This window comes from Lampetra planeri, chromosome 48 (assembly GCF_965212315.1).
Source record: "Lampetra planeri chromosome 48, kcLamPlan1.2.h2, whole genome shotgun sequence".
NCBI classification, from domain to species: Eukaryota; Metazoa; Chordata; class Hyperoartia; order Petromyzontiformes; family Petromyzontidae; genus Lampetra; species Lampetra planeri.
In genome coordinates, this window is record NC_136154.1 from 1859682 (window position 1) to 2003860 (window position 144179).

Genomic DNA, 144179 nt, shown 5'->3' on the forward strand with positions numbered 1-144179 from the left:
GGGTGCGTCGGGTTGTTTTCTCTTCTTGCTGTTGCGTTCTTGTTGTGTTGTTCTTGTTATTGTTGAAAAATAGTGAGGCGCACGCGCGGTCAGGGGGTAAATGCGCTTTTATTGTCGTTTTTTTTTGTATGTTGGCAGCCGGGACGGCTGCAAGCTATGCGGGGGGGGGGGGGGGGTGATGTAGGGGTGTTAGAGAGAGAGCCGTTATGCATGGCAGCTTATGGGAAACAAACACAGTGGGCGGGGCTACGTGAGTGCACGGGGGGGGGTGCTCTCAACGACGTCCGCACCAGGCAGCCCGGGGCCCCACCCCTCAGCGGGGGTTGAGTATCAAGGGGGATGTGTCAGAGGGCTCGGGGCAGAATGTTTAAGCTAAACCAGTGAAGACCGAAGATCGTCTAGCTAGAGCCCTGGACTCCCCTGGGACGCCGCCCTTGTCAGGGCCGCGCAGGACCGAGCCAGCGGCGTGGTCCCGAGAACCAGAGCTAGTGCTCTGGGACTCCGGGTACCGTAGCCCGACTTACCAGTGTCGGGCCAGACAGCCTCCCCTAGCCCGTTAGTGGAGGACTAGGAGGTAGGTCAGAGATAGCTAGCAGTGTATTCCCAGCTAGCCGGGTGAGGGGGCCGATACCCCCTCCAGTATTGTATGTCCGCGGTTGTGACAACTGTTGCGGAATAAATACGTGTGCCTCAACCCCGGGTGTCCAAGAGTCCTCAACGGTATTACAGCACGAAGAACAACCGAGAGGCCAGGCCTACTGATGGTATCATAGGCCTTGACCAGGTCAATAAAGCACACACATGGACTAAGACGCACACAAGGACCAACAGACACGCAAAGAAATAGACTTACACTAACATGGAGCCACGCACACACAGCGACTAACACACATGCACATGGACTGACACACACATACACTTGACGACTTGAGATATACACACACATGGTGTCAGACACACATATCGATGTACACACATACAACAACTCTCTCACACACACATAGACTCACACACACATACATAGACTGACACACATTGGCGTACACACACATACACATATGGACTCTCATACAAAGACACATACTTTAGATAAAGACGCATAGAGTAACACACCCATATCAAGGCACACACATGCATTGACTTACACACAAACATCGAATGACACGCACACATGTATGGACTTATACACACATGTAGACTAACACACACACATATGGACTGAAACACACACATCGACTCACACACACATCGACGTGCACAGCAATCCCCGATGATGGCACAGCTATCAGCATCGCAGTACTACGTATCAGTAAATTGCAGGACGTGAGCAATCGAAACAATAGAAATGCATAGTAGAAATAATCTGAAATAAGTGTATATTAAATAGCAGCAGTACGCACAGGTACGTTGAGAAGCAGGCTATAGTATAGATTATAGACTGGCAGTACGCCGACTCAATGACATATGCATTGCTACAGTGGCGATAAAAAGCTAACAATACAGGCAGCAGCTGAAAAAGTAGGATACAGTCGACATGAAACGCTGGCAGTACACTTAGTGAGGTAAAGAAGCAGGCAACAGATTATAGACTGGCATTCACTCATAATGGGTAAAAGCTAAATTAACAGTGTAGATAATAGAGTGGCAGTGCACTGACGTTAAAGAATCAGCAGTCGTCAGCACAGAATGGCAGTACACCGTCGCAGCGTCGTAAAAAGGCACACAAAAAGGGAAATATTTAGCAACCTAAGAATGAAGATGTAGTTTTCTGCACACAAACATTATGATTGTAATATTAGGTAACGTATTAGTTTGATTATAGTAAACAATGAAGCAGAGTTGTTCTCTGCACACAAATATAATGTTTGTAATATTTGTAAACGTATTTATTTAATAATACTAAACAATAAACCTGAGTTATTAGCGAAATATTCAATAAAATTGTACTTTATATTGGCGTGGTGACGCCTCGTCCCGTGCAGAGCCCGCGTCTTTGCCTAGATTGGCAAGCCGGAGGAGGTGAGACATTGCCAGGCTGCGGGCTGGGCCGCTACCCCACGCCCCACCATCCCCCTGCCCGAGCCATAATAATACTATGTAAGCGCTTTAATAATATTAATATCTAAGGACTTAATAGCAGTAACTGCACGCATCGTGTTGGGGGGGGGGGGGGGCGAAGAGGACATGAGACTGTGAAGAAAAATCCGCAGCGTGATGTGTATATTTATTTCATGTTAAACGCGTAAAATAAAATGTCTCCCGTGAGCTCGACCGAACGCGCATCACTTGGCAGGGTCTGCCCCCCCAGGCAATTGTCGTGATTTGGTACGGTCGATGTTGCACAATAAGTAAATAATTAAAATAAGATTGGCACAAAATCGTTAATTAAACGACTTTAAAGTTTACGGACGTGAAAACGGAATAGCCTATTCCCACCGCGGGGCTTAGGGCGTGCCGGCTGGCTAATTTTTTTGGATTTAAAAACCCACCGTCTGAGAGCCAAATCCCCCGCAAGCGCACGTGTGCGGAGACTTTTATATATAAGATTTTGATGATTTTGAAAAGTTTTGGTTTAGCCATGTTTGTTTTTGTAGTACAGAGTTAGCCTGATAACTTTAATCTACATTGTCTTATGGTTGTTATTGTTTGACTTGCATCCCACTGGGATTTTTGCACACAGCGTTGAAATATGGTGTTTTTTCTGAAAGACTTTGCTGTTTTTTCATGGATTTTTCTGTTGCATGTAGTCACTTTAAGATGTTTCTTGTTCATGTTTTTGTTTTGTTGCGGTTGCACCCGAGTCAAGAGCCGCATGGCTCACAGGGTTATACCAAATAAATGAAACTGAAACGGAAACTATTAGAGGCGATGGCGTGTGCACCCGACACCAACTGCAATGGGGATGCATGATGTGGCTGTGTCGGCGGAGTGTGTGATGTATCGCGACCTGCCTTTCGACCCAGAGGAGCGGAGGCCGGCAGGGCGGAAGACGGCGAAGCCGGGAAAAACTGCCCCAAATCAGCACGGCAGCCCCTGGAGATGTGGCCCGGTAGGCCACACCTAAAGCAGGTAATGGGGCCCCGCCATGGCGGAGGCAAGGTCCCCCCCCCCCGCTCGTCCCGTCATCGTCCTGCTCCGACACTCCCCCACTGGATATAACCACCCGATGCACAGAGCCAAGGAGACTCTTGATGCTCCTGGTTGCCCTCTTCTCCGGGAAATCCAGCCCCGACCGCCACCCCGGCACGTTGCCGCAGGTTACAGTGGGCCTGGATGCATCGGGCTACCTGAATTGAGGACAGGCCGTCTTCCTCTGTGGCCGGCAAAAAAACGTTCATTTCCTGAGCCAGCACCAACAGATTCTCTAGCACCAGATAATCCAGTCCTGCACGCTCCATCCTTGGGTACGCATCCTGGGCCAGCGACAGTAGTGTGCTGCGGAAGGCGAGGGGTATTTCTGTCTCCCCCCAACTCCGCATCACGAATTTCCTCCGCGCGTTGGATGGCAGGTTAAAAATTGCCACCAACTCGGCGTATGCTTGACGCAGTATCGTTCTGTTCACCTTGGGAATGGAAAAAAAATTCCGCCAAGGCTGCGTTGTCCAGCGCGGTGGGAAGAATACGTAGCGCCTCCACATCGGACCACCCCGCGAGCTTGCAAGTGGCGGCGAATCGCCACTGTGCGAGGGAAGGCGCCCCTGGACGAGCCGTCAGCGGCAGGTTAATTTTGGTGGGACTCGATACCCGCCCTTGGTTGGCAGTGATGGCGGAGTCGCCCGTTCGCTTCCCCCGATTGGCAGCCCCCTCCACCGGCTCTTCCTGGTAGAATAGGCTGCTACCCCTAATTTAATTGTCTACCAATCTCCCGGCACACGCTACAGTGACTCATTCAATGTCACTACACATGTGTAATAAAGATCGTGGAAGCGACTTCTGGAATCAGGGTCTTTATTTGTCTTCAGTTCACAACTCTCTTCATATAAATTCCACTCCTGTCTTACTCCTTCACGCTGTTAGAGAGAGAGAGACTCTTGCTGCCACGTGGCAGACCTGGACCCCCGCTCCTGCCTGGCCTCACCCTTCGTTCGTTCCAGATCTGACCACGTGTTGCCCGTCTCCACCCCTTTTAATACCCTGGTCACGTGGTACCTTTCCACCAGTCCTAGTTAACCTCGATGGAATCTTCCAGATTCCATCGTACGATCCCAGGACCACGCCCCTGACTCGTCCCCCCATTGGCTGTGACTAAAGCCAGCAGATCCAATCATCTCCTCCCAGATGTCACCTTCCCATTACGTCAGGGCCACGCCCCTAGACCTCTCCCCATTGGCTATGGGCCAGGACCGGTAAAGCCAATCATCGTAACGAGGTGTGATCAATCAACCACTCGGATATACCCTCACATTACACATGCATGGATTATTCGTTGGACGTGCTGTCGGGTGCTAGTTTTTTTTAACGTTAGTCTTGCTGTCGGGATTTTGGAAATGACCCTTGGATGAGTGGTCTAAACCAAAAACTGAATTTCTTACGCCTCGCGGACTGTATCAGTTCAATTGTCTCCCGATGGGGTTACATTCGGTGCCTGCCACGTTACAGAGGCTCATGGAGTTGGTTCTAGCAGGATTGCAATGGGACTCGTGCCTCATTTATTTGGATGATGGTATCGTGTTCGGTCGTACGTTCGAGGAGCATTTGCAACGGTTGCGTACGGTGTCATCCAGGGTACGTTGTGGTAATTTGAAATTGAAACCCGCTAAATGTAATCTATTGAAAACCTCAGTACGGTACTTGGGGCACATTGTGAGCGGTTCCGTAACAGCTATGGACCCTGACAAAATGGTGTGTGTGCGGGATTGGCCAACCCCAAAGTCTGTGGGTGAAGAACACAGTTTTGTCTGGTTCGCGTCCTATTACTGACGGTTCATTCCACGTTTTGCGACCATTGCAAAGCCCTTGCATGTGTAATAAAGCTCGTTGAGGCGACTTCTGGAATTCGTCTTTTATTCCACTTATCTTACAGTTACTCCACGCTACTGATAGGCAGCGTGAAGGGACAGATATAGAGAGAGAGACGCACTGCCACGTGGCAACTCGGAGCCCCGCTCCCGCGTGGCCTCCGCCCTCTGTTCGTTCCCGTTCTGACCACGTGTCGTTCGTCTCCACCCCTATTTAATACCCGGGTCACGTGGTACGTTTCCGCCAATCCTCGTTAGCCTGCATGGAATCTTCCAGGCTCCCTCGTCATCTCCCGGGACCACGCCCCTGACTCATCTCCCCATTGGCTGTGGCCAAAGCCAGCAGAACCAATCCTTATAGCTGTCACCATTCCATCACGTCAGGGCCATGCTCCCAGGCTTCCCCCCATTGGCTGTAAACCAGGCCCGGCAGAGCCAATCACCATGACGAGTTGTGATACGTCAGTGAGCCGGATATATCCTCATATTACATCACCCCCCCCCCCCCCCCCCCCCCCCGGTGTAAAAAGTCAGCCGTCTCGGCTGAGAAAAGGGTGACAAGCCAAATCCAATTTGGATAAATATTAGGGCGTCTGAGACGCATTAACAAGGTAAGGGGAGAGAGCAGGCGTCTACGCGCCGAGGAATTAAAAACATTAACAACAGACATACATTAGGGCGCCCCTGTAGCGCAGTAACAACAGGGTAACAGACCGCAAGGCAACCATTACTAACGAAATGGAAGAGATTTCGACCGCGTACGCGACGCAGGACCCTCTTTGCTTTTCGCGCATGATGGCCTCGCCGCCCGATCTGCAGGAGGTGGTTGCCGTGGAGAAGAAGAAGAAAAATGTTCGGTTCCGGTCGTATCTGGGGTAGGTCCCGTTGGAGGAGGGACGTCCGGGGTCTCGTTGTTCCTCAAAACCTGTTCATCTGCGGGGGGTACAACACAGCCCCGCTGAGGATCAACAGGTGAGGCAAGTGGCACATTCGGCACGCCAGACCCCGGCAGGTCAACAAGTGGAGATGAGGGGCCAGCACGCGGGTCAACGTAGGGTTTGAGTCGCGACGAATGGACATACCAACGACGTTGGCCGTACTGGATGCGAACACTCTGGGGGTTCCGAATGTCCACCAGCCTCACAGGCTCCCGCCAAGGCCTGTGCAGTTTAGGGGACGTTCCCACTGGCACCTGAGGGCAATGGAGCCATGCCAGATCGCTAACCGACCAAGGCATTTCAGTTCGCGATCGACGCGCATACCTCTCGTTCCTTGCCTGCGTACGGGCCGTCGCACATCTGGCGGCCTTTCGCGCCTCTGTAACCCATTTAAGCGAGTCCCGTACGTGATCAGGCAAGGAAGGGGATGGTTGTTTACCCGCCGTACCCAGTTGCACATCAATAGGCGGTACATTCTCACGGCCATACATCAGGAAAAATGGGGAATATCCTGTGGACGCGTGCGGAACCATGCGGTATGCCGCCAGGACGCCCGGTATGTGCAAGTCCCAATCGGTTTGTTTTTCACTTACCGTGTGACAAAGCATGGCCGAAAGGGTGCGGTTAAACCGTTCCACCATGCTATCTGTTTGCGGATGGTAAGGGGAAGTGCGGATTTTCTTTGTGCCCAGCGCAGTGCTTACATCCTTGAGCAATTTGGAGGAGAAGTTACGTTCCTGATCCGTGAGCAGCCCTTCGGGTGCTCCTTTATCCATGACGTAACCATTTAAGAAAGCCTCGGATGATGGACGCGGCAGTTTGGTCAGGCAGAGGCCAGGCCATAGGCCATCGAGAAAAATATTCAACCCCGACCAAAAGGTATTTGTTTCCCCTAGCCGATGGAGTGAACGGGTCCCGGATGTCCAGAGCAACCAGTTCATTGATACGAGATACCTCAATCGAACGTAGTGGCGGAACATAATGTTGCCGAGGCGGTTTCCTCTTCGCACAATCATGGCATGACCGGACAAAGTCAGTGACATCTGACGTCATGCCGGGCCAAAAGAAATCCTGCTGCATTGCGGCCAATGTTTTCTGCACACCGAGGTGCATCAATTTGTCAGCATGCAGAGTGTGGAGCAGGTCGTGGTGAAGGGATGTCGGCACGACCAGGCTTGAACGGTCAGACAATCCATCAGTACACATCAATAGTCCCGCCTGGCCCCGGAACATCTGCCATTTCCATCCCGCCAAATGAGCTCTCGGTTTCCCGATCAGTTCCGCAGCGGAGCCAGAGAGGCATCGGCCTCCTGCTCGTGTAGCCACACCGAGTGCGGCAAACGCAGTGTATCGTCGGCGCCAACGGGTACCTCCTGGCGTTCATCGTTCGACATTGCCCCCATAACTGGACAGGGCGAGGTAGGCAGCGCTGCACAGCGGAGCGTACCCATCAGACAGGCGCAGGGAGGAGTGGGTGGCAACCTGGAGAGAGCGTCCGCGTTGGCATGGCGAGTACCCTTGCGGTACGTGATATCGAAGGAAAATTCCTGTAACGATTCCAACCACCGAGCCAATTGGCCCGATGGTTGGTCCAATTTCAACGAATATTGCAAGGCTACGTGGTCAGTGTGCACGAGGGATTTCCTTCCATACAGGTACGGCCGGTACTGGCGAACAAAATGTACGATCGCTAACAGTTCCCGTCGCGTCACGCAATATCGCGTTTCGGCAGGGGACAGAACCCTGCTGCCGTATGCCACCACTCGCTCGACTCCGTCTTTCCGTTGCGACAAAACGGCTCCTATGCCGATATCACTAGCATCCGTGTCAAGGATGAACGGCTGGGAAAAGTCTGGGTAGTCGAGCATAGGCGCCGTGGCGAGGTGATCCCGAAGAGATTGAAAAAAGCGTTCTTCTTCCGGGCCACATTTAAATCTTTGATTTTTCACCGTCAGAACATGCAGTGGCTTAGCCAGTGTCGCGAAGTTCTTAACAAAACGGCGATAATAGGATGCAAACCCAATAAATCGCCGTACGTCGCCCACTGAAGTGGGTATGGGCCACTCTCGGACACACTCTGTTTTCTGAGGGTCCGTGGACACGCCGTCCGAACTGACGATGTGACCCAAGTATCGGACGGACTGTTGCAAAAGGTGGCATTTCTTTGGTTAAAATTTTAGGTCAGCCGAGCGCATCCGCTGAAAGACAGTCTCTAGGCGTTGGAGGTGTTCCTCGAACGTGCGGCTGAATACGATGATATTGTCGAAATATATGAGGCATGTTTCTCACTGCAGCCCCGCCAGCACCAGTTCCATCAGGCGTTGGAACGTCGCCGGTGCCGCATTCAAGCCCATAGGTAAACGGTTAAACTCAAAGAGGCCTTGTGGCGTGCGGAACGCCGTTTTTGGTTTTGACGCGTCATCGAGGGGAAGCTGCCAAAACCCAGACGACAGGTCGAGGGTGGAGAAAAAATTAGTCCCTGACAAAGCATCCAATGAGTCGTCCATCCGTGGCAAGGGGTATGCGTCTGCCACGGATATCTTATTCAATCGGCGGAAATCCACACAAAACCTCGTCCCACCATCTTTTTCTTAACGAGCACCACCGACGCGCCCCAAGGACTGTTGGACGGCGAAATAATATCATCCGCCAACATATCGTCTACCGCGCCGCGCACGTGTTCCCTTTCAGCAGGGCTCATGCGATGCGGGTGCATACATATCGGTCCCTCCGCACCGGTGTCAATATGGTGCGACAAGAGCGAGGTATGGCCGAGATCCAAATCATTTTTACCGAAAACGTCAGCGTATTCTAACAACAATGAATGCAAAGCGCTCCTTTGCGTGGTCGACAAAGACGTATTTTCCCCGCACAAATCCGCGATCCATTGATCCTGTGAACGATCGCATCGAAGTTTCTCAGTGGTTATTTTTGTGGGTAGTTTACCCTCAAAGCTGGTGAAATCGGTAGTGGCGTGAGCCAATACCGATCCAGCCGGAACAACGACCCGGTCCGGGCCCCCATTCAACACTTGTGTAATAACAGCCATAGAGGGTTCACGTGGGGATTGGCTTGCCGGCCCTGCTTGTAGCCAATAAGGGTTGAGATAGGGACCATGGCCCAGGCGTGATCACGGCATGTCATCAGGAGTGATTGGCCTAGCCATTCGGGGCCCCAGCTAATGGGGAGCCGGATGAGGGGCGTGGTCCCGGGATTGACAGGAAACCATCGAGAATGGTCGAAGCTGTCCATGAACTATTGGCTGGGGGGACCACGTGACGAAGGGATTAAGAGAGAGTGAGAGAGAACGATCGAGAGCAGACTGGAAACTGACAAGAGCAGGGTCATGCGCGGACGGGGGCTCTGGGTGCCACGTGCGTGGTGGGGACTTAGTGCGAAGTCTGTCCTCTCTCCGTTGTCTGCCAGCAACGGAGAGTGAGTGAGTAAAGTGTATTGTGGAGTGGAAATAAAGAGGACTGATTCCGAAGCCGTCTCAAGAAGGATTATTACACTGGTGTCAGAAGTAATTCTGCGACTGTTTGGACGATCGTCAAGATGTCTAAGCACCCCAGAAAAAAGAACCTGCCCGTGCCTCTATCGGAGGAAGAGGTCGAGACGGATGAAGATGAGCTGTTGGGAGCTACAGCCCTTGTGCCGCCTGCTGATGACACTCGCCTCGACGCCTCTCAGCGTCGACCGGGGGAGGATGCGACCACCGCAGGACCAAGAGACGAATGGCGGCTGATGGCGGAGCAGATTGAGTCGTTGCACGCCATTCTGCTAAGCCTGGTGACCGCGGTGGCGTCCTCACCAGCCGTGGGTCGCCAGATCGCTGATCAGCTGGACGCCGCGGGAAGGGGTCCTGCTATGGAATCGGGACCCGCCATTGCTCCTGCCACGCGGGAGGACGCCGTCGTCTTGGGTGGGGCGGCTGCGCCGGAGTCGTCGGCCGCCATTTTGGGCGCGCCTACCACCATGCGGCCGCCGGACGCCATTTTGCCTGCACCGAGTGGAGAGCGGGAACGGCAGTCGGAGACGCCCGCGGCACGCGTCTGCCACCGCGGACATCGCCTTCCACAAATAAAAAAAATTATCGTCGGGGGCGATTGGAGTGCTTTTACGTGGCGCTTCGAGTCAGCTTTTAGATCTGTGAACTGGACGGAGGAAGAAGCGCTGGGAGCGCTACCTACGCTGCTCGATGATGTGTCTCTGGGAGTCTTCCGCTCCATCCTGGCATCCAAGAAGAAGACACTGCGGGATGCGTTCACAGAGATGGCGGAATTTTATGACCCGCCGACATCGGCCACCAGAAAATTTATGTCGCGTCGCCGAGCACCGGAGGAATCGCCGTTGGCCTATCGGGGGGCGTTGATGGCGATGGCCATGGCCGCCTACCCCAACGCAACGGCCGAGCATTTGGATCCGCTCATCCTTTCCCGCATGCTGGAGTTGTCTCAGGAGCTCAACATCTCTCTACCAGTGTGCGGCCATGAACCGCTTTCATCGCGGTGGGTGGCGCGTTGCCTGGACGCTAAGTTTAATATCAAGCGTTGGGACCAGATGGCGACGTGGACGGGGAAACCCGAGATCGACGGGCCACCTCTGGGGTGGTCTCCGCGACTGGTTGTCTACTGCTCCGACGACTCGGACGACGACGACATGCTGGCTGCTGCTGTCCCGCATAGGATTCCGGGACGGCGGCTGCGCGACCAGCAGGGCGACTACACGGGCCGGCCGCATGCGAGGGCCGGGTCGTCCGACCACCGGCCGACGTCGGCCGCGTGTTTCAAGTGCGGCAGACGGGGCCACTTCGTCCGTGACTGCCGCTGCCGACCTCTGCTGTCGCCTCTTCCGCCAAGGGGACCTCCATCTCCTCTACCTGCTGCGGAGCTGCAACAACCTCGGGCGAGTCGGCACAAATCGGACACCCGGCAGGTCGTGTCACATCACTCATCCACTCGCACTCATTCTTACACTCCTAAGGATAATTTTACTTCTCCTGCTCCATTGACACGCTCTGCTACACAGTGGAAGAAATTGGCTCGCAGGATTGTGGCTGAGGCGTCAGGCTCGTCGACGGTACGAGGTACCATCGACGGCGTTGACGTCCATATCTTGGTGGACACTGACGCATCGGCTACCATCATTTCTGATGTTATTTTTCATTTGTTGTCCATTCCTGCGTCGCGGATACGCAAGGTTAATGATGCGTGTGTTGCCGCCAATGGGGGGAGCATGGGTATCTGCGGACAGGTGGATGTGAGCATCGCTATCGGAAATATTATCGCCGCAGGACCTGTGTTAATTTCTCGCTCGCTAGCTGTTCCATGCTTGTTGGGTACGGATTTCCTGCGCCGGATGCCGCTGAGAATACGGGTCGACCAGGACTGTTTGGAAATGCCGGGGGGTCGTAGGATGGCGTTCCTGCCTTCCCTGCTGGCCAATGCGCCTACAGGTAACGCAGTTACTGCTGTCGTTGCGGCTACGGTGGAGGTTCCATCGGGAGCGCAAATGCTTATCCCGCTGCGTTACCAAAAACCACTTCAAATGGGAAGGGATGCGAAGGGCGTGCTATTATCCCCATCGAATTCGGTATCGAAATCTTTTTCTTTGGCGGCGGCACAAACGATCGTGCGCCCAGGTCAGGCACCTTTCATACAGGTCTTGAATGGGGGACCTGACCGCATTGTTGTTCCGGAGGGATCAGTGCTGGCTCACGCCACTACCGATTTCGCCTCTTGTGACAAACCGCCGCGCGCTCGGATGCCCGCGGATGGGCCTCCGCATGATCGTTCACAAGAACGCTGGATCGCAGATTTATGCGGAGAGAATTCTTCCTTGTCAAATGAACATAGGAACGCCTTGCGTTCGCTATTGCTGCGGTACGCTGATGTTTTCAGCAGAAATGATTTGGACCTCGGCCGCACGTCGCTTTTGTCGCACCATATTGAAACCGGTGCGGCGCCTCCCGTCTGTATGCACCCTCACTGCATGAGCCCGGCGGAAAGGGAACACGTGCGTGGGGCAGTAGATGAATTGCTGGCGGCGGATATTATTTCGCCATCCAACAGCCCTTGGGGCGCGCCCGTCGTTCTGGTTAAGAAGAAAGATGGTGGTACGAGGTTTTGCGTTGATTTCCGCCGGTTGAACAAAATTTCGGTAGCGGACGCGTACCCCTTACCGAGGATGGATGACTCATTGGATGCTTTATCGGGTGCTAAATTCTTTTCCACCCTTGACCTGTCCTCGGGCTTCTGGCAGCTTTCCCTCGATGACGAGTCAAAAGCCAAAACGGCATTCCGCACGCCGCAAGGTCTCTTTGAATTTAATCGGTTGCCGATGGGCCTGAACGCGGCTCCGGCCACGTTTCAGCGGCTCATGGAATTGGTGTTGGCGGGACTGCAGTGGGAAACGTGCCTCATATATCTGGACGATATAATTGTCTTTAGCCGCACGTTCGAGGAACATCTCCAACGCCTTGAGACAGTTTTTCAAAGAATGCGTGCGGCTGACCTTAAGTTTAAACCGAGGAAATGCCACCTTCTGCAACACTCCGTCCGTTACCTGGGTCATATTGTCAGTTCGGACGGTGTATCCACTGACCCTCTGAAAACGAAGTGTGTACGTGAGTGGCCCACACCAACCTCGGTGGGTGATGTTCGGCGGTATATTGGATTCGCTTCCTATTATCGCCGCTTCGTTAAGAACTTTGCGACGTTGGCAAAACCATTACACGTTCTAACTGGCAAAAATCAAAGGTTTAAATGGGGTGCGGAAGAAGAAAGTTCCTATATGGCACTTCGGGACCACCTCGCCACGGCGCCTACGTTAGATTACCCAGATTTTTCGCAGCCGTTCATCCTTGATACGGATGCTAGTGATATCGGCATTGGGGCCGTTTTGTCGCAACGCAAGGACGGGGTTGAGAGGGTGGTGGCGTACGGCAGCAGGGTTCTATCCCCTGCGGAAACGCGATATTGCGTGACAAGGCGGGAACTTTTGGCAATTGTCCATTTTGTTCGATTGTACCGGCCGTACCTGTATGGACGGAAATTCCTGGTCCGCACTGATCATGCGGCTTTGCAATATACCCTCAAATTGGATCAGCTGTCAGGCCAATTGGCCCGGTGGTTGGAATCGTTACAGGAATTTTCCTTCGATATAACATACCGAAAGGGGGCCCGTCACGCGAACGCTGATGCGCTCTCAAGGCTGCCGCCCGTTCCTCCGTGCACTTGCCTGATGGGCACGCACCGCTGCGCGGCACCGCCCACGTCGCCCTGCCCGGTTATGGGGGCGATAGCGAATGAAGACGACGCAGGGGCGAAAGCGAAGGAGGAGGAGCAGCAGGTGTCGGTGGACACCGATGATACCTTACGGCTGCCGCACGCGGTCTGGTTGCGCGAGCAGGAGGCCGATGCCTCGCTGTCTCCGCTACGTAAATTGGTTGGGAAACAGAAATCGCAATTGGCGGGCTGGAAGTGGCAGATGTTCCGGGGTAAGTCGGGATTGTTAATGTGTACCGACGGGTTGTCTGACCGACCACGCTTGGTAGTGCCTACTTCGCTTCGCTACGACCTGCTCCGTGCTCTGCACGCTGATAAGTTGATGCACCTCGGCGTCCAAAAGACTGTGGCCGCGATGCAAAAGGATTTTTTCTGGGCCGGTATGATGGCAGACATCAATGATTTTGTCCGCTCGTGCCATGATTGTGCGAAGAGGAAGCCGCCTCGGAACCACTATGTACCACCGTTGCGTTCCATTGAAGTGTCCCGTATCAACGAATTAGTGGCTCTCGACATTCTGGGGCCGTTTCCCCCGTCGGCTAGGGGCAATAAATACCTTCTGGTCGGGGTGGAATATTTTTCTCGATGGCCGATGGCCTGGCCTCTGCCCGACCAAACGGCAGCGTCCATCACCGACGCTTTCTTGAACGGGTATGTCATGGACAAGGGGGCACCTGAGAGGCTGCTCACAGATCAAGGGCGGAATTTCTCCTCTAAATTGCTTAGGGAAGTTTGTGACGCGCTAGGTACAAAGAAAATTCGCACCTCCCCATACCATCCACAAGCAGATGGTATGGTGGAACGATTCAACCGTACCCTTTCGGCTATGCTTTGTCACACGGTCAGTGACAAGCAAACCGATTGGGACCTGCACATACCAGGCGTCTTAGCGGCATACCACATGGTTCCGCACATGTCCACGGGCTACTCACCATTTTTTTTTTATGTATGGCCGTGAAAATGTTCCACCCATCGATGTGCAACTGGGGACGCCGAGTAAACAACCGTCCCGCTCCCTGCCTGACCACGTGCGTGACTCGCTTGAACGAGTAACGGAGGCGCGAGAGGCTGCCCGGTGTGCGACGGCCCGTGCTCAGGCAAGGAACGAACGGTATGCGTGTCAATCGCATACTCGCATGCCTTGGTCAGTGGGAGACCTGGCGTGGCTCCACTGCCCCCAGGTACCGGCGGGCACATCCCCTAAACTGCACAGGCCGTGGCGGGGGCCTGTGACGCTAGTAGATGTTCGGAACTCGCAAAGTATCCGCGTCCAATATGGAAAACGTCGGTGGTATGTTCATTCCTCGCGATTTAAACCCTATGTTGACGCGCGTGTCGGTCCTTCATCCCCACTAGCTGACCTGCCGGGTTCTGCCGGGCCGACTACGCCGCTTGACACGCCCGTTGATCCCAGGGGGGACTGTGTTGTGCCTCCTGCAGATGAACAGGTTTTGAGGGCTGAGGAAGCCCCCGCTGCCCCCCCTCCAACGGGGCCCGCCCTGGACGTGACCAAGCACCAACAACCTACTTCTTCTTCGAGCCTGCCACCTCCTGTCCATCCGGAAGCAAAGCGACCTTGCGCTGGGAGCGGAGAGGGTCCCGCGTTGCGTACGCGGTCGAAATCTCTTCCGTTTCGTTAACGTTTGATCGTTTCGCTGATTTCCCTGTCGTTACTGCGCTGCAGGGGCGCCCTAATGTATGTCGTGATTTTTTTAATTATGGGTGACTGTTTTAAATGTTGTTAGGCGCGGGAACGCCGGTTCACCCTCGAATTGTTAAACGCACCTTGGTGCCCTAATAAGATGTTGCGGAATTGGTTCTTCACCCTTTTCCCAGCCGAGACGGCTAAATTTTTTCACCGGGGGGGGGGGGGGGGGGGGTGATGTAATAACAGCCATAGAGGGTTCACGTGGGGATTGGCTTGCCGGCCCTGCTTGTAGCCAATAAGGGTTGAGATAGGGACCATGGCCCAGGCGTGATCACGGCATGTCATCAGGAGTGATTGGCCTAGCCATTCGGGGCCCCAGCTAATGGGGAGCAGGATGAGAGGCGTGGTCCCGGGATTGACAGGGAACCATCGAGAATGGTCAAAGCTGTCCATGAACGATTGGCTGGGGGGACCACGTGACGAAGGGATTAAGAGAGAGTGAGAGAGAACGATCGAGAGCAGACTGGAAACTGACAAGAGCAGGGTCACGCGTGGACGGGGGCTCTGGGTGCCACGTGCGCGGTGGGGACTTAGTGCGAAGTCTGTCCTCCGTTGTCTGCCAGCAACGGAGAGTGAGTGAGTAAAGTGTATTGTGGAGTGGAAATAAAGAGGACTGATTCCGAAGCCGTCTCAAGAAGGATTATTACACTTGTATGAACGGGGCCTGACTCGGCCGAATGATAGTTTGAGCCACTACCAGGGAAAAATATTTAGCCACCGAATTCGATGGGGATAATAGCACACCCGTCGCACCATCCGCAGCATTCAAAGGCTTTCGGTAACGCAGCGAAATAAGCATTTGCGAGCCCGACGGCACCTCTACCGTGGCTGCAACAATCGCGTTAATTGCATTACCAGTGGGCGGACGGCCCAGCAGGGAAGGCAGGAACGACATCCTACGACCCCCTGGCATTTCTAAGCAACCTTGATCGACAAGTATCTTAATAGGCATGCGGCGCAAGAAATCGGTGCCTAATAGGCATGGGACGGCCAGTGAGTGAGAAATCAACACTGGTCCCTCCGCGGTAATATTCCCGATAGCAATGTGCACATCAACTTGTCCGAAAATACCCATGCTACCCCCATTAGCAGCAACACACGCGCCATTAACCGGTCGGACCCGTGACGTGAGAATAGACAGAAGATGAAAAATGACATCAGAAATGATGGTGGCAGACGTGCCTGTGTCCACCAAAATACGGACATCGATCCCATCGATGGTACCCCGTACCGTCGATGAGCCCGACGCGGCAGCTACCACCCTACGGGCCAATTTTTTCCATTGCGTCGTAGAGTGTGGCATCGACACAGGTGTACAATAATTTCCGTCTGGAGCGCAAAAACGTGTACGAGTAGATGGGTGATGTGACAAGACCTGCCGGGTGTCCGATTTGTGCCGACTCGCCCGAGGGTGTCGTGGATCCGCGTCCGGTGGAGGAGATGGATGCCGACCCAACGGGAGCTGAGAAGGCAGAGGTCGGCAGCGGCAATCCCGGGCGAAATGGCCCCGTCGGCCACACTTGAAGCACGTGGCCGTCATCGCCCGGCGGTCGCTCGTTCCGGGCCCTGCACGTGGTCGACCCGTATCATCACGCTGGTCGCGCCGCCGGCGTCTCGGGACCCAGCGAGGAACAGCAGCCATCACCTCGTCGTCGTCGCCGGAGTCATCGGAGCAGTGGACGACTCGCCGTGGAGACCACCCCAATTGTGGACCGTCTATTTGGGGATTCCCCGTCCACGCCGCCATCTGATCCCATCTCTTCAAATTGAACTTAGCGTCCAAGCAGCGCGCCACCCAACGCGACGTGAGCGGTTCGTGGCCACATACCGGCAATGACATGGGATAGCTCCAGCATTCGGGAAAGGATGAAAGGATCCAGGAGATCAGCCGATGAGTCGGGGTAGGCGGCCATGGCTAAAGCTAACAACGCCCCCCGGTAGGCCAAGGGCGATTCCTCTGGTCCTCGACGACGTGACATACATTTTTTCGTAGACGCCATCGGCGGGTCGTAAAACTCCGCCATTTCTGCGAAAGCATCACGGAGCGTCTTCTTCTTGGTCGCCAGGATGGATCGGAAGACCGCCAGGGAGACGTCATCCAGCAGCGTGGGCAGCGCCTCCAGTGCCTCCGCCTCCGTCCATCGAACGGATCTAAAGGCCGACTCGAAGCGCCACGTGAAGGCACTCCAATCGCCCCCGGCGATAAATTCCATGATTCGAGGAAGGCGATGTCCGCGGTGAATGTCCGACGCCCCGAGCGTCTCCATTCCCGCTTCCCGCGTTCTTCGTGGCTCCATCAAAATGGCGTCCGGTGGCCGCGTGGCGACAGCCCCGCCCAGGATGGCATCCGGTGGCCGCCTTGCAGCAGCCCCTCCCAAGATGGCGTCCGGCGGCTCCATCGCAGCCACCCTGCCCAAGATGGAGGCCTCTCCCCGCACGGCAGGAGCAATGGTGGATGTCGATTCCCGCTAAAATTCCTGGTCATTGGCACTCGGCTGAAACCCACGTGGCCGACCAAGGGCCGCTGAAGATGCGACCACCGTCACCAGATTCAGCAAAATCGCGCGGAGCGACTCGATCTGCTCCACCATTAGCCGCCATCCCTCGTCCGCCGTCGAGGCTGTCGCTTCTCCAGCTCCCAGCAGTTCGTCCTCGTCCGCCTCAACTTCTTCCTCCGACGGAGGGTCCGGTGGGTTCTTCTTCCTGAGGTGCTTGGACATCTTGAAGGATCGTCCAAACGGTCTCAGAAGATACTTCTGACACCAATGTAATAAAGCTCGTTGAGGCGACTTCTGGAATTCGTCTTTTATTCCACTTATCTTACAGTTACTCCACGCTACTGATAGGCAGTGTGAAGGGACAGATATAGAGAGAGAGACGCACTGCCACGTGGCAACTCGGAGCCCCGCTCCCGCGTGGCTCCCCCCTCTGTTTGTTCCCGTTCTGACCACGTGTCGTTCGTCTCCACCCCTTTTTAATACCCGGGTCACGTGGTACGTTTCCGCCAATCCTTGTTAGCCTGCATGGAATCTTCCAGGCTCCCTCGTCATCTCCCGGGACCACGCCCCTGACTCATCTCCCCATTGGCTGTGGCCAAAGCCAGCAGAACCAATCCTTATAGCTGTCACCTTTCCATCACGGCAGGGCCATGCCCCCAGGCTTCCCCCCATTGGCTGTAAACCAGGACCGGCAGAGCCAATCACCATGACGAGTTGTGATACGTAAATGAGCCGGATATATCCTCATATTACACATGGATTGACCGCTAAGAACCAGAAGTTCAAAAGGGGAGAGGAAGAGGAGGTCGCTTTCGTCACAGTAGGTGACCGCCTCTCCAACGTGCCCCCTTTGGCTTATCCTCACTTCTCCCTGCCCTTCATCCCAAACATAGACGCTAGTGACCTGGGTATAGGGGCTGTCCTGTCTCAGGTGAAGAATGGAGTCGAGATGGTCATTGCCTATGCTAGTTGCATCCTGTCGCCGGCTGAGCAGCGGTATTGTGTTACTTGGCAGGAGCTGGTGGCAATGGTCTGCTTTGTGCAGTATTACAGGCCCTACCTTTATGGCAGGGATTTCGTGGTCCGCACTGACCATGCGGCCGCTCAGGGTTTACCGGCTGAGTCAGGGGTGAAGAATGCGGGCACGGAGACAATGGACGGGGCGGGGGGGGTGACGTAATGCCCTAGGTAACGGCCGTGAAACGTTTGAAAATCGAAAGGTAGGCGCCCGATTGGCTGTGCAGGATGATGTTACATAACCCTGAATTTTCGGAATCCCAGGGCAAAAAAGGGGGGAGCGAAAAATTATAAAGGAACTTTCTAGATTTGAAGTTTTCGTGACTGCAAGGATCCATACTCTTGGTTCTTTCGGTAAAGTCATGTAGGTCAATAAAATAATAAATAATAAATGATACATAATATAAAAGATGAATAACATTTTATTCATATGTATCTTTTATTTTATTTATTATTTTATTTACCTACGTGACTATACCGAAGGATAAAGGAACTTCTTCTACAGCCATTCAGCCATCTGGACCGACTCCCAGCTGCTCGCAACATCCGTGAGACGCTAACAAGTGCCGCTACGAGTTGACCCTAATGCAGAGCCCTCTCTGATCGCCGTCTATCCGACTCCTACCGCGTCCGTGCGACACCGTGAGTGCGTCTGTGAGGTGAGTAATGGAGTGGGGGTACACATAAGGGATTGGGTAGTAATAGGTTAGGCACTGCTCGTACAATATTTGCTCCGGGCCATATAGGGTTTTTCTTTAAACGCGCCGTTAATAAACTTTAGAATAGAGTATCGGTGCAGTGTGATTTGTGTGTGTGGGTGGAACCTCAGCGTGGTGTTGGTAATTTGAGTGTGTTTGCGAGGCGCGCGCGCGTATTAAAACATAGATGGCCGCTGACGCGCCCGCGTCCGAGCAGCCGTGCTGCGCGAGTATTAGGGTGGGGGCGGGGTGTGTTAAACTCGCTCGCCAACGCTCGCGCGTTTACGCAGCAGCAATAGCATTAACGGCGAGGCGCGTGCGCAAATTCGCGCAGTCCTTTAGCGCTAGCCTTTGTGTGCAAGCGGTTTAGGGCTTAACCACCCAGAGGTTTGCGCGCATATTCATACCGCCGTTTTCATTAGCGCTAGCCTTTGTGTAAAACGAGGGCCTGTAGCGGCGCGCGTGATTTCGCGCGTGCGTGGGAAATACGTGCCTGCAGAGGCGCGCGCGTGCACGCCACTGCGTTCGCTTTTGTGGTGGTGTACGTGGACGTGTGCGAGATAACCCTGGGTGGTGGTGAGCCAGCCAATAAGCTCTGTCCCTCTGAGAGGGCGTTGGCGCGGGGGGGGGGGCGATCACTCGATTGGCGGGGGCCCGGCGAGAGGCGGCCGACGAGGAGGAATGGGGAGGAGTGGAGGGGGTGGACGTCGCGCCCCGCCCGCTCACAGGGAGCGGGGAGGCGGGCGTCGGCCCCCACATTTTTTTATAATGTGATTTACAGTAAAAGTAATTGTAGCGTGAAAGAATTGACGTCACATCAAAATGCGCAACTTTAAATAAATGTAAACAACACATTCTACTTAATTAAATATACGTTTTAATAAATGTTTTCTCCTACAACATCAGAGTGCAGCGCCACATTAAATACGCACGACAATGACAATAGTTTAAAGCGATTCGAAGCATGTTTTCTTTTTGGGGGTGGGGGGGCACAGCTTTGTAACGTCATATTTGAGGGGGGGGTCTGACTTTTTGTGACGCCGTGTGTCATTTATGGACGGCCCCTTAAGTCTTTTGGATGATATTGCAAATGTCGAACGAAAATCGAGCTTCAAACGTGGAACATCCCAGTTGTAATTGGTGAATGCATCATCCAGTGAACTTATGTATATTGAAGCTCTTTTTCACAGACGTCCAGTCGGATGTTGTGTAACGGGAGGCTGGCACGGTGTAAGTAAACACGGTTTAATGACAAACTCATAAACGCTGACACAAGTTAAAACTAAGGGGCTTGTTGACAAAACGACCTTTGCCACGGGGGATGGGGAAAGAGGAAGGGAGGATCTTTCAAGCACTCCCTATAGGGAACCCACAAAACTGCATTTCCCAAACTCGTGTCCCCTGCAGGATAGCAGCAGCATCAACACCACGGACACTCACGCTCCCCTTGCCAACAACACCGTCTCCATTTCCAACCATCCACGAGATGGCTGCTCTCAACAACACCTCGGTCGTCGTGTACGCGGCCAAAGACCTCCGGCTGGTGAGTAACTGGCCGTAGCGAGGGTTGGTAAGAAACTCGAGCACGGGGAGACTCTCAGATCCCCCGCCGGCTTGCTGAGGCTGCTCGCCCTGCCGGTTTCGCGCCGCCTGCACCGGTAGAGTGAGCCAGGCCGGCCCGGGGAGGGAGGTCCCGGGGGGTTTGAAGTTGATGGGCAGCGGTGGTGTAAGTTTGGTTGATGCTGAACCACGGCTGCGTAGGCTGGGCCGTGCGGGGTGAGTTGTGTTTTTGAGCTCTGTGTATTGCCGCGTTGCACGTTCATGCGATCAGCTGATGTAAACGATGCGTCTGTAGACTGTAAGTACTGTCACTCAGTGCATTCTAATCCCACGAAAGATGCGTGCACAGGGATACCCCAACAGTTTATGTAAATGTCAACTGGACTGATTCTCTTTGTGCGAGTCGCTCCCATTGCTTGTCTGTCTTGGTCACCGTGTGTTTCTCTATCTCTGTACTGTATACTGTATATATATTTTCTGTGTATGTCTCTCTTACTCGTATCTGTCTCCGTGTCTCTCTTCATATAGAGTAATCTCGTTTCTCTCTCCATGTCTCCCGTCTATCTGCGTCTCACTCTCTCTCCCCATATATCCGTCTTGTCTACACGTATCTGTGTTTCACTCGCATCGTCTCAGTGTCTCCCGCTCACAGTCTCTTGTTTCTCCTCGCGTCTTCCGCGACTGTCCCTCGGGACGCCCTACTGAGTATTATGTACTGAGTATGCAGGGCGGCAGTATTTGTTGTCACAGTTTCGGAGCACGGGCCAAAAATGTCAAGCGGCCAGCAACAAACAGCACGAGTAATAATATGCAAGCGTTGACACGTCTCTGTGAGCAAAGCTTGGGAGAAATAAATGATGGGGGGGAATTCCAGAGTGGAGCAGTGTGAGGGAACAAGCAGAGAGAGAGAAACGTGTTTGTGACCTGCAGTGTGATTAGTGGGTGAGTGAGTCGGTGAATGGTTGAGTGGGTGAGTGCATCTTAAAGGGATTTGTATAGCGCTTTAACCAAGGAATTAATAATGGTACATATGAATATAATGGTCGAGATGAGGTGAATGCAAGAAATGCGAGGAAGCAATGGGGGTAAATCTGTGATGCGTGAATTCGGTAAAAGTTAAATTGATGGCAGTAAATGATGATGAATGATTCTTTGGTTCTTTCGATAAAGTCACGTATAAAGATAAAATAATAAATTAAATTAAATACTAGCATACGACGTTTCGATTGCAACACAAGCAATCATCATCAGGTATAAATTAAATAGGAACACAAATCTAGTATACTTAGAAATGTAATGTAATACAACAGAGAGTCGGATAACATAACAGTCAACATCCTATCTGGTTGATTACGTTCTTCCTGAGAATGCTAAATTTGAGAGAGAGATTAAACACAGAACCAGAAACATAGACAGACATATCTCTGTGATATCTGTCTGCTTATATGTCTGTCTATGTTTCTGGTTCTGTCTTTAATCTCTCTCTCAAATTTAGCATTCTCAGGAAGAACGTAATCTGTTATGTTATCCGACTCTCTGTTGTATTACATTGCATTTCTAAGTATACTAGATTTGTGTTCCTATTTAATTTATACCTGATGATGATTGCTTGTGTTGCAATCGAAACGTCGTATGCTAGTATTTAATTTAATTTATTATTTTATCTTTATACGTGACTTTACCGAAAGAACCAAATAATAATTCCTGCAGTCACGAAAGCTCCAAATTAAGTTTGATGATGAATGAATTGAATGAATGGGGAATGAGTAAAAGCCATATGAGAATATGAAGAGGAAAAATAATGAATGATGGGTCTGGTGGTTGAACATGGCATGGATAAGTCCAATCAGTCTAAACTAAACTTTATTTGTTACCAGGTAAGGCCAAAGTGATAGCTCAACGAAGATGGCTTATCACGTGTAAATTTCGAGCAGCCGAATACTCCAAACGCGTGATGTTGATTCTAAATGTGGATGGAAAAACCAGAGGACCCGGATAAATATCCACGTAACCATGGGGAGAGAGACACGCAAACTCCAAATATACAGCAGGCGTTCGGGTCGGGGTTGAACTCCATGACCTGTGTCAGCCACTGTGTCAGCACGGTGTAGACTGTGTCCTCAACATGCGGGGTGGAGGAATCAAGGAGTGACTTTCATGAGAAACCGTAACAATGATAGAAGAGGAAGAAGAGTGTTAAGGAGGTGAATGACCACTGGTGAATGAGTATGCACATTCAAGTACACATAACACTGTGTAACACAAAAAAAATGTTAGTGGTAGTGTTATTTCCAAAAGCAAAGTGTGTGGGGAATAATAGCCACTTTCTATACTTTTTAGGCATAAGCAATAAATAAAAATAACACTTAGTACCCAGGAACAAAAAATGGTGTTACATAGTGATATAATACTCATCATTGCTCAACAAAGTACTCAATAGACAGAACCGGGGTGAATGTAGCCGAGTTTGAGTTGGCACAGACCAGGAGTAGTCATACTGGTAGAATCCCCCACAGGGGATTATTGTGTCCGTCCGTCGTGCAGGGAGGGGGTGGGAGGGGCTGGGTGGGGAGGGTGGGGCTGGGTGGGGAGGGGAGGGTGGGGAGGGGCTGGGTGGAGAGGGTAGGGAGGGGCTTGAGGGCTGGGTGAGGAGGGTGGGGCTGGGTGGGGGGGTGGGAGGGTGGGGCTGGGTGGGGAGGGGCTGGTCACCCCGTGGTGCCCTTATAAAACTCAACTTTTAACCTACTCACGCCAGCTTGTGCCTGCCCTCACAGTCGGGCATATTTGCGGAATACACCACGCCGCCGTTAACCCTGGCCATTGACCGAGCAACCCAACGTTCCTACCAGCTCCCTCAGCAGGAATGTGTTTATGTTTGCGTTGATGGATTGTTCCAGTCAACCGAGTGGGCTAGATTAATGACTTATTACAACCATTTAAGCTTTACACAGCACCCAGTATTTTATGCGTGGTGCAAACATCATTAACAGTTACTGAATAACAGAATTGTGGCCCTCTTGTCTTAGATCACCATGAATTCAATTCGAGAAAATGTGACCCAACTAATAGGTAAGCATTGAGACAGAGACAACTGTCGACTGGTTTCATCCTTAACAGGACTAATCAGTGCAAGAGTCGGCATGCATGATTTAAAACGTTTTTTTTCCTCCCTGCACTGTTGTTTTCTATTTATGATGGGGTTTTCTCATCGGGTACAGAATTGAATAGTGGTTAGAGCATAGCCACAGGCGTGTGAGCATTTTACAATCTGGCTGCGTTCATCACCGCTGCAGTTACACTCTCCCTTCCTTGACTCTGCGTACGCAGGTGAACCGGGAAATGCCTGTGCCGGGCCCCAACGGTAAGAGCCGAACCGCAACCATGAAACCACCCATTCGTCCAGCAGTGGAAAAAGTAGAGAGGTATCTAGGGAATGATCCTTTCCCCGCCATCTCGGTGATTCCTTGATATGTCAAAGGCATACATCTGAATGGTAGCGCCATCTTGTGTTGCCTCCGAAACGTGATTTTTATTTAATTAAAATTTTACTTTTATTAATTTTTTATTTTAATTTTTTACCTACGTGATTTTACCGAAAAAACCTAAGAATATGAATCCTTGTAGTCACGAAAGCTTCAAATCTAGAATTACAGGGGGATCTTTGTCTTTGTGGTGTTGGTGATAGTAAAGGTGAAGGTGTGGGTGTGTCTGCACCTTTGTGCCATGTGACCCCCCAACAGAGGTGTTGCTCAAGATGCACTCGGTGGGCATCTGCGGCTCGGACGTGCACTACTGGCAGCACGGCCGCATTGGAGACTTTGTGCTTCGAGAGCCAATGGTGCTGGGCCACGAGGCGGCTGGCACCGTGTGCGCCGTGGGGGCCAGCGTCACCCATCTCGTTCCTGGTCTGCGGCACGGACGCGCCCACACCGCGCACAGCGCACTATCAGCACGATCGTGACGCGCGCGAGACTCCTTGTGATAGAACGTTCGCGGAGCGTGTTATGTGAACGCGACACATGATGGGAACATTTGCCTGGCCCACGCAACTTGCGCGAGATGCAAAAGTATAGCGGCAAATGTGTGACGACGTGACAAGCACGAGATTCGCGGCACACCTTGAGGAAAACACGCGATGCGCGCCCAACATATGGATACGCTTACGTTATGCTTATATTATTCCTGCAGCGGCTTTTGGCTAACCATTGAACGAAGACGGTCACTGCATCGCACGTTTTCATATCCGATTCTGCGGCCATCTTGAACGCTTCCGATATTAGGAAGCCACTGGAGCTATGACCTTTTAAATCTTTGAACTACTTTTTGTGCATTAGTTGTTGTCCTTCCCATGCACCTTGCATAAGCATGGTTGGCCACATACAGTACAAAAGAAGTTCAACATGCATTCGTCATGTTTACAATATACATAACATGCAGGAGTCATACAGAGAGTAAATGAAATGCTCAAGACATGCTCAAGATGCCCACAAGACTCGCGGTGTGGGTGAAAAAAACGGGCGACGCACTCGCCGCACACAACGTGCTCACAGCTCGTGACATTTATGGAGCTCGAATGCACAACACGCAAAAATACACGCAAAACACGCACAAAACACGCCAACGGTTCAGAGACATTCTTACAAAATGCTCACAATGGGCCCAGCGCACGTGACACAAGATGCATTCGTAACAAGGTTGCCACAATTGTAATGAATCATTGTCGGGAATCATAGTTAGGCTAGGAGTTGCTGTGTGACTTGACCCTGCATCATCCATCGCCTGCTCTGAACGTCATTTGTCCACGTGTCCATCCGTGTGCGCATGTCTATGTGCACGTGTGCGTGTGTCCATGGAGAGCAGGATTGCGGTCGTTAGCGTACGGCGCTACAAACCTGGCCACCTGAGTTTGATTACCGCTTATGGCCAACATCAGTGTTGAATATCTGCACTAGTCTTGAGCTTCCCCGAAGTCAACGGAGCTTTAAATGGGTGCCTGGTGTGGTATGTAAACATCAACACTCGGGAGGCAAAAACGGCTGTGCGTGGTACTGGCCACCCCTTCATGGGAGCGGTAGTGTAGTTGTTAGCATGTTACGAACCCGGCAACCCGAGTTCGATTCTCCTTCATGGCAAACATCAGTGAGGATTATTTGAACTGGTCCTGGGCCTCCCCTAAGTTGACTCGGCTTCAATTGAGTACCTGGTGCGATGTGTAAACATCGTCACTCGGGAGACAAAGGCGGACGGGCGTGGTGCTGGCCACCCACCCCCTCGAGTGCCGTGCTGGCCTTCATAGGTGCTCGCTCATAGCACTTGCCCCAAAAAGTCTGTTAAGGCTATACAGGGGATTGTTGCCTTTGTCACGCTTGTGCCCAGGGGACCGGGTGGCCATTGAGCCTGGCGTGCCGCGCGAGAACGATGAATTCTGCAAGAACGGCCGCTACAACCTCTCCCCGAGCATCTTCTTCTGCGCGACGCCTCCCGACCACGGCAGCCTGTGTCGCTACTACACGCACAGTGCCAGCTTCTGCTACAAGTGAGCGCCCCCAGTGTTCAGCAGAGTCGGAGTCGTTCACCCCCACGCCCCCCCCCCCGCCTTCCCAGTGGCTCCAATGATTGTTATAATTTGGGCCAGTGGTTGGATCTGAGATGTACAGCCTTTTTTTCTGCTGTCCTTTTGACCGTCTCGTTTGTACTGATTTTGTTCAATGCGTTGGGACTACATTCTACATCGGTTCATAATATCAATGATTAATTTGAATGAACCTTGAATGATTCAATGCAGCCTGCACAATTTGCTTTGCAGTGGCGAGGGTTAATATATATTGTAATCAATATATGGATCCATATGTGCCTATCGTTCATCTTACCATGTGCGATGCCAACTTCTCTTCCACTTAGGTCACCTCAAACCTTTTGTGCTGGAGTCATGTGGAATATCCACCACTGGCTCAACTGGAAAAGCAGAGCATTTCCCCATGCTGCTTACAACAAGGGAACACTTTGAATTGTCTTGTGCTGGGTGGGACTGTTATGTGTCACTGTTTCTTTGAGCTTATATCACAGCACATTGCGACACTGCAGAGCGTCTAATTGTGACATTGCATGAGGAGGCTTGAGAATGAATGCACCTCGTAGAGAGACGGAGACAGAAGGAGAGAGAAGTCCTGTGCCTGGACTAGATTACGGAGGAGGGTGGTTGGCGGAGGGGTGTCGGGGCGTTCACCAGTAACCATGGCGACGGCGGTGCTGGTCCGGTGCAGGCTTCCTGACAACGTGAGCTATGAGGAGGGGGCCCTCATTGAGCCGCTCTCCGTGGGCATCCACGCGTGCCGCCGCGCCGGCGTCTCACTGGGCAGCTACGTCTTCATCTGTGGGGCAGGTGGGCTACCCCTTACCACCTGACCGCACTTCACCTGGTATCACCTCACCTGCTTACTACTCACCTGGTGACTGGTTGCTCATCTGACCCTGCCTCATCTGGACAATAACTTCCCCTGGTCTCATCTGGTTACTACTCACCTGGTTTCTCACCTTACCTGACCACACCTCATCTGGTTACTGACCTAACCTTATCACACCTCACCTGACCTTGCACGAACTCACCTCACGCAGTCTGAATGAGGGTACTGTGGAATCAGTATTATTTATTCGAAACATTGTGGAGACGTGGGGAGTGATGTCACCTCTTTGATCCACATTCTTCAGGTCCCATCGGGCTCGTGTGCCTCCTCGTGGCCAAAGCGATGGGGGCGGCAAAGGTGGTCATCACAGGTACATGGCTTCATCATCATAATCGTAATAGCCACCATCATCACTTTAACCATCATCATACTTTCCACTGTCATAATTGTCATCTTCATCACTATCATTGTCATCACTTCTTACCATCATAGCAATCACCATCATTGAGTCATCAATTATCACTACGACTACCGTCGTCACCACCACAGGTATTATGTAACGACCCACACGGCAGCCCGTGGCCTCCCCTAAAGGGCTTTACCGCAGTTTGCGATCCGCTGCGTTGAGAGGTTCGTGCGTACGTATGTTGAAATTCTTCGGCACGTATGTGGGTAACCGCACTTCGTTTTTGCAGACCTGTCGAGCGAGCGTCTGGCGAAGGCGCGGGAGCTGGGAGCCGACTTCGTCCTCCATTCGGGGGCGGGCAGCGAGGCCTGCTTGGGCGGCCCGCAGGACATGGCGCGTCGCGTCGCCGAGTGCCTAGGCGGTGCGCCACCTGAGATCTCCATCGAGTGCACGGGCGCTGAGGCGTGCGTGCAGGCCAGCATCTACGTGAGTTCGCCCGCACGTCCGCTGTGATCAACCGGGAGGTAACCTGTACGAGCCTATTAACACTGCAGGGAATTTAATATATAATTTTTATTTAACTACGAGTTATATTCAGAATATTTTTGATTGCTCACATGGTAGTATTGTTGTTTTTTTCTTCCGATTTATATTTTGTTGCTGTAATTTAATGATTTGGTTAAACAACACAAACTTAAACTTGTAACTGCATCTAACAATGATGTGCAACCCGCGAACATGGAGGTGCATATATATTAACCCTTTCCTATTCTGATGACGAATGTATGTGTATATCATCAATTTTTCTTCCAATTTCCGTTCCGGTTACGTACGTTTACGTCATCGGAACGGAATGGATTCGAAACGGAATGGATTCGGAACAGAATAGGAAGTAAAAGGCCATGCGTGAGGGCGTGTGACACAGTTTGGCGCCGTTGTTGTCTCTGCAGTTGTCTGCATTGAATAGAGTACAATGCATTTAAAAAGAGCGGCACTACGCCTCTCTAAGTAAAATTAATGCTAACCGCTTGCGTGTTCCGAGATGCAGTGGTAAGCGGGATACCCACCCTGCAACTTTCAGATGTCTCGGAACGGGAAAGGACTAAGATGTTTTCAGCCACTTCAATTAAAAAGCCTGGTCTATGGTCACCATCAAAAGCAAAGAGTGAATGTGACCGACTGATAGGCACAACCGAATTCACAACTTCCCTGTCTTACTCGTGTCTGGACGTCTCTTCTCGGCACTTGGCTGACAACCACGTAGCCCCGTAGCCGCCTACATAACATCCCGGTTTGCATGGTGGTCGCCCATCCAAACTATCTAGGCTCAACCCTGCTTAGCTCCCAAGATCTGATAAGATTGTGTGCATTCTGGGAGATTTGGTCTTAGTCTTGCCATTATTATAGTAGACAATTATAATACCGATTTCTTTCCATTGACAGAATGATTTTACATATATGGTTGACCAATTGACGTGAAATCTACAAAGCATATATGATCTAATTATATTGTATACTGTACATACATGAACAAAAGCTTTGATGCAAAACTTTTTTGCCAATTCTTTTAAAAAGTGCTTCATGAATACGGTAGTTGAATGCATCAACTATTAGATGTTTGATTGGTATCTAATTTAATGAGTAATGAAACGGTGGAGTAAAATGTGGTCATAACAATATATTAACCGGAATTTCTGGGAAAGTCACTCCATAACCCATGATCCAGCGTCCTCTCCCCTCCGGCATGCTGACACGTGAACATACAACCCAGCGGCATCCTTCCCCATTCTCAACAGATTTGTTTCAAAGAATGCTTTTCCAATACATGTGTATGTGTGTACCTAGCATGGCACAAGTCCCGTGGTGATATCACCACCACTTAGTGGTTAACGACAGTTATTGTACTTTGTGTGCATGTATGCAAGTGTGGGGAGCAGTAATGCAGTGCTTGGCATGCTGTGTTACAAACCTATTGACATGAGTTCGATTCCTGCTCATGCCCAAGAAGTGATGATTATCTGAGCCGTTTCTGAGCCTCCCCTAGGCCGACTCAGGCTCAAATGAGTACCTGGTGCAGTGTGTAAACATCGCAACTGGGGAGACAAAGGCGGCCGGGCATGGTGCTGGCCACCCATCTCCTTGTGTACCATGCCAGCCTTCATAGGTGCTCCCTAACAGTACTTGTTAAGGCTGTTGAGGTATCTTTGTTTTGTGTGTGCATGTACGCGTATGTGTGTGTGCATGTATGCGTATGTATGTGTGTGCGCGTGCCACGCCAGGCAACGCGCTCCGGGGGAGTCCTGGTGCTGGTGGGTATGGGCCCCACGTCCATCACCCTGCCCATCCTCAACGCCGCCGTGCGGGAGGTCGACATCCGTGGCGTCTTCCGCTACTGCAACACGTGAGCCCGCAGCGGTGGCGGAGACGGCGGTGCCGGTGTGTCGCTGCTCACCAGAGCCCTGAACCCTGATTCGTTCTCGTTGGCAGCGTCATTCCTCTGCTGACTCGTCCGCTAGTTAACAAGTGGGAGCAACACCAACAGTGTCAAATGATAGAATTTCGTTCCAGGGGGTGGCAGTAAAATGATGATAATTTAGTGGAGTTTGGGGAAGTCATCCCAGCGCAGGTGTGAGAACGATAGCCATAGAACAGCTGCAATTCTGATAGCTACATGTATGATTGCAAGAACTACAGAACAGGTGTGAGACCTATAACCACAGCACATGTGTGCTGTGATCATAGGGTGTTTAGAGTATTTAAAGTATTTGGCTGCAATAAATATCCACATGATTAGCCACTTCGTTGAGCTATCATTTGTGATAGCCAGGTCGCTTATGAAAAATAGCTTTATAGCTCAATGGGCCTTACCTGGTAAAATAAAAATAAAAATTGGTGTGAGACTTATAACCACAGCACAGGTTAGACCAGTAAACACAACACGGGTGCGAACCCAGTAAACGCAGCCCGGGTGAAAATCGAGCAAGATGGGCACAGGTGAGACCCCTGAAACGACTTCGTCTCTGGTGCGGCGTTGCAGGTGGCCGACGGCGATCGCCATGTTGGCGTCGCGGCACGTGGATGTGCAGCCGCTCGTCACGCACCGCTTCCCGCTCTCCTCGGCGCTCGAGGCGTTCGAGGTAACACGGCGAGGGGAGGGCATCAAAGTCATGATCAAGTGCGACCCCGACGACGAGCAGCCCTAATCGCAGGTCTCCCCATGCACCTCATCGTCACTCATGCCACCCCATTGTCAAGCCACATCGTCACATTACCTTTCATATCCCCTCATTGTCATATCACCTCCTGTTGTTGTATGTGCTTGTCTTCTAAATGTGGCATGAATGTTGTGGATTGTCAAAAAAACACAAACTCATTGTTCAGAAAGTGTACTTTTGTCCAGAGGCAGATTAAATGGACGATGGAGTGAGTTAGCACAATTAACGTGTGGCCATCTGTGCGAAGATGATAGAACAAATAATTATCAAAGTTGGACTGTAAAGTGTTCTGATGAAACTCGCAAGTCATCGCTTATTGCGTGTTCACACTAATGCATTAGAAGAGCACGGTTCTACCATTGAGGAACAGTTTTTGCACAATGTGGAAGTGAGCCCATTCTGACAGGGAATGCGTGCCGTTATAACGAAATTTCTGATTGGTCAACAACAAGCTTCTCTCTTGATCTGTGCAGCTGAGCGGTGTGATACAGTAATGCTGCCATGCACCCTTCGTTATTTGTCCCGCCATCTCACTGTGTGCATACATCGTATCTCGCCACAATGTATCATGACATTATGTATGGGGAACTTGTTTTCACTTAAGGCGTTTTTGTTGAATACGGAACTTCAAGGGGAACGCATCTACCGCATTAAACAAGGACTTACTGCATGTGGGTTATCGAGTGTTTTCGAGACAACCCTCAAATTGGAATGCTCACAGAACACTGCTGTAACATCACCCCACTTTGAAGAACAATATCTGAAAGATGATACCCGCAGAGCTACTTCTGAGGTCGCTTCAGTTGTCTTTTACCCATGATATGTGGTGCATTTTCTCACACGCCCTACGAATTTTTAGCTGTGGGAGGAAACCAGAGAAACTGGGAAAACCCCATGCAGAACAGGAGGGAGAGAATGCAAACGCCACAAAAGGAAAGGCACCTGACTTGGGAATGGAACGCAGGCACCTCTGGCTGCGTGGCACTAGTGTTACCACTGCACTGCCAGAAGTAACACGGGCATCACTACCAAATGTGTATCACAAAGGAGAAGTTGTTTTGTCAGGAGAGCATCGGTGCTAATCAGAATCAGAAGATATTTTTTTTTATACTCGAGCAATCTGATGAGCTATAAAGCTCTTTTCCACAGATGTCCAGTGGGGGCAGGTCAGAATGTTACAACAACATAATACAAAAACATGATAGTAGTGCAAATTATAGGCAAAGTAAACAAATAACTTAAAAATATATACAAAAAAACTAAACTTATTTTAATCTCACGGAGCCATTAGCTTATTTTTCAGAAGCGACCTGGCCACAATTTATAGCTCAAAGAAGTGGCTTATCACGTGGAAGTTCACAGCAGCAAATAATTGAAACGTGTGCTTCTAAATGTGGAGGGAAAAATCGACGCGATTGAGGTAACAGCATTGGCTGAGTGCCTCTGCTGCTGCTGCTCGAGCCTCTACACATGGCGGGATCCTCCTCCGTGTTGGCATTCCTGTTCCTTCTCATTGGTTCAACAGAACGTCAAAATTCCCCGTCTCCTCAAGAGTGGACCCGCAGATGTTATAGGAAGACACAAGCCACAACATTCAAAAGCTCCTCTTGCACAGATACATACACCAGGGCTTGTATGTCATAGATTCTGTTTGACACAAGTTTTAAAATTAGTAAGGCATGCCGTCATAGTGCGTGTTATGCTCGTGATATCACAGTGCCATTAAGTTTCAAAGTCGTGTCTCAAAGCCAAGGATGTGCAGCCTATTGCCCAATAGCCGCTCGTTTTATTTAAGTTGTGTCCATAACAGACCAAAGCGTTGGAGTTGCTGTGATTGACAGATGAGTGTAATTAACCTCCGTATTAATGCAACTTAAAGCAAAGTGCACAGACTAATTCAACTGAGGTAATTAACACAGGAAATGTAATTATTACTCTAAAATACCAAACTGGCTATCGCGTTTGTGAAAATGTCTAATTGTGAAGAAAAAAGTCCTCATTTATTTTATATCCTTAAATACAGTTGTATGTACAGTATCCTGAAGTTCGATTACAAAATCATGTCAAGCGTCAAATGTAAAAAAAAATATTCGTGACATTTCTATTTAATAAAAAGCAATCGCAAAGCATTGCATTATAAAATTGTATTTTCCAAATGAGCCACACACAACAACCCAAAACAAATATGTGCCATGATTATTTTCATATCGATCAAATAACATTGTAATAGACTGCCAAATAATCTGTTCATCTGTTCCATTTTACAAACCAAAAATTCAGTCACAGCAGAGCATTAGTGATCAAGTGATGATGTTTAAAAAAAACAGCCATTATTGTAGATACCTGTGCATGGCACTCAAACAAACCATACGATTGCGAGAAAAATCATGCGATAATAAATACAATGTTTAACTTGGCACATGTGGCCTCCATCTTGCCGTGAAATATATTCAAGAGGCACCTGAGTTTGAGTCCTAGCCATGGTTAACATCAGTGGTGCGTGAAATCTGAACTGGTTAGGGCCCTCATTCACCCTGAATGACCAGCCTGGTGAAATGAGCAAATGGCCCTCATGACAGACATGGCATGTGGAGGCCTTCGTCCAGCAGTGGGTTTACGAGGGCTATAAATGATAATTACAATGCACGTGAATAGCGCAAAAACACCAGCAATAACGAAAGTTCTGCAAAGGTGTGAAATTCGCCCCCCCTCCCCCGTTACTGATGTGTTGCGACGGGGTATTTCAATCGCGGTGCCGCGTCACTCAGCATTACACTAGCGTCTTGCCAGCATCACAGTTGTCACACCAGCGTCTATACAGCGTCAGACCAGCGTGATACCAGCACCTCACCTGTGTCTCAATGGCATCACTGCATCACACTGACGTCTCACTGGTGTCATACCAACGCCACATAGGCGTCTCATCAGCATCTCGCCAGCATCACACCAGTGGCTCCAGCTGTCTGTAACGCCGGCCCATCTCCTGCCACAGCAAAGATCCCGCCTGTGCCGGGAGACACGAGCCGTGTCAACGCCCATCACGTGTCCAACAAGAAGATGACGCGTGCGCTCACAATACAGGACCAGAATTATGCATTTAAGAATCGATTATTTACAATGTATGAAAAACGACATGCTCATGTGCAAATGTTACATTCAAGATAAGATTGGAAAACCTACAGCCGTTGGGCAGAATGCGGCCCATAACTTGATTTCCTATGGCCTGCAGCCATACAAGGCCGACCGGCTTAAAACAGCCCGCAAATGATACTTATCCGTCTCTTGCGAGCATCTTCGCCGCACTAATCGGGCACTGGAGGGGAATATTTTGACCTGCCATTGCTGCATTTCTCACGTTTTTGCGTCGATTCGGCATTGAGAAGTGGAGGGTGGGGGGGTGGGGGGCCGGAGGCAGGGGTGGGGGAGGGAGCGCACTCACGACGGGAAAGCCATGCAGGATGTCGGTGGACGTCCTCGTGAAGCCGTGTGAGCGTTCTGTCAAACGCATCACATTGTCCTGCCGCTCACGCCCCCGCTTCTTGACTTTCACCTTTAGCTACACGTGCCGCGTGGGAGGACACAACCAGGGCGGTGCGGTCCAGGTGAAGGTGCCGCATAGGAGAGGCACAGCCTCGACAACGCAGGTTGCAGACTCACGCGACACTAGCGTTTGAAAGTTCTCCCCCTGTTCTGCATGGGTTTCCATCGGGTTCTCAAGATTTTTTGCCCATAGCAAATAAAGACCCAAAAACCCACACAATGTACACTGGTATTTTCCAAGCATCCCAATATTGAAAAACCACCTAAACATTACTCAATTGGAATTTACGCCCCCTACTGCAACAACGTAGGACCCTCCTGAAAAAGTCTTGATACGCGTATTTATACTAATAATAAACACTCTTTCCAGAGGTGCATCGGAGACCTAATTAGGCAGACAATACAGGGTGTTTTAAAAAGATGAACCCAATTTGAAATCGTTATGACTCTGCAACCACGAACCGCCAATAAATGAAACTCTTACCACTTGAAAGGGTGGGGCATAGAGTTTCAAATGATTACCGCTAGATGTCTCTACCAGCGCACAAACAGCCCCTAGCCTCAGTCATTCGCAAGATGGCGACCCCACAACACAAGGCGTTTTGCGTTCTGCAGTTCAGCAAGACTGAATCCATAATTGTGGTGCAGCATGCGTTTCAACGGTGTTTTGGCATTGATCCGCCAATGTCAAAGAGCATTCGTCGTTGGTACCGACAATTTGAGGAAACAGGCTGTTTATGTAAGGGGAAGAGTACAGGGCGACCATGCACCTCAGGAAAACGTGAGCAGAATTCAAGTGAGTTTTCTGCGTAGTTCGCAGAAGTCCACTCGTCGTGCTAGCCGAGAACTTGCGATTCCTCATACGACTGTCTGGCATGTGTTAATGCGACGTTAAATCATGAGGCCATACCGGTTGCAAATGGTACAGGCTCTTCGTGCAGGTGACAAAGGAAAGCATGTAGAATTTTGTTATGCGGTGTTACAGAACATGGAGGGGCGACAGCTTCTTATCGCGTTTGATTTTTAGTGCTGAAGCAACGTTTCATCTAAGCGGTAAAGTTAACCGTCACAATGTGCGCATATGGGGATTAGAGAATCCACACGAAACTGTAGAGCATGAGCGTAATTCCCCGAAAGTGAACGTGTTTTGTGCTGTTTCTCAAAGAAAGGTTTATGGCCCTTTTTTTTCGAGGGAAACACAATTACGGGGCAAGCATATCTCGAAATGCTGTAGAAATGGCTCTTTCCACAACTTGATGAAGATTCCGATGACTTCATTTTTCAGCAAGATGGATCACTGCCACATTGGCACCTGCACGTTTGACGTTTTCTAAATGACACACTGCCTCAACGTTGGATAGGTCGCACTGGACCCCAAGACTTGGCACTACACTCCTGGCCCCCAAGATCCCCAGACATCACACCCTGCGACTTTTTCTTGTGGGGATACGTCAAAGACTGTTTTTGTGCCACCATTAGCGACTAATCTGGATGACCTCAAAAACAGAATCACGGCAGTGGTGACTTCAGTGGAAGAAGACACTGAGAGGCGTTTGGGACGAATTTAACTATCTCGATGTTGTTCGTACAGCAGGTGGAGGGCACAGAGCATTTATAAAATGGTTAGTAAAACTTGATAGCTCATTAAACCGTTTGTAACTTTTTGTGTATTTGTAACATGTTGCCATTGTGAAATATACTGCTTTGAAATTGGGTCCATCTTTTTAAACACCCTGTATATGAGCAGACAACGGTTTATTTAGTTTAACCAGGTGCGAACTCCAGAGACCAGCAAAGTCTCAATTGTAAGTGAGCCGGGGCATCAGTGTGCCTGGAGGGAGCGATGATTGATGCTCTGTATAATCCCACTTTAGAAATTTGCGGTGTCATTTTTGTATTTGGCAATCTTGGACCCCGGACAGTGGCAAATAATGTCCTAACAGGAGGGATCTTTAACGCCCACCGTGAAGCAGACGTAGCGTAATATTGTCATGATTATAAAAATCACAGTAACAATCATGGCTGCCGCTGGGTTCGAACCGTTCAACAAGTGGAGAACACGCAAAGCTGTCACCGCCAGACAGGTTGCAGACAGTTAGTACAGACCAGTTACATACAGGACGTAAGGCATTGGGCAGGACGGAACATTGCAGGCAGGCTGAGACAGATGCAGGCAATAGACATTGGTAGCCGTGATGGCGGGGAGGATGCCGTGATACACTCCCTCATCTTACACTGACTCACTGCCAGACACGTGATACACTCACTCATCTTACACTGACTCACTCACACATCATACACTCACATAACCACTGACCCATTCACTCATCATACACTCACTCACACTACCACTGACTCACTCACACATCATACACTGGGAGTGTCATGCTGCCGGATATGACGGACGGACGGACAGACGGACGAAATAATCTATTGTAGGCTGGTCCACTTCGTTCCTACCAGTATAAATTAAACTTGAGATACTAGGATCTAGAGTAATGATCACTTTGAAAGATTTCATCGGTGCATGGTTGTTCGCTGGAAATGGTGTAGTGTTGGGGAGCCACTGAATTGGAGCATGCGCCAAACTGGTTTTGATGTGCTGAACAAACACAGCGGGGTCGAAGGGCAGGACAGAAGCGAGTGAGGAGGCGGTCGAGGTGGACGGACTTACCTCTTATTCTAGCTGTCGGACGCGACCCTCTGCCCTCTCTACCTTGGCAAGCAGCGACATCTCGGCAACTGAGAATGCGTCCTGAGCACCGGTGGCGGCGGGGCCAGAGGATGGGCACACACGTGCACCGCCGCCGGGTGAATCGGAGGACTCTGTACCTTGGGGGGTTCATCTGCTCAAGACAGTGCCGTCTCCCTTTTCAAACGAGCATGCATTGGTGACTCATTTCCACTGGCAGCCCGTGGTGGAAATTCTAAATTCCTTTGGCAGGCACCAGTCTATCCAAAGGACAGCTCCTGCCGATGTCATGCAAAATGGATGGTGGTTGAGTCAACCTCTGACCTGGAATATGAATGTGCTTTTTTGGGGAAGCGTTCATCGAAAAGTGGATAACACTGCATCGAGTGAACTAACCACCGCTTGACCCATCGGGGAGGGGTGGTGTTGGCAGCCCTGTCTTTGCAACGCACTCCCTGCTCTAAAGAGACCTCCAATCTGTCTCTCAACATACAAAAATGTTTCAGTCCATCAGCCTGTTGGCCTTCCAGACCAATATTATCAAGCAGCATCTGTTTCAGCAACCAAACTTTGGATCTGAGTCTTATCAGCAGTCAGGCTTTTTAAACAAATTCTGCAGGATTTATCAGACACTAAAAAGCACTACGTATACAACAAACACGAGAATCAACACCGTATAGTCTCCTCCAGGCGCTTAGCCCGTGCCGCTCGCTCCTGACACTTGTGCATCGCCGCCTGCTGCTGCTGGTGAACGCGGCGCAGTTGCAGCAGCTCATGCTCTCGCTCGTTCTTCTGCAGTCGCCACGACAACGACCGCACGGCGATCGGAGGTCAGGAAGTCAGAGTTTGCGTTTGAGCAGAGGTGCCGATAATTTTCATTACTGAGGGCCGAATAGCGCTGTCAAATACTGTTTGTGGGCAACCACATTTGAATGCATACTCTCTGGTTCTTTCGGTAAAGTCACGTAGGTATAAAAATAAAATAAATAAAAATAATAAAAAATTACATCACGACGTTTCGGAAGCAACACAAGTGTCCGTCATCAGGTGGGAACAACACAGCAGCAACAAACTTGCTGTAGTGGGCCAAAGAGTTGCTTATGACAAGAGATTCTATAAGATGAGAGGGGGGGAGGAGCCAGGGAGGAGAGATGGAGAGGGTGGGGGGTGTGGGGTGGGAGTAGCGGCATCCCGCAAGAGCAGATTAATGCTGCTAATGCGAACAATGCCGGAGCTAGGGAATGAGCTGAAGAAAACTGGAAATGTGGATATGAAAGCAAATTGTAAAGTAATTAAGATTTTACTTGGTTAATAACATCCTTCCAATGATTACACAATTTAAATCCATCTTATCAGTTGCAGTTATGTCTGTGTTTATATATCTGGATGGCTTCATGGACAAACCTCTGAGAGACACCCGACGGCTTGCAAAGTACCTTGGTCTCGGAAAAGACAATATCATGAGAGCCCACAGCTTTGTAGCAATGATCAGCCACGGCGGAAGAGTTAGTCCTGCCGTGTTTCAGATCTGCCTTGTGTTCGCGAATACGGTCCGATATATGTCGTTTCATTTCTCCAATGTAAGAATCACCACAAAAGCAACTCAGTTTGTAGACTCCAGGGTATTGCATTTCAGAAATAACATCCTTTACGGATGGGATTAGATCACGGATTTTGTGTACTGTACTGAATCGGACCTGGGTCTTGTGTTTGTTTAAGAGTTTGGAAATCTTTTTGATAACGCCTGTTATGTATGGTAACGTGATGGTTTTGATAGGAGTCTCAATGGGTTGTTTCTCCATGGTTGGAGAAACAGCTTTGCGGATAATACAGTCCGGGGAGGGTTTCCACACTTCTGTTAGAGCTTTTAAAAGACAGCGGGATAAGAAGGCGTGTCTCGGCCTCGCTGTGCGCTGCGTTGCACCACTATCCGAGTAGATAACCTCGCATCCAATAAACCTTCAGAGCCAGGGTGAACATCCGACTCCAAACATATTTAATGAATTGAACAGGGTAAAACTGATGGAAAAACAGCACAAATACAGCATCTGTTAATACTTGGAAATATCAATACAATTGTAATAAACGACTTCGCCGACACACTGCTGGGTCTCCGTCTCTCTTTATTCTCGTTGACGCTCGCACTCCGCTGGTCCCGACAGCGGACCGGCTGCTCCTCGTGCACGCCCCGCACGCGCCCTTCCGTCAGTCGCACCGCTCCCCGCTCCCGCACACCGTTGGCCGACGGTGTGCTCGAAGCTTCTCCAGCCACGTGGCTGATGGGCGCGGGTACCCTCCGGCCACCCAACGTGGCCCAGCTTCGTGACTCCACCAACTGACCAGGAGCCCTTCCTGGATCCCCTCCTATATTCCCTTCACCACGTGATCCTGTCTCCTCCCTCTCATCACGCCCTTCACCGAACCTTCCAGATCCCGACCTCCGCATAGCGCCTTGCTGGCTCCGCCCTTAGGTTCCGCCCCTGCTCTCCTCGCATTTGATTGGACCGGAGGTGAGCGGCAGACCTTCACATACGCCCCCATACTGGGCCCTGCCCCCAATACCCTGGGCCGTATGATTGGCCCAGAGCCGAGCAACGAAACCCCGCTTACGCTCGCATTACACAATTAATGAACACTACAGCATAACATTGTCTTAGATGACATGAAACTCAACAATAGATCCTGGATGGATCAGGCACCTACATTAGTACTGAATAGCTATACAAGAGAATAAGCTACTGTGTTAAGTAAGGGCACATCGTGTGCTCACCATGCTGCAGCCTAAATGTACAGCACTACACAATACTGTGGATAAGATATTTCGTCATCCTTGCTCTCAAGATCGCAATAAGGTTACATGGGTACGAGTCTGACTCAACTTATTCAATTACAAGTAACATTCACAATAAGGCAAGTGGCAGGCTTCGTTGTTAACTCGGCCTCATATTTATCATAACAATGTAAAAGCATTATAAAGGCATTTACAGCATTTTAACGGTAATTCTAACATTATAACAGCATTCCCAGTCAGTGGCGGCTCCTGCAAAATCTCTCAGGGGGGGCAAATGTTTGGATGATTGATAAGGATAAGGTCCACCCATGCAATGGATAAATTAACAGCTTAAGCATGTAAAGGCAACTTCACTACTTTAATATTAATGAAAAATAAAGTGACTCTTACAATACATCTCCTTGTTTCTTTCTATACTCACTATTATTACACTACTTACATCACATTACTCGCTTAATACACTGCTTACTTATACTTAAATTTTGCTCTTCTCTCTTTCAAAGTAGCAAAGTGATCAATTACTCTCTCATTGAAAGCAGGCATGTTCCTGACTAGTTCCCTCTCCATGGAAAGCATAGCCATTGCATTCAGACGTTCCTGTCCCATTACATTTCTCAGGAATGTCTTGATTCTCTTTAAGGTTGAGAAACACCTCTCAGCTTCAGCAGTTGTCATGGGAGTGGTTATGAGGATGTTCAACAGAGCAACAGTCTCTGAAAAAGTATCCTGGAGGTTGTACTTCAGCAAAACCTGGTACAGCGCTAGTGCACCACAGCAGCCCTTGAATTCTGGACTCTCATAAATGACAGACAGTTCAGTCTTCAGCTTCGCCTTATTTAACATAGGGTATGCCCTGACAGTGATGTTCAGAGCCTCATATGGCCATGCTGTTGAAACATCTCTCCTTGTAGCAGCGTGGCACTTACAAGGTGGTCGGAAAAGGAGAACCTTTCTTTGGTGTGCAATACAGTATATAATTTAATGTTGGGTTTATCTATGGCAGTATATAGTAGGGTGTAGACTCGTGTGATGTAAGAGAATAAAGTTTAGATGGAAGCATATTATATTTTTTTACGACGTAGAATTGTAATGTATTACTTACTGTTAGTAACTCAGCTTATTGTAGAGTATATTTAGTATACTGATGATACTATGTAGTTTATACTTTAGTTGTTTACGTGGTGGTTTTAGTTACTGCAGCTACATACTATTAACACTCCTTCCCTTCATTGATGCTACCCTTATCCCCTCCCTTTGGTGCTGCTAATCCTGCATAATGCACGGGCATATGCAGTACTAGTCACATACCTGCATTTCCCATAAATATGCTAAATTCCTCTTGATATTTCATATTCGTTTGTTAAGGCTCCCCCTTTCTTCCCCCCTTCCAACCCAGCTTATATACATGCTCCAAGCACGTGTGCTGTTTCATTCAGACGCTGTCGCCTCGACAGACCTGGTTTTCACCTGAGGGCGGCTACTTGCGTTGTGGCCAAAACGTCGTGAGAATTTTTTTATTATGTTTTATTTTTTATTATTTTATTACTTCCCTTCTACGTGACTTTACCGAAAGAACCAAGAAGATGAATTCCTGCAGTCACGAAAGCTTTAAATCGAAATTCCACTAGGTGGCGACAAATAAAATTGTTGACTGAAACGTGCTTACGTATGATGACGTAAGCACGTTAGTGCGAGCCCTCCCGGAAGCCATAGAGAATGCATTGCAGCGCCCGCCTTTCGAAAAAAATCATCTTTGAATGTAAGTCTATGGGACCACTCTGGGCGATTCTCAGCCGGAGTGAAATCGCCCAAAAAGAGGCGGTACTCCACAGAACGTGACATGACGCTGATTGGACTATATCCAGAGGCACAGTAACGGCTAGCATAGCTCTGTGGTTGAATGAGATTGTTAATGTGATTGAAAAAGTCCCTTTCACACATTGGTGGTGCGTCGCCCAATCGCCCTAATGAAGAAACCGCCCCTGTTCCCAGTATTACAAGAACATAAACGAACTTACAGACAATGCTTCTTAAAGTCCCACAATGGACAGATGCACCGGTGGTCACCGAGACGTTATTTGTGCCTCCTTTTTATATTGTGTAATGGCTGACACCTGCGTGGTTGAGAGGGAATCTTAAATTGGAACTTCCTGGTCATGTGACCAAACAGGAAATTCCTGTTTACACACACCCCCACTCCTGTCGTGGAGCAAAACACCTGCCGTGAGGCAGAACAAGGCGCAACTTATTGATCACTAACCTTCCTCAAAAGATGCCACGACAACAAGGTAATACCTATCGCATTTACACCCACTTCTGCTGCTGTCACTTCTCCTAACGCTAAACGGATATTGTTTAAGGCTAGCCTATCTCTGATCTCAGAGAGAATAAGATTGCTCCGATTTGAACTGGATAATTGAGACAAGACTCTCTTGCAATCACACCTAAAATTAACAGAAAAAATGTCCCATTCTGATTGGGGCCGTGTTGATAACATGACAGTCTCCTCTGCAAATGCAATGTCAACCAAATGTAAAGCTAACTTGATCGCTAAATTCAGCCTCCTGTCAAAAATGAAGCCAGATCCACACATTTAGATGTTACCAAGATTGTCATTAATCAGAGTACCATCCCAATTTCTGACAGCCTAAAATCGGTACTAGTGTAGGGGTGTTAGAGAGAGAGCCGTTATGCATGGCAGCTTATGGGAAACAAACACAGTGGGCGGGGCTACGTGAGTGCACAGGGGGGGTGCTCTCAACGACGTCCGCACCAGGCAGCCCGGGGCCCCACCCCTCAGCGGGGGTGGAGTATAAAGGGGGATGTGTCAGAGGGCTCGGGGGAGAATGTTTAAGTAAACTCTTGAAGTCCGAAGACTGCCTAGCTAGAGCCCTGGACTTCCCTGGGACGCCGCCCTTGTCAGGGCCGCGCAGGACCGAGCCAGCGGCGTGGTCCCGTGAACCAGAGCCAGGACTCTGGGACTCCGGGTACCGTAGCCCGACTGACCAGTGTCGGGCCAGACAGCCTCCCCTAGGCCAGTAATTGGAGGATTAGGAGGCAGGCTAGGGGTAGCTAGCTGTGTGTTCCCAGCTATCCGGGTGAGGGGGCCGATACCCCCTCCAGTACTGTATGTCCCCAGTGACTGTTGTGAAATAAATACGTGTGCCTCTACTCCGGTGTGCACGCGTCCTCAACGGTACTACATCTGGTGACAGAAGTGAACTACTACGAACATGGACACGCGCCGAACAGCTCGGGCCGGGGTGCAGGAGGCGGAGGACACCGCGGGAAGTGCGGTGCCAGAGACGGCTGATGGGGGCAACGAGCAGCCGGGGCCGAATGCATCCTTACCGGGGCATCGGGAGGAAGGGGAGTCGCCATCCGACGGACTTGGGCTGGCGCACGCTAGGCTGGCGGAGCTGCTGTATGCTGCTGCCGCCACACTCGAGAGCATCACTCGGCTGGGGGCTGCTGGACCGCCGCGGGGCGAGGGAGTTCGGGCGGGCCGGGATGGGTCGGGCCGCTCCGACCGTCCATCATCACCGCCTGCGCTCCCGCGCTGCTATAACTGCGGCATCCGGGGCCACGTCGCCTTGGGGTGCCGCTCTCCTCGACAGCGGGGGACGACGCCTCGCCGGGACGCCGGCTCTCCTCCTCCTTCCAAGCTCCATCAACATGACCCGGCGAGTCGCGCACCCCACGTTTGGCCAAAGCACACACCCGTTACACACAAGCACACCGCAACGAACGGGGGGCCAACATTGCGCACCGTCGGGCCAACACGCACCACTATGGGGACCCAAATCGAACCCAGGCAGTGGTCCGTGTTGGCCCATCGCGTTGTGGCTGCGTCGTCGGGGTCGTCGGCCGTAGTAGGGCACATTGACGGGGTCGAAGTGCGTATCCTCGTCGATACAGGAGCGTCGGCGACTATCATTTCGGAACTCATATACAACATTCTCCCTGTCCAGAGTCGTCCTTTGCTACCGGTTAATGTCCCATTCTACGCTGCTAATGGGGGCTCATTGGGTATCATGGGTCAGATTCGCGCACAAATTTCGATCGGTGATATTAAATTGTCCGGCCCGATTTTTGTTTCCTCCTCGCTGGCGGTTCCGTGCCTGCTGGGGACGGACTTCTTGGGCAAAATGCCAATTCGGATTTTGATTGATCAAGGTTGCATTGAGCTCCCGTCAGGACGACGGATGGCGTTTTTGCCTTCCCCTACTGCGGCTCGGCGTTCGCGACGGTACCGGCGTTTGTCGTTCAAACGGTTCGCGTGCCGCCGGGGGCACAAATGTTGGTGCCCCTAAAACTTCGCAGGCCCTTCGCTAAGGGTGTTGGGGACCAGGGTGTCCTGCTGGGGCCATCTAGGGCCGGGGTTAGCGGGCCGCATTTAATTCCCGCCCAGACCATCGTAAGGGGGGACGGGGACCCTTTCATCGCGGTCCTCAATGTGGGGTCGCAGGCCGTGGTAATTCCTCAAGGGACCGTGCTTGCTCACGCAACGCCGGTGCCCTGCGAGGAACCTGTCGCCAATCACGTTGGCACTGCCACTCTGCCGCTTCCACATTCGGACACCGATGAAGGGTGGCTTGAGGCGCTTTGTGCGGGATCGACGGACCTGTCGGATGTAGAGCGTCAAAAACTTAGGACACTCCTGCGCGAATTTGCCGACGTGTTCAGTCAGAACAAATTCGATTTAGGCTGTATCCATTTGCTGCGTCACCATATTGATACGGGTGACAGCGCGCCCATACGCCAAAACCCCTTCCGGCTGAGTCCCGCCGAAAAGGACCATGTCAAATCGGCTGTTGATGACATGTTAGCCGCCGACATCATTTCTCCCTCTACCAGCCCGTGGGGAGCGCCGATCGTTCGGGTTAAGAAACAGGATGGATCGTTGCGGTTTTGCGTCGATTTTCGCCGCCTCAACAAAATTTCCGTTGCCGACGCATACCCGCTTCCCCGTATTGACGAATCGCTGGACGCCTTGGCGGGGGCGCGATTCTTCTCCACATTGGATTTGCTTTCGGGATTCTGGCAGCTTCCTCTGGACGATGAATCTAAGCCTAAAACTGCATTCCGTACACCACATGGTCTCTTCCAATTTAACCGGTTGCCGATGGGATTACACTCGGCGCCGGCGACTTTCCAGCGATTGATGGAATTGGTTTTGGCTGGATTGCAGTGGGATTCGTGTTTAATCTATTTGGATGACGTTATCGTCTTTAGCAGAACATTTGACGAGCATCTCCAGAGGTTGCGGGCCGTTTTCCTCAAAATGCGGGCTGCTAATTTGAAATTTAAACCCCAAAAGTGTCATTTATTGCGCGAATCGGTACGTTATTTGGGGCACATCGTAGGGCGCTCGGGTATTGCTACCGATCCCGCCAAAACGCAGTGCGTCAGCTCCTGGCCGACTCCCACCTCGGTGAGAGAGTTCAGGAGCTTCGTTCGTTTCGCGTCATATTACCGACGCTTTGTCGCGGACTTTGCCACCATTGCTAAGCCCCTGCACGCTTTGACGTCAAAGGGGGTCCGCTTCCATTGGGGACAGGAGGAGGAGGCTGCGTTCCGCTCCCTTCGGGACGCTCTGGTTAATGCCCCTCCCTTGGTTTATCTCGATTTTTAAAAACCCTTTGTGCTCGATACCGACGCGAGCAACACAGGTATTGGGGGCGTGCTTTCCCAGGTGGTTGAGGGCGTGGAACGGGTGGTCGCGTACGGTAGTCGAGTGTTGTCTCCAGCGGAGCAACGATATTGTGTCACCCGTCGGGAACTGCTGGCAATTGTCTATTTCATCCAGCAGTACCGGCCATATCTGTACGGGCAGCGTTTCACCGTCCGTACAGACCATGCGGTGCTACAGTACGCCCTGCGAGTCCAACAACCATCGGGACAATTGTCTCGATGGCTGGAGGTTCTCCAGGATTTTGATTTTGAGACCACGTACCGTAAGGGCGTTCGCCACACCAACGCGGACGCTCTGTCGCGCATGCCAACCACCCCCGAATGCGCATGCCTCCTGGGGTCGGGTCGGTGCAGGCATCCTGGTGAAATGCCTGTTCCGGTCTTGGCGGCTGCTGGCGACGCAGCGTCAATGACGAATTCCATCGCACAACAGGGATCTGATTCCCTGTTGGGTTGGCTGCCACGGAATGGGGGCGTTTGCAGATGGAAGATACCTCCCTCCTTGCGTTGCGCCGCCGCGTCGGGGACCGGGGGCGGGGGAGGGGTGATGCCGACGCATGGGAAATGCTCGGTGGGTTGTTAATGCATTGGGACGGGAAATCCCATCGACACCGGCTGGTGGTCCCTTCGGGGTTACGGGTTACGGGGTAGGGTGGTGTGGGCCGCTCACGAGCGCCTCCTCCACCTGGGAACCCAAAAGACCCTGGCCTTGCTCCAACTTGATTTTTTTTGGCCGGGCATGACAAGGGATATCGGGGATCTGTTAGGGTCGTGCCCTAGGTGTGCGCAGCGGAAACCACCAGCGAGGGAGTCGAACCCGCCCCTGCAGTCTATCAGGGTCTCCCGAGTCAACAAACTTGTCGCGCTGGATATTCTGGGACCGTTCCCCGCCACCCCCAGGGGAAATAGATATTTGTTAACCTGGGTGGAGTACTTCACGCACTGGCCTATGGCCTGGCCCCTGGCCAACCAGTCGGCAGCAGCCATCGTGGAGGCCTTTGTCCAGGGATATGTCCTTGACAAAGGTGCTCCCGAGCGGCTGCTGACCGACCAGGGTAAAAATTTTTCTGGCAAATTGCTCCAACAGGTCTGTGAGATCCTGGGCACGAAAAAGATTCGTACCTCTCCATATCACCCACAAACCGACGGGATGGTCGAGCGGTTGCATCGTACCATCACGTCGATGTTGTCACAGCAGGTTTCGGACTCACAGACAGATTGGGACTTGAAAATTCAGGGGGTCCTGGCAGCATACAGATTGGCCCCCCATGCTGCCACGGGATTTTCCTCCTTCTTCCTCATGTATGGCCGCGAACCTGACCCACCTGTTCGGGCCCAGCTGCAGATCCCAGCGCCACAGGGAAAAACTCAATTGGCCGAACATGTTAAATTTAACCTGGAAAAATTGACAGAGGCGCGGGATGCTGCCATGCAGAATTCTGACATGCGGCAGAGGGCTAATGAGCGCCTCAGACTGGGTCGCGCGCATGTGCTACAGTGGAAGCCGGGGGACAGGGCATGGCTGCACTGTCCCCAGGTACCGCTCACGACCTCTTCAAAACTGGTGCGGCCGTGGTGGGGCCCCGTCGAGGTGGTTGAGGTCCTGAGACCTCAGTGCGTACGCATTAAATGGGGGAAGCGCCGGTGGTTTGTACACCCCTCCAGGCTCAAACCCTTCGTTGCGGTGCGAGGTCCCACTACACACGCGCGTGGCCAAACATGTGGGGGGGCGACCGACTCAAAGAGTTCGTCTCCGCTGCTCTCGCCTGACGTGTTGCCGGCTGTCCCGCCCCCAGGTGCACCGGGAGTGACGGGCTCACGCCCGATGACCCCCACGGGGGATGCCGAGGGTCTTGCGACGTCAACAACAGACTCACTCGGAGATGAACACTTGCCACCCGACGGTCTGCCGGCCGGGGTTATCCCGTGTGACGGGCCTGCGGCGAGGACGCGCGCAAAAATGCGCAGACTCTTGTGTTGCACGGAGTGAAAATGGGAAAAAAAAAAAAAAAGAAGAACATTTTTTTTTTAAATATTTTTTTTCCTGTGTACATTCACATGTTATGCTCACTGTGTGCGGCGTCGGTGGTGTGTTCCTGGCACATTGCATTGTACGAATGTTGTGTTCGCTGTGTGTTGTGGGTGTGCTGGGGGGTTTCCTGGAAAAATGTATATATGTTGGTTGTACGGATTTCGTATTTATTCGGGGGTGGGGTGCGTCGGGTTATTTTCCCTTCCTGTTGTTCTTCTCGTTGCGTTATTGTTGAAAAATAGTGAGGCACATGCGCGGTCAGGGGGTAAATGCGCTTTTATTGTCGTTTTTTTTTGTATGTTGGCAGCCGGGACGGCTGCAAGCTATGCGGGGGGGGGGCGGGTGATGTAGGGGTGTTAGAGAGAGAGCCGTTATGCATGGCAGCTTATGGGAAACAAACACAGTGGGCGGGGCTACGTGAGTGCACGGGGGGGGTGCTCTCAACGACGTCCGCACCATGCAGCCCAGGGCCCCACCCCTCAGTGGGGGTGGAGTATAAAGGGGGATGTGTCAGAGGGCTCGGGGGAGAATGTTTAAGTAAACTCTTGAAGACCGAAAACTGCCTAGCTAGAGCCCTGGACTCCCCTGGGACGCCGCCCTTGTCAGGGCCGCGCAGGACCGAGCCAGCGGCGTGGTCCCGTGAACCAGAGCCAGTGCTCTGGGACTCCGGGTACCGTAGCCCGACTGACCAGTGTCGGGCCAGACAGCCTCCCCTAGCCCAGTAATTGGAGGATTAGGAGGCAGGCTAGGGGTAGCTAGCCGTGTGTTCCCAGCTATCCGGGTGAGGGGGCCGATACCCCCTCCAGTACTGTATGTCCCCAGTGACTGTTGTGAAATAAATACGTGTGCCTCTACTCCGGTGTGCACGCGTCCTCAACGGTACTACACTAGCTAAAGGGTCAAATTTCGCAGTTACCCCTAAACATATCCCAGTGGATGATATAATCTCCCATGTCGATGTAGCCCTCAAAGGCTTGGGACACATCCAGACAGACGATGCCAGAGCTGAAATTGTCACTATCCTCAAAAATGCTAAGAAATCCATTAGCAACATCAGCAAAGACGAGCGTTCTGAACTCGAAAATTTGAAAAAGAGGTATGACATAGTCATCCTCTCGACCGACAAGGGCAATGCCACTGTCATCATGGATAAAACCACATACAACTACAAAATCCAGGACCTTCTCAATGATGATAGCTACTCCAAAATCATTAGAGATCCTACTAACAGCCTGACTACAAAAAACAACAATATCATTAACAGTTCGACTTCTCTAATCGAACCAGTCAAACGGCTCTCCCTAAAACCTTTAGCTGCTCGACCACCCAGATTCTATGGTCTTCCTAAAATCCATAAAGAAGGCACTCCACTTCGTCCCATCGTGTCCACAATCAACTCACCTACCTACAAACTGGCCCGTTTTCTGTCTGATACCTTGCTTCCTTTCACTGGCAAAATTCCCTCAGCAGTACATAACTCAGCTCACTTGGTCTCTCTAATCAAGGACTTTTCACTGTCCCCAGAAGACTTGTTCGTCAGCTTTGATGTGGTCTCTCTGTTCACCAAGGTTCCAGTACCTGACACCATAGCAATCATTGAAGACTTAGTCCAACATGGACTGAACCCTGATGTTCCTACTCTGGTTGGCGCTGCCTTACCAACACTTACTTCACCTGCAATGGTGCTTTCTACAAAAATAGGGTACCCCCATGGGTTCCCCCTTGTTACCAGTGATAGCGAATGTTTTCTTGAAACAGATGCCATCCAGACATCCACCCTACGTCCTTCTTTGTGGAAGAGATATGTAGATTGTTGTAAATGCCGGGTCTTGAAAAAGTAATACAAATTAATAAAAATAAAAAAATAAAATGAAAATAAAAGGAATGCACAATTATCTGAAATTATGCTGATTTATATAAGTATGTGCATGCATTATGTTAATTAGGGAGCTGGTCAAATTAAGGTATGCAAATGTATGCGAGTATGCTAATGTATGCAGTTATGTTAATTATGCTTAGCTTCGTGGTCTCGGGTCGTATTATCATTTTTTTCCCCGTCTGTATCCAGGAATCCGTGCTGTTTATACTTAAGTTATATTTTGATATCCTGAGGTTGGAGATATACTAAGTTTTCACTCATGCTTTCTTGACTGCTGGAATTCATATTCCTTGGTTCTTTTGGTAAAGTCACGTAGATAGCAAGATACAATATGAAACAATGTGAGGTGAATGACAGTAAAATAAGGTAAGTAATAATACAAGGCCACCAATGTGGACTGCAGTCTGGTTCTTAATCTGGGTGAGTGTGTTGGTAGTCTATGATGTCGACTTATTCCTGTCGCTAAGTTCCGAACTTTTACCATTGTATTAAGAGAAACAAAAAAAAACTATTAAAAAAAACAGTTGCCTGTCTCGTCACCCCTTGTCCGGGGAGATTTGTTTTGGGTACGTGTGTATGTTTGTTTTAATTTTATTGGAGTGATAAGTTGTTTAATCAAGGACTGGCTCCTTCCTTCCTTTACAGTCGGGGTGTTACATTTTTGTCTCTCTCAAAGAGGGGCACCGTCTCTGCCCTTGTGATTTATTGCTACCACGTGCTTCTGGAAGACAAAGGCGGTTGGGAGGCTCTCTCTATGGAATACATTTTATCTTGGTCATGTGTGATTGACCTATTTCGCCTTGTATCTCTTCTAGATGACCCTCGGTCTAATACTTCCCAAGTATTATTTGGCCTATCTAGATTTGAAGCTTTCGTGACTGCAGGAATCCATGCTCTTTGGTTATTTTGGTAAAGTCACGTAGATAGAAAGATACGATACGAAACACTATATGAGGTGAATAAGAGTAAAATAAGGTAAGTAATAATTAAAAAAACCGCCAATGTGGACTGCAGTCTATAATGTTGATTTGTTCTTGTTGCTGAGTTTAGAACTTTTACGGAAGTGTAGTACCGTTGAGGACGCGTGGACACCGGAGTAGAGGCACACGTATTTATTTCACAACAGTCACTGGGGACATACAGTACTGGAGGGGGTATTGGCCCCCTCACCCGGATAGCTGGGAACACACGGCTAGCTACCCCTAGCCTGCCTCCTAATCCTCCAAATACTGGGCTAGGGGAGGCTGTCTGGCCCGACACTGGTCAGTCGGGCTACGGTACCCGGAGTCCCAGAGTCCTGGCTCTGGTTCACGGGACCACGCCGCTGGCTCGGTCCTGCGCGGCCCTGACAAGGGCGGCGTCCCAGGGGAGTCCAGGGCTCTAGCTAGGCAGTCTTCGGTCTTCAAGAGTTTACTTAAACATTCTCCCCCGAGCCCTCTGACACATCCCCCTTTATACTCCACCCCCGCTGAGGGATGGGGCCCCGGGCTGCCTGGTGCGGACGTCGTTGAGAGCACCCCCCCCGTGCACTCACGTAGCCCCGCCCACTGTGTTTGTTTCCCATAAGCTGCCATGCATAACGGCTCTCTCTCTAACACCCCTACACTAGTTTCCCGTGTGATCCCATACATACAGCTCCTCCGTAACACCCCTACAGAAGTAAAAAAAAACTCCAGTTGTAACGTCCGTTTGCCGGGTTCTGTGTCTGCGTTTTATGCCCCCCCCCCCTTGCACCGGGGTTTTATTACATTTTATAGCTTATCTCCAGCTGCCTTCTTGTATGGCTTGTGAGGGCAGCGGGGTGAGGGTGTTTTGTTACACCTTTATTTTGTGCCTCATGCTACACCCCGATTGATTATTATTAAAATATATTAGCAGAATTTTTCTTAATATAAATTTTGGAAAAAGGCCTATATATATACAATAAGACCATCATGAACATGCTCGGCGACAATATCATCCAGCCCTCGTCGAGCCCCTGGTCCACCCCTGTTATGCTGGTGACAAAAAAGTATGGGTCTCTGCAGTGAACTTCGGCGATGCATTCCCTATTCCCTGCATCGATGACACCTTTGACAGCGTCACGGGGACGCAGTATTTCTCCACTCTAGATCTGGCAATGCAGGTACAGGCAGGTGGAGATGGCAGAGGAGGATCGGCCAAAGACTGCTTTTACCACCACAATGGGACTGTTCGAGGTTTGCGTTGTCCTGTTCAGACTCATTAATGCACCCGTGACATTCCAATGGTTGATGGAGTTAGTGATACGGGGCCTGCAGTGGGAAAAGTGTTTAATTTATCTGGATGATGTGATAGTGTTAAGTAAATCCCGGCCCGAACACTTGTCCAGGTTGTGGAGGTGTTTCAATGACTACGAGCGGCCCACCTCAAACTCAAGCCGCGTAAGTTATGTATCATGCAGCACGAGGTGGGATACCTCGGGTATCAGGTCAGCGAAGCAGGGGTGCGAACCAACCCAGAAAAGGTGTGCTCCGTGGTGGAATGGCCGCGGCCAAGGAATGTGACAGAGATCAGGTCGTTCCTGGGACTAGCCATTTATTCTCGTCGGGTTGTGAAGAGATTCAGTGAGATTGCACGCCCACTTAACCCTACTCTCTTCCCCCCAGAACCTCTACAGTTGGATGGAAGCCTGCCAAGTGGCCTTCACCACCCTCAAGGACCATCTCACCCATTCCCCTACCTTGGCTTTCCCTGAATTTTCCACAGATTCCATTCTGGACACTGATGCCTGCAGCATCGGATTGGGATTTATTCTGTTATACCAGCCAGACTCTGAGTGGGGTTGAGCTGAATTACTGCGTGACCCGGCAGGAATTGTATGGCGTGGTCTTCGCATTCAAGCAGTTCCAAACATACTTGTGTAATGACTCTCAGACAACTCGAACTGTAGAGGGTTGATATTCTATGATTCTTTGGGTAAAGTGGTGTAGGTAGAAATAAAATAAAATAATAAAGTGAATAAAAATATCACGACATTTCGATCGCAACACAAGCGGTCATCATCAGGTAAAGGAGTCGGCCTCTAAAGGCAATCTGTTTATAAAGGTTTGGGGATGGGCGTAGTCCAAGTGTATCAACAGCATCAGGAGTGCCAATGCAACAACAATGCCAATGTAGCTATCACCAGCACCCTGAGCATCGGCGGTCCACGAGTGCCAATGCAGCAACAAAGCCAATGCAGCAGAATTCCAATGCAGCAGCACATCCCTGCACCTCGCTCCACACACCACACTGCTGACGGTTTAGGTTGATAGACAAGAAATACAAGTCAAGTCATGACCCAAAGTGGTTAATGACATCCTTACAATGATTGCTGAGTCTGTAACCTTCCTCTCGGTTGAAATTGCCTCTGTGTCTGTATATATTGATGGCTTCATGAACGAATCCTTGTTGATAGCCAGGAGGCTTGCAAAATACCATCGTCTTACAGAAATCAATTTCGTGTGAGCCAGCCGCATTAAAATAATGATCAGCCACGGCAGAAGTATTGGTCCTACCGTGTTTCAAATCTACCTTATGTTCACGGACACGGTCCGAGACATGTCGCTTAGTTTCCCCAATGTAACTGCTGCCGCAAGATACAGCTGAGTTTATATATGCCAGGATATTGCTTGTCAGGAATCTTGTCCTTCACAGATGTGATCAGATCACGAATTTTACGTAGTGTTAAATCGGACCTGGATCTTGTGTTTGATCATGATTTTGTAAATCTTTTTGGTTATCCCTGCTATGTATGGCAGGGTGAGGGTTTTGATTGGATCCTCAGATGGCTCCTTCCTCACCGTTGGGGTGATGGCTTTGCGGATTGTGTAGTCTGAATATCAATTTTCCTTGAGAGCTTGGTGTACGTATTTGAGTTCACTAGATAGGTGTTCATGGTCGGATATACAGGGCTCTATCGTGTAGCGTTTTGATGAGGGAATTTATCCACTCTACGCCCATCCTTGTGGAAGAGCTACGTAGATGACACGTTTGTCATCTGGCCACATGGCCAGCCGGCTCTAAACCAATTCCTCAACCACATCAATTCCATACACCCAGCCATCAAATTCACCATGGAGGCAGAAAAGGAAGGCATGCTACCTTTCTTGGATGTGTAATGCGGGCGTAAGCGACCTTCCGGATGTGACGTCACGGGGAGGCGGAGCCAGGTGACGTGGGTGAAAGGTTGGGGTCCTTAAGTGGGTAAACCGGAAAGAGAAGGCAGTCGGGTTGTGAATGGAAAAGGGTGAGGCCACGAGGGCGAATGAGAGGAGGGGGGCACCGCCGGCGAGCGGGAGCCGACCCCAGAGTACAGCCAGGAAGGCTGTGTGTTAGAGGCAGCGGTGTGGCTGCAGAGAGTCGCAGGAGCGACGAAGAGAGAGGAGAGTACAGCCAGGAAGGCTGTGTGTTAGAGGCAGCAGTGTGGCTGCAGAGAGTCGCAGGAGCGACGAAGAGAGAGAGAGACAGCACGAGGCTGTCAGCGCTGCGGAGTGAGCAGCAGCGATTACAGCCAAGGGGGCTGAGAGTGAGTAACAGCAGCGGAGCTGCTGTGGGGGCTGCAAGAGCGACAAAGAACAGCAGCGGGGCTGCTGATGGTGACTGGAGTGACATCGGAACCAGCACTGAGAGAATAAGAAGAGACAGCCGTGTGGGTAATACAGTACGGACCAAATAAAGGACACTGAGCCAGAGATCGTGGTCAAGTCTTTTATTACACTGGTGTCAGAAGTGAAACGGCTTGTCAAGACGGCTCGGAAGAAAGCATATTCCTGTGCCATCATCTGCTACATCATCCGACTTACGATTGAGACAGATGGCGCAGCTGGAGACCTGGAAAATCGTGCTGGCGAAACCGTGTGAGCTCACCACGCCGACGACGGCAGTGGGGAGAGCCGATGGTGGTCTGCAGGCCGACGCCTTGCCTGCGCTGCCAGCGCCATCTGCCACACGGCACGAAGACGCCATCTTGGGCGTGGCAGGGGAGAAACGGCGGGAATACGCCATCTTGTCTTCACCGCGGCGGGGAGACGCCGCCATCTTCAACATCGCGGCGGAGAGGCAGCCTTGCGCTGCCATCTGGAGGTGCCGTGGGGAGAGCAGCCTGCTGTGAGCTACTGTTTTGCGAGGGGGAGCTGCGAGGAGAGGACGACGACGCTACAGCTGCTGGGGCGGGAGCTCTCCCGTCCTGGCTCGGGTGCGTGACAACGGAGCAGTCAAGTCGCCGAACGAGTTCTGCGAGACGACTCAAGTTGCCGCCCTGCCGTCCTCTTCTTGCTGCAGCCCCGGGCGGGTCGTAACGATACGCACCCGGCCTTTACACACACCTCACCCATCTTTCGAGGGCCGGGTGGGGCCGATTTTGTTCTCTCATGACTCGATTGTGCGGAGCGCGGTTCGGACTGTGGGTATGTCTGTGTAATAACGATGAACGCGCTATCTGCTTGTTGCTCGGTGTCAATTAAAGTGTGTACGTGTGTTGAGAATGGACGGAGAGTATGCTGTGCTTGCTGAGTGTTAAATTGTGTGTGTGCGCTGCGGTGTGGAGTTGTTATATTAATGGCGAAGTTAATTATTAACTCGGGAGCGTCGGGTATCTTGCGCTGTATCATCTCGTGGGTTACCTTGTGCGATGGGCTTAATTGGAAAATATATATATTTTTTTGGTCTATTGTGCTGCGAGGTGCTATGTGCGATGTGGTTGTTGCAAGAGAGAGAATATTTGTGTTGTTGCTGCAATGTTACGACTGGATTAATGGTGTGTTGGTTACCTGCAGATCGGCTTGCTATTGTGCTTAAATGTGCGCGTGTGATCGCGATATGCTGACTATGTGCTGTTACACCGTTCTGTACGGTTATGGGGTGCGATGCATTGATTGACTATTGGGGTTGGGATGTTATTAATTGTGCGTACCTGTTTGGAAATTGGTAACAAATTCGAGGGGGACCCTATTATTTGGTCGTATGGATGTTATGTACACGCGATTTTGCGTATATTATGGGTAACGGCGCTTTGTGAGAGAGAGAGCGCGCTTTGAGGGTGCGTGATGACGCCGTTGTGGGTGTCTCAAAGGTTAATGCTAATGGGACCGTAAATTGGCGCCAAGTTGCGTCGCGTATTCGGTTGGTCGCATGCAGCCACGAGTTGCTTTGCGAGTTGGGTTGTGTAACCAATGTGGTTGGTAAAATATTGGTTAAAAATTCCCCGATATGACTGCTGCGCGCAGCAAGCTGGGGCTGTGCGTCTATCGTTGTTGGGATTGTTACAATAAGACGGGGGAAGCAATTTGTGACCCCCAGCAAAGGGAAGCTGGGGTGCACGAATGGAGAAAACTCGCCACGTGTTCGCACGTTGGGCCGCCATTTTGCGCACACGCGGGGTATGGCGTCGAAGCGCTTTTGCGGAAAGGGCCGCCATTTTGAGTGCGCGCGAGATATTGCGCGAACGCGCTGGGCGAAGGAGGCCGCCATTTTGAGTGCGCGGGAAAAACCTCGGTGGGGCAAATATTCCATCTGTTATGCCTGCCATTGTTGATTGGGTGATGCACGAGTGGTGGTCACGTCGGCCTATGGCTGATGGCTGACCTGACAGCCCGGAGGCGAAACCTCCGTGGTATGTCTTAAACTAATGGGCCGTGTGCTCATATGGCTCGGGGAGTCATGGTTCAGTTGTGCGGTGGCAGACTGAACCTGGTGTGCCGGGGGCTCACGGGTTTTGGGTTAGGGCGTTATTGTCTCTATAAGAGAACATTACCCCGTGGGGGGGGGTCGTTGATATCTGGCCTTGCCGAGGGATTGATCTTCCCTTGGCTATGAAGCGCATTTCAAAGATTGATGGAGCTCGTTTGACGGGGTTGCAGTGGCAGACGTGTCTTATATATTTGGACGATATCATTGTCTTCAGCCGCACATTTGAGGAACATTTAACACGGCTGGAGACAGTGTTCACGAGGATGCGCTCTGCGATTTAAAAATTTAAACCAAAGAAATGCCACCTACTGCAACGGTCCGTCCGTTATCTGGGGCACATTGTGAGTGCTGAGGGGGCGTCCACGGATCCGGAAAAGATGGCGTGCGTCCGGGATTGGCCGACTCCGGCCACCGTGGGGGATGTTCGGCGGGTTTTGGGATTTGCCTCGTATTACCGAAGATTTGTGCCGGGTTTTGCGACGATTGCGAGGCCCTTGCATCTCCTTACGGGTAAAGGACGGAAATTTGTTGGGGACAGCCGGAAGAGGCGGCCTTTCGGAGTCTGCGTGATCTATTGGCTACGGCTCCGACATTGGATTATCCCGATTTTGATCGCCCTTTCATTCTTGATACGGACGCGAGTGACACAGATAATGGGGCGGTATTATCACAGTCTAAAGGGGGCGTAGAGCGCGTCGTGGCATATGGTAGCCGAGTCTTGTCGCCTGCGGAAACACGCTACTGTGTCACTCGTAGAGAACTTTTGGCGGTTGGTTTTTCCTACGGCAATTTCGACCGTACCTTTACGGTCGTTCTTTTATTGTGGGTACGGATCATGCGGCCTTGCAATATGCACTTAAAATGGACCAGCCATCGGGACAGTGGGCACGTTGGTTGGACACGCTACAGGCATTTTCCTTCCAAATTCAACATCGGAAGGGAGTGCGCCATGCGAACGCTGACGCACTTTCCAGATTACCAGGGCGCGCCCCTTGTAAATGTGCATCGGGGACGCATAGGTGTTCGCCGATTCTAAACCCCCCTCAGCCGCTTACGTTGGCCGTCGAGAAGTCGGATACTCCGATGGAACCGGGACCGACTGACGGGGTTTTGAATCTGCCGCGGTCTGTCTGGATTCGGGAACAAATGATGGATGAGTTGTTGTTGTCCATGCGGAAGCGGTCTATGAGGGACAATGGGAGTCCGAGTACGGCTGTGGGGCCGCGAACCGCTCTCCGAGATGGTCTGCTTATGTGGCGAGAAGGGTTCCAGGAAAGCTGGCGTGTGGTGCTACCAACGTCCTTGCGATTCGAGTTGATTAGAACTCTCCATTGTGACACACTATTGCATTTAGGGGTGCAGAAGACTTTGTTGACGTTGCAACGTCATTATTTTTGGCAAGGCTGGTGTGTGTCCATCGCTGATGGGATAGTAAGGGAGGAGCATGGCCGAGTGCTGCTCATCCCCGAAATGGCACTAGCTGAGAGTATGGTAAATGGATGTTGCCGTGGGTTGACGACCACGGTGAGGGTTACGGCGAATTAAACGTTACCGCTGGGGAGCGTGGCTCTCTCCACGCGAGGGTGTGCGATTAGGGGTTTTGTTGGTTTGTTGAGAGTGACTGTGGGTACATGCTGTGTACGTCTGAGGTCTGTGCTGGTCCTCAAGGGAGGACTGCTGGTGGGTAAGAGCAGAAATTTTTTTTTGTTGTTGTTGTTTTCACGTGTAAATAATATTGCTGTTAAAATGTAAATACTGGGGCGTCCATCGCGGTTATTTGGGTAATTATTGGGGTTTTCTTAAGCGGCCCGGAATTACATCATCTCCACTACCCTGGGGCCGGGTGGCTGTCGTGTACGACATGCGGATGTGCGTTGTTGTGCTTTGTGCTGTTGTTGTTCTTGTTGTTATATTATATGCTTAGTGTCCTTTAAGGGGGAAGGTCGGTTCACCGCATTACGCTTTGGTATTGTTCAGCCGAGGTCGGCTGGGTTTTTTCTATGGGGGAGGGTGGTGTAATGCGGGCGTAAGCGACCTTCCGGATGTGACGTCACGGGGAGGCGGAGCCAGGTGACGTGGGTGAAAGGTTGGGGTCCTTAAGTGGGTAAACCGGAAAGAGAAGGCAGTCGGGTTGTGAATGGAAAAGGGTGAGGCCACGAGGGCGAATGAGAGGAGGGGGGCACCGCCGGCGAGCGGGAGCCGACCCCAGAGTACAGCCAGGAAGGCTGTGTGTTAGAGGCAGCGGTGTGGCTGCAGAGAGTCGCAGGAGCGACGAAGAGAGAGGAGAGTACAGCCAGGAAGGCTGTGTGTTAGAGGCAGCAGTGTGGCTGCAGAGAGTCGCAGGAGCGACGAAGAGAGAGAGAGACAGCACGAGGCTGTCAGCGCTGCGGAGTGAGCAGCAGCGATTACAGCCAAGGGGGCTGAGAGTGAGTAACAGCAGCGGAGCTGCTGTGGGGGCTGCAAGAGCGACAAAGAACAGCAGCGGGGCTGCTGATGGTGACTGGAGTGACATCGGAACCAGCACTGAGAGAATAAGAAGAGACAGCCGTGTGGGTAATACAGTACGGACCAAATAAAGGACACTGAGCCAGAGATCGTGGTCAAGTCTTTTATTACAGATGTCCTAATAAAAAGACACTAGATGGCTCAATGAGCTATTCTGTCTATAGGAAAGTAACGCATACTGAAGCCTGCCTAAAACCTGATTCGTACAACCATCCATCCCAGAAGAATTCCCTCATCAAAACGCTACACCATAGAGCTCATTGTGTCCATCCCCAAACCTTTATGAGCACCTTGCCTTTAGAGGCTGACTCTTTTGCCTGATGACGACTGCTTGTGTTGCGATTGAAACATCGTGAGATTTTTATTCACTTATTTATTTTCCTATCTATGTGACTTTACCAAAAGAACCATAGAATATTAATTCCTGCAGTCATGAAAGTTTTAAGTCAAAGTGTAGAGGGTTTCTTTATTTGTTAATTAGGGCACTTCACGCAGATAGCTTGGTCAGGGATGGCATGCAAGTAGCTACAAAGCGAAAACAGCGATGACAGAAAATATGCAAAAACAGCGACGATGCAAAGACAATGATGGCGTGAAGATTGTCGACCCCAATCTCAAGGCAGCCCCTCGCCTCGCCGCTCGCCCCCTTGTATCCCCGGCGTGGCCTTACTCCGTAGCTGGCCAAGCCCACGTTTTTCAAACTACTACATCTTTGTTGCTTAACTACTCGCTCATATGTGGACAAATCAGTTGCGGGTTATTAAGTTCCACAATTTTTAGAGCGATGTCGTGTGGACCCTGGCTTAATAGTCTCTCTACTCACATAAGCATTTCCTTTGCCTGATGACGACCGCTTGTGTTGCGATCGAAACGTCGTGATTTGTTTTATTTTATTTCTAACTACGTGACTTTACCGAAATAACCAAAGAGTAAGCATTTCCTTTTAGCGGTTGTGAGCTAGTTGATGGAATTTCCACATTCCAACGGAAGGGGCCTGTCTCGCCTTAGGGTTGGCACCTCTACTGGTTTCCCCGGGGACCATTGTCTTTTTAAGGTAGCTGTTCTGGGAAGCCTGCAAGTCTTCATTAAACCTTCCCATGTTTGTCAATTGCGTATTCATAATGCTGAACGTGAAACAATGCTTTTACACAGAGTCCTCTGCCCACGACATGTCCCATCTCCTCCACAGATAGAAATCCGAGCCTCGCCAAATGAAGAGTGACCACCAGAGTCATGCAAACAATAATCAGCCCTCTGTGAGGATGATGCTGCATGCAGGTGAACAGCCGTCCAGGTAGAGGGTGGTGGCGTAAGGTGTGATGCTGTTCAGCATCAGTTCGTCCAGCTCCTGAGTTCCACTTTCCATGTCATGCACGGTCGTGTAAATGATCTGGGCACACACACACAAATACAGATATAATATGCAATGCCACAGTTTCGTTCATTAAGTTTTGATATGTGATGGTTGGCTACGTATATTGCGAAAGAAGTTCAACATAATATGTAGTGACACCCGACTCAGCAATCTTCAACAGTAGGAGTCTTAATTTCTTCCAGCACGAAACACGATCTTCAAGGAGTCCCTTCACTCCAAGCGTCCCGAACTTCCTAGCTTCCCTTTTATATATCCCTCAAGCATCTTTCCCCAAGGTTTCTTGACCTGCTTTCTCTCCAGCTAATCACCTTCCACTTGTTATAATGGATTTAAACCGTCCTCCCTTTCAATGATCCTCCGTTTCCCGCTCTTTCCATTTGTTTTTCTCCTCCAATCCCCTCAATTCCCTGCCTCAAACCAATCTCCTTTCCGACCCGTTAAGTTCAAATCAGAGGGCTTGTTTTTACTTCCTAATCATTATCCGTTCTACGTGGTGTCCACCACGACAGGTGAGTATCGTTGGAAGTGATACAATCTCTACACATAGATGAGCCAAAATAAAAATGTGCCGCAGTGGCGAAATGTCATTTCCCGTGCCTAGTATACAGGAAGTTGTGCGTTCAACCGCGACCCTGATGTCTTTATTTTGAGTTTAAATGCTCTCCCTGTGATCTTATGAAATTTTATCCTGATCCTCCAGTTTTTCTCTGCAAATTAATAAACATGTGATTAGATGTAAATTACCACGTGTGACTAGGTTGCCTCTGAATAACGGCTAATAGCTGTGGGCTTTACCTGCTAAATAAAATAGATTAGTTTAATAAACTGCATTATTTTGGAGAATATAATAACAAAATCAATGTTATTGTATTCTATTCTTGTGAATAGCAATATGGTCAGAAACTAAATATCGAGGTCTGCTGGCCATAACAGGTCTTCAGGAGAGAGAGTATTTTAGCTATTCCAGCATTAAAAAAGCGCAGACGACAGTGGTTTCCGACATGGTCCATAAAGTTGCATATGCATAATTGCTTGTCTTTAAATGCTGCATTCATAAAGGCGATGTGCACATCAGGCTGTTGATGTTCTTATGATACCGTTAGTGGTTAAACTTCTGTCTTCAAGGAGGAATGTCAAAGTGAGGTGTGCAATGTTTGGGTCTCAAATTAGCTGTTTATTCTAGTGTCTGCGCTGTGCTACTCTGTTCACCAGCATTTTCCCAGACAAAATTCATATCCAGCCATGAACATTTCTTTCCAATTTGTATCTCTCTACATAAAATTTTAAAAATAGAATTTTACACATTCCATCAGCCTGTATGGCCTGTTGGCCTTCATGTTGTGAATAACATCGGTTAAACATAACCTCACTCTGGAACGGTTTCAATATAAATCTATAACGTTTTCTTTGGCCAGATTGATATATCAGAGATGTACTTCCTGTTGAAAACACTACACCTTTGGTATATGAGATGGACAGACCAGGGTTAATGCAATTATATAAATTACAATTGATATATATTCTTGGTTGTGTTATTCATAGGGTAATGAACATACATAATGTGCATGCACAATGATGTTTAATAATCTTAGATAGGCCTTTTTTTTGTTCCACCACACTGAGGAAAGAGAAGCCCCAGTAGTTGTTACAGATCACCAGAGCACCTCCCAGTCCTGCAGAAGCCACCTAACGTTCCAAGCGGTGACAATGACGTCATTTCGTACAACACTTAAAAAATATATTTTTACCAGGTAAGGCCCACTGAGCTATATAGCTCTATTTCAGAAGCAACCTGACCACAAACGAAAGCTAAAAAAAGTGGCTTATCACGTGGAAATTTAAAGCAGCCAACTACTATAAATGGATGTTTCTAAATGTGGAGGGAAAATACGGGAGGACCCAGAAAAAAATCCACGCGACCACAGGAGTACATGTATACTCCAAATTTACAGCAGGCGTCAGTGTCGGGATCTAACCCAATACCTCCTTTATACCAGGCTAGGTAGTTAATATCTCGCCACTGTGGCGCCCACGGTGAGGTCGACGGCATGGCTCGGTTTTTGCAGTGGAAAAAAACCCCAACCTGGCGCCTCCTGAAACATACCGGGCTGGCTCGGCACAGCACTGGCACATCTCAGCTGTGCTGTGGAAAAGAGGGAATGCAGATATATGCCGCTCACCCACCTCGTCATCCAGCTCGCCAATCTCTGTGGCCCATCCTGGGCTCTCGTGTAGGCTAGGAAGGGAAGCGCCCCTCGAGTCACCGTAGATGTCTGTCACGTTCGTAGGAGCCCCATCACTCCTCCTCCTTCTCCTCCAGCACAGCCAGGCAATAAGAACCACAGCGACGATGGAGATCATGATTCCAGCTATGCCGGTGGACAAGCTATAATGGTATATGCTATGGGTATGGCTTTCCTCTCTGGTCGTCACCCTATGATTGACTGTTGTCAAGAAAGCTGTCACTGCACCTGCAAAACCAGAGATAGGCAAATATATTAACATTACTGGAGTTGTGTTATGTACGTGTATGTTGAATTTATTTCACACCGTACGTAGTCACTAGCGCTAGTTGGAGGTGATACAAATTAACCATTACGTTGAGGTGTTCACTTGGAAATCCGACATGGCAAATGTCCACAGTACATAAGAGGTTTTTGGGTGAGATCGCGCAAATATATAAATGTGTCTAGATTTGAAGTTTTCGTGACTGCAGGGATCGATACTCTTTGGTTCTTTCGGTAAAGTCACGTAGGTATAAAATAAAATAAATTAAATCACGAAGTTTCGGGCGCAACACAAGCGTTCGTCAACAGGTGGGATAACCACAGCAAGAAACAATTGCTGAAGTGGGCAAAAGGGCTGCTGTAACAAGAGGCTATTTAGGTAAGAGAAGGGGAAGAGCTCCTCCCCCTCTCTTTACCTCCCCCCCTCTCTTACCTATATAGCACTCCCCCCCCCACCCCCGGCATTTTGCCGTGCTCGCCCTTTAATCCCTTTCGCCTCCCTGGCTCCTCCCCCCTCTCTTATCTATATAGCCTCTTGTTACAGCAGCCCTTTTACCCACTTAAGTAATTGTTTCTTGCTGTGGTTGTCCCACCCGAAACATCGTGATTTTATTTATTTTATTTTATACCTATGTAGGGGTCTTACGGAGGAAATATGTGTCGAGCTGATATGTATGGGATCCAACGGGAAACTAGCACAGTGGGCGGGGCTACGTCAGTGCACGGGCAGGTGCCCTCTACGACGTCCGCGCTTCGGACGTTACGATCCCCCGGGGCCCCACCCCTCAGGGAGGGGGATGTATAAAAGGGGAATGTATCGGGGGGCTAGAGAGAGTTGGGTTAGCTAAGAAGAGAAGACGGAAGACGTCCCAGATAGAGCCCTGGTCTCCCCCTGCTACGCTGTCCTTGTCAGGACCGCGCAGGCTCGAGCCAGTGGCGTGGTGCCAGAGCCAGAGCCAGTGTTGGTCTGGACTCTGAGTACCGGGCCCGACTGACCAGTGTCGGGCCAAGATAGCCTCCCCTAGTCCACGAGAGGAGGACTCTGAGGCAGGCTAGGGTTAGCTAGGAGGTGTGTCCCCAGAAAGACGGGTGAGGGGGCCGATATCCCCTCAAGTGTGTATGTCACGACGGTTGTTGTAATAAAACTCAGTGTGCCTCAACCCCGGGTGTCGACCTGTATTCGACGGTACTACATCTGGCGTCAGAAGTAAACAACAACGAACATGGACACGCGCCGAACAGCTCGGGCCGGGGTGCAGGAGGCGGAAGACACCGCGGGAAGTGCGGTACCAGAGACGGCTGATGGGGCCAACGAGCAGCCGGGACCGAATGCGTCCTTACCGGGCCATCGGGAGGAAGGGGAGTTGCTGTCCGACGGGCTGCGGCTGGCGCACGCGAGGTTGGCGGAGCTGCTATACGCTGCTGCCGCCACACTCGAAACCATCACTCGGCTGGGGGCTGCTGGACCACCGCGAGGCGAGGACAGCCGACGGCCGTTGCACCTTCCCGCCATTTCTAACGACGGCACTTTTGAAAGTCCCGCCATCGCCGCAGCAGCTGCCGAGGGCGTGGCCAACCTCAACTTGGGGTCCGATATCGACTCCGCTGGAGCTGCCGCGTCACCGCCTTCGGACGGAGCGTCACTATCTGCGCGACAGGCGATTACAGCTGCCGTTCGTGCTGACGCTCGGCCGAGTCGCGGGGACATCAAAGTGCGGCCCTCCACGGCGGTCGCGGCACTACACCAAAGACTACCCCCGCTGAAGGAGTTCGTGGCTGAGGAGGGCGACTGGGGGGGATTTCAGCGGCGCTTCCTCGCGCATCAAGAGATGGCGGGGTGGTCAGACGACGAAGCCCTCTGCGCACTACCGGCGCTCCTTGACGGCGACGCCCTCGCCGCTCTTACGTCCGCATCGAGGGACAAGCGCTCTACTCTTCAGATGGCGCTGCAATTGCTGGCTGGGGTTTACGGACCCTCGGCGGAGTGTAGGCAGCGATTCTACGACCGCCAGCGGGGTGCGAAGGAGTCGCCCCTCGCCTACCGTACCAGCCTTCTGGCGCTCGCAAAGACGGCCTTCCCTCGTATGGATGACCAAGGCGTCGACGCCATGGTCACCGAGAAGATCCTTCTGCTGGCGGACGACCTGGACGTCGCCATCGTCGCGCAGGAGGACGTGGAGATGGGTTCCCTCCAAGCGGCGCGGCTCCTCCACGCCAACCTCCTGTCGCAGCGAAGGAAGGCCAGCAGGGCAGCTGCCGGCCGTACGGTGGCTGCCGTCACCTCACCGACGGAGGAGGTCTACGCCGCCGACTTCCGACAGCAGCAACGGATGGGAGCGCGGGCGGACCGGGATGGCCCGACCCGCCCCGACCGCCCGTCTTCACCACCTGTGCTCCCGCGCTGCTATAACTGCGGCGTCCGGGGCCACGTCGCCTTGGGGTGCCGTTCCCCTCGACAGCGGGGGACGACGCCTCGCCGGGACGCCGGCCCTCCTCCTCCTCCTCCTCCCAAGCTCCACCGACATGACCCGGCGAGTCGCGGCACCCCACATGTTTGGCCAAAGCACACACCCGTTACACATGTACACACCGCAACGAATGGGGGGCCAACATTGCACACCATGGGGCCAACACGAACCACTATGGGGACCAAATTCGAACCAGCCCAGTGGTCCGTGTTGGCCCATTGCGTTCTAGCTGCGCCGTCGGGCTCGTCGGCCGTAGTAGGGTATATTGACGGGGTCGAAGTGCGTATCCTCGTCGATACAGGTGCGTCGGCAACCATCATTTCGGAACTAATATACAACATTCTCCCTGTCCAAAGTCGTCCCTTGCTACCGGTTAATGTGCCATTCTACGCTGCTAACGGGGGCTCACTGGGTATCATGGGGCAGATTCGCGCGCAAATTTCGATCGGTGATATTAAATTGTCCGGCCCTATTTTTGTGTCCTCCTCGCTGGCGGTTTCGTGCCTGCTGGGGACGGATTTCTTGGGCAAAATGCCGATTCGGATCATGATTAATTAGGGTTGCATTGAACTCCCGTCGGGACGGCGGATGGCGTTTTTGCCTTCCCCTACTACGGATCGTTCGGCGCTCGCGACGGTACCCGCGTTTGTAGTTCAGACGGTTCGCGTGCCGCCAGGGGCACAAATGTTGGTACCCCTGAAGCTTCGTAGGCCCTTCGCTAAGGGTGTTGGGGACCAGGGTGTCCTGCTCGGCCCATCTAGGGCTGGGGTTAGCGGGCCGCATTTGATTCCCGCTCAGACCATTGTAAGGGGGGACGGGGACCCCTTCATCGCGGTCCTCAATGTGGGGTCGCAGGCCGTGGTAATTCCCCAGGGGACCGTGCTTGCTCACGCAACGCCGGTGCCCTGTGAGGAGTCTGTCGCAAATCACGTGCATGCTGCCACTCTGCCGACTCCACATTCGGACACCGATGAAGGGTGGCTTGAGGCGCTTTGTGCGGGATCGACGGACCTGTCGGATGTAGAGCGTCAAAAACTTAGGACACTATTGCGCGAATTCGCCGATGTGTTTAGTCAAAACAAATTCGATCTGGGCTGCACCCATTTGCTGCGTCACCATATTGATACTGGTGACAGCGCGCCCATACGCCAAAATCCCTTCCGGCTGAGTCCCGCCGAGAAGGACCATGTCAAATCGGCTGTTGATGACATGTTAGCCGCCGATATCATTTCTCCCTCTACCAGCCCGTGGGGAGCACCGATCGTTCGGGTTAAGAAACAGGATGGATCGTTGCGGTTTTGCGTCGATTTTCGCCGCCTCAACAAAATTTCCGTTGCTGACGCATACCCGCTTCCCCGTATTGATGAATCACTCGACGCCTTGGCGGGGGCGCGATTCTTCTCCACATTGGATTTGCTTTCGGGATTCTGGCAGCTTCCTCTGGATGATGAATCTAAGCCTAAAACCGCTTTCCGTACGCCACATGGTCTCTTCCAATTTAACCGGTTGCCGATGGGATTACACTCGGCGCCGGCGACTTTCCAGCGATTGATGGAATTGGTTTTGGCTGGATTGCAGTGGGATTCGTGTTTAATCTATTTGGACGACGTTATCGTCTTTAGCAGAACATTCGACGAGCATCTCCAGAGGTTGCGGGCCGTTTTCCTCAAAATGCGGGCTGCTAATTTGAAATTTAAACCCCAAAAGTGTCATTTGTTGCGCGAATCGGTACGTTATTTGGGGCACATCGTAGGGCGCTCGGGTATTGCTACCGATCCCGCCAAAACGCAGTGCGTCAGCTCCTGGCCGACTCCCACCTCGGTGGGAGAGGTCAGGAGCTTTGTGGGTTTCGCGTCATACTACCGACGTTTTGTCGCGGACTTTGCCACCATTGCTAAACCCCTGCACGCTTTGACGTCAAAGGGGGTCCGTTTCCATTGGGGACAGGAGGAGGAGGCTGCGTTTCGCTCACTTCGGGACGCTCTGGTTAATGCCCCTCCCCTGGTTTATCCAGATTTCTCAAAACCCTTTGTGCTCGATACTGACGCGAGCAACACAGGTATTGGGGGCGTGCTGTCCCAGGTGGTCGAGGGCGTCGAACGGGTGGTCGCGTACGGTAGCCGAGTGTTGTCTCCAGCGGAGCAACGATATTGTGTCACGCGACGGGAACTGCTGGCAATTGTCTACTTCATCCAGCAGTACCGGCCGTAACTGTACGGACAGTGTTTCACCGTCCGTACAGACCATGCAGCGCTACAGTACGCCCTGCGAGTTCAACAACCATCGGGACAATTGTCTCGATGGCTGGAGGTTCTCCAGGATTTTGATTTTCAGACCACGTACCGTAAGGGCGTTCGCCACACCAACGCGGACGCCCTGTCACGCATGCCGACCACCCCCGAATGCGCATGCCTCCTGGGGTCGGGTCGGTGCAGGCATCCTGCTGAATTGCCTGTCCCGGTCTTGGCGGCTGCTGATGACGCAGCATCAATGACTAATTCTATCGCACAACAGGGTTCTGATTCCCTGTTGGGGTTGCCTGCTACGGAATGGGGCCGGTTGCAAATGGAAGATACTTCCCTCCTTGCGTTGCGCCGCCGCGTCAGGGACCGGGGGCGGGGGAGGGGTGATGCCGACGCATGGGAAATGCTCGGTGGGTTGTTAATGCATTGGGACGGGAAATCCCATCGCCACCGGCTGGTGGTCCCTTCGGGGTTACGGGGTAGGGTGGTGTGGGCCGCTCACGAGCGCCTCCTCCACCTGGGTACCCAAAAGACCCTGGCCTTGCTCCAACTTGATTTCTTTTGGCCGGGCATGACAAGGGATGTCGGGGATCTGTTAGCATCGTGCCCTAGATGTGCGCAGCGCAAACCACCAGCGAAGGAGTCGAACCCGCCCCTGCAATCTATCAGGGTTTCCCGGGTGAACGAACTCGTCGCGCTGGACATTCTAGGACCGTTCCCCGCCACCCCTAGGGGAAATAGGTATTTGCTAACCGGGGTTGAATATTTCACGCGCTGGCCTATGGCCTGGCCCCTGGCCAACCAGTCGGCGGCAGCCATCGTGGAGGCCTTTGTCCAGGGATACGTCCTTGACAAAGGTGCTCCCGAGAGGCTGCTGACCGACCAGGGTAAAAATGTTTCAAGCAAATTGCTCAAACAGGTCTGTGACATCCTTGGCACTAAAAAGATTCGCACCTCTCCATATCACCCACAAACCGACGGGATGGTCGAGCGGTTGCATCGTACCATCACGTCGATGCTGTCGCAGCACGTTTCTGACTCACAGACGGATTGGGATTTGAAAATTCAGGGGGTCCTGTCAGCATACCGGTTGGCCCCCCATGCTGCGACGGGATTTTCCCCCTTTTTCCTTATGTATGGCCGCGAACCGGAGCCACCTGTTCAGGCCCAACTGCAGATCCCGGCGCCGCAAGGAAAAACTCAATTGGCCGAACACGTTAAATTCAACCTGGAAAAATTAACGGAGGCTCGGGATGCTGCCATGCAAAATTCTGCCAGGCGGCAGAGGGCTAATGAGCGCCTCAGAATGGGTCGCGCGCATGAAATACAGTGGAAGCCGGGGGACAGGGCATGGTTGCACTGTCCCCAGGTACCGCTCGCGTCCTCCTCTAAACTGCTGCGACCGTGGCGGGGTCCCGTCGAGGTGGTTGAGGTCCTGAGACCTCAGTGCGTGCGCATTCAATGGGGGAGGCGCCGGTGGTTTGTACACCCTGCCAGGCTAAAACCCTTCGTTGCGGTGCGAGATCCCACTACACACGCGCGTGGCCAAGCATGTGGGGGGGCGTCCGACTCAGAGGAGTCTTCTCCGTTGCTCCCGCCTAACGTGCTGCCGGCTGTCCCACCCCCAGGCGCACCGGGAGTGACGGGCTCACGCCCGACGACCCCCGCAGGTGATGCTGAGGGTCTTGCGACGTCGGCAACAGACTCGCTCTGTGATGAACACCTGCCGGCCAACGACCTGCCGGCCGACGACCTGCCGGCCGCGCCTGTCCCGTGTGACGGGCCTGCGGCGAGGACGCGCGCAAAAATGCGCAAACTCTTGTGAAAAAAAAGAGAGAAGAAATTTTTTTTTTTTTTGAGTCTTTTGTGGCTTCTCTTTCCGGTGTACATTCGCATGTTGTGCTCACGGTGTGGGGCGTCCGTGCTGTGTTCCCGGCACGTGCCGCGCTGCGTTGTACGATTATTGGGTGTGTGTTGTGTGTTTTGTGTGTGTTGTGTGTGTTGTGTGTGTTGTGTGTGTTGTGTGTGTTGTGCGTCTTCTGTGGGGGGCTGGAGGGGGACTCCAGGTAAAGAAACACGTGTATATACGCTCGTCCTACGGTTTTCGTATTTATTCGCGGGGGGGGTTCGTCGGGTTATTTTTTTTCTTTCTTCCTGTTGTTCTGCTCGTTGCGTTATTGTTGAAAAAAAATGAGGCACACGCTGGGGTATCGAGGGCTGAATAAACTTTTATTGTCGATGTTGCAGCCGGGACGGCTGCGAGCTGTACAGGGGGGGGTGATGTAGGGGTCTTACGGAGGAAATATGTGTCGAGCTGATATGTATGGGATCCAACGGGAAACTAGCACAGTGGGCGGGGCTACGTCAGTGCACGGGCAGGTGCCCTCTACGACGTCCGCGCTTCGGACGTTACGATCCCCCGGGGCCCCACCCCTCAGGGAGGGGGATGTATAAAAGGGGAATGTATCGGGGGGCTAGAGAGAGTTGGGTTAGCTAAGAAGAGAAGACGGAAGACGTCCCAGATAGAGCCCTGGTCTCCCCCTGCTACGCCGTCCTTGTCAGGACCGCGCAGGCTCGAGCCAGTGGCGTGGTGCCAGAGCCAGAGCCAGTGTTGGTCTGGACTCTGAGTACCGGGCCCGACTGACCAGTGTCGGGCCAAGATAGCCTCCCCTAGTCCACGAGAGGAGGACTCTGAGGCAGGCTAGGGTTAGCTAGGAGGTGTGTCCCCAGAAAGACGGGTGAGGGGGCCGATACCCCCTCAAGTGTGTATGTCACGACGGTTGTTGTAATAAAACTCAGTGTGCCTCAACCCCGGGTGTCGACCTGTATTCGACGGTACTACACCTACGTGACTTTACCGAAAGAACCAAAGAGTATAAATGTGTCGTTAAAACCCGCCAATGTGTTGAAATTTAACATTATAAATTACGTGCAATTGGTTTCAATTAGTGGTTAGTACTCTGCAGCACACATCTCACAACCTCAGTTCGACTCCAGACCATCGCCAACATCAGTGGCAAATAATGAGAGTGGGTGTTTCCATATATATACACATTTATCGATATACCCAAAGACCGAGCCAATATTATTCTTCGACAAAACCCATTGATTGATTTTACGATCGATATTTATATACCATCCCTTGCAATGAAGGATGATTGTCTTCCATATAAATTTGGATTATCTGTGGGTCCTAAGATGGCTGAAGAGACCGATCTGGGATTGCCAGATTCTGCCGCAGGTCGGGCACACACGTGTGTTCAGAAGTAGTGGTGGTGGGCGGAACTAAATTAGTAAGTCGGACTGCAGCTTGCTGTTTCCGCCATTCCCACTTAAAATATATGAATATAATATATATTCACGTGAGATGAATAATACATTATGCACTCACACAGAGCCGTGCAAAGCTTCGTCTTAGAACACCGTCTTTGGAAGCAGATATCCCAGAGCTACCACTGAGTTCTTTCTTAAAGTGGAGGGCAGCGCTTTCCCACCCATGCAGTGTAAGGTTCACTACACAATATCGTTATATCATCATTATCGTTCCTGACATAATTCTTCGAAGTTATAAGCTGTCATAAAATAAATACATCAATTTAATTAAAGTACTACATTAATGACACTTATCTGCTTAATTAGTCCTCTGCTAAACATTAGCCCCAGTAATTTATGGCTTGGCAGTCGTGTGAGTCTCATCAGTTCACGAACCACTGCCCTATATCTCGATTTCAACTTATTCTACTATCGATGGAGCTTGGTTATAGAACGGGAGTATTTCCCAATATATATTATACATGCCAATTACATTATCTTGACTCATCTACACATGATAATTTTATGCGCGGGCACGACCATACCAACTCAAGCTCCATTGGTGGTGGGGACGGCCCATACCAAGTCGCATGCCTTCGCTGGGAGTGAGGGGGACATTTTCTTTCGCGTGAAAAATGCTATAAAAATACACTAAACGCTGAGCTTAAATCTTCACTGTGTGATATTTTTTTTATTTCGATGCGTGCAGTTACTACTATATACAGTCGCTAGATGCTACCACTATATGCCATAGATATTACTGCAGAGCGGCCGGGGAGATTGTGGCTGGGGGGGGGGGGGTCAGGGGTAGCAGCCCAGCCCCAGCCTGCCAAGGTGCCACCTCAGCCGACTGGACATTCTAGGTGATGCCGCAGGCTCTGCACGGCACTAGGCCTCACCACGCCACACTGTCAGGTGAGTACGTTGTGCTATAGAGTCGATAAATACTGATAAAGAGTCAGCATGTACTACTGTAGTGATAGCAGGTACCACCACAGTCAGTATGCACTGCTGTAATCAAAGCAGGTACCACCACAGTCAGTATGCACTGCTGTAATCATAGCAGGTACCACCACAGGCGGTATGCACTGCTATAATCATAGCAGGTGCCACCACAGTATGCACTGCTGCAGTGAAAGCAGGTACCACCACGATAGGCACTGCTGTAATCATAGCAGGTACCACCACAGTCAGTACGCACTGCTGTTAGATTTTGAAGAGTAGTTTAGAAATATTTTTAAGACCCGGGCAACGCCGGGAACTTTCCGCTAGTAAGGAATAAATTGGGATACCCAGAGAACACCCACGGCTACGAGGGAAGACAGCTCAGCAGTTTACGCAGAGGAGTTCCCGGGCCCACTGCAGCCAGTGGGAGTTGCACGAAGCCGCAGGATCCAACAGCCATTGTTTTGTGCCACCTTTGTGATTTATACAAAAGCCACACGTGACGAATGAAGATGGCGTTGTGTTAACTAGGAGAGTGTCAGCACACGCCTGCTGCTTTAGCAGTGGAAAGGATCGGGTCACCGCAGTGGCCTCGAATCAGGGACACTTCACCTCACTTCTTCACCCACAATCACTCGGGTCTGTCTCACTTGGCTAGACATTACAGACACCTCACCTCCCCACCCACACACACCCGGATCTATCTCATTGTAAGCTCCAATGAGCAGGAATAGTTAATGATTGTACAAGTGGAACAGTTGTCATTTTATTGCTGCTAGTAAGCTCCTGGCTGAATGAATGTTATATAAAGTGAATTAATTTTACCAGGTGAGAACTCAAGAGACCACAAGCAAATGTTACCCGGGTTACAAAAATGCAAACACAATAAAATAAAGTAACAACAATGAAGCAAATATAGCAAAAAACAACTCCGTTAAGAGATAAATCTTGAACACTGCACGAAAATACATCCATATTAAAGTAAAACATTTCCTGTAACGTAAATGATCTTGGATAAACACATTTAGAGCAGGCACTGGTGTCAGAATGTTGTATTCACAATTTACTTGCGGTACTTGTGGTATACAAGATCTCCACCCTTGTCTTATGAATATATTTCTCATGATTGACTGTACATGAATAGATGCCGCTATCATTGAGGGTGACTCTTTTGATAGTGACGGAGCCGTTCCCCCTCTTCAAGTCTCCAGAAAACTCCACTCGTGAAAATGATTGCTGAACATAACAGGGAGGATTTAATTCATCGTTGCACAATACGATCTGTAAGGACAAGAGGTGTGTGAAATCAATCAAGTGTATAAACACTGAGTGAGGCATGAACAATTATGCATTTCGATATAGTGATAGGGACCAATTAAGGTACATACATGTTCCGATACGTCTAGAATTGCATTCCTACCCAAGTCATTTTTTTCACGTAAAACAATGGCCTCGACGATCCACCAAGCTCTGTTGGGTCGCGTTAAAGTCTGTGAATTTTCACTGACTGTGCCAATGCATGCCTGCTTTGGGCACATTCGTTGGCGCAATAATTCAAGACAGAGGTGTTTTATCGAACAAGTTGTTGCAGTCACGGGTGATGCGAAGTTGTTTAGTCAGAGATTGATTTTCCCAATATGTGTTAAAATGGGACCGATCCTCGTCGTCACAAAGCACAGTTCATAGTTCTGCATCAATGCAATGGCAGATTTTATCTATGACCTAGACTTCAACAGCAAAATTGATCCACCTAATAACGAGCGATTCAAATGAAAGCTTTCACACTCACAGTTTCTTCTTTTCCCAGGATATCCGTTGCTTTGTATTCCCAACGTAGAGAAGACCCAAGCGTGTTGTTCACTCTGAAATGACACGTCAGTCTCAAATCTTGTCCTTCCATCAGAGTCAGATGAGCCATCTCTGCGTTCATGGTGAGAGACAAAGAGTGTGTTTCGAATTCAATCAATATTGTGCTTTGAAATGTATATACAACACAGAGAGTTGAACTGCAAGATTTTGTATTCGATCCTCTTCTATTTACCGTTCATCTGTTAACACATCGTCACTTATGTTTAGTCTCAATATACCTTTTCCTGGTCATAATAATAATCTCAACGTGTAATGTGCACGATAAGGAATCACAGTGCAGGATAACAGTGCTGGATTACATACATGCCTAGGCTACGAAAAGGTTATATGAATTAATGTTAAACTATACCATATCTCCTTCATGCACGTTGTGTAAAAACGGGTTATAATCCTTTAAGTAATTTTACGATTCTTTAAATTTTATTTTTGTTCTTTTAATATTATAAAATGTTTGCGTGTAATCGTTGTTTGTCTTTGGTTGGATTTGTTATTTCAATTAGTGTATATATTTGTACCACAGAGTTTGGAAAATTACACTTAATTATCAACATCAGCATTTACATCACTAACCTACTTTCTCTATACATGAATAAAAATAACTTTTACACATCATATCAGCCGCACACACAGACTCCTGGGCGTGCATCAGTTAAGTAGCATTGATTCAAGTCAAGAAAACTCTGGAGCGACGTTGAAATAGTGCATCTCTTCAGCAGAGTCAAAGTTGCTTGAATCAATGCTGGTGTAACTGCAGAGCTTATGGGCTAGGACATAATTTAAGCAAACCTGATTATCCTGCTGATGAGTGACTGTGTCAAAACTGGTCCAGAGTTTTGCTTGTCTTGAATCAATGCTGCTGAAGTAATGAACTGGGTAACGGCAGTGTGTGCGGGTGATGGCATGTATAAGAAATGCGTTTATATGTTTGTTGTATGTGGAGAAACAGATATGTGAAAGATGAGGCAGACTACCCGCTCATCTATTTTGGTTTTTAAATTCTCCAAAACGACCGCTCGTGATGACTCTTGGCTATGCAAAGAGGTGGATGACATTGTGAGAGAAGGATGATCGAGTCATTGTTGAAGGGAGGTTCTGTCTGTAAAAGATGTGGTTTCAGACATACAGTACCCTGGCGTCTACAAACTAAGTTGCCTCTGTGGTAGCAGTTACATTGGAGAAACCAAACGACATGTCTCGGACCGCATCCGTGAACATAAAGCAGACTTGAAACACGGTAGGACAAACACCTCAGCCGTGGCAGATCACTGTTACAATTCAGTGGGCTCACATGATATTGACCTGTCCAAGACAGAGGTTCTCTGTAAGCCATCTGGCTACCATGAGAGATTCGTTCATGAGGCGATCCACATAAACAAACACAGAGACAATTTCAACCGAGAAGATGGATTCTGGCTTAGCAATCATTGGAAGGACGTAATGAACCATTTCGAATCTTAACTGATTGTGTTCACGTTTACGGTGACTTTCAGACCGCGTTCCACTCACTGGCATTGTATTCTCTGCAGGGAATGGATTCTTCGCTCCGCTGCAAGTTTCCAACCACTACTCTCCCATTGACATATTTCGTTGCTTCCTCTTAGTATCTTTCACACGACGGTCAATGGTACAATGTATAATAACAAATAGTATAAAATTTATATGCTTAATACAATGTACAAAGTAATATATAGTATCGTAATTGTATAGTAAATATACAGCAGTGTGATATACATTAGGGTGGGTAGAATAATACATAGTGTAATATTACAATGTATAAGGTGGTTTATAGCAATACAGTATGTAATTTAATGTTGGGTTTGTCTATGGCAGTATATAGTATGGTGTAGACTCGTGTGATGTAAGAGAATAAAGTTTAGATGGAAGCATATTATATTTTTTTACGACGTAGAATTGTAATGTATTACTTACTGTTAGTAACTCAGCTTATTGTAGAGTATATTTAGTATACTGATGATACTATGTAGTTTATACTTTAGTAGTTTACGTGGTGGTTTTAGTTACTGTAGCTACATACTATTAACACTCCTTCCCTTTATTAATGCTACCCCTATCCCCTCCCTTTGATGCTGCTAATCCTGCATAATGCACGGGCATAAGTAGTACTAATCACATACCTGCATTTCCCATATCCCCTTCCTTTGATGCTTCTAATCCTGCATAATGCACGGGCATGAGTAGTACTAATCACATACCTGCATTTACCATAAATATGCTAAATTCATCTTGATATGCAAATTATTTTGTCAAGGCGCCCTTTCCCTCCCTTTCAACCCAGCTTAAATATATGCTCCAAGCATGGTGCTGTTTCATTCAGACGCTGTCGCCTCGACAGACCTGGTTTTCACCTGAGGACGGCTGCTTGCGTTGTGGCCGAAACGTCGTGGGAATTATTTTATTATGATTTATTTTTATTATTTTATTACTTCCCTTCTACGTGACTTTACCGAAAAAACTAAGAAGAGGTTCACAATGTTGGAGGCAACAAGACTAGAAGAGTCTTGCGGAACGCCAGAGCGGATGGTTACGGAATGGGAAGAGAACAACACTCCTCACGGTGATGGGAGCCAGACCCACGACTCGTCTCTTGTGAATTGAACCCCGACCATGGCTACGTAACCTTTGATGGCATAAAGCAAAAGAGGGGAAAATAGGAAGCTCGCTCGGGTCTCCGACCACGTGGTCCCCCGTAGGACGGTTTACATCGCCCGGAACGCTTCCAGCTTGAGACGCGTAACTTTCAGCATGCAGAATGAAGAGACACCTCGGTCCCACTCAGGGACCCGCCCTCGGCCCTGCCCGCCTTCCCAAACATTCTCGTTCCCTCTCGATCCTTCACAAGAGCTCTCTCCGGACACGTGATCACCCCCGAGTCCCCCCCACCTGGGGCCTCCTGTATGGACATTCCGGATTACGTGTTTACGGGATCAACCAGAATGCCATGGCCCGGGGCAACTCTGCCCCTGGGATCCGCACTATCCTAGTGCTCGCCAAGCCCCGCTAGGGCTGGTATTACACACAGCCACCCACACGGTGCTGTCCACGATGTAGGAACATCGAACGACACGACCCCTCCTGGGTCGGCACCATGCAGTGACATCCCTGATGTCACTACATATGTATTGATCCTGGTGAAATCCCATGAGCTTCAAAGCTATTTTTCACAGATGTCCAGTAGGGGTGGGTCAGAGCATTATAACAACAAACAATACAAAACCACGATAGAAGTACAAAGTACAGGAAAGTAAAAAAAAAATACTTCAACAAAATATACAAATAAAAGTAAACTTAATTTTATGCATCTTACCAGGTAATGGCTACTGAGCTGTTAGCTTATTTTTCAGAAGGGGACCTGGCCATCACAAATGATAGAAGTGACAGTATAGCAACAGTAAGCAAATCACTAAAACATAAATAACCAAATACAAATAAAGTATATACGTTCAAATTGCCTAAGTACAATAATTTCCCAGCTTGGACAAGGCAGCAAAACCTAAAAAACAGTCCCAGACACACCGAGCCAACACCACACAATAGTAGCTCCTCAATACAATGACACATTTACACTAAACGAGAGGTGATACACGGGTAAGGATCGAAGTTACAAACCACATTGCAAATGTGGTTGTATCCAGAACTGATCTTCCACTCCAACATATTTTTGAAGAAATATTTACGATGTTAAGTGAGGAAACAAGGTTGTTCCCAAACTTTGGTGCTGCAATGCCAAAGGCTTTGTCACCCATTCCTAGTCTTCTTGGGAAAGTTAAAAGGCAGATGGACGTCTTAGTTTTCCTGGGTTTGACAATGGGTCTTGGGATTGACAATGAGAGGAAGAGGACCACGTGGATCAGGTAACGTAGCGCAGGCTGAAGTCATCGCAAAAAGCCGGTTTACGTAGCCCAATACAATGATCCATTTTAACACGTTAATTGATATCCATTACATTGTATCTGTACACCTTACCCCCCCCCCTCTCATCTGGCCTTCGTACCTGATTGGCTCGCAAGTGACCACATCGTATTTATCCCTCAATTTAAGACCGAAACAGGAGAATTTCTCGAAAAATCTCGATATCGCCTGATGATGCTAGTTGTAATTACTGATGAAACGTCGTACTCGAATTGTAAATGTTGTGGGTTTACTCTCCAACACACCGGTGTGCTGAACTAGTAACGAATTGGCACGTTTTATTTACTATTTGGCTATGTCGAGTGGTGGTGACGGGTTTAACGACACATTTATATTGACACGATCGAACCCAAAAACGCCTATTATGGGTAATGATCCATATTTTGTGTATGTCGTGCACCCTTCTCCACCTGACCCCACCCAACGATGCTTGTTGAATTCAGTCACATTTCCCAATAAGATTTGTAACTTTGATCCATACTTATATATCGATAGTAACAATTGAATGTGCCATTGCATTGAGGGACTGCTACTGCGTGTTCTTGCCTTGGTGTGGTCTGGGACTGCCTTGCCTAAGCTTGCAATTAGTGTTGCTGAATCGGAGTTATATATACATATTGTTATGTTTCAATTCATTGTATATAATTAGTGACTTGCTTATTTTGGTATAGTTTCTCGTGTGTTTGTATTGTGCTGTTGTAACTTGCTGACCTCCCTACTGGACATCTGTGAAAAAAAGCTTCATGGCTCATCGGATTCCTACTCCTGGAGTCTAAATAAAATTCTGATTCTGAATAAATATGACACGTGATGAACAATCCCACGTGCCAATGTATGACTGCATCAGCACGACCATGAATGATGTTGGAGAGCGAACCACAAACATACACACATTTGACAGTTGTCAGCCGACATTTCCCTGGTAACTGCCAGATAATGGTGGGTTATATCTAGCAGTGAAACGTCGGACAACCCAATTGTTACGTGTGTGTAGATTGCTCTTCCACAACACGTTTTACTTGCGCGGCGATAACCTGCACATTGGCGCCCCCAAAACCAACTGTGGAAACTCCATATTCCTATGGGCAGGCCATAAAATTACTCAACTGCACAGAGAGGTGAATACACAGCAACAATGGTGCTTGTGCCAAGATAGGTCCCGTGGATTGTCAAAGGCTCTCGCTGGGAGGTGGTCGCATGACAATAAAATGACAAAGATCCCCCGTCTAGCCTTAACAGACTGTTGGGGTAAATTCTGATCACGATTAGCACCACCTCCGGCACACGAGAGGGCGCGTTGGTCAATACCATGCCCGTGTTCACACACACCACATCAGGCCCTCAGGAATGGCTCGTTCGAGTTAGGGCATACACCCAGGACCGGTTTAGATATTAGCTATCTCTGTGATTGATTGTGAGCGGGAATCGAACTTGGGTATCTGCCGGGTTTGTTGCAGAGTGCCGTGCTAACCACTGTGCCACCGCTCCCCACAAAGACAAATATCCCCGTATATCCTTAACAGTCTGTTGGGGCAAGTGCTGTTAGCAGGCATCAATGAAGATCGGCAGGATACAGGAAGGGGGTGGGTGACCAGCACCACGTCCGACCGTCTTTGTCTCCCAGTGGCAATTTTTACACATCGTACATAATCACAGATACTAATTTAAGGCTGAGTCGACCTAGGGGAGGCCCCAATACCAGTTCAGATAATCGTCCCTGGTGCTCGCCGTGAGCAGGAATCTAACTCGACGGGTTCGTTATGCAACGCGCTAACTGCTGCTCCAACGCTCCCCACTCATGCACACCTACAAGTTTGCACTGTGTACAGCAAACACACACGAGGCCACATGCAAGCTACAGAGTCCTCCAAGCGTACAGCCGATAGAGAAGAGGGCGACCACCGCAGAGATGGTCAATTGAGGTACGGATATTTGGTGGCATGTGGGAGAGAGATGTGTTCACTCATCAGTGGATTGATCATGGCTGGGGATAACAGAGATGCAACAATACCATCTGATGCGGCAGGTGATGCTGTCGTTGCTGATGTTGCTGATGACCCTGCTGCTGATGATGCTGTCGATGATGATAATGACGTTACTGATAATGAGTAACATACACAGTTAATTTAATAACACTCATGTTCGAAGTTTAAATATTAGGCAAAGTGACTTCCTGATCAATTGAGCAATTAAATATTGGCATTCATCTACAGCGTACATTCCCTGCAAATCCAGTGGTGAGAATGTTCACGTTCCTATCTATGGCGGGTCGGTTGTCGATCCAATCCATCGAACAAACGCAGAATCACTTCCACCAGGGGGTCGGCAACCAAAAATAATAAGATACTTTTTTAAATTAAATCGGTAATAACCCCCCTTCAATGTTTCAAGAGGCGCAATGCCACTGCGTGGCGAATACGAGAGAGTGGTGGTGCTTAATAAGTAACGTCACGAAGCGGCCCTTAAAGGGCCACAAGCGGCTCCGGAGCCGCAGGTTGCTGACCCCTGACGCTTTGCACCAAACGGACAATTTAGACCAACCAAGATCGCTCCGTGTGAAGAGCGGATATGCAGAACCCACCTGTACGCACAGGTAACACCATCACAACCATCACCATCATCCCCGCCGTCATCATCATGGCTCACGGTTTCCCTTGGCGCGGCATTCGTGCAAGCGAACGCATGGGGCCCCCACGTGAACGGGAGCCTCGCTGGTGGCAGTCCCTGCGACGTTTTCTACTTGCGTTGAGGTGACGTAAATTAAGGGGTTTGCTTTGGTAGGGAGGCTGCCGTGAACTCACTTCTGGTCGGTCTGGCTCATGGAAACAACAAACTATAAGGGAAGTAACGCGGGTGAGGGTGAGTGGTAGGGGAGGGTTGGGGGGGGTGGTGCAAGCTGCGCATCGATCGTGGCGACACGAGTTTGATTCCCCCTCTCGGCCAACACCAGTGACGATTATCTGAACAGGTCCTGGGCATCTCCTAGGTCGAATCAGCCTCAAATGAGTACCTGGTGCAAGACGTAAACGTCACCACTGGGGAGACAAAGGCGACCGAGCGTATTGCTAACTGCACCACCCCCCTCGTGTTCCATGTTGGCCTTCATAGGTCCTCGCTAACAGCACTTGCCCCAACAGTCTCTGCAAGGCTATAGTGGAAATATTTGTCTTTGGGAGAGGCCGTGGACGTGAAGTGTAGAGGGAGGGTGACTTGGAAAAAAAATGTTCCCGCAAGCCAAATGTTTCCACGCAAGATGCAAGGTGGCGATAATAATCCCCACATGCCGTGGTGCACGGGTAGACGAGATAAAGGTTGTTAATGCTGATAGCGAGCCGGCTCTCTGCTGCCCAGTCTACAGTGGAGTAAAGTGATGCTCGGGTTAGCAGCGCACCTCTACTCTCGCGATCCCTGGAGGTTGCCTCCTCATTCCAGACCCAAACATAATCTCGCCACCTCCTTGCTCTGACATTCATCTTCCTGGAAGACACGAGGGGAACCATCAACCGCACCAGAACTTCATCATCACCAACACCAGGCCAATGCACACATCTCCGTCATAGACACAAGTCTCAGCAGTGCGATTGTGGTATTCATTTAAACATGGTTCTGGCACGATGATTTTGTGATCGTTCTGCACACCCTGCTACTGTCTCACTGCATCCACGTGTATTATGTTACTGTAGTGACATGAATGGAGTGACTATGGCATGACAGTTTGGGTGACCCCGAGAGGGCACGTGACCGGATGAGGTGGCAAGGGGGGCCCAAAAGGAGGGGGGAAGGACACGTGATGTAGGGGCCAAAGTCTTCGGGAAAGATCTGGAAAAGGTGCGTGGCCAACAGTAGCGCCCGGCCACACTGCGGCCCATAAAGGCCGAGTCGCGAGACTTGATCAGGGCTGTTCTCTGGAATCAACCCTCGGTGCTATGTCTCTTCGATCTTCGGTCTTCACTCGGCAACGTGGGTCAGTCAGAATGTTACTGACTGACCCGGTTATGTAGTTACCCCGTTGGGGTCTAGTTAACTTGTGTACGTTTAAGTAGTAGCCCTGTTGAGGCCGTGTCATAAACGTGTTGCCTCCAAGTTGAAGTGTGTGCCTCCGTGAAGAACACTACATTACTATTGGTTCAACTCTCTCTTGACTGCCCATTTATTTTGAGGGCTCCTCTTACCAATCAATTACTTTTGCCAATTAAGGGCTCCATTTGCCAGGAGATTTCACTGCTGCAGTGTGGAGCCCAACAGCTCTGCCTTACTCTTGGGTAGTTCCAAATCCGTGACAAGGTCTTTTAGTTTACCTTGTGTTATGAGGTGTGGTTCAGAGGAGGATGGGAGAAAATCTGGGTCATGTGACCTTGATGGTTCAGGATCAGAAGTTTAATCCTCTTCCTCGTCTGACTCAAGTGAGAATGATTCAGGTGCATCAGGAACCAGTAGTCCTTCTCTGTGGGTTACTGGGCATATAGCTGATGGAATGCTTGGATAATGCACAGTCCACTTTTTCTTCTTTGACACACCTTTCCCCACTGGAGGAGCCATGTAGAAGTAACAATTGCTGATATGATCTGTTGGCTCTTTCCAAAGAATTGGTACTGCAAAAGGCATATATTTCCTTTTCCTGTTTAACCACTGGCAAATATTTGTTGCACAAGTGTTACAGCATATGTGTGGGGCCCACATCATGTCGTGATCTCCAATTTTGCAGCCCTAAATAAAGGTGATAGGCTTTTGACTTAAAGCTTTTGTTACTGCAGGAATTGATATTCTTGGGTCTTTCGGTAACGTCACGTAGACAGGTTCAAAGAAATAACAAAAAATAACAAAAAACTACGACGTTTTGATCGCAACACAAACAGTCGTCTTCAGGAAAATGGGGGGGGGGGGGGGGTAGCTTCCAAGCAAACTGTTTATAATGGTTTGAAATGGGCGTAGCCCAAATGTCAGCAGCCAATGATAATGTAAGTGGTAGGCAGCCAACCCGCCGGTGGTTGGTTTTCTACCAATCAAAGGGCTGCCAGGTGAAAATTATCATGTTAAAGAGAGATTAGCATGTTAATGGAGATCGCAGAGCCGCAACCAAGGGGTCGGCGCGCGAAGTGACTGTGAAAGCTCAAGTTTGAAATGGACGTAAAGCACAACTAACATCGGAAGGTGGTAGGATGGGAACACCATAGCCAATTATGACTTAATCTGGTTTATAACGTCCTTCCATTGATGGCTCAGTTTGTACCCATCTCCTCGGTTGAAATTGTGTCTGTGTCTAGAAAATGGATAACTTCATGAAATAATTTTTGTTGATAGCCAATGCCCTTGCAAAGTACCATCGTCTTAGAGAAATCAATTTCGCGTGAGCCCACCACATTAAAACAATGATCTGCCACGGCCGAGGTATTGGTCCTACCATCTTTCAGATCTGCCTCATGTTCACGAACACAGTCCGAGTCATGTCGCTTAGTTTCCCAAATGAAACTACTGCTGTATACACAGCTTAGTTTGTAGATGCCGGGGTATTGTTCTGCGATCTCCCATTGACATGCTAATCTCTATTTAAAGCTTTCGTGACTGCAGGGATTCATCTTCTTGGTTCTTTCGGTAAAGTCACGTAGGTTGGAAATAATAAAATAATAAAAATAAAACATTATAAAATAATTATCACGACGTTTCGGCCACAACGCAAGCAGCCGTCCTCAGGTGGAGAACAGGTCTGTCGAGAAGACAGAGTCTGAATGAAACACCCCAGGCTTGGAGCAACTATTTAAGCTGGGATGGAGGGGAGGAGAGCGCCTTGACAAAATAATTTGCATATCAAGAGGAATTTAGCATATTTATGGGAAATGCAGATATGCGATTAGTACTACTTGTGAAATGCGTAGGAGGTTTGGCGGGGGGTTTAAATTCATTATGCCCGTGCATTATGCAGGATTAGCAGCATTAAAGGGAAGGGATAGGGGTAACATTAATAAAGGGAAGGAATGTTAATAGTATGTAGCTGCAGTAACTAAATCACCACGTAAACAACTATAGTCGAGAAAGATGGCAAGCTACCCTTTTTGGATGTCCTAATTAATAGGAGACCTGATGGTTCAATGAGCCACTCTGTCTACAGGAAAGCCACCCATACGGATGCTTACCTAAAACCGGATTCCCACCACCATCCATCCCAGAAGAATTCCCTCATCAAAACTCAATACCATAGAGCCCAATGCATCTCCGACCAGGAACACATTGCCAGTGAACTCAAACACGTACGCCAAGCTCTTAAGGCTAATGGTTACTCCGACTACACAATCCGCAAAGCCATCACTCCAACCATCAAGAAGGATCCTGTTGAGGAGCCTTTCAAAACCATCACCTTACCCTACATTGCTGGGGTCACAAAAAAGATCTCCAAAATCCTGATAAAACACAAGATCCAGGTCCGATTCAACACAGTACATAAAATCCGTGATCTGGTCCCGTCTGTAAAAGATGTGGTTCCAGACATACAGTACCCGGGCGTCTACAAACTAAGTTCCCTCTGTGGTAGCAGTTACATTGGAGAAACCAAATGACATGTCTCGGACCGCATCCGTGAACATAAAGCAGACTTGAAACACGGTAGGACAAACACCTCAGCCGTGGCAGATCACTGTTACGATTCAGTGGGCTCACATGATATTGACTTCTCCAAGACAGAGGTTCTCTGCAAGCCATCTGGCTACCATGAGAGATTCGTTCATGAGGCGATCCACATATACAAACACAGAGACAATTTCAACCGAGAAGATGGATTCTGGCTCAGCAATCATTGGAAGGACCTAATAAACCATTTCGGATCTTAACTGATTGTGTTCACGTTTACGGTGACTTTCAGACCGCGTTCCACCCACTGGCATTGACTATATATCTTGTATTCTCCGCAGGGAATGGATTCTTTGCTCCGCTGCAAGTCTCATATCACTACTCTCCCATTGAGATATTTAGTTGCTTCCTCTTAGTATCTTTCACGCGACGGTCAATGGTACAGTGTATAGCGGATTGTATAATAATAAATAGTATAACATTGTAATGTTTAATACAATGTACAAAGTAATATATAGTATCGTAATTGTATAGTGAATATACTTCTTCTTCTTTAGTGCTGCCTAACGGCGTGTGCGACTTCACGATGATATTGGTCCCGGTCTAGCACGGCGTGTAGAGTTTGTGCTGTTGTTAATTGTAGCCATGTTTTGATGTTACTGAGCCATGTCGTTTTTGGCCGTCCTGGTCGTTTTTTCCCTTCGATTTTTCCTTCCAGGATTTGCTTTAATAGCTGGTATTTGTGGTCGTTTCGGGCAATGTGGCCTAGGTAGTAACACTTCCTGCTAATGATGGTCTTCAACAGTTGCCTGTCAGTGCCCATATCTTGCAGAACTTGTGTATTGGTGGTTTTGGCTGTCCATGGGATTTTCAGCATTCTTCGATACAGCCACATTTCGAAAGCTTCGAGCCTTTTTGTTGCTGTTGTTGTCAGTGTCCACGTCTCTACTCCGTACAGCAAAATTGACCAGATGTAACATTTCAGTGTGCGCAGTTTCAGTGATGTACTCAAGTTGCGGTCTGCAAGGAGTGTTTTCCATTTAATAAATGCTTGCCTTGCTTGTTCAATTCTGCTCTTGATTTCGACTTCATGGTTCAACTGATCGTCAATGATTACACCAAGGTATTTAAATCGGTGTACTTGTTCCAATTTTTCGCTGCCCAGCTTGATTGTTGTTTCGCTTGTAGTTCTGCTGACCTTCATAACCTTTGTTTTCTTTTTGTTAATTCGTAAGCCCCATATTTGACTCTCTGCGGCAATCGCGTCCAAGATTTGTTGTAGGTCTTGTTCCGAATCGGCCAGCAGTGCAGTGTCGTCGGCATACCTGATGTTGTTGATGTATTGTCCATTGACTTTAATACCAATGTTTTTGTCTGCTAGTGTTCGATCAAAAATCTGCTCCGAGTAGATGTTGAAAAGAATTGGTGACAGTGGGCAGCCTTGTCGTACACCTTTTTGTATTGGTGTTAGGTCTGTCAATTCGTTGTCATATTGGAGTTGGGCTGTTTGCTTCCAATAAAGAGCAATGATGAAGTCGATGTCGTTTTTATCTAGTCCCAGTTGTTTTAATAGAGCTGCTAGTCGGTCGTGGTCTACTGAGTCAAAGGCTTTCTCGTAATCTATGAAGCAGATGTACACTTCTTTCTGATGTTCGTAGCATCGCTGTAGTAGTATCTGTAGACAGAAGATTGCTTCTCGTGCCTAGTCCTTTGCAGAAGCCAAACTGTGTGTTCTTCAATGCATTTTCGCATGTGGAGCGTATGCGCTGTTGGATCACCTTCAGGAAGACTTTCAGCACGTGGCTCATCAAGCTTATCAGTCTGTAGTCTTCACATTTCTGGCTTGTTGCTTTCTTTGGTATGGCCACAAAGATGGATTGTAGCCAGTCGGATGGAATTTTATTGCCGTTGTATATTTGATTGTACCAATTAGTCAGTTGTCGTATGTTGTTGCTGTCTAATAGTTTGAGCAATTCTACATGGATTGTGTCGGGCCCGCACGCTTTGCCTGGCTTAGCTGTTTTGATTGCATGTTCTACTTCTGATGTTAAAATGTGTAGAGCGTCTTTCGATTTCTGTTGGTCTTTTTCTGAAGGTGTTCTCGCGGCGCCAAAGAGCTTGTGTATATAGTTTGTCCAGGTGTCCATTTTTTCTTGTTTATTTAGGATTGGTTGGTTGTTGTCCGCATACAAGGTAGCTGTTGGGGCTGGTCTGTAGATGTTACCAGCTTCTTTGAGCTTCTTGTGCAGATTAAAATTGTCATGTTTTTAAATTAGTTCTTCAACCTCGGCGCATTGTTCTTCCATCCACTTTTCTTTTGCCTGTCGGATTGCTTCTCTGATCTTCTGTTGCATTTGTTTGTACTTCTCCAAGTTGTTATTTTTGTACATTCTTCGTTTGCTCATTAGATCGAGAATATAGTGTCATCCATCGTTGTTTCTTTTTCAGTGACTTGTGTCCCAGCATGACTTCTGTTGTTTCTGTGATGCATTGTTTGAACGAGCGCCAGTACTCCTGAACATCTGCTGTTTCTGTTGTTATTGAGTGGATGCTATCGTTGAGATGTTGCTGTACTTGTCTTTTATCGGCGCTGTTCTTCAGTTTCTCCAAGTCTGCTCGTCTCGTCTTTGTACATTGTATTGATCGCAATTTGAGTCTTATTGTAGCTGTTACTGGGTTATGATCTGACGATATATCGGCTCCAGGGTAGGTTTTTGCTGTAATTACACTGGACTTAAACCTGATCTTGATTAGGATATAATCGATTTGGTTCCTGACGATGTTGTTGTCGGAGTCTTGCGGCGAGGTCCACGTGTACAGTCGTCGAGGTGGTAATTGGAACCACGTGTTAGCAATACTGAAACGTTCTTCTTGGCAGAATTGAACCAGTCTGTCGCCTCGTCCATTCCTTGTTCCTAGTCCGTGTTCTCCGACAATGTTCTGCATTCGACCGTGGCCAACCTTGGCGTTGAAGTCGCCGATTATTATAGTGATGTCTTGTTTCTTCAGCGGCTTCAGCGTGTTGGTTAGTTGCTCATAGAACGATTCGATTTCATGATCTTGTTTGTCTGCTGTTGGAGCATAAACCTGTAGAATGTTCACGTTGACTTTGTTGCCTGCTAATTGTAGTAGTGCTATTCGTTCTGATATTGGGGTAAAGTTGATGACTTTATTCGCTTATTTCTTGTGTACTATGAAGGCGACACCGTATGTTTGTTTGGTGTTTTCTTCTCCTCTGGAGCAGAAGATGTGGTGTTCGCTCGATATAATATTTTTTGTTCCAGGCCATTTAGTTTCGCTGAGACCGATTATGTTGATTTTAAGTCGATCCATTTCTTGTATGACATTGGCTAGTTTTCCTGCTTGAAGTAAACTTCTAACGTTCCAAGTTGCTACTTTGAAAGGGTTCTTTGACACAAGCTCGGAGATTCTTAGCACCCCTGTCCTATTTAAAGGACGCCGATACTCAGGGCCTTTGTTGATTTTGCTTGTCATCATTGAAGTTTTCAAGGGAGGAATAATCCAAGTAGTTTCCCGTTGCTTTCTTGGATCACAATTTATTTGAAAAGGTCATGTGAGGACCTTTCGAAACGGGTTTTGTCTGACGTCTCCACTGAAGTCTTCCTGCCTTGGGTGACCCTTCTGAGAGCACTAGGCTCTCGACGGTATAGCGATCAGCTTCTCAGACGTACACAAACTCTCTCGCCGCGTTAAGGCACCGTTTCTCGAGAGTGAATATACAGCAGTGTGATATACATTAGGGTGGGTAGAATAATACATAGTGTAATATTACAATGTATAAGGTATAGGGTGGTGTATAGTAATACAGTATGTAATTTAATGTTGGGTTTGTCTATGGCAGTATATAGTACAGTGTAGACTCGTGTGATGTAAGAGAATAAAGTTTAGCTGAAAGTATATTATATTTTTTGCGACATAGAATTGTAATGTATTACTTACTGTTAGTAACTCAGCTTATTGGAGAGTATATTTAGTATACTGATGATATTATGTAGTTTATACTTTAGTTGTTTACGTGGTGGTTTAGTTACTGCAGCTACATACTATTAACATTCCTTCCCTTTATTAATATTACCCCTATCCCTTCCCTTTGATGCTGCTAATCCTGCATAATGCACGGGCATAATGACTTTAAACCCCCCGCCAAACCTCCTACGCATTTCACAAGTAGTACTAATCGCATATCTGCATTTCCAAGAACTATGCTAAATTCCTCTTGATATGCAAATTATTTTGTCAAGGTGCTCTTCCCCCCTCCATCCTAGCTTAAATAGTCGCTCCAAGCCTGGGGTGTGTCATTCAGACTCTGTCTTCTCGACAGACCTGTTCTCCACCTGAGGACGGCTGCTTGCGTTGTGGCTGAAACGTCGTGAGAATTATTTTATTATGTTTTATTTTTATTATTTTATTATTTAAATTCTACGTGACTTTACCGAAAGAACCAAGAAGATGCTAATCTCTCTTTAACATGCTAATTTTCACCTGGCAGCCCTTTGATTGGTGGAAAACCAACCACCGTCGGGTTGGCTGCCCACCACTTACATTATCATTGGCTGCTGACATTTGGGCTGCGCCCATTTCAAACTCTTATAAACAGTCTGTCTTGCAAGCTATCCCCCCTTTTCCTGAAGACGACCGCTTGTGTTGTGAATTAAATGTCGTAGTTTTTATTTATTCTTTTTTGTTATTTTTTTATGTATTTACGTGACTTTACCGAAAGACCCAAGAATGTGATAGGCTTTCTTAACCATAGTGGTTAAACTGCGCTTTTGTGATGCAAAAGTCACTTCACCACACACATAGCAGAAGTTAACTGCTTTGTTCACACAAGTACAAGGCATCTCTGCTCACTTTGGCTAAATATGAATGTGTCTCTTCGCAAAATTAAACACTGACAAATAAGAGAGCATGACACTACATGATTTCTAAAGCTGATATAGGGAAATTTGTTCAGCAGAGGGATGTAATCCTAGTTATGATTGCATCATCCATGACTTCTAGGAATAACATGATGCAATTCATATCATGTATGATGCAATACCAAGTTCAGATTGCATCAGTCATTATTTTGCTCAAAAAACAAGTACTGTGCAAACACAGTCATAGATGTATTCATGGATCCAGTCAAAGATGTATTTTAGTAATTTCTGGTTTAAATTGAGATCCCTTCCCTTTATAACTCACTTATCCTCCGCCATTCCCAAGTCAAGGGTCGTATATACTGATCCATACTCAGTGACCCACAATTAGTCAAGTTGGACTACATTTATTTCTGAAGCATTTTGGTTGTAGACCAGTGTTATCGGCCGCTACGCATGTGTCGTAGCATAGCGCTGGCTGCTGGCGAAAAAGGGGATCTGTGGTGAACGGCAGTCCTGACGTCAGCAGGCCAGGATATACACGAGAGGGAGATCTAGGGGAAAGGTCACAGAAGGGGCCCACCAGGAACCCGCTAGTAGGTTCCAGAAAGGAGGCGTGGCCGGGGCGGAGCAAGGCCACGCTGACAGTATAAGAGGGGCTCCTGTGGGGGAACTCGGGGCTGTTGCTGGAAGTAGGATCCCCATCCTGCTGTTCAAGATTGTTGTTACCATCTCGTCACCATCGTCGCTGCCATCTTCACTCGATATTGCGCTGCGAGATAGTTGTTGGCTGTCTCCGTTCAGCGCCGTCAGTGTTAGATGGTTAGTGTTGTGTATAGGCTAGCAACAGTAATAGTGTGTACTCACGTAGGGTGTGTATTATCCCGATGGTGCCAGTTAAATAAAAGAATTGCCTCCAAGTCTTACTGTCTCCGAGTTAGTCATTACACATGCAATACACGCGCACGTGCTTATCCGTTGATTTTCTGCAGCTGCAGTGCGGGTTAATTTTAAGCAAATTGAAGAGCAGCGACCCTTCCATTACTTTCCACTCTGCCTTATCGAACTCCCAGCATTTTCCATTTACCTGATAAGGACTTTTCACATCTGGGTCGGGCACACAGGTCCTGATGTAATCTGCTTTATCTCAAACTTGTGGTGAACCTGGAAGCGTGAATGCGACTTGGGTACAGTGAGCAGATCACAGACACAGCTCCTGGCGTTTGCGTGATTCAACTTGGAGTATCCGACGAGAGGCGCACATAGCACACGTGTGAGTGTGTCAGACAGTGTGAGTGTGTCAGTGTGAGTGTCTGTGTGAGTGTGTCAGTGTGTCAGTTTGAATGTCAGTGTGAGTGTGTCAGTGTGAGTGTGTCAGTGTGAGTGTGTCAGTGTGTCCGTGTGAGTGTGCCAGTGTGAATGTGAAGTAGAGAGAGCGGTAGCGCAGTGCTTGCACTGCGCTACAAATCCAGCCACCTGCCGTTGAGTTCTGAGCAGAAAATAACCAAAAACCACCTGATATCACCGCCTGTTCTAGGTCGCGCCTAGGTTGGCTCAGCCTTGATTGAAAATACTGGTAAGGTGAGTCACCATCAGTCGGCGTGGGAACGAGCCAGACCACTTTTGCATGAACCGTGCTCGCTAACAGCACTTGCTACAAGTCCATATTGCTTCACTGGAAAACTCTCTTTGCACATAGTGTTTGAATACAGATGGTCATCAGTATGAGGATGAATGTCGTTACAATGGGAGCAGTGCCTCTGGTGATGATGCTGCTGATTCTGCACGCTGTTCATGCTGGTGAGTATGATTGTTACTGCGTATGCACTGTGTGATGGTTGGGTCGTGATGTACAATGTGTATTGTGAAGGGCCTTACTTCTTACTTGGCGATCCTACCACGGTGCTATGGTTCGCACAATAAACTTGCAACAACGATGCACACAGAGTTTGTCCATTGTGGAAACTAAACGTCGAGGAACCTGTGAATCTGAGATTATTTAAAAGCACAATTGGTGTATTTAACATACATCAGTAATGCATGTACGAATGGAGATATGACTTTGTCCAAATAACTAGAGTTTAAATCTTTACGTAACTAAACTAGAGTTTAGCTTAGTAGGACAATCACAGGCTGCTATTATTGGTGGCCTGGGTTATTTGCTTTACGTATCTTTTAGTCAAAAGTAGTTGGTAAATGTCCTATTTAATACCGAAACAGGAGGAAAATATCTCTAATATTCTGGCTGTCGCCTGATGAGGCTGGTTTTACTTACCGGCATAACGTCACGTCACTCAAATTGTAAATGTTGTAGTGGGTTTACTTTCCAATCGACAACCAGTGTGCTGAACTGCTAACGAATGAGCACGTTCTGTTCATGTGCACAACCTTACTGATTGGCTATGTCAGACGGTGGCGGGTTTAACGGCATTTACCGTAGGAAGTGTTTGACAGTCTTAGGTAGCAGGGCACCCTGTGTACCTCCGATTAGCACGGTTGGCTATGTATGGTGCGAAATAAGTTCAACATACATTCATTTACATACATCAGGGTAATATGGGCTGGCAGCAGCGTCGTTGTTATTTGGTCGCTGTAAGGTCATTGTCGAACTCGGGGTAAAAGGGAAAGCGGCTTGAAATTGTAATTGGGTCCAGGAATTCTTGTTGTAGTTCTACGTCACATTTTATTTACTGGACTTCCCGGCCTCAAAGATAGATGACAGTTAAATTCCTTCTTTGTGAAATGGAAATGGATCTTGGCAACACACAGCCAGGGGTTTGTGCCTCTGTCCTCACAAAAACAATCCCACAATGAATTGTGACAGCAACATTCTATAATTTGTTTATTTGGTAATACGTCTGATTATGGAAGTGTTTTCCTTGGTAACTATTCGTGTTTAAAAACTGGTTATAGAAACACAATTGAAAAGATAATGCTCATCAGGTAGTAAGTGCAGTCTCCAACTCTTATTAACTCTCTGACCTCTGTGTATCTTACCTGCTAAAGTCAGTTATTGTCTGTACGTCTGTCTATCTCTCTGTCTGTGCACGCCTATCCTTGGAACTTTTAACTGACAAACTGTTGGGTTTACGTTTCAACAAAGTACATAGATACTACTGTACAATGCATATATACTATATAGAGTCGGCAGGTACTACTGTAGAGTCAGTACATACTACTGTACAATCCATAGTTACTACTTTAGAGTTAGTAGATACTACTGTCGAGTTAAAAAATACTGCCATAGAATCAGTAGATACTGCTATAGAGTCAGTAGATAATACTATAGTCTGTATATACTACTATAGAGTCAGTAGTTACGACTAGAGAGATACGAGATACCACCTTGGAGTCGGTAGATACTTCTGTCGAGTCGGTAGATACTACTATGGAGTCGCTAGATCCTACTGTACAATGCGTAGATACTATATAAAGTCGGTAGGTACTACTGTAGAGTCCGTATATACTGCTATAGAGTTAGTAGAAACTACTGCAGTCATGAGCTTGTACTGCAGTCAGTAGATACTATGATAGTCAGTAGTTATTACTGTAGAGTCAGTATATACTCCTAGATTCCACTATCGTCAGTATATACTGCTGCAGAGTCAATAGATTCTGCTATAGAGCCAGCAAATACTGCTATAGAGTCAGCATATACTACTTTAGAATTAGTAACCACTACAATAGTCAGTGGATACTACCATATAGTTAGTAGCTACTACTATAGAGTCACCAAATACTACTATATAGTCTGTATATACTACTGTAGTCAGAAGATACTACTATATTTAGATTTAAAACTTTCGTGACTGCAGGGATTAATATTCTTCGATCTTTCGGTAAAGTCACATAGAAGGGAAATAATAAAATAAAAAAATAAAACATAATAAAATTCTCACGACGTTTCGGCCACACCACAAGCAGCCGTCCTCAGGTGAAGAACAGAGCTGTTGGAAAGACAGCGTCCTAATGAACACTGCTAAGCTTGGCAACGTATTTTCAGCTGGGTGGGAGGACCAGAGCGCCTTGACAAAGGAGTTTGTTTACATATCAACAGAGGAATTTAGCATATTTACGTTAAAGAACTGCTTCTACCCGACTACCATACAATAAACTGATGTGAAAAACTAAGCATAAACTACATCAATATAATCAATGTACTCAATGTACTCTCCAATAAACTGAGCTATTGACATTAAGTAGCTGGGTATACACTACACTATATAATTACTACCATATAGTGAACAGATAAAAAACTAAAATATAAACTAAATCAATATATTCAATATACTCAATATACTCTCCAATAAGCTGAGCTACTAACAATAAGTAATTATACATTACACTTCTATGTCGCAAAAAACATAAAAAACTAAACTTTTTTCTACATCACACGACTATGCCCCGTACTATACACTGCCATACACAAACCCCAACATTCAATTATACACTGCGTTACTATACACTACCCTATACCTTAGACCAGGGGTCGGCAACCAAAATAACAAGAAGAGCCATTTCTTTCCAATTCGGTACAAAATTCAGTATTTCAAGAGCCGCAATGCATCTGAGTACATACTGTACATACGTACATATCGTCAAGAAGCAGCCCGTAAAGAGCCGCATGCGGCTCCGGAGCCATAGGTTGCCGACCCCTGCCTTAGACTATACATTGTAATATTACACTATGTATTATTTTACAAACCCTACTGTATACCACACTACTGTATATTCACTATACAATTAATATACTATATATTACCTTATACATTCTATTAAACATTACACTATTATACTATTTATTATTATACAATCTGCTATACACCATACCATTGACCGTCGTGTGAAAGGTACTAAGAGGAAGCAAATAAATATGTAATGGGAGAGTGGTAGCAGGAATCTTGCAGCGGAGTAAAGACTCCGATCCATGAGGAGAATACTAAAGATATATAGTCCAATGCCAGCGAATGGACTGCGGTCTGAAAGTCACCGTAAACGTGAACAAAATCAATCAAGACCCGAAATGGTTTATCACGTCCTTCCAATAATTGCTGAGCAAAAATCTACCTTCTCGGATGGCTTGCAGATAACCTCCGTCTTGGAGAAGTCAATGTCATGTGAGCCCACTGAATTATAAAAATGATCTGCCATGGCTGAGGTGTTCGTCCTACTGTGTTTCAGGTCTGCTTAATGTTCACGGATGCGGTCCGAGACATGCCGTTTGGTTTCTCCAATGTAATTGCTACCACAGAGGCAACTTAGTTTGTAGACGCCAGGGTACTGTATGTCTGGAACCACATCTTTTACTGACGGGACGAGATCACGAATTTTATGTACTGTGTTGAATCAGACCTGGATCTTGTGTTCATTCAGGATTTTGGAGATCTTTTTTGTGACCCCCACAATGTAGGGTAAGGTGATGGTTTTTAATGGCTCCTCAAGATGATCTTTATTCATGGTTGGAGTGATGGCTTTGCGGATTGTGTAGTCAGAGTAACCATTAGCCTTGAGAGCTTGGTGTACGTGCTTAAGTTCACTGGAAATGTGTTCCTGGTCGGAGATGCATTGGGCTCTATGGTGTAGAGTTTTGATGAGGGAATTCTTCTGGGATGGATGGTGGTGGGAATCCGGTTTTAGGTAAGCATCCGTATGGGTAGCTTTCCTGTAGACAAGATTGGCTCATTGAACCATCAAGTCTCATTTTTATTAGGACATCCAGAAAGGGTAGCTTGCCATCTTTTTCGACTTCCATGGTAAATCTGATGGCTGGGTGTATAGAATTTACGTGGTCGAGGAATTGAACTTGGTCTACAGCAGGCCGGCCATGTGGCCAGATGACAAAAGTGTCATCCACGTACCTCTTCCATAAGGTTGGGCGTAGAGTGGCAGTTTGGATGGCGTCAGTCTCAAATTTCTCTATGAAAACGTTGGCTACAACCGGAGATAGGGGGGAGCCCATTGGGGTGCCCTCAGTTTGTTTGTAGAAAGTTATATTCCAGGTGAGGTATGTATTGGTTAAGCAGTGTCTCACCAGGGGGGTACCTCAGTGTTCAGTCTTTGATGAACCAAATCTTCAATGATTGTGATGGTGTCAGGTACAGGAACTTTGGTGAATAAGGAGACCAGATAAAAACTGAAAAGCAGGTCGTCTGGGGACAGGGAAATACCCTTGATTGTCGATACCAGGTGAGTAAAGTTTAGTACCGCAGAGGTGCTTTTTCCAGTGAAAGGCCGCAGGATTTCAGACAAAAAACGAGCCAGTTTGTAGGCGGGGGAGTTGATAGTCGAGACGAAGGGATGAAGGGGTGTATCTTCTTTATGTATCCTTGGTAAGCCATATAATCTTGGTGGCCTGGCAGCAGAAGTTTTCAACGAGAACTGTTTGGTTGGATCAATTAATGGTTTGATCAATTAATGCGGTTGAATCAGAAATTAGCCGGGAAAATACACCACGCCACCGTTGACCCTGGCCATTGACCGAGCAACCCAAAGTTCCTACCAGCTCCCTCCGCAGGAATGTGTTTATGTTTGCGTTGATGGATTGTTCCAGTCAACCAAGTGGGCTACATTAATGACTTATTACAGCCATTTAAGCTTCACACAGCACCCAGTATTGTATGCGTGGTGCAAACATCATCAACAGTTACTGAAGAACGGAATTGTGGCCCTCTTGTCTTAGATCACCATTAAATCAATTCGAGAAAATGTGACCCAACTAATAGGCAAGCATTGAGACAGACACAACTGTCGACTGGTTTCATCCTTAACACGTTTTTTTTCCTGCCTGCACTGTTGTTTTCTATTTATGATGGGGTTTTCTCATCGGGTACAGAATGGAATAGTGGTTAGAGCATAGCCACAGGCTTGTGAGCATTTTAGAATCTGGCTGCGTTAATCACCGCTGCAGTTACACTCTCCCTTCCTTGACTCTGCGTACGCAGGTGAACCGGGAAATGCCTGTGCCGGGCCCCAATGGTAAGAGCCGAACCGCAACCATGAAACCACCCATTCGTCCAGCAGTGGAAAAAGTAGAGAGTTATCTAGGGAATGATCCTTTCCCCGCCATCTTGGTGATTCCTTGATATGTCAAAGGCATACATCTCAATGGTAGCACCTCTAGTGGCTTGTTGTATGTGTTGGGTTATGAAATTTTGATAAAAATAATAAAAATTAATAATTTTCCAAAAAATGCACAAATCGCATTAATTATGTTAATGTGTGTGTAATGTAGTAACTCGGCGGGAGACGACTTCACGGGTAGCACACTCTTTATTTCACCAACTTCGTTTCACAGGTGACTAACACCCACTGTAGTATCTCGGGTGACTAACACCCACTTGGTTACTCGGGTGACTAACACCCACTTGGTTACTCGGGTGACTAACACCCACTTGGTTACTCGGGTGACTAACACCCACGTAGTTACTCGGGTGACCAACACCCACTCAGCTACTTGGGTGACTAACACCCACTGAGCTGCCCGGGGTGACCAACACCCACTTAGCTACTCGGGTGACTAACACCCACTGAGCTACTCGGGTGACCAACACCCACTTAGCTACTCGGGCGACTAACACCCACTGAGCTACTCGGGACACACCCTGCCGGGGTGTCCGTCTCGACTATGGGTCCCACAGTCCTGACCCACATGGGCGTCGGACCACGGGTCCCACAGTCTCGCCTCCGAGCCACACAGGGCCCCGGTCCCTACAAGGACAGCGGGACTAGGGGTCTCGGGGCACTACGTCTTCAACTCCGTCTTCGATCTTCAACTGGTTAACAACCACGAGTGCTCTCGCGCGTCACCCTTTATACCCCACCTACGGACGTCGCTGAGAGCACCCATCCTATTTGACCAATCACTGGGCGCTGGCTACGATCCTGTTTTCCCACATCTCAGCGCGCCTCACCACCCACGCCGCGCCGCCCCGTCATCCGTCACTCCCGGCGCGCGCGTCCACACCACGCCCACAACGCGTGCCCAACCCCGCACCCCGTGCCGCCCCGTGATCCATCACTGTCACTGTCGGCGCACGTCAACACCACCACTACATCACCCCCTACTACATAGCTCGCAGCCGACCCGGCTGCTATAAAAATATACAACACCCCCTCCCCCCTGTGTGCCCCGTAACACAACAACAAGAACAACAACCAACGTAACAACACAACACAACGCGAACACTGCCATCCGCAACCATCAACCAATGCCACTACAACAACAGAACAATATGTACAATCCGGCGAGTGACAATACCAAATGTGTATGCAGAAAAGAAAAATAAATTTTTTTTCTTTTTTTTTTTTCTTCCGACTCGTGCAGCGTCCCATTCTTTCCGAGCGTCCCTAGAACGGGACATTACCCCGGCAGAGGGGGAACACTGGGCGAGCTCGGGGTTGAAAAATGTCTTCATGAAAAGTGTTGTGCCCTAGCCCGAGTCCGCCTTGCCGGTCCGTCGTACGGCACCAGACGCAGTTGACCGTCCGGTGGTGCCGGCAGTTCAGGAAGACATGGGCCAGGCATCGGGGATCCGCGCGTGCCGCGGGGTTCCGGTTCCCGACGGTCAGCAGCCGTCAGGCCCGAGACACCTGGGGGTGGGTCAGGTGGAGACACGTGAGGATCAGCCTGCGACACATCCCTCCCCGAGTCGACGGTCACATCACACGCCCGGTCGTTACGGCACAGAACGGGGTCACACGGTGCCGCATAGGGTTTCAGTCGGGAGGGGTGCACGTACCAACGGCGTTTTCCCCATTTAATCTGTATACTCTGGGGTCGTGCAACCCGCACAATTTCCACCGGTCCCCTCCAAGGTCTCAACAATTTGGGGGACGTAGCCAACGGTGCATGTGGACAATGCAGCCAGGCCTTATCGCCTGGTTTCCAATCGTGCGTATGCACCCTCCGTCCATGCAACCTCTCGTTCGCGATTTGCCGAGACCGCGAATTCAATCTCGCCGCCTCCCGCGCTTCAGCCAATTTGGCGATATTAAATTTGATGTGGTCTGCCAATTTAGATTTTGCACGTGGCTGGGAAATCCCCAGTTGGACGTCCATGGCCGGATCGGCCTCCCGCCCATACATAAGAAAAAATGGGGAAAACCCCGTCGCCGCATGAGGGGCCATTCGATAGGCCGCGAGTACCCCCGGCACCTGTAAGTCCCAATCAACCTGATCGTCGCAGACCTGTTGGCACAGCATAGACGTAATCGTCCTGTTCAGACGTTCAACCATCCCGTCAGTCTGCGGGTGGTACGGGGAAGTACGCACTTTCTTTGTACCCAACAGGTCGCACACCTCGCGCAACAAAACGCTCGAAAAATTCTTCCCTTGATCCGTCAGCAAGCGTTCGGGGGCGCCCTTGTCCAAAACATAACCTTGGACAAAGGCGTCCGCCACTGCTGCAGCCGACTGGTTGGCGAGTGGCCATGCCATGGGCCATCGGGTGAAGTACTCTACGTCAACCAGCAGGAACCTATTTCCCCTCGGTGTAGCAGGAAAGGGCCCCAAGATGTCTAACGCAACCAATTCGTTTGTGCGCGAAACTTGAATGGATTGCAGCGGTGGATTAGCCGCCAATGGTGGCGGTTTTCTTTGGGCGCACCCTACGCATCCCTTAAGAATGTTCGCCACGTCGTTACCCATCCCCGGCCAATAATAGTCTCGCTGGATTAGGGCGAGCGTTTTGTGAAAACCCAGATGCATGAGTCGTTCATGAGCAGCCAGAACGACCCTACCCCGCATAGCAAAAGGCACAACGAGCACGTGACGCCGGGACATGTTGTCCCACTTCATCAAGAGGCCCTGTCTGCACACCCAGGAACCGACCCGCGCATCCCCTACCTCGGGAGCGTCAACTTTCCGACGTAGCGTGAGTAGGGAGCTGTCGGACATTTGGAGACGGCCCCACTCGATGAGGGGCAACGATAACAGCGAGTCCCTCCACGTGGGAGCGTCGACACCCGCGGTGTCAGTGGCGGCGAGCGCAACTCCCGCGGGGTCGGCGACCGGGGGTTTACACTGCGCCGATCCCAGCAAACATGCGCAGTCCGTGCGCGGTGGCAACCGCGACAAGGCGTCCGCATTTGAGTGTCGCAATCCCTTGCGGTAAATCGTCGTGAATTGGTAGTCCTGAAGGACCTCCAACCATCGGGACAATTGGCCGGATGGCTGCGCCACCCGCATAGCGTATTGGAGAGCCGCATGGTCCGTACGAACCGTAAAATGACGGCCGTAAAGATACGGCCTGAATTGCTGTGTAAAAAACACAATCGCTAACAATTCACGACGAGTCACGCAATAGCGTTGTTCGGCGGGGGAAAGAACTCTACTACCGTAGGCGACCACCCGTTCAACCCCCCCGACCACCTGTGAGAGCACTCCCCCGATACCCGTGTTGCTGGCATTCGTGTCAAGCAAAAACGGTTGCGTGAAATAGGGGTAACACAAGGGGGGAGCCTGCACCAAGGCGTCACGAAGGGAGCAGAACGCAGCCTCCTCTTCCGGCCCCCAGTGAAACCGCACACCCTTAGCCATCAAAGCGTGCAGGGGCCTGGCTATGCTGGCAAACTGCTTGACAAAACGACGGTAATAGGAGGCGAATCCAATAAAGCTGCGAACCTCCGTGACCGAGGTTGGCGTTGGCCATGAACTGACGCAGTGCGTCTTAGCAGGGTCTGTCGAGATCCCTGAACGACTCACGATATGGCCCAAATACCTGACCGATTCCCGAAGCAGAAAACATTTAGCCGGTTTAAATTTAAGCTTAGCGGAACGCATCCTGAGGAACACCGCTCTCAGTCGCTGGAGGTGCTCCTCAAAAGTCCGGCTGAAAACGATGATATCGTCAAGGTAAATCAAACAGGTGTCCCATTGGAGGCCCGACAAAACCAATTCCATGAGCCTCTGGAACGTGGCGGGAGCGGAATGTAAGCCCATGGGCAAACGGTTGAATTCAAATAGGCCACCAGGTGTCCGGAAAGCGGTTTTAGGTTTAGATTCGTTATCGAGGGGCAATTGCCAAAATCCGGAAAGCAGATCGAGTGTGGAAAAAAACTGTGCTCCCGCCAAGGCATCCAGCGACTCATCCATCCTGGGGAGCGGATACGCAACCGCCATCGAGATTTTGTTTAAGCGGCGGAAATCGACACAGAACCGCAAAGACCCGTCCTGTTTTTTAACTAGGACAATAGGAGCACCCCACGGACTAGAAGAGGGCGAAATGATGTCGGCCGCCAACATGTCATTAACCGCCGACTGCACATGCTCCTTCTCGGCTGGGCTGAGCCGGAAGGGATTCTGTCGAATAGGGGCCGCGTCCCCCGTAGCTATGTGGTGGCGCAACAGGTCTGTGCAGCCGATATCGTACTTATGTCTGCTGAACACGTCAGCAAACTCGAGTAGCAAACCCCTCAATGCTCCCAATTGCACCTTGGACAAGTTAGCAGACCCGGCACACAACGAGTCCAACCACTCTGTCCCCTCATCACTTGGAGGATGCGACTCGACACTGAAATCGGCGTGAGCAACGAGCTGTTCCTCAACGGGTAGCGGCGCGGCGTGAGCCAGCACCGTTCCCTGCGTAATTATGGCCGGCCGCGACCCCGTATTCAGGACCATTACGAACGGCTCACTGTCCCCTCTCACCATGGTTTGAGCTACCGCCAAGTCGAGGCCACTTTTGGCCCTGTTAGACGGCCCCAACAGTACTCCCTGTGCCCCCGCATCCACCCCGAGTGGTTTCCTCAACCGAAGGGGTACCAACATTTGCGATCCCCGGGGCACCCGTACAGTCTGAGTTGCCAGCGCCTGCACCGTCGCACAAACCGTGCGTATTTTGGTAGGGCTCGTCAAAAACGCAACCCGCCGTCCCGACGGAAGCTCAATACAGGCCTGATCTATGAGAATTTTGATGGGCATTTTGGACAAAAAGTCCGTACCTAGCAAACAAGGAACGGCCAGCGATGATGATACAAAAATAGGGCCCGCCAATTTGATGTCACCAATGCAAATAGTCGCCCGAATCTGGCCGATGATCCCCAGGGATCCCCCATTCGCCGCATAAAATGGCACGTCCACAGGCAGAAGGGGTCGACTTTGGACGGGAAGAATGTTATAAATAAGGTCCGAAATGATAGTGGCCAACGCACCCGTGTCCACAAGCACCCGGACCTCAACCCCGTCAATAAACCCCGTTACCACGGACGACCCGGCCGACGCAGCCACTATCCTGTGGGCCAATTCGGACCATTCGACTGCTTTCGGGCCGTGTACGGACCCCCCTCGCCGAAGTGAACCCCCGGCACCCAGACGCGGACCCCCCACCGCCAAGCGGCGACCCGAACGTGCCGCGTATGTGGACCGAGCGTGTGAGGTGCCGCGACTTGCCGGGTTTAGTTGGGATGACTTGTGGGCCTGGTCGTCGTCCCGACGTGGTCCCGTGGCGCGCTGACGCGGAGCCCGGCACCCGGCTGCGACGTGACCCCGAAGGCCGCAGTTGTAGCAGACGACGAGGGACGTCGTAGGTTTCGGTTGCTCGAGCTTGCGGGATGAACGTGTGGGTGAACGACCTCCCGTTCTCCACTCCCCCGGACGCAATACAGCGAAGGCCTGCTCCCGATCCGCAGCTGGCTGAGGCTCGGCGATCGTGGCGGCCGGTGCCGCGTTCCCCGCCAATTTGCAGACGACCGTCGGCTTGCGCTTGAGGACCTCGTACGCGTGAATACTCGTGGCGATCGCCAGGGAGCAGATATCCATTTCGTCCGCCACATTGATGGGGACTCCCAACTCGTGGGCCAATGCCAGCAGCTGCTCCGTCACCATGGCGTCCTTCCCTTCCTTGTCCATGCGGGGAAAAGCTGCGTCCGCCAGGGCGAGCAGCGCCGTGCGATAGGCGAGCGTTGTTTCTCCAGCCACCTTCCGCCGATCGTAGAACTGGTGGCGACACGTGGAGGGCGGCCCGAACACCTTCGCCATCAGGTGTAGTGCGGCCTGGAGCGTAGAGCGGGACGACCTTGCAGCAGATGTGAAGGCTGCAAGCGCGTCGTCGTCAAGCATCGCTGGCAACGCACGCAGGGCAGTGGTGTCGGACCACCCCGACATCTCCTGATGAGCGAGGAACCTTCGTTGGAAGGCTCCCCAGTCGCCCCCATCCGCCTTGAACGCCGACAGCGCGGGCAATCTTTGCTGGAGGACCCGATCGTCGTCGACGTCGGAGAGATTTTCCCGCGCTCCGCTGTAGTTGTCTAAAATGTCGGCTCGGTTGTCAGGCGCAAAATGGAGAGCTCCGGCGCGCGCTGATGACGTGGGCTGCGCTGCGCGGAGGTGTCCGGCCACGTGGCGTCCGTGTTTCCCGCCAATCAATGGCGGCCCCTCAAAAACGGCGGGAACTTCCAGACTTTTGGCGCGAAGCGCCTTTTGGCGGGATCCCGCCAGCCTCGCTCCTTCCTCCAACCCCGCAGCCGTTTTCTCGCCCGCTGGAACGGAGATCTCGGCCAAGATTGCAGCGGCGGCGAGCAGCAACTCCGCCAACCGGGAGTGCGCGTCCTGGAGGCTGGTGTCGGAGGCAAGCGGAGCGTCGGCCATCACCGCGAAGTGCTGCATCGGCGGCAACTCCTCGTCCTCTACTCCCGAGGTCGGTGTCCCCGGTACGCCGTCGTCATCCCGACCTCGCTCGTGGGTACGGGTAGTCTTCCTTGTGTCCATACTTCTTGAAGACAGGTTTACTTCTGACGCCAGTTGTAATGTAGTAACTCGGCGGGAGACGACTTCACGGGTAACACACTCTTTATTTTATCAACTCGTTCACAGGTGACTAACACCTACTTTGTATCTCGGGTGACAACCACCCACTTAGTATCTCGGGTGACAAACACCCACTTAGTATCTCGGGTGACAACCACCCACTTAGCTACTTGGCGACTAACGCCCACTGAGCTACTCGGATGACCAACATCCACTTAGTACTTCGGGTGACAAACACCCACTTAGCTACTCGGCGACTAACGCCACTGAGCTACTCGGATGACCAACATCCACTTAGCTACTCGGCGACTAACGCCACTGAGCTACTCGGGACACTCCCTGCCCGGGGTATCCGTCTCGACTGTGGGTCCCCAGCCCGACCCACGGGGGCGTCGGGCCCCGGGTCCCACAGCCTCGCCTCCGAGCCACACAGGGCCCCGGTCCCCACAAGGACGGCGGGACTAGGGGTCTCGGGCACTAGGTCTTCAGCTCCGTCTTCAGGTCTTCAACTGGGTAACTCTCCCCGAGTGCTCTCGCGCGTCCCCCTTTATACCCCACCTGCGGACGTCGCTGCGAGCACCCACTTATTCGACCAATCGCCGGGCGCTGGCTACGATCCTCTTTTCCCACATCTCATCGTGCCTCACCACCCACGCTGCGCCGCCCCGTCATCTGTCACTCCCGGCGCGCGCGTCCACACCACGCCCACAACGCGTGCCCAACCCCGCACCCCGCGCCGCCCCGTGATCCATCACTGTCACAGTCGGCGCACGTCAATACCACCACTACATATGCGTAAAGGCCGTGGTCTCTGTACGATTGTGCGGGTACGGAGGTGTGTGTGTTAACGCCCGGGGAGAGCACTTTTGTGTGTTGGCGTGCCTACGCCGCCGTGTGAGAGGAGAATCGTCCTTGTACGATACTTGTGTTGACATGCACGCGCGAGTGCGGGAGGGGACGAGTCGTCGTGTCGGCGTGCGCCCCGCTCGCGTGTGCGAAACCGCGGTGCGCAGTGAAGCTGTTAGCTTTGTGCGCGCTTGCGTGTGCTCGTTACTTGCGTAAAGTGCGGCGCGGTGGTGGGCCCCTGACCCCCAACCCCGTGGCTCGAGCGCGTAATCGGCTGCGCATTGTTGTACGGTTTGTCTCGCGCGCATGGCGGCGGCGGCTTGAGTCGTTGTGTCGGCGTGTGCCCCGCTTGCGTGTGCTCGTTACGTGCGTAAAGTGCGGCGCGGTGGTGGGCACCTGACCCCCATCCCCGCGGCTCGAGCGCGTAATCGGCTGCGCATTGTTGTACGGTTTGTCTCGCGCGCACGGCGGCCGCAACTTGAGTCGTTGTGTCGGCGTGTGCCCCGCTTACGTGTGCTCGTTACTTGCGTAAGCTCTCGGCGTGCGTAATCGGCGTACCCCAGGTGCGCGATCGTAACGTGCGCGGCCAGCGCGGCGCAGAGCGGCGCAAGAGTGGGTATCGCGTGTGGAGCTGTGTGTGGGTGTGCGCGTACGTAATTAACCATGCCTGCTACGCGGACCCGCGGTGGAGGGGAATCCTCGGGCGACGGCTCCCACACCATGGGTAAGGAACCTAGCAGCGGTTCGCTTAGCAGCGGGGGGGCGATTGATGATGTTAGCCCGGCCGTTGGCATTATCGAGGGAGGGATCTCGGGGGCTAGCGACCCCCACATACTTCCTGTTGAAAACACTACACCTTTGCTATAGGAGATGGACAGACCAGGGTTAATGCATTGATATAAATTACAATTGATATATATTCTTGGTTGTGTTATTCATAGGGTAATCAACATACATAATGTGCATGCACAACGATGTTTAATAATCCTAGCTATTCCTTTTTTTTGTTCCACCACACTGAGGAAAGAGAAGCCCCAGTAGTTGTTACAGACCACCAGAGGACCTCCCAATCCTGCAGAAGCCACCTAGTGTTCCAAACGGTTACAATGACGTCATTTCGTACAACACTTTAAAATATATATTTTTACCAGGGAAGGCCCATTGAGCTATATAGCTCTATTTCAGAAGCAACCTGACGACAAATGAAAGCTCAAAAAAGTGGCTTATCACGTGGAAATTTAAAGCAGCCAACTACTATACATGTGTAGTGGTGATACGCGCTGGGGTAAGGATCGTGTGCCAGCGCGTAGTGATTGGCTGTGTGTGTTGGTGACGCGCGCTGACGGTGAAGGATCATGGGTCAGCGCGGGGTCATGGGTTATGAGGCGGTGATTGGCTGGGTATCGGTGACGCGCGCTGACAGCGAGGGGATCGTGTGGCAGCGCGTGGGGATTGGTCAACTAAGGGGGTGCTCACGTCGCAGTCCGCATACGCTCCGTCTCCCGGGAGCGGAGGCTATATAAGGCGGTGCGCACAGGCGCACGGGGGGTTGGTGACCAGTGAAGACAGAAGACGGAGGAGGAAGAGATAGGGCCCTGAGGCACCTAGTCCCGCTGTCCTTGTGAGGACCGGGGCCCTGTGTGGCTCAGAGGCGGGACCTTGGGACCCGGGGCCGAACGTCCGTGTGAGGGCCGGCCCGCGGGACCCAGAGGTCGTGACCCACGCCCAAGCTGGGGTGGGTCTGTAGGCTCCACGGACGCTACGGGGCTGGAGTGGCCGTGAGCGTGCACCGTGAGCGTGTAGCGTGAGCGTGCAGCGTGAGCCGTAGTAACCACACGTGTCAAGTGGAATGTGCAGCGTGAGTTGTAGTGACCACACGTGTCAAGTGGAGTGTGTAGTGTGAGAAATAGTGACCACACGTGTTATTGTGGAAAGACAAGATTTAATAAAGTGTGCTACCCGTCAAGTGGTTTCCCGCCGTCATTCCGAATACTTCACATGGATGTTTCTAAATGTGGAGGTAAAATACGGGAGGACCCAGAAAAAAATCCACGCGACCACAGGGGTACATGCATACTCCAAATTACAGCAGGCGTCAGTGTCGGGATCTAACCCAATACCTCCTTTATACCAGGCAAGGTAGTTAATATCTCGCCACTGTGGCGCCCACCGTGAGGTCGACGGCATGGCTCGGTTTTTGCAGTGGAAAAAAAACCCCAACCTGGCGCCTCCTGAAACACGCCGGGCTGGCTCGGCACAGCACTGGCACATCTCAGCTGTGCTGTGGAAGAGAGGGAATGCAGACAGATGCTGCTCACCCAGCTCGTCATCCAGCTGCAGCTCGCCAGTCTATGTGTCCCATCCCGGGATCTCCTGTAGGCTAGGAAGGGAAGCGTTCCTCGAGTCACCGTAGATGTCTGTCACGTTCGTAGGAGCCCCATCACTCCTCCTCCTTCTCCTCCAGCACAGCCAGGCAATAAGAACCACAGCGACGATGGAGAAAATGAAGGCGATGATTCCAGCTATGCAGGTGAACAAGATATAATAATTGCATATGCTATGGGTACAGCTTTCTTCTCTGGTCGTCACCCTATGATTAACTGTTGTCAAGAAAGCTGTCACTGCACCTGCAAAACCAGAGATAGGCAAATATATTAACATTACTGGAATTGTGTTATGTAAATGTATGTTGAACTTCTTTCACACCATACGTAGTCAATAGCGCTAGTTTGAGGTGATACAAATTAACCATTACGTTGAGGTGTTCACTTTGTAAATCAGATATGGCAAATGTCCACAATACATAATAGAGGGGGGGAGGGGGGGGGGGTAGCAGACCAGCTCCAGCCTCCAACGGTGCCACCTCAGCCGGCTGGACAATTTAGGTGAGGCCGCAGGCTCTGCACGGGACTAGGCTTCACTACGCCACTCTGTCAGGTGAGTACTTTGCGCTGTAGAGTCGATAAATACTGCTAAAGAGTCAACATGTACTACTGTAGTGATAGCAGGTACCACCACAGTCAGTATGCACTGCTGTAATCAAAGCAGGTACCACCACAGTCGGTATGCACTGCTGGAATCATAGCAGGTGCCACCACAGTATGCACTGCTGCAGTGACAGCAGGTACCACCACAATAAGCACTGCTGTAATCATAGCAGGTACCACCACAGTCAGTACGCACTGCTGTTAGATTTTGAAGAGTAGTTTTGAAATATTTTTAAGACCCGGGAAACGCCGGGTACTTTCCGCTAGTAAGGAATAAATTGAGATACACAGAGAACACCCACGGCTACGAGGGAAGACGGCTCGGCAGTTTACGCAGAGGAGTTCACGGGCCCACTGCGGCCAGTGGGAGTTGCACGAATCTGCAGAATCCAACAGCCCTTTTTTGTGCCACCTTTGTGATTTATACAAAAGCCACACGTGACGAATGAAGATGGCGTTGTGTTAACTAGGAGAGTGTCAGCACACGCCTGCTGCTCTAGCAGTGGAAAGGATCGGGTAACCGCAGTGGCCTCGAATCAGGGACACTTCACCTCACTTCTCCACCCACAATCACCCGGTCTGTCTCACTTGGCTAGACATTACAGACACCTCCCCACCCACACACACCCGTATCTATCTCATTGTAAGCTCCTATGAGCAGGAATACTTAATGTGTTTACAAGTGGAACAGTTGTCATTGTATTGCTGCTAGTAAGCTCATGGCTGAATGAATGTTATATAAAGTGAATTAATTTAACACGGTGAGAACTCAAGAGACCACGAGCAAATGTTACCCGTGTTAACAAATTGCAACCACAATAAAATAAAGTAACAACAATGAAACAAATATAAATTAGAGCAAAAACAACTCCGTTAAGAGATAAATCTTGAACACTGCACGAAAATGCATCCATATTAAAGTAAAACATTTCCTGTAACGTAAATGGTCTTGGATAAACACATTTAGAGCAGGCACTGGTGTCAGAATGTTGTATTCACAATTTACTTGCGGTACTTGTGGTATACAAGATCTCCACCCTTGTCTTATGAATATATTTCTCATGATTGACTGTACATGAATAGACGCCGCTATCATTGAGGGTGACTCTCTTGATAGTGACGGAGCCGTTCCCCCTCTTCAAGTCTCCAGAAAACTCCACTCGTGAAAATGATTGCTGAACATAACAGGGAGGATTTAATTCATCGTTGCACAATACGATCTGTAAGGACAAGAGGTGTGTGAAATCAATCAAGTGTATAAACACTGAGTGAGGCATGAACAATTATGCATTTCGATATAGTGATAGGGACCAATTAAGGTACATACATGTTCCGATACGTCTAGAATTGCATTCCTACCCAAGTCATTTTTTTCACGTAAAACAATGGCCTCGACGATCCACCAAGCTCTGTTGGGTCGCATTAAAGTCTGTGAATTTTCACTGACTGTGCCAATGCATGCCTGCTTTGGGCACATTCGTTGGCGCAATAATTCAAGACAGAGGTGTTTTATCGAACAAGTTGTTGCAGTCACGGGTGATGCGAAGTTGTTTAGTCAGAGATTGATTTTCCCAATATGTGTTAAAATGGGACCGATCCTCGTCGTCACAAAGCACAGTTCATAGTTCTGCATCAATGCAATGGCAGATTTTATCTATGACCTAGACTTTCACACTCACAGTTTCTTCTTTTCCCAGGATATCCGTTGCTTTGTATTCCCAACGTAGAGAAGACCCAAGCGTGTTGTTCACTCTGAAATGACACGTCAGTCTCAAATCTTGTCCTTCCATCAGAGTCAGATGAGCCATCTCTGCGTTCATGGTGAGAGACAAAGAGTGTTTCGAATTCAATCAATATTGTGCTTTGAAATGTATAAACAACACAGAGAGTTGAACTGCAAGATTTTGTATTCGATCCTCTTCTATTTACCGTTCATCTGTTCACACATCGTCACTTATGTTTAGTCTCAATATACCTTTTCCTGGTCATAATAATAATCTCAACGTGTAACGTGCACGATAAGGAATCACAGTGCAGGATCACAGTGCTGGATTACATACATGCCTCGCCTACGAAAAGGTTATATAAATTAATGTTAAACTATACCATATCTCCTTCATGCACGTTGTGTAAAAATTGGTTATAATCCTTTAAGTAATTTTACGATTCTTAAAATTATATTTTTGTTCTTTTAATATTATAAAATGTTTGCGTGTAATCGTTGTTTGTCTTTGGTTGGATTTGTTATTTCAATTAGTGTGTATATTTGTACAACAGAATTTGGAAAATTACACTTAATTATCAACATCAGCATTTACATCACTAACCTACTTTCTCTATACATGAATAAAAATAACTTTTACACATCATATCAGCCGCACACACAGACTCCTGGGCGTGCATCAGTTAAGTAGCATTGATTCAAGTCAAGAAAACTCTGGAGCGACGTTGAAATAGTGCATCTCTTCAGCAGAGTCAAAGTTGCTTGAATCAATGCTGGTGTAACTGCAGAGCTTATGGGCTAGGACATAATTTAAGCAAACCTGATTATCCTGCTGATGAGTGACTGTGTCAAAACTGGTGCAGAGTTTTGCTTGTCTTGAATCAATGCTGCTGAAGTAATGAACTGGGTAACGGCAGTGTGTGCGGGTGATGGCATGTATAAGAAATGCGTTTATATGTTTGTTGTATGTGGAGAAACAGATATGTGAAAGATGAGGCAGACTACCCGCTCATCTATTTTGGTTTTTAAATTCTACAAAACGACCGCTCGTGATGATTCTTGGCTATGCAAAGAGGTGGATGAGATTGTGAGAGAAGGCTGATCGAGGCATTGTTGAAGGGAGGTTCTGTCTGTAAAAGATGTGGTTCCAGACATACAGTACCCTGGCGTCTACAAACTAAGTTGCCTCTGTGGTAGCAGTTACATTGGAGAAACCAAACGACATGTCTCGGACCGCATCCGTGAACATAAAGCAGACTTGAAACACGGTAGGACAAACACCTCAGCCGTGGCAGATCACTGTTACAATTCAGTGGGCTCACATGATATTGACCTGTCCAAGACAGAGGTTCTCTGTAAGCCATCTGGCTACCATGAGAGATTCGTTCATGAGGCGATCCACATAAACACAGAGACAATTTCAACCGAGAAGATGGATTCTGGCTTAGCAATCATTGGAAGGACGTAATAAACCATTTCGGATCTTAACTGATTGTGTTCACGTTTACGGTGACTTTCAGACCGCGTTCCACTCACTGGCATTGTATTCTCCGCAGGGAATGGATTCTTCGCTCCGCTGCAAGTTTCCTATCACTACTCTCCCATTAACATATTTCGTTGCTTCCTCTTAGTATCTTTCACACGACGGTCAATGGTACAATGTATAATAACAAATAGTATAAAATGTATATGCTTAATACAATGTACAAAGTAATATATAGTATCGTAATTGTATAGTGAATATACAGCAGTGTGATATACATTAGGGTGGGTAGAATAATACATAGTGTAATATTACAATGTATAAGGTGGTTTATAGCAATACAGTATGTAATTTAATGTTGGGTTTGTCTATGGCAGTATATAGTATGGTGTAGACTCGTGTGATGTAAGAGAATAAAGTTTAGATGGAAGCATATTATATTTTTTTACGACATAGAATTGTAATGTATTACTTACTGTTAGTAACTCAGCTTATTGTAGAGTATATTTAGTATACTGATGATACTATGTAGTTTATACTTTAGTAGTTTACGTGGTGGTTTTAGTTACTGCAGCAACATACTATTAACACTCCTTCCCTTCATTAATGCTACCCTTATCCCCTCCCTTTGATGCTGCTAATCCTGCATAATGCACGGGCATAAGTAGTACTAATCACATACCTGCATTTCCCATATCCCCTCCCTTTGATGCTGCTAATCCTGCATAATGCACGGGCATGAGTAGTACTAATCACATACCTGCATTTACCATAAATATGCTAAATTCATCTTGATATGCAAATTATTTTGTCAAGGCGCCCTTTCCCCCCCTTTCAACCCAGCTTAAATATATGCTCCAAGCGTGGTGCTGTTTCATTCAGACGCTGTTGCCTCGACAGACCTGGTTTTCACCTGAGGACGGCTGCTTGCGTTGTGGCCGAAACGTCGTGGGAATTATTTTATTATGTTTTATTTGTATTATTTTATTACTTCCCTTTTACGTGACTTTACCGAATAAACCAAGAAGAGGTTCACAATGTTGGAGGCAACAAGACTAGAAGAGTCTTGCGGAACGCCAGAGCGGATGGTTACGGAATGGGAAGAGAACAACACTCCTCACGGTGATGGGAGCCAGACCCACGACTCGTCTCTGGTGAATTGAACCCCGACCATGGCTACGTAACCTTTGAAGGCATAAAGCAAAAGAGGGGAAAATAGGAAGCTCGCTCGGGTCTCCGACCACGTGGTCCCCCGTAGGACGGTTTACATCGCCCGGAACGCTTCCAGCTTGAGACGCGTAACTTTCAGCATGCAGAATGAAGAGACACCTCGGTCCCACTCAGGGACCCGCCCTCGGCCCTGCCCGCCTTCCCAAACATTCTCGTTCCCTCTCGATCCTTCACAAGAGCTCTCTCCGGACACGTGATCACCCCCGAGTCCCCCCCACCTGGGGCCTCCTGTATGGACATTCCGGATTACGTGTTTACGGGATCAACCAGAATGCCATGGCCCGGGGCAACTCTGCCCCTGGGATCCGCACTATCCTAGTTCTCGCCAAGCCCCGCTAGGGCTGGTATTACACACAGCCACCCACACGGTGCTGTCCACGATGTAGGAACATCGAACGGCACGACCCCTCCTGGGCCGGCACCATGCAGTGACATCCCTGATGTCACTACATATGTATTGATCCTGGTGAAATCCCATGAGCTTCAAAGCTATTTTTCACAGATGTCCAGTAGGGGTGGGTCAGAGCATTATAACAACAAACAATACAAAACCACGATAGAAGTACAAAGTACAGGAAGGTAAAAAAAAAATACTTCAACAAAATATGCAAATAAAAGTAAACTTCATTTTATGCATCTTACCAGGTAATGGCTACTGAGCTGTTAGCTTATTTTTCAGAAGGGGACCTGGCCATCACAAATGATAGAAGTGACAGTATAGCAACAGTAAGCAAATCACTAAAACATAAATTAACCAAATACAAATAAAGTATATACGTTCAATTTGCCTAAGTACAATAATTTCCCAGCTTGGACAAGGCAGCAAAACCAAAAAAACAGTCCCAGACACACCGAGCCAACACCACACAATAGTAGCTCCTCAATACAATGACACATTTACACTAAACGAGAGGTGATACACGGGTAAGGATCGAAGTTACAAACCACATTGCAAATGTGGTTGTATCCAGAACTGATCTTCCACTCCAATATATTTTTGAAGGAATATTTACGATGTTAGGTGAGGAAACAAGGTTGTTCCCAAACTTTGGTGCTGCAATGCCAAAGGCTTTGTCACCCATTCCTAGTCTTCTTGGGAAAGTTAAAAGGCAGATGGACGTCTTAGTTTTCTTGGGTTTGACAATGGGTCTTGGGATTGACAATGAGAGGAAGAGGACCACGTGGATCAGGTAACGTAGCGCAGGCTGAAGCCATCGCAAAAAGCCGGTTTACGTAGCCCAATACAATTATCCATTTTAACACGTTAATTGATATCCATTACAATGTATCTGTACACCTTACCCCCCCCCTCTCCTCTGGCCTTCGTACCTGATTGGCTCGCAAGTGACCACATCGTATTTATCCCTCAATTTAAGACCGAAACAGGAGAATTTCTCGAAAAATCTCGATATCGCCTGATGATGCTAGTTGTAATTACTGATGAAACGTCGTACCCGAATTGTAAATGTTGTGGGTTTACTCTCCAACACACCGGTGTGCTGAACTAGTAACGAATTGGCACGTTTTATTTACTATTTGGCTATGTTTAGTGGTGGTGACGGGTTTAACGACACATTTATATTGATACGATCGAACCCAAAAACGCCTATTATGGGTAATGATCCATATTTTGTGTATGTCGTGCACCCTTCTCCACCTGACCCCACCCAACGATGCTTGTTGAATTCAGTCACATTTCCCAATAAGATTTGTAACTTTGATCCATACTTATATATCGATAGTAACAATTGAATGTGCCATTGCATTGAGGGACTGCTACTGCGTGTTCTTGCCTTGGTGTGGTCTGGGACTGCCTTGCCTAAGCTTGCAATTAGTGTTGCTGAATCGGAGTAATATATACATATTGTTATGTTTCAATTCATTGTATATATTTAGTGACTTGCTTATTTTGGTATAGTTTCTCGTGTGTTTGTATTGTGCTGTTGTAACTTGCTGACCTCCCTACTGGACATCTGTGAAAAAAAGCTTCATGGCTCATCGGATTCCTACTCCTGGAGTCTGAATAAAATTCTGATTCTGAATAAATATGACACGTGATGAACAATCCCACGTGCCAATGACTGCATCAGCACGACCATGAATGATGTTGGAGAGCGAACCACAAACATACACACATTTGACAGTTGTCAGCCGACATTTCCCTGGTAACTGCCAGATAATGGTGGGTTATATCTAGCAGTGAAACGTCGGACAACCCAATTGTTACGTGTGTGTAGATTGCTCTTCCACAACACGTTTTACTTGCGCTGCGATAACCTGCAGATTGGCGCCCCCAAAACCAACTGTGGAAACTCCATATTCCTATGGACAGGCCATAAAATTACTCAACTGCACAGAGAGGTGAATACACAGCAACAATGGTGCTTGTGCCAAGATAGGTCACGTGGATTGTCAAAGGCTCTCGCTGGGAGGTGGTCGCATGACAATAAAATGACAAAGATCCCCCGTCTAGCCTTAACAGACTGTTGGGGTAAATTCTGATCACGATTAGCACCACCTCCGGCACACGAGAGGGCGCGTTGGTCAATACCATGCCCGTGTTCACACACACCACATCAGGCCCTCAGGAATGGCTCGTTCGTGTTAGGGCATACACCCAGGACCGGTTTAGATATTAGCTATCTCTGTGATTGATTGTGAGCGGGAATCGAACTTGGGTATCTGCCGGGTTTGGTGCAGAGTGCAGTGCTAACCACTGTGCCACCGCTCCCCACAAAGACAAATATCTCCCGTATATCCTTAACAGTCTGTTGGGGCAAGTGCTGTTAGCAGGCATCAATGAAGATCGGCAGGATACAGGAAGGGGGTGGGTGACCAGCACCACGTCCGACCGTCTTTGTCTCCCAGTGGCAATTTTTACACATCGTACATAATCACAGATACTAATTTAAGGCTGAGTCGACCTAGGAGAGGCCCCAATACAAGTTCAGATAATCGTCCCTGGTGCTCGCCGTGAGCAGGAATCTAACTCGACGGGTTCGTTGTGCAACGCGCTAACTGCTGCTCCAACGCTCCCCACTCATGCACACCTACAAGTTTGCACTGTGTACAGCAAACACACACGAGGCCACATGCAAGCTACAAAGTCCTCCAAGCGTACAGCCGATAGACAGGAGGGCGACCACCGCAGAGATGGTCGATTGAGGTACGGATATTTGGTGGCATGTGGGAGAGAGATGTGTTCACTCATCAGTGGATTGATCATGGCTGGGGATAACAGAGATGCAACAATACCATCTGATGCGGCAGGTGATGCTGTCGTTGCTGATGTTGCTGATGACCCTGCTGCTGATGATGCTGTCGATGATGATAATGACGTTACTGATAATGAGTAATATACACAGTTAATTTAATAACACTCATGTTCGAAGTTTAAATATAAGGCAAAGTGACTTCCTGATCAATTGAGCAATTAAATATTGGCATTCATCTACAGCGTACATTCCCTGCAAATCCAGTGGTGAGAATGTTCACGTTCCTATCTATGGCGGGTCGGTTGTCGATCCAATCCATCGAACAAACGCAGAATCACTTCCACCAGGGGGTCGGCAACCAAAAATAATGAGAGACTTTTTTTAAACTAAATCGGTAATAACCCCCTTCAATGTTTCAAGAGGCGCAATGCCACTGCGTGGCGAATACGAGAGAGTGGTGGTGCTTAATAAGTAACGTCACGAAGCGGCCCTTAAAGGGCCACAAGCGGTTCCGGAGCCGCAGGTTGCTGACCCCTGACGCTTTGCACCAAACGGACAATTTAGACCAACCAAGATCGCTCCGTGTGAAGAGCGGATATGCAGAACCCACCTGTACGCACAGGTAACACCATCACGACCATCACCATCATCCCCGCCGTCATCATCATGGCTCACGGTTTCCCTTGGCGCGGCATTCGTGCAAGCGAACGCATGGGGCCCCCACGTGAACGGGAGCCTCGCTGGTGGCAGTCCCTGCGACGTTTTCTACTTGCGTTGAGGTGACGTAAATTAAGGGGTTTGCTTTGGTAGGGAGGCTGCCGTGAACTCACTTCTGGTCGGTCTGGCTCATGGAAACAACAAACTATAAGGGAAGTAACGCGGGGGAGGGTGAGTGGTAGGGGAGGGTTAGGGGGGGGGGGTGCAAGCTGCGCATCGATCGTGGCGACACAAGTTTGATTCCCCCTCTCGGCCAACACCAGTGACGATTATCTGAACAGGTCCTGGGCATCTCCTAGGTCGAATCAGCCTCAAATGAGTACCTGGTGCAAGACGTAAACGTCACCACTGGGGAGACAAATGCGACCGGGCGTATTGCTAACTGCACCACCTCCCTCGTGTTCCATGTTGGCCTTCATAGGTGCTCGCTAACAGCACTTGCCCCAACAGTCTCTGCAAGGCTATAGTGGAAATATGTGTCATTGGGAGAGGCCGTGGACGTGAAGGGTAGAGTGAGGGTGACTTGGAAAAAAAATGTTCCCGCAAGCCAAATGTTTCCACGCAAGATGCAAGGTGGCGATAATAATCCCCACATGCCGTGGTGCACGGGTAGACGAGATAAAGGTTGTTAATGCTGATAGCGAGCCGGCTCTCTGCTGCCCAGTCTACAGTGGAGTAAAGTGATGCTCGGGTTAGCAGCGCACCTCTACTCTCGCGATCCCTGGAGGTTGCCTCCTCATTCCAGACCCAAACATAATCTCGCCACCTCCTTGCTCTGACATTCATCTTCCTGGAAGACACGAGGGGAACCATCAACCGCACCAGAACTTCATCATCACCAACACCAGGAAATGCACACATCTCCATCATAGACACAAGTCTCAGCAGTGCGATTGTGGTATTCATTTAAACATGGTTCTGGCACGATGATTTTGTGATCGTTCTGCACACCCTGCTACTGTCTCACTGCATCCACGTGTCTTATGTTGCTGTAGTGACATAAATGGAATGACTAGGGCATGACAGTTTGGGTGACCCCGAGAGGGCACGTGACCGGATGAGGTGGCAAGGGGGGCCCAAAAGGAGGGGGGAGGGACACGTGATGTAGGGGCCAGAGTCTTCGGGAAAAATCTGGAAAAGGTGCGTGGCCAACAGTAGAGCCCGGCCACGCTGCGGCCCATAAAGGCCGAGTCGCGAGCCTTGATCAGGGCTGTTCTCTGGAATCAACCCTCGGTGCTATGTCTCTTCGATATTCGGTCTTCACTCGGCAACGTGGGTCAGTCAGAATGTTACTGACTGACCCGGTTATGTAGTTACCCCGTTGGAGTCTAGTTAACTTGTGTACGTTTAAGTAGTAGCCCTGTTGGGGCCGTGTAATAAACGTGTTGCCTCCAAGTTGAAGTGTGTGCCTCAGTGAAGAACACCACATTACTATTGGTTCAACTCTCTCTTGACTGCCCATTTATTTTGAGGACTCCTCTTACCAATCAATTACTTTTGCCAATTAAGGGATCCATTTGCCAGGAGATTTCACTGCTGCAGTGTGGAGCCCAACAGCTCTTCCTTACTCTTGGGTAGTTCCAAATCCCTGACAAGGTCTTTTAGTTTACCTTGTGTTATGAGGTGTGGTTCAGAGGAGGATGGGAGAAAATCTGGGTCATGTGACCTTGATGGTTCAGGACCAGAAGTTTAATCCTCTTCCTCGTCTGACTCAAGTGAGAATGATTCTGGTGCATCAGGAACCAGTATTCCTTCTCTGTGGGTTACTGGGCATATAGCTGATGGAATGCTTGGATAATGCACGGTCCACTTTTTCTTCTTTGACACACCTTTCCCCACTGGATGAGCCATGTAGAAGTAACAATTGCTGATATGATCTGTTGGCTCTCTCCAAAGAATTGGCACTGCAAAAGGCATATACAGTATTTGCTTTTCCTGTTTAACCACTGGCAAAGATTTGTTGCACAAGTGTTACAGCATATGTGTGGGGCCCACATCATGTCGTGATCTCCAATTTTGCAGCCCTAAATAAAGTTGATAGGCTTTTGACTTAAAGCTTTTGTTACTGCAGGAATTGATATTCTTGGGTCTTTCGGTAAAGTCACGTAGACAGGTTCAAAGAAATAACAAAAAAAAACTACGACGTTTTGATCGCAACAAAAGCAGTCGTCTTCAGGAAAATGGGGGGGGGGGTAGCTTCCAAGCAAACTGTTTATAAGGGTTTGAAATGGGCGTAGCCCAAATGTCAGCAGCCAATGATAATGTAAATGGTAGGCAGCCAACCCGACGGTGGTTGGTTTTCTACCAATCAAAGGGCTGCCAGGTGAAAATTATCATGTTAAAGAGAGATTAGCATGTTAATGGAGATCGCAGAGCCGCAACCAAGGGGTCGGCGCGCGAAGTGACTGTGAAAGCTCAAGTTTGAAATGGGAGTAAAGCACAACTAACATCGGAAGGTGGTAGGATGGGAACACCATAGCCAATTATGACTTAATCTGGTTTATAACGTCCTTCCATTGATGGCTCAGTTTGTACCCATCTCCGCGGTTGAAATTGTGTCTGTGTCTAGAAAATGGATAACTTCATGAAATATTTTTTGTTGATAGCCAATGGGCTTGCAAAGTACCTTCGTCTTAGAGAAATCAATTTCGCGTGAGCCCACCACATTAAAACAATGATCTGCTACGGCCGAGGTATTGGTCCTACCGTCTTTCATATCTGCCTCATGTTCACCAACACAGTCCGAGTCATGTCGCTTAGTTTCCCAAATGAAACTACTGCTGTATACACAGCTTAGTTTGTAGATGCCGGGGTATTGCTCTGCGATCTCCCATTAACATGCTAATCTCTATTTAAAGCTTTCGTGACTGCAGGGATTCATCTTCTTGGTTCTTTCGGTAAAGTCACGTAGGATGGAAATAATAGAATAATAAAAATAAAACATAATAAAATAATTATCACGACGTTTCGGCCACAACGCAAGCAGCCGTCCTCAGGTGGAGAACAGGTCTGTCGAGAAGACAGTCTAAATGAAACACCCCAGGCTTGGAGCGACTATTTAAGCTGGGATGGAGGGGGAGAGAGCGCCTTGACAAAATAATTTGCATATCAAGAGGAATTTAGCATATTTATGGGAATTGCAGATATGCGATTAATACTACTTGTGAAATGCGTAGGAGGTTTGGCGGGGGGTTTAAAGTTATTATGCCCGTGCATTATGCAGGATTAGCAGCATCAAAGGGAAGGGATAGGGGTAACATTAATAAAGGGAAGGAATGTTAATAGTATGTAGCTGCAGTAACTAAATCACCACGTAAACAACTATAGTCGAGAAAGATGGCAAGCTACCCTTTTTGGATGTCCTAATTAAAAGGAGACCTGATGGTTCAATAAGCCACTCTGTCTACAGGAAAGCCACCCATACGGATGCTTACCTAAAACCGGATTCCCACCACCATCCATCCCAGAAGAATTCCCTCATCAAGACTCTATACCATAGAGCCCAATGCATCTCCGACCAGGAACACATTGCCAGTGAACTCAAACACGTATGCAAAGCTCTTAAGACTAATGGTTACTCCGACTACACAATCCGCAAAGCCATCACTCCAACCATCAAGAAGGATCCTGTTGAGGAGCCTTTCAAAACCATCACCTTACCCTACATTGCTGGGGTCACAAAAAAGATCTCCAAAATCCTGATAAAACACAAGATCCAGGTCCGATTCAACACAGTACATAAAATCCGTGATCTGTAAAAGATGTGGTTCCAGACATACAATACCCGGGCGTCTACAAACTAAGTTGCCTCTGTGGTAGCAGTTACATTGGAGAAACCAAACGACATGTCTCGGACCGCATCCGTGAACATAAAGCAGACCTGAAACACGGTAGGACAAACACATCAGCCGTGGCAGATCACTGTTACAATTCAGTGGGTTCACGTGATATTGACTTCTCCAAGACGGAGGTTCTCTGCAAATCATCCGGCTACCATGAGAGATTCGTTCACGAGGCAATCCACATATACAAACACAGAGACAATTTCAACAGAGAAGATGGATTCTGGCTCAGCAATCATTGACATTGACTATATATCTTGTGTTCTCCGCAGGGAATGGATCCTTTGCTCCACTGCAAGCTTACTTTCACCACTCTCCCATTGACATATTTCGTTGCTTCCTCTTAGTACCTTTCACGCGACGGTCAATGGTATAGTGTATAGCATATTGTATAATAATAAATAGTATTAAAGTGTAATGTTTAATACAATGTATAAGGTAATATATAGTATCGAAATTGTATAGGGAATATACAGCAGTGTGGTATACAGTTGGGTGGGTAGAATAATACAGTGTAATATTACACTATGTATTATTCTAAGAAATAGGGTAGTGTATAGTAATACAGTATACAATTTAATAATATGTAGTTTATACTTTAGCTTTTTACGTTGTTGTTTAGTTACTGCAGCTAGATACTATTAACATTCCTTCCCTTTATTAATGCTACCCCTATCCCCTCCCTTTGATGCTGCTAATCCTGCATAATGCATGGGCATTATGCAGGATTAGCATTTCACAAATAGCACTAATCGCATTCCTGCATTTCCCATAAATATGCTAAATTCCTCTTGATATGCAGATTCTTTTGCCAATGCACATTTCCCCCCCCTTCCAACCCAGCGTAAATAGACGCTCCAAGCGTGGTGGTGTTTTCTTTTAGACGCTGTCGCCTCGACAGACCTGGTCTTCACCTGAGGACGGCTGCTTGTGTTGTGGCCGAAACGTCGTGAGAATGATTTTATTATGTTTTATTTTTATTATTTTATTACTTCCATTCTACGTGACTTTACTGAAAGAACCAAGAAGATGAATCCCTGCAGTCACGAAAGCTTTAAATCGAAATTGGTTTATAGCCGTCCTCGCTATTGAAGTTGTTTAGATTTATCTCCATTTCAATTTTTTCTCTGATCACCAATTGGCAGTCATAATTGTGTAATACGAGAGTTCACCGACGATCGCCGATCAGTGGGATAGGCTCCGCCGCCTGGGCCATCAAGCAATCAGAGGGATGAGCCGAAGTTAAGGGCGGAGCTTAAAGGCTCTGGGGAGTAACCATCTAGAAGGGTCGTGAGGGGGCGTAGCTGTAGGCGGGGTTTGGTGACGTAGGTCAGGGGATATAAGGGAAAGTCGGGAATGGCTCAGGGTCAGTGTGTGGAGCGGGAGAGAGTGTGAGCAAGCTGGTGCGAGCGACAACATCTAACCGCGCGGGAACGGGAGTGTAGCCGTGTCAGAGCGAAGAGCGCGGAGCTGCCCAGCTGTGAAGGAATGAACAAATAATAGAGAAGACACAAGTTACAGATTGTCGTCACCGTGGTTTATTACAATTGGATTAGAATGGGCAACCCACTTCATTGAGGTATACCTGCCACCGCGTGTATTGCCTATGCATGTATTAAGATACCGTGTTTGCTGATGGGAGGTCACAGGGTAGAGTAATGACCTAAAGGAGTATGCGGCTCTTTAAGGGACTGCTTCGCGTCATTATTTAAAAAGGACACGTTGTAACAAGTCACCTGCTTACACTTTATTCACCTGTTCTTGCGCCTGTTATAGGCACTCCTATAACTATCTGTACAGTCACATATACTTAACTTCTCCCCGATATTATCTATTCTGCACATCATATATCCTGCACTCAACAGTTCTGCTCTCAGCGACTCCGCACCCAGCGTCTTCACACTCAGCGACTTCGCACACAGCGTCTTCGCACTTAGCGACTCCGCACACAGCGTCGTCGCACTCAGCGACTCCGCACACAGCGTCGTCGCACTCAGCGACTCCGCACACAGCGTCTTAGCACTCAGCGACTTTACACACAGCAGCTCCGCACTCAGCGACTCTGCACACATCAACTTTGCATCTCCACCACTGCCCTCACCTACGCTCCCTCAGACCCGCTCACCCGTCTGTCCTGGGCGGGGGGTTTAGCCACCAACCGCCCGGCGACGGCGTGAGGGTTGAGGTCCCATTGACGGCTGGAGCGGCAGCGGCGAGATGTCTTCGCTCTTGGTTCCTAGCAACAACTCCTCTCGCTCACACACACTCCCGCTTATATCCCCCTGCTCATCCCGAGTCCTCACGTACTTTCACTTAAGCTGCCACCAGGCTGGCGCCAGTTTATCATCACACCGTCGTGATCTATTATTTTTTCTATCTACGTGACTTTACCGAAAGAACCAAAGAGAATGGCCACTAATTCAATCACCCGTGACACAACTGGACTGTAACAGGATCTGGGGTCGCAGGGCAGGAGATGTCCGATGCGCACAATCGGCACAACCTCTAATCAGGAGGAGTACATCGTTTTCCATGCCGGGCCAGTAAACGCATTTTTTCAGCATCGCCAACGTTTTTGTGAACACCCAGATGTATCAATTTCTCGTGTATGGCTTTAGTAAGTTTTCACCAAAGGACCGTAGGTACGACCAAGGAATAACGCTGGGACTCCCCTTCCCACCGCATGAGGCGTTCTTCACGCAGAACAATGGATGGGCGACCCGCGGGGCCCGGCCCATGAGAAGCACAACGGCGCAATGCCAAGAGTGAGGTGTCATCAACCTGTAGCTTAGCCCACGCATCATGGTCTAGATTGTAGACAGAATCGCGTGGCGACTGAGCACCATCATCCTGCATTGTCCTGGCCGAGCAAGTACTGCGGGCTCACCCTCTTGCGAGGACTTACATCTCGACGCCCCCGACGCACACGTGCACGCGACATGGGGCAGCAAACGGGACAACGCGTCAGCGCTGACGTGCCGAGTGCCTTTCCTGTGTACCACTGTGAATGAAAATCCCTGGAGGATTTCGAGCCATCGGGACAACTGCCCGGATGACTGGTCGATGCGCAGGGAGTGCTGGAGGGCTGCATGGTCTGTGCGGACAACAAAGTCCCGTCCATACAAATATTAGAGCTGGATGAAATGGACCATGTTCAGTAACTCCCTGTGCATGACGCAATAGCGCTATTCAGCAGGAGACAGGACTCGACTGCCATAAGCCACTACCCTCTCTGTGCCCTCGACAAGCTGGGAAAGGACTGCCCAGATGCCTGTATCGCTGGCATCCATATCCAATATGAAGGGCCTGGTAAAATCAGGATATGCGAGCGGAGGGGCATCGCCAAGGGCAGAGCAGAGAGCGAGGAAGGAATCCTACTCAGCCTTATCCCACCGAAATTTCTGGCCCTTGGCCATGAGGGCGTGCAGTGGTTTAGCAATGGTGGCAAAATTCCTGACAAAACGCTGGTAGTATGAAGCAAGTCCGATGAAACTGCAGACTTCCGCCACCGACTTGGGCATCTGCCACGTGTGCACGCACGCGGTTTTCTCCGGATCTGTGGCAACACCAGCTACGCTAACTATATGGTCCAAGTATTTAAATTACATTTCTGAGGTTTGAATTTAAACTTAGCTGCACGTTCGTCAAAGGTACTGCTAAAAACAATGACGTCGTCCAAATAAATTATGCAATAATCCCATTGCAAACCTGCTAGGACCAATTCCATTAATCGCTGAAAGGTGGTTGGCACCGAATTCAATCCCATCGGAAGACAATTGAAGTGGGAGAGCCCTTGGGGCGTGCAAAAAGCGTTTTTTGGTTTGGATTCGTCATCGAGGGGCAATTGCCAAAACCTGGACGGTAAATCGAGTGTCGAAAAAAACTGTGGGCCCAATAACGCATCTAGCGAGTCGTCCATGCGAGGGAGGGGATATGCATCCGCCACCGATATCTTATTTAACTTGTGAAAATCAACGCAAAATCGTAAGTTCCTATCACGTTTTTTCACTAGGACTATGGGCGCCCCCCACAGGCTATTGGACGCGGAAATAATACCAGCTGCCAGCATCTAATCCACAGCCTGGAGTACCTGTTCTTTCTTTGCGGGGCTAAGTCTGTGGGAATTAATTCGACTTGGGGGCGAGTCGCCCGTACTGATATGATTGTGGAGGAGAGGAGTGCGCCCAATATAAAATTTGCTGGTGCTAAAGACATCGAAAGAATCGTATAAGAGCCGGCGCAGCTGAGCTCGCTGAACCTCTATCATTGCAGGGTTCTCGGAGCACAGAGATTCCAACCATGCGGAATCCGGCTCATGAGGTCTACCAACGCTTCCCGCGAACCCAGGACCTGTCTCCGCATTATCAAAACACTGGGCCGCCGAGGCGTGCGCCAGGACAGTGCCCGCCTGAATCACAACCGTGCATGCCCCGCCTTAAGTACTTGTAGGGACGGCATCCACTAAGTGGATACAATAGTCATAGCCCCCCGTCAGGGAAGGAGATCACAACACGGCGTTAGAAGGGGTTAGCAGGATCCCCTCCTCCGGGCCTGGTGAAGGTAACCGCAGTGGTACGAGCATTTGAGAACCCGGAGTCACCTAACGGTTTGGCTAGCCATCTCATGAATGACAGTGTTCTGCGATGGTTGTCGACCAGGGGAGTTCAGAAACAGCAACCGCTGTCCCAATGGTAATTCAATACACTCCTGGTCAATGAGAATTTTCAAGGGCATCCTGCATAGAAAATATGTACCCAGCAAACAGGGCACGGCCAATGTCCGTAAAACCAATATATGCCCTTCCAAAAAGATTTCCCCAATTTGCACAGAGGCCAACATCTGACACATTATGCCCAGACTCCCCCGTTAGCTGCCACACAAGCACTCTCCACGGGGGTAAGAGGATCGGATGACGAAGGTAATGTATGAAACACAGCCTCGGAGACCATAGTCGCAACGGCTTTGGTATCTATCAACAGACAAACCTGGATCCCTTGGATTAACCCTATAACTGTTGGGGAACCCGCTGCGGCACCCACTACGCGATGAGCCAGTGTGTTCCACTGCTCGACACTGCGCGGCCAACATGCTAACAACCCCGGACCCTGTTTCCGAGTTGCGATGGGATGAGATTCCACAGGATGAGTCTGCATGCAACCTATGCTAGATGGATGATGGGACAAAAGCGGCCGTGTGTCTGATGCGTCCAGACTGACCTGTGTATTGCGAAAGGAGGTGTTGAAGCTGCAGGATGGATGTGGCGAGAACCCTCCGGTCCCACGGTGGCAGTCGATGGCGATGTGGCCTGGGCAGCCGCACCTGTAGCAGGTACGATAAGACCGCCAAAGGGTTGGTTGGCTTAGCCTGGGGCGCCATTCCCGTGCTGATGGTCGCAGGCCAGCGCTCCTTCCCTCCATTCCCCGGGTGAAGTAGGCACATGCATGCTCATCCACGGCCGGCCCTGTTGCACTGGCCGCCACCACCGGTAAGTCTTTAAGGTTGAGGTGCGCTTGGATGCCGCGGGCCACCTGCAGAGAAGTCAGGTTGTCTTCCTCTGCCACCGCGAGGGTGACCCCAAACCCTGAGCCAAGGAGAGAAGCTGTTCCAAGACGAGGGAATCCAAGGCGACTCTGTCCATGCGAGGGAAAGCCACGTACCCCAAGGTGAGGAGTGTACTGTGATAGGCCAGCGGCATCTCGCTCTCACCCCGTCTCCGCAGCCTGAATCTTCTCCGAACATTAGACAGGGGATCAAAAATAGTGGCCATCTCAGTCTAAGCGTGCTCGAGGGTCACTCTATCCGACTAGGGGATGGCGATAAAAACGGCTAGCGTGTCGTCATCGAGGGCCGTGGGAAGAGCTTGAAGTGCCTCCCGGGATGTCCATCCCACTGAGATGTAGGCGGCCTCGTTTGGATGACAAAAAGCCATCCAATCTCATCCTGCAGCAGTGAACTGATGCACCGGTGGCAGCTGTTGGAACTTGGGAGTGCCTTCAACCTTGGAAGTCGGCAGTTGCTGCTGAGCCACGGGCCGATCGCCCGAAATGGAGGACGAGTGGAACAGGGCTTCAACCACCAAAATGGCAGGAAGGTCCAGTGCCCCAGTCACAGCGGTGGGAAGCGTGTCTTGGCGTCCAGTGTAAGTCGTAGCAGTCATCCGCTCGAAGAGATGAGCGGCGGCTGACAGCAATCTCCCCAGGTGACCAGCGATGTCCAGCCAGCTCTGCGGATGAGGCGGCTGGGCTGGACTCGCCACACATTCTTGAGCCGACTGAAGCACGTTGTCGGAGTGGGCGCTCGGAGCTCCGGCAACCGGAGCTGTTGGAGGGACGTCTTGCTCGGCGTTGTTGTCAGACGACTCAACAGGTGCGTTCTTACGTTTCATTGCCGATTTGGACATGACGGCGAAGGTTCGTTGGCACTTCTGGCACCAAATGTAGTGTCTTCAAAAATTACTCACACCGACACGTTGTAACAAGTCACCTGCTTACACTTTATTCACCTGTTCTTGCGCCAGTTATAGGCACTCCTTTAACTAGCTGTACGGTGATATATACTTAACTTCTCCCGCTCTTATCTATTCTGTACCTTACTTATCCTGCACTCAGCAGCTCTGCTCTCAATAACTCTGCACACAGCAGCTTCACACCCAGTGACTCCGCACACAGCATCTCCGCACTCAACGACTCCTCACACATCATCTTCACACACAGCGTCTTCGCACTCAGCGACTCTACACACAGCAGCTCTGCAGTCAGCGACTCTGCACACAGCAACTTCGCATCTCCACCGCTGCCCTCACCTATGCTCCCTCAGACCCGCTCACCCATCTGTCCCGGGCGGGGGGTTCAACCAACACCCATCCGGTGATGCGTAAGGGTTGAGGTCCCGTTGATGGCTGGAGCAGCAGTGGGGAGATGTCTTCACTCTTGGTTCCTAGCAACAACTCCTCTCGCTCACACACACTCTCGCTTATATCCCCCTGCTCATCCCGAGTCCTCACGTGCTTCTACTTAAGCTACCGCCAGGCCAGCGCCAGTTGTCCCATTCATCTCTTATCATCAACCCCCATCTCCAGTCTCCTAGGCACTAACCTCTAGTCACAGCGTAGCACCTATTCGACCTCGGTTGCACCCACTTCTCCCCTTAATTACTGGCGGTTTGTCTGTGCAAACCTCGTGTTGCAACACGCTAATCTGTTCGGCCTCGGTTGCACCCGCTTCTCCCCTTAACTACTGTCGGTTTGTCAGTGCAAACCTCATGTTGCAACGCACAAACCTGTTTGCCCTCCGTTGCACCCGCTTAACTGTGCGCACCACGTATTTCTCTCCTCTACATACGTACATGGCATTGCGGCTCATGAAATATTGTGGGGTTTTTCACCAAATTTGAAAAAGTGTCTTTTCTTCGTCATTTTTGATTGTCAACCACCTGGCTCAGGGGAAACTGGCCAGAATTATCAGGGCCATCAGTCCTGATGGACAGGTGGTGGAGAAGAGAGGGGTGGAAAGTCAGTCTTTGGGTCATATGGCCCATGGTTGTGTAGATCACGGTTGATATCATGGGGTTATTTTACCAGGTAATGCCCACTGAGCAATAAAGCTCTTTTTTCAGAAGAAACCTAGCCACAAATGAAGTGGCTTATCCACAGTTGGATATGTTTGGCAGCAGGCAAACACTCTAAATGTTTGATGTTTATTCTAAATGTGGAGGGGAACCCCAGAGGACCCAGAGAAAAACCCACGCGGCCACAGGGAGAAACACCGCAAACTACAACTATACAGTAGGCCTCGGGGTCAGGATCGAACCCACGACCTCCTGTATACCAGGCAAGCTAGTTAATATCTCGAGCCAAGGGGAGGGATCCCACTTGGAGGGAGTTAAATAGGAAGAAAGCACCTAGAGAGAGTCATAGGGTGGAGAGGGGGCGGGGGTGTGAAGCGCAAGAAGGGAGCGGTGATTGAAGCCACTGAGTGTTGGATAGATTCGGGTAGGACTTGTGGGGGAGGAGAGCTGGATACTCCAATGGATGAGTGGCCAGGTGGATGAAGAAGATAGTCGGCCCAGTGATAGGCCAGAATATGTGGAGTTACATATTCAGTGTGATGCATTACTGTAAGAAGAGGTGACATGCATGGTCTTTTATGAACTTTAGCGTTCTTGATGAAAAATAAGAATAGGTTTTACCCTTTCTGGTAATAAAGCAAGAGTTGTGTTAAGATGTTCAAACACCACGTAGATAACTTTTAAAAGGCATCAAATCTGCATTAGCCAAACGTACTTGTGGCAAAAAATTGCAGACAAACAGACTCTGATAATAATATATGCACTTGTTCTTGGTTCTTTCGGTAAAGTCACGTAGAATGGAAGTTATAAAATAATAAAAATAAAACATAATAAAACAATTCTCACGACGTTTCGGCTACAACGCAAGCAGCCGTCTTCAGGTGAAGAATGAGACACTGCCAAGCTAGGAGCTTATATATAAGCTGAGTTGGAGGTGGAAGAAGAAGAGAGCCTTAACAAAAGAATGTGCATATCAAGAGGAATTTAGCATATTCATGGTAAATGCGTAGGAGGTGGGCGTGGGGGGTTTCAAAGTCATATTATGCCCATGCATTATGCAGGATCAGCAGCACCAAAGGGAGGGGGGGGGTAGCATTAACAAAGGGAGGGCATGTTAATAGTATGTAGAAGCAATGAAACATGTGACTGGGAAAACGGTGGCAGGAGATCCGCAGCGGAGCAAATAATGCATTCCCTGTGGAGAACACAAGATACACAGTTAATGCCAGTGAGTGGACTGCGGTTTGAAAGTCACCATAAACGTGAACAACAATCAGTTAAGATCCGAAGTGGTTTATTACGTCCTTCCAATGATTGCTGAGCCAGAATCCATCTTCTCGGTTGAAATTGTCTCTGTGTTTGTATATGTGGATCGCCTCATGAACGAATCTCTCATGGTAGCCAGATGGCTTGCAGAGAACCTCTGTCTTGGAGAAGTCAATGTCATGTGAACCCACTGAATTGTAACAGTGATCTGCCACGGCTGAGGTGTTTGTCCTACCGTGTTTCAGGTCAGCTTTATGTTCACGGATGCGGTCCGAGACATGTCGTTTGGTTTCTCCAATGTAACTGCTACCACAGAGGCAACTTAGTTTGTAGACGCCAGGGTACTATTAACATGCCCTCCCTTTGTTAATGCTACCCCCCCTCCCTTTGGTGCTGCTGATCCTGCATAATGCATGGGCATAATATGACTTTGAAACCCCCCCGCCCACCTCTTACGCATTTACCATGAATATGCTAAATTCCTCTTGATATGCACATTCTTTTGTTAAGGCTCTCTTCTTCTTCCACCTCCAACTCAGCTTATATATAAGCTCCTAGCTTGGCAGTGTCTCATTCTTCACCTGAAGACGGCTGCTTGCGTTGTAGTCGAAACGTCGTGAGAATTGTTTTATTATGTTTTATTTTTATTATTTTATTACTTCCCTTCTACGTGACTTTACCGAAAGAACCAAGAAGATGAATCCCTGCAGTCACGAAAGCTTTAAATCGAAATATATGCACTGTTTTTGAAACCGATTGGCGTACACCAGAGACTGCCTTTGTTATGGCCTTGTCTCACCACCAGTGCTAGACCAGGGAACAACGCCTAAAAGGCAAACAGTACAAAGACAATGCAAGTATTGGACCTGTTGTATTTATGCCCCTTTTTCCAAAAATTCATATTAAGAATAATTAGGGCAATATACAGTATATATTTTTTTGTTTAATTAAATAATGAAAACAACCTACTACTCCTCACAGGCCACACCAGGCATTTGGAAAAACGTGGAATGCCATTAAAAACTGCAAACGTCAGGACCTCCCCAGCCACCTTTGTCTTCCAACGGTTCGGCACAAACACATGCCAGCCATCAATACGTATGGCGGGGTCTGGCCTCGGGATGACCCACACAGGGGGAGTGGGGGATCAAAGTGTCGCGAGGGGGGGGGTCTGGGGCCTGGCATTCCTGGGGCGTCTGTTATTTTCACGTTTTGGTTTTAAACACAAACGCACATCACGCAGTTCAGTCTGGTTTGAGTCGTGCTCAGTCTTGTGACTCGGCTTGCGACGCAGCGTTGCGAGGGAAGCTCGCAAGAGAGATGGGACGAGGAGGGGTCGTTAGAGTCGCAGAAGTCTGAGTTCAGTCTGGGTCGAGGCTGGGTTTCAGCCGTGCTCCGGCTGGCGGTGCCGTCGCGAAGGAGCAAACACCGTTGGCCGGTGTCGCTTCTCGCAGAACGAAGTGACGAGGTGTGGTTAAGTGCGAGTGAAGCTTGTGAAATTACAGCTATCACTCTCGTGAAAGAGCCTGAGCCAACGCAGCCTGAAGTAAGGGCGGGTGTCCGTGTGAAGTTGGCAGCTGCACGATCAAGGAGAGAGAACGGAGCAGTGGAAAGAGCCTGATCGGCCGCCCGTGAGGAAGAGGAGAGCGCCATCGAATGTGATGTGTGTTTAATACACGCACACATCGACCAGCACCAGCTGAGAACAGACGAGACGTCCAGCAGCGAAGAAGCTGCGCGCTATCCGACGACGGAATCATCGCGCACCACGACGGCGAGCGTTGTGCCGATGCCACTCATCTAGCAGTGGAGAAAGAGAGAGAGTGCACGAGCAGCACCACCCGGGCGCCACCGAGCGTCAAGCGACCGAGCCTCTTCAAGGACCGTATCGTGCCGACGACTCGTCATCTAGCAGTGGAGAGAGTGAGCCAAAGGCTGCAGACACGCCCGCGCGAGCAAGCAGGGAGTGAAGCCGCTGTGTGTATGCCCCTCCTCCACCCCGCAAGCTCACCACACAACTCCCGGCTCTAAAGAAAATTTAATTAATTCATTTACCAAGGGGACAACGCACACACAACACGCACATCGAATAAAACTATTTCAAAAAGTTATCTTTGTGTTTCGAAAAGGCTTGCCATTTCAAGGTGGTGCGTTCAATATCAACTGATCGTGAAAAACAGTTGCTGCCTTACGAGTTACATGAATAAGATTGTTAGAAGTGTGTTAGTCATTTATTTTCGTTAATTGCATAATCTTGCCCATTAATCTATTGACGTATGCTTTCGCCTTTGCATATTAGAGTGTCATATGTTTGTTTAGAATTAAAATTGCTTAACACAAAAGTGGTTGAGTGTTTCTTTCCAAGTCCATGCAAAACTCTTATTTATAAGAACTGTATCTTGCGTTGAGATATTAATTTGGAGACCTAACATAACATAAACACACTAAGATAATCAATAAATGTTTAATCAAAGATAATCGTTTTATCCCGATTCATACAACTTTGGATAACGAAGCTAAGCCTAATTATCATAACTATTCACATTAACATAATAGCAAGCATTCGCATAAATTAACACGAGTATTTCCATCATTATCATAATTTATGCATATAATTACATACATTAGCATAATTTCCGCGATTTACGCATTTCTCCAATTTTTAAAAAAATATGTATCAAAATTTCATAACCCGACATATACAACATAATGGGTGGCATCGTCCAGGATCTCTCGCAGACAGTGTTTTGCATGGATATAGGAACGAAACACTACGTGTTAACCAGAGTATTGTGATCCAACATTGCCTTGTGATTGTAAACGGGCATAAAACTTTTAAAAAACGCACTCTGAGGCGAAACTCCAGAATGGCAGGTTGGAACAAAGACAGTGGGATTAAGATAATATCATATCGAACCGATTGCATCCTGTGATAAAATTGTGTTAGAAATACGCACTCTGAAGTGGAAAATACCAGAGTAACACGAGTCAAACTGACTACGTTCTGTGACACAATTGTTTTTATATGCACTCTGAAGGGGAATGTCAGAGTAGCTCTGCCACACATGAAATGCTAGGATTAGGAGGAATTTTTGAATGGATTGCGGAATACTGGGAACTCGTATTAAAACGTACAGGCAGTTCTGCTACAGAACAGACAAGGCAGAGATACATATGGGAAGGGAGCTGTATCGATGACACTAAGACACATCGAGGGAAACTAATTGACTGGATAAAATGTGACGAAGGCGAACACGATGTAAAAACTGCAGAAAAAGCAGGACAGGACTCATGTCTTCTCACACAGGCATACAGACAGAGATTGTGGAATGAGGAAAAATTCGGAAAGGAAACGGGAGAGAAACCGTCTCTAATCAACGAGGTAAATGTCCCCACACCCTCGCAAGGGAGGAGGAATCAGGGCTCGTGACACCAGCGAAACTCATAGACGTTGATCCACAGAACAAATATGAAAATAGCAATACACCACACTCTTGGGTACGTGGACGTAGTCTAGGGACAGATCGCACAGAAAGCATGGTTATCAATCAAAATAACTTTGACAAAGAAACCCCCTCGCAACGCGAGAGAAGGGATGGGGAAATACAGATGCAGCAGGCAACAGGGGAGAATGACAATCCCGGAGTCAGAGGGAGACAAAATTTTAAAAGAAAGTTTCCAGAATATGCTCCACTAAGGGCAGAGGCAAAAACTGCAGGAAATTGGCAACACGAGCGACACAGCCCAGACAGCTCACCAAAAAAATGCACACCACCCAAAAAAGCCCGACACAGCACACATCAAAGTAACAGCTCATCTGACGCTGACTCCTCTGACGACGACCAACTTTCCGAATACTCGTTCGATAGTAAAATTCTGAAATTGATGGACAAAGCTCTCGTGAGAATTTCCGATTTTGACCCACCCAATAAGAATCGAGATATACACACCCACATCGCAACAGTAGAAGAGGAGGCAATGATCAGAGGTCTGAGGAGACGGGATGAGAAAGCGAGTCTGCTGAAAAGGAGTTTACATGGACAATCTATACCATGGGTAAAGTCGCTACCATACAAGGTTAGGAATGATTTCCAACAACTGAGCCTGGCAGTGATTCTGAAGTTTGGAGAATATTCAACACTCACTGAGGGGTTTTATGCTGTAAAATCGATGACCCAGGGCATGGACCAGGATCCGCGAGATTACCTCCTACAATTTAAAAGAGCGTACTACGCAGGCGATGTGAATCAGTATCACGAGGGTGACAAAATGTTCAAAATTATGTTTTTTGAATCATTGAGTCCAGAGATTACAGAAATTGTGAGAATGGTTTTGAACCCAGAGACAGCCTCCTTACACCGCATAGAGAGCAAGGCGTACATGACATGGCTATACAGAGCTAAGAATCATAATTCGGATCAGAACACAGGGAGAGGGATTAGGAACCCAGCCTCTCAGAGAGAAATAAAAATCACAAAGCAGCCCCACAATGCCGAGAGGAGCGAACACCCACGCACAGATGGCAAAATAACCCAGAGAGAGGTTGGCACACAAATTGGAGGCGCACAAAGCCAAACATTCATGAGAATCGCAGGTTGTGGAGGTCAAGGGCAGAATCATATCAGCACCCCATGCCCCGACACACGCAAGGTCAAAATTACACAGATGGCAAGGTAACAATCCAGAAAAAAAGGTGGCACACATATTGGAGGAGCACTGGGCCAAATATTTACGAGAATCGCAGGATGTGGGGGTCAAGAGCAGAACCATATCAGTACCCGATGCGACGGCACAGGGGAGGTCAAACACGATTTGCCCATTTCCGACCGATTCCCCTGCTGACTGTGCCAGGAGGGAATAGAGAGACAGATAATAAGGAAAAACTAAATGCGTCGAGTACCAATTCGAATAATGTGGTAAAGAACGCAAGCACTGCTCCCGTAATTGACGCACCGAGCGAACGTAAAAGCATGACTGCAGTGAAGGGTGGTCGGACAGTGGGTGGCGGACGGCGGAGACAAAGAGAAGGACCGGATCACGCAGGAAAAACAGCGCAGCATGTCACAGGATCGCGCGATGGGGGTGCAGGGAGATGGAGCACAGAGATACGCCCTGAGGAGTGCAGGCGTCAGCATTTGAATGGAGGGTATTCCAATGACACAAAAATGAATGTAAATCGGAGTGCTGAAATGGAGGAGGTGAATATCCAGGACGTATCGAGAGTTGTGTCGAAATCCAGCACCCTCACGGGCACGGAGGGGGAGACACCATGGGGCACAGAATTGAATCGACACACTGACTCGGCAAATGTGCATGTTGTCGCGGGGATGGCAAGTGCCACTGACAACGGAGTGCAAAAGTTGGTGGTGTGTGCGAATTCTGGTTATGTGCAGCACAATTTTACACCACACACTCCCACGACGCGAGGGAGTGACATGAGAAATTACAAAAATGAACCAGCAAACCGTGATCGAATGATCAAAGCGATAAGTGGTAAACCAGGCACTCGTAACTTGGAAAAAATGTGGCAAGGAGGTAACATGAGGAAAATAACGCATAAGTGCATTCGAAACAACTACCTAGCGTTTCCCAGGAACTAAATAAAAAAAAAAATATAAAAAAATCACAGTAGTTATGATGGATAAGAACCGAAGCAACTTGTTGCCTTGATGTTTCACTTTTTTTTTTCTAATTTCAAACGTAACCATGCTAAGTTTGTGTTATGTACGCGCGTGTTGTAAGGAAAAACAGCCGAAACACGAGGGCGGCTGATGGGTTCATAACGAAAAAAAAGGGGCATTTATTTTGTTTAAAAATCGCCAGTGGCCAAATTGACCACTGATAATTTTTAAAAGGGCAGACTGTTGTATTTATGCCCCTTTTTCCAAAAATTAATATTAAGAATAATTAGGCCAATATATATATGTGTTTTTGTTTAATTAAATAATGAAAACAACCCGCTACTCCTCACAGGCTACACTGGGCATTTGGAAAAACGTAGAATGCCATTAAAAACTGCAAACGTCAGGACCTCCCCAGCCACCTTTGTCTTCCAACGGTTCGGCACAAACACATGCCAACCATAAATACGTATGGCGGGGTCTGGCCTCGGGATGACCCACTCAGGGGGAGTGGGGGGTCAAAGGGTCGCGAGGAGGGGGGTCTGGGGCCTGGCATTCCTGGGGCGTCTGTTTTTTTCACGTTTTGGGTTTTAAACACAAACGCACATCACGCAATTCAGTCTGGTTCGAGTCGCGCTCAGTCTTGTGACTCGGCTTGCGTCGCAGTGTTGCGAGGGAGGCTCGCAAGAGAGATGGGACGAGGAGGGGTCGTTAGAGTCACAGAAGTCTGAGTTCAGTCTGGATCGAGGCTGGGTTTCAGCCGTGCTCCGGCTGGCGGTGCCGTCGCGAGGGAGCAAACACCGATGGCCGGTGTCGCTTCTCGCAGAACGAAGTGACGAGGTGTGGTTAAGTGCGAGTGAAGCTTGCGAAATTCCAGCTTTCACTCTCGTGAAAGAGCCTGAGTCAACGCAGCCTGAAGTAAGGGCGGGTGTCCGAGAGAGAACGGAGCAGTGGCAAGAGCCTGATCGGCCGCCCGTGAGGAAGAGGACAGCGCCATCAAATGCGCCGTGTGTTTAATACACGCATACATCGACCAGCACCAGCTGAGAACAGACGAGACATTCAGCAGCGGAGGAGCTGCACGCTATCCGACGACAAAATCATCGCGCACCACGACGGCGAGCGTCGTGCCGACGCCACTCATCTAGCAGTGGAGAGAGAGAGTGCACGAGCAGCACCAAGCCCCGGGCGCCATCAAGCGCAAAGTGACCGAGCCTCTTTAAGGACCGCATCGTGCGAACGCCGCTCAATCTAGCTGCGGAGAGAGAAAGCTGGCTACGGGCTCGCAGCTGCCACGCCCGAGCGAGAGGGAACCTCTCTGAAGCGCTGGTTGTATACCCCTCCCCCACCCCACAAGCTCCGACACAGCGCCCTGCCTCTGCTTAAAACAATAATTATCAAGGGAACAATACACACGCACACAACACGCATATCGGACGAATAAGAAATGTTCCGTAAAGTTATCTTGGGGTTTCGAAAAGGGCTGCCATTTCAAGGTGGTGCGTTCAATATCAACTGATCGTGAAAGACAGTTGCTGCCTTACGAGTTACATGAATAAGATTCATGTAACTCGTAAGTTAGATTCATGTAACTCGTAATAAGTTAGAAGTGTGTTAATCATTCATTTTCGTTAATTGCATAATCTTGCCCATGAATTTATTGACGTATGCTTTCGCCTTTGCATATTAGAGTGTCATATGTTTCGATTTAAAGCTTTCGTGACTGCAGGGATTCATCTTCTTGGTTCTTTCGGTAAAGTCACGTAGAAGGGAAGTAATGAAGTAATAAAAATAAAACATAATAAAATAATTCTCACGACGTTTCGGCCACAACGCAAGCAGCCGTCCTCAGGTGAAGAACATGTCTGTCGATAAGACAGAGTCTGAATGACACGTCCTAGGCTTGGAGTGTCTATTTAAGCTGGGAGGGAGGAGGAAGAGCGCCTTGACAAAATAATTTGCATATGAATAGGAATTTAGCATATTTATGGGAAATGCAGGAATGCGAATAGTGCTAATTGTGAAATGCGTGGGAGGTGGACGGGGTGTTTTCAAAGTCATATTATGCCCATGCATTATGCAGGATTAGCAACATCAAAGGGATGGGGTAGGGGTAGCATTAATAAAGGGAAGGAATGTTAATAGTATGTAGCTGCAGTAACTAAACAACCACGTAAAAAGCTATAAACTACATAGTATCATCAGTATGCTGAATATACTCTCAATAAGGTGAGCTACTAACCGTAAGTAATACATTACAATTCTAGGTCGCAAAAAATGTAATATGCTTCCAGCTAAACTTTTTAAACTTTTTCCTTACATCACACAGGTCTATCCCGTACTATATGCTGCCATAGACAAACCCAACATTAAATTGTATACTGTATTACTATACACTACCCTATGTCTTAGAATAATACATAGTGTAATATTACACTATGTATTATTCTACCCACCCAACTGTATACCACACTGCTGTATATTCACTATACAATAACGATACTATATATTACCTTATACATTGTATTAAACATTACATTTTAATACTATTCATTATTATACAATATGCTATACACTATACCATTGACCGTCGCGTGAAAGGTACTAAGAGGAAGCAACGAAATATGTCAATGGGAGAGTGGTGAAAGTAAGCTTGCAGCAGAGCAAAGAATCCATTCCCTGCGGAGAATCTATATATATAAAATCGCAAATCTATCTGTCTGTCTGTGTGTGTGTGTCTGTCTGTCTGACTGTCTGTGTGTCGCTGGACCATACGCAGTTTCATTGGACGAAATGTGAGGGATTTGCGAGACACGATTGGTCCGTTTGGTTTTCCACGGCGGTTGCCCCTGGCAACGGGTAGCGACGCATTCGCTGCGGGGTGGACGCCATTTTTAATTCCCGTTAAAAATATGCGCACGCATTAACACGCGACTCTGAGGTAAATTCATCAAAGTTTCACGTCCTCTTCACTCCCCCCCCACCCCAATGTGTGCAATTACTATTATAGGGTCGGTAGATAATAAAATTATAGCGATTACACAGTATTGTTGTAGCGCGGGGGGGGGGGGGGGGGGTAACGGCCCCAGTACCCAGCCTCAGCCGGGTGGGCAATTTAGGCGAGGCCGGAGGCTCTGCACGGTACTAGGCCTCGACACCCCACCACACTATAGGCCGTACATATTACTGCACAGCGCCCGAGGAGATCGTGGCTGGGGGGGGGGGCAGGGGTAGCAGCCCATCTGTGTATATATGTAAGGTTATTAAGAAATAAATTTTTCACCCGGGCAACGCCGGGTACTTCTGCTAGTACAAGATATATAGTCAATGTCAGTGAGTGGAACGCGGTCTGAAAGTCACCGTAAACGTGGACACAATCATTTAAGATCCGAAATGGTTTATTACGTCCTTCCAATGATTGCTAAGCCGGAATCCATCTTCTCGGTTGAAATTATCTCTGTGTTTGTATATGTGGATCGCCTCATGAACGAATCTCTCATGGTAGCCAGATGGCTTGCAGAGAACCTCTGTCTTGGAGAAGTCAATATCATGTGAGCCCACTGAATTGTAACAGTGATCTGCCACGGCTGAGGTGTTTGTCCTACTGTGTTTCAAGTTTGCTTTATGTTCACGGATGCGGTCCGAGACATGTAGTTTGTAGACGCCCGGGTACTGTATGTCTGGAACCACATATTTTACAGATCACGGATTTTATGTACTGTGTTGAATCGGACCTGGATCTTGTGTTTTATCAGGATTTTGGAGATCTTTTTTGTGACCCCAGCAATGTAGGGTAAGGTGATGGTTTTGAAAGGCTCCTCAACAGGATCCTTCTTGATGGTTGGAGTGATGGCTTTGCGGATTGTGTAGTCGGAGTAACCATTAGCCTTAAGAGCTTGGCGTACGTGTTTGAGTTCACTGGCAATGTGTTCCTGGTCGGAGATGCATTGGGCTCTATGGTATAGAGTCTTGATGAGGAAATTCTTCTGGGATGGATGGTGTTGGGAATCCGGTTTTAGGTAAGCATCCGTATGGGTGGCTTTCCTGTAGACAGAGTGGCTTATTGAACCATCAGGCCTCCTTTTAATTAGGACATCCAAATAGGGTAGCTTGCCATTTTTCTCGACTATAGTTGTTTACGTGGTGATTTAGTTACTGCAGCTACATACTATTAACATTCCTTCCCTTTATTAATGTTACCCCTATCCCTTCCCTTTGATGCTGCTAATCCTGCATAATGCACGGGCGTAATGACTTTAAACCCCCCGCCAAACCTCCTACACATTTCACAAGTAGTACTAATCGCATATCTGCATTTCCCATAAATATGCTAAATTCCTCTTGATATGCAAATGATTTTGTCAAGGCGCTCTTCCCCCCTCCATCCCAGCTTAAATAGTCACTCCAAGCCTGGGGTGTTTCATTCAGACTCTGTCTTCTCGACAGACCTGTTCTCCACCTGAGGACGGCTGCTTGCGTTGTGGCCGAAATGTCGTGATAATTATTTTATTATGTTTTATTTTTATCATTTTATTGTTTCCATTCTACGTGACTTTACCGAAAGAACCAAAAAGATGAATCCCTGCAGTCACGAAAGCTTTAAATAGAGATTAGCATGTTAATGGGAGATCGCAGAGCAATACCCCGGCATCTACAAACTAAGCTGTGTATGCAGCAGTAGTTTCATTTGGGAAACTAAGCGACATGACTCGGACTGTGTTCGTGAACATGACGCAAATCTGAAAGACGGTAGGACCAATACCTCGGCCGTGGCAGATCATTGTTTTAATGTGGTGGGCTCACGCGAAATTGATTTCTCTAAGACAAAGGTACTTTGCACTGCTGACCTGCACACGCCCCTTCCATGATCAATTCTCTACGCGGATGACGTCCTCCTCTCAGATGAAGAGAGAGGAGAAGTGGAAAGACAAACGCGCCTGTGGAAGGAACGTTTGGACGAAAACGGGATGAGGTTCAATATCAAAAAGACGGAGTATATGGAGTGTGGCCCCCAAACCGACGGCACCATCAGTATTGACGGAGAAGATCTGAAGAAAGTGACGGACTTTAAGTACCTGGGCTCCACCATCAGCTCAGATGGTAGCATCACGACTGATGTGAGGTCACGAGTCAATGCGGCGTGGATGAAATGGAGGCAAGTCACCGGAGTCCTCTGTGATCGGAAAATGCCGGATAGGCTGAAGGGAAAAATATACAAGACCATCGTCCGACCGGTGGCACTCTATGGATCCGAGTGCTGGCCAACCACAACTGTACACGAACAAGCTCTCCACACCATGGAGATGAGGATGCTGAGATGGAGCCTCGGGCTCACTCGATGGGATCGTGTCAGGAACGAAGACGTCCGGAAGCGACTTGGTGTGGCCCCCATTGCGGACAAGATGCTTGAGGCAAGGCTTCGGTGGTACGGCCATGTGATGCGAAGTGAAGAGTCATCAGTGGCCAAGACTGCCTTGCGTATTGAGCCAGAGGGCCGCCGTCCACGCGGACGTCCGAAGAAGCGATGGATGGACCGAATAAAGGAATGCATGAAGACGGTCAACGCATCCCCTGAAGATGCCCTGGACCGAGCCAAATGGAGAAGACAATGCCGAAAAGCGGACCCTGCGCCACAGCGGGAACAACGCTAGGAAGAAGAAGAAGGTACTTTGCAAGCCCATTGGCTATCAACAAAAATTATTTCATGAAGTTATCCATTTTCTAGACACAGACACAATTTAAACCGAGGAAATGGGTACAAACTGAGCAATCAATGGAAGGACGTTATAAACCAGATTAAGTCATAATTGGCTATGGTGTTCCCATCCTACCACCTTCTGATGTTAGTTGTGCTTTACTCCCATTTCAAACTTGAGCTTTCACAGTCACTTCACGCGCCGACCCCTTGGTTGCGGCTCTGCGATCTTCCATTAACATGCTAATCTCTCTTTAACATGCTAATTTTCACCTGGCAGCCCTTTGATTGGTAGAAACCCAACCACCGTCGGGTTGGCTGCCTACCACTTACATTATAATTGGCTGCTGACATTGGGACTACGCCCATTTCAAACCCTTATAAACAGTTTGATTGGAAGCTACCCCCCCCATTTTCCTGAAGACGACTGCTTGTGTTGCGATCAAAACGTCGTAGTTTTTTGTTATTTCTTTGAACCTGTCTACGTGACTTTACCGAAAGACCCAAGAATATCAATTCCTGCAGTAACGAAAGCTTTAAGTCAAAAGCCTATCAACTTTATTTAGGGCTGCAAAATTGGAGATCACGACATGATGTGGGCCCCACACATATGCTGTAACACTTGTGCAACAAATCTTTGCCAGTGGTTAAACAGGAAAAGGAAATATATGCCTTTTGCAGTACCAATTCTTTGGAGAGAGCCAACAGATCATATCAGCAATTGTTACTTCTACATGGCTCCTCCAGTGGGGAAAGGTGTGTCAAAGAAGAAAAAGTGGACCGTGCATTATCCAAGCATTCCATCAGCTATATGCCCAGTAACCCACAGAGAAGGACTACTGGTTCCTGATGCACCAGAATCATTCTCACTTGAGTCAGACGAGGAAGAGGATTAAACTTCTGGTCCTGAACCATCAAGGTCACATGACCCAGATTTTCTCCCATCCTCCTCTCAACCACACCTCATAACACAAGGTAAACTAAAAGACCTTGTCAGGGATTTGGAACTACCCAAGAGTAAGGCAGAGCTGTTGGGCTCCACACTGCAGCAGTGAAATCTCCTGGCAAATGGAGCCCTTAATTGGCAAAAGTAATTGATTGGTAAGAGTAGCCCTCAAAATAAATGGGCAGTCAAGAGAGAGTTGAACCAATAGTAATGTAGTGTTCTTCACGGAGGCACACACTTCAACTTGGAGGCAACACGTTTATTACACGGCCCCAACAGGGCTACTACTTAAACGTACACAAGTTAACTAGACTCCAACGGGGTAACTACATAACCAGGTCAGTCAGTAACATTCTGACTGACCCACGTTGCCGAGTGAAGACCGAAGATCGAAGAGACATAGCACTGAGGGTTGATTCCATAGAACAGCCCTGATCAAGGCTCGCGACTCGGCCTTTATGGGCCGCAGCGTGGCCGGGCTCTACTGTTGGCCACGCACCTTTTCCAGATCTTTCCCGAAGACTCTGGCCCCTACATCACGTGTCCCTCCCCCCTCCTTTTGGGCCCCCCTTGCCACCTCATCCGGTCACATGCCCTCTCGGGGTCACCCAAACTGTCATGCCCTAGTCACTCCATTTATGTCACTACAGTAACATAAGACACGTGGATGCAGAGAGACAGTAGCAGGGTGTGCAGAACGATCACAAAATCATCGTGCCAGAACCATGTTTAAATGAATACCACAATCGCACTGCTGAGACTTGTGTCTATGACGGAGATGTGTGCATTGGCCTGGTGTTGGTGATGATGAAGTTCTGGTGCGGTTGATGGTTCCCCTCGTGTCTTCCGGGAAGATGAATGTCAGAGCAAGGAGGTGGCGAGATTATGTTTGGGTCTGGAATGAGGAGGCAACCTCCAGGGATCGCGAGAGTAGAGGTGCGCTGCTAACCCGAGCATCACTTTACTCCACTGTAGACTGGGCAGCAGAGAGCCGGCTCGCTATCAGCATTAACAACCTTTATCTCGTCTACACGTGCACCACGGCATGTGGGGATTATTATCGCCACCTTGCATCTTGCGTGGAAACATTTGGCTTGCGGGAACATTTTTTTTCCAAGTCACCTTCCCTCTACCCTTCACGTCCCCGACCTCTCCCAAAGACAAATATTTCCACTATAGCCTTGCAGAGACTGTTGGGGCAAGTGCTGTTAGCGAGCACCTATGAAGGCCAACATGGAACACGAGGGGGGTGGTGCAGTTAGCAATACGCCCGGTCGCCTTTGTCTCCCCAGTGGTGACGTTTACTTCTTGCACCAGGTACTCATTTGAGGCTAATTCGACCTAGGAGATGCCCAGGACCTGTTCAGATAATCGTCACTGGTGTTGGCCATGAGGGGGAATCAAACTCGTGTCGCCACGATCGATGCGCAGCTTGCACCCCCACCCAACCCTCCCCTACCACTCACCCTCCCCCGCGTTACCTCCCTTATAGTTTGTTGTTTCCATGAGCCAGACCGACCAGAAGTGAGTTCAAGGCAGCCTCCCTACCAAAGCAAACCCCTTAATTTTCGTCACCTCAACGCAAGTAGAAAACGTCGCAGGGACTGCCACCAGCGAGGCTCCCGTTCACGTGGGGGCCCCATGCGTTCGCTTGCACGAATGCTGCGCCAAGGGAAACCGTGAGCCTTGATAATGATGACGGCGGGGATGATGGTGATGTGTGATGCCGCCGCCACGAAGCCGTTCCGCAGGCGCCCCATCCCCGACCTCGCCACCACCAAGCGACGGAGCCAACCCCTCGTCCCCCTCACCTCATCTCACATGAACACACCCGCACGCATCCACCCCCCCATAGAGCTGGAAGGGGAGGACACCTGATCGACCGGTTTTTATCCGAGAAACCCTTATCGGGATTAACTCTCACGGTTTCCGGCGATCAGGGAATTGGACGACCTCCCCCAAGGCTACGTTGCACCGCGGCGCTGCGACCGGCCTTAAGATGGTATGGCCGCGGCAAAGGGCATTCGGCCACCACGGTTGAAACGCATCCCCCACACACACCCCCCCCCCACGCGTCGACGAGGCAAGCAGGGGAAGGACGGGACAGCATGAGTAGCAGGACCGCAGGGGCTCTTGCGCATAGTCACGGAAGGTTGGGATAGTTGCGCTTGAGCGCGCAGGCACAATTGTTGGGGAGGGTAAATGATTGAGCTGAAAGTATGAATAGATCGGGAGAGGGGAGGCGCGCGGGGAGCCCGTGCACAGATTCCCACGGCGAGCCTTTGTGATGGACACCGCCGCATGAACTGCAATAATAAGGGCCTGCGTGAGAAAGGGATTGAATGGAATTTGCGCCGCACAGGTCGCTCATTTATTAGCATATTAGGGGCGCAGCGAACCGCCGTGCGCGTGCTAGGGGGGCGCGAGCCCATTGTTAAGAAAAAACGGAGAGCCGCATCCCTTTGATGTAGGGAGGATAAAGGGGGCGCGCAGGGGGGAGGTCGCTCTCACTCCAGCGCCAGGCGACAAGACGCAGCTCCAGCCCAGCGACCCGGACGTCCGTGAGACGCACCGAGGTACGCTGCGAGCAGGAGATCAACGGACCGCCATGGGCACCTAACAGTGAGTAAGAAGGTGAATTAGAATCATAGCAGATAAATCGGGAATAGGTATAAAGGTATCAGAATAGGCCAGCCTCGTCGACTCACTGATTTAACATCAATTCGCAGGTAGCAAGCAATAAATCATTAATAGCGAATCGTGGCCTCGCGTGATCTCGTCGAGCAGTGTGAACGCTTGTAGTGCTGCGTATACAACGGCTCGCCTCGTGGGAGCGCGGCGCAGAGCGGCGCGAGAGTGGGTGTTGCGTGTGTGCAGGTGTGTGCGCTCGTAGTGTGGGGGAAGGGGTCGGTGCGTCCGCAGGTCCCCGCTCCGGCTATCGCCGCAGGGACTCGCGCGGTGTGAGGGCAGCGTCGTTCGCCCTCCGACCCCTGACCCCCGTTTAGAGCGCGTGATTTATGGAGAGACAACGCAGCATTTACAGGTGAACGAGAGCGTGCGGCGAGCTATGCCTCTCACACGAGCTCGCGGAGGGACGGATCAGAGAGGGGAGCCGTCGGGCGATGAGCCCAACGACGGCAGCAGCTGCTCGCAGAGTAGCGAGGGGTCGGCGAACGGCGGAGCCCCTGCCATAGGCATGGAGCAGGGAGGGGCTTCGGGGACCAGCGGCCCCAACAGATGGTCGTGATGGTGTTACCTGTGGGTACTGGTGGGTTTTGCATATCCGCTCTTCACACGGAGCGATCTTGGTTGGTCTAAATTGTCCGTTTGGTGCAAAGCGTCAGGGGTCAGCAACCTGCGGCTCCGGAGCCGCTTGTGGCCCTTTAAGGGCCGCTTCGTGACGTTACTTATTAAGCACCACCACTCTCTCGCATTCGCCACGCAGTGGCATTGCGCCTCTTGAAACATTGAAGGGGGGTTATTACCGATTTAATTTTAAAAAAGTCTCTTATTATTTTTGGTTGCCGACCCCCTGGTGGAAGTGATTCTGCGTTTGTTCGATGGATTGGATCGACAAACGACCCGCCATAGATAGGAACGTGAACATTCTCACCACTGGATTTGCAGGGAATGTACGCTGTAGATGAATGCCAATATGTAATTGCTCAATTGCTCAGGAAGTCACTTTGCCTTATATTTAAACTTCGAACATGAGTGTTATTAAATTAACTGTGTATATTACTCATTATCAGTAACGTCATTATCATCATCGACAGCATCAGCAGCAGGGTCATCAGCAACGACAGCATCACCTGCCGCATCAGATGGTATAGTTGCATGTCTCTTATCCCCAGCCATGATCAATCCACTGATGAGTGAACACATCTCTCTCCCACATGCCACCAAATATCCGTACCTCAATCGACCATCTCTGCGGTGGTCGCCCTCCTGTCTATCGGCTGTACGCTTGGGGGACTCTGTAGCTTGCATGTGGCCTCGTGTGTGTTTGCTGTACACAGTGCAAACTTGTAGGTGTGCATGAGTGGGGAGCGTTGGAGCAGCAGTTAGCGCGTTGCACAACGAACCCGTCGAGTTAGATTCCTGCTCACGGCGAGCACCAGGGACGATTATCTGAACTGGTATTGGGGCCTCCCCTAGGTCGACTCAGCCTTAAATTAGTATCTGTGATTATGTACGATGTGTAAAAATTGTCATTGGGGAGACAAAGACGGTCGGACGTGGTGCTGGTCACCCACCCCCTTCCTGTATCCTGCCGACCTTCATTGATGCCTGCTAACAGCACTTGCCCCAACAGTATGTTAAGGATATACGGGGGTTATTTGTCTTTGTGGGGAGCTGTGGCACAGTGGTTAGCACTGCACTCTGCAACAAACCCGGCAAATACCCAAGTTCGATTCCCACTCACAATCAATCACAGAGATAGCTAAAATCTAAACCGGTCCTGGGTGTATGCCCTAGCTCGAACGAGCCATTCCTGAGGGCCTGATGTGGTGTGTGTGAACACGGGCATGGCATTGACCAACGCACCCTATCGTGTGCCGTGCCGGCGGAGGTGCTAATCGTGATCAGAATTTACCCCAACAGTCTGGTAAGGCTAGACGGGGGATCTTTGTCATTTTATTGTCATGCGACCACCTCCCAGCGAGAGCCTTTGACAATCCACGTGACCTATCTTG

General features: G+C 49.4%; 1 protein-coding gene and 1 long non-coding RNA gene across 5 annotated transcripts; one reads left to right on the forward strand and one right to left on the reverse strand.

Annotated features, from left to right (window-relative positions):
- Window positions 1-20408: 20408 nt before the first annotated feature.
- Window positions 20409-32817, forward strand: LOC144733832 (sorbitol dehydrogenase-like). Of its 2 annotated transcripts, XM_078615839.1 has the most exons (11): window positions 20519-20646; window positions 23690-23732; window positions 23991-24024; window positions 24404-24568; window positions 26040-26199; window positions 26927-27045; window positions 27372-27437; window positions 27763-27959; window positions 29753-29874; window positions 30511-30682; window positions 32214-32817. In XM_078615839.1, exons 3-10 carry the CDS (start codon window positions 24003-24005, stop codon window positions 30674-30676), a joined length of 1017 nt encoding a protein of 338 aa, XP_078471965.1. In that variant the 5' UTR covers window positions 20519-20646; window positions 23690-23732; window positions 23991-24002; the 3' UTR covers window positions 30677-30682; window positions 32214-32817. The 2 variants fall into 2 exon arrangements, with proteins under 2 accessions (XP_078471964.1, XP_078471965.1); XM_078615838.1 differs by lacking the exon at window positions 23690-23732 and having other exon boundaries at window positions 20409-20646.
- A 19041-nt stretch (window positions 32818-51858) lies between these two features.
- LOC144733833 (uncharacterized) lies at window positions 51859-114691 on the reverse strand. Of its 3 annotated transcripts, none has more exons than XR_013588412.1 (8): window positions 114440-114691; window positions 107858-107988; window positions 107185-107398; window positions 105510-105818; window positions 73151-73281; window positions 72429-72642; window positions 62071-62357; window positions 51859-59901 (listed from the first exon to the last, which is right to left on the reverse strand). It is a non-coding gene; the product is annotated as an uncharacterized LOC144733833 (long non-coding RNA). The 3 variants fall into 3 exon arrangements; XR_013588415.1 differs by having other exon boundaries at window positions 72422-72642; XR_013588414.1 differs by having other exon boundaries at window positions 107178-107398.
- Window positions 114692-144179: the final 29488 nt, after the last annotated feature.

Bases quoted from the DNA above. Each gene is read 5' to 3' on its own strand.
- LOC144733832 (XM_078615838.1), top strand. From the start codon at position 20,425: ATGGGGAAAGAGGAAGGGAGGATCTTTCAAGCACTCCCTATAGGGAAC. The intron at 24,025-24,403 runs GTAAGAGCCGAA...ACCCCCCAACAG, and splicing joins GCCTGTGCCGGGCCCCAACG to AGGTGTTGCTCAAGATGCAC. The intron at 27,438-27,762 runs GTACATGGCTTC...TCGTTTTTGCAG, and splicing joins GGCAAAGGTGGTCATCACAG to ACCTGTCGAGCGAGCGTCTG.